Consider the following 118,716-nt stretch of genomic DNA (forward strand, 5'->3'; position numbering starts at 1 on the left):
GGTCCTGAGGTGCTCCTGCTTTATGCTGCGAGTGAAGGACTTTCGTGGAGCGGGTCTGAGGGGCCCAGATGTCCTTCCCCTGCGAGGGGGCTGGGTGGAGGCACCGTCTGCCATCGACTGAGCCTGAAGGAAGGGAAGCCGCTGGTCTTGTAAGAGCTGCAAGATGGCCGGCCGCCCCTCCCCCATTCGAGGGCCCTCAGCCTCCTCCACTCTTCTGCTCACCTTGCCAGGTGACTCTTCATGTGTCTTTCTATTATTAATTAATGTTAAAACTGGAACTAGGGTAGAGACCCTGGGGCAGGGAGAGGGAGGCAGCAAAGAGAGAAACGAAGGGTGCGGACTGCTGGAGGTGCCGCTTCTCCCCAGGCCGGCAGCAGGGGTCTGGACTGCGGGCCTCACCTCCTGTCCAAAGCGGCAGGCACAGGTGGGCGAGTCCTGTAGCGTCTTCTCACTGGCTGTGGTCAGAGGAAGCTTGCTCGCCCACCTGTGGCCCCTCCTCTGGATTTTCCTGAGTTGTGTTCTCTCTTAGATGCCTTTCACCTGAGGGTGCCCACATGTTTCTACAGCCTCTGGGTTGAGGGAGGGCAGAACAAGGTCATCTAGCTCTAGACCCCTCAAAATGAGGAGGCACCGCAGTGGCCCCAGGCCTGCCCCACATCACCTCCTAGGAAGAGGCTCCAACCTGGCTGGGCCAGGGGGCTGGGGCTGAGGGAGGGACACCCTGTGACAAAGGGGCACTTTGTCATTTGACAAAACAACCTTTAGGATGTTTCATTTGAGGAAGGAAAGATTCTGCACCGAATGTTGGAGTGATTTCTTCACTCTTTGGTCCAAGTATGGACATTGATGCCAAAAGGCAAAGCTTGAGGCCCAGGGAGAGGTTGTGGAGGTGACTTTGGGTTCTGAGTTCCTTTTTCCTGAGGGCCTCTCTGCGGAGGGGGAGCTGCCCTCTCTTGGCTTCCCCTTCTCACCCAGGGGCCTCCGTGCCTCCACAGCCACCTCTGGGGCCCTTGTCCCGGGCCTCCCTGGCCTCCCCCAGGTGTTGTCTGTGCGCCACAATAGCCCATTTCTCCTCTCCCGAAGTTCCCATGACTTTTCAGAGCTGATGTAATTCGCAGTAAGGTGTGAATGGTCAAATGATTCCTCCCTGAAGAATGTGCTTTTTAAAGAGAGGGAGAGTAAGTAGAAAGGGGCCCAAAAGCCCCCTTTAGTCAGAGTGGTGCAGGGTGGGAAGCAGCCTGTTTGTGCTAAAGGGTGGGCAGGCTTCTCGGCTACACTCAGTCAAGCCCCCACACAGAGGCACAGTGAGAGCCTGGTTATCGGGACAGACACTTTCCCAAGTTGGGAGACACTTAACATACTACGTTTCCCACTAAATTTCCCACGCAATACATTTCTTGGGTGAGGGGACTATCTGAACCCCTTTCCTGTAGTTCCCACCGTTGGTCATTGGTTGCTGCCTCTGGGCTGTGGGCCCTCAGCTTCCAGAAGGCCTGCATGACTACAGGGCCCTAGAGGGCCAGCTCTTGCTCTCTCCACCAGCTTTTGACTCTGCCCTGTGGCTTTGGCTTATGCACAACCCAACTGTAAGCATGGACTTAGATTTCTCCTTATTTTAATCTCTTTAGCAAGAAACCAAGTTTAAAATAACTTGAAACAAACTTGAAGGCACATAACCTTTGGCAGAACCTTTAAAGACTATCTCAATCTCGGAGCCACAAACATGTCTTTCTGCACTAGATCTTCCTTCTTTAGCCCCAGCTCGGCGCTCACGGAAACGCTGTTTGGTTTTTATGCCTACTTGAATGTGGGGGTTCTGCTCCGGGCGTCTCACCCTGAGCTTTGTCCTTGGGCCCTGGAGATCATCACCCTGAAGCCTCTTTCTCAAGCCAGCAGGACCTTCAGGTTCGCTTAGCTGACTCCCTCATCCCCACCCTGGGAACAGAGTGCAGCAAAGGGTTCCGGGCTTCCTGTTCTTCAGACACTCAGCCGAAGCAGCTTTTCCTTCTGATCACCGCTGCTTAGCAAACGTGTGCTTCTTTCGGAGAACTGGCCGTTTGAGTGCCTTCTCAGTTTCAAGTTCGTAGAATATTAGGTTGCTGCTCTGGAACAGCACCTGGATTCTGGTCAGTCATGCCTCAGTCCCAGAAAGTGTAAAATGAGTGTGAACGTAAACAGAAGTTAACTGGTCAATTAAGCCATCTCCACCCAGCACGAAGCCCCGGGAGAGAGGCAAAGAAGCGTTGGCAGGTGCCCGGGCCTTCGGTTAGCTTCAAGCCCTGTGGAGTCTGGCGGCACTGTGTGGCGGACCTGCCCTTTTTTGCTCCTACTCCTTATGTTGATTTGAGCCAGCAATTCCATCCAAACCAGCTGCTCCCCAAAGCCACCAAGGACTCTCGCTTTGTGGGCAAAGGGGAGGGCTGGTTAGCATTCTGCTGACGGTACTTAAAGAACCTGAACATAAGTGAGACGTTTTGTTAGTTTGGTAGAGTCGTACGTGTGTAAGAAGCGGCCCGCAGGAAGCACCCACGTGAGCCTGGAGGCTCCTGTTTTCCTTGCAGCGGGTCTCCAGTGTCCAGTGCCTCCCCCCATTTTCCTCTCTGAAAGTAGAAATCAGTGGTTTCTTGACTCCTAGATGCCTCCCCACCAGAGAAGGAATCTAAACAGGCCAGAAGTAAAGCTAGGAAAGTCCTCAGGTACCCACTGCCCAGTCCTCCGCCTGATAAACAGGTGTAAAGGGATGAGCCGAGGAAAGGTGGGCCCTGGGGCCAGCCAGGGAGCGTGAAGAATCACGGGTTGTGAACATGAGCCCTTTACCCTGGGTGTTCGGGTCTCACCAAACACATCTGATCTGGCCTGAGTCAGAACAACCTTGGGAATTACCTGGGGGCCCCCGGGTCACAATACCTTGCGTTGCTATTCCATTGTCCCCAGGCCTTCTGGCTTGAGTACAGAGAGGTGGTTGAGAAGTGAGGCTACTGCCCCCAATTCTTCCTCATGACCAAATGGCGGCTGGTCAGCTGGGCATCTGTGGGAAAGGACTAGACCTGAGCTGTTAGGCTGAGTATCAGGGAGAAGGGCTTGTGTGGCAGGCCGCCTCTGATTCTTCAGACCCACAGAACCTGGCAGGCAGGTGGAGATGGAACTGGGCAGTATTTGCTTGTTCATCCCCTCACCCTTCTGGTTAAAGTGCTCCTTATCCCGAACCCAGCCAAGGTCTGAGGACTGTAGAGAATGGTCATGGGGGGAGGGGCCCAGCCAACCAGGGCAGGGGGGGTGGAAGAAAGGGACTGTGGGAGGGGCTCCGGGGCCCTCTTGGGACCAGAAAGCAGTTGCTTATGCCAGGTCAGCCAAGTCTTTTCCAGGGTTCTTGGGGCCTCAGCCTGTCACCTCCTCTTTTGAGCTCTGCCTCCATGACTGTAGATTCCAGCTCATGGAGTGCAGAGTTGTAAGTTCACAAATGCTGCAGCCCATTCATTGTGAAGAGTCTCTGTCCATTTGACCTTCCTGACCTGGCTGAGCGTGTGCGTGCCCATGTGCGTGCCTGTGAGTGTCACGTAGTTCACAGTTGACGAGACATGTATATAGTAGCTGACGTATTTATATGTGAGTGCAGAATTAGTGCCTGTGGCGGTTTTCTGTATTTTAAACTCATTGAATCAAATTAGTTTTAAGGCAGGGGAAAGAGGAGTGGGGGTGGGGGACTGTGGGAAGCAGGACTCATAGCAAGATCACTTTGGGACTATTAGTGGTGGTTTCCCAATGAGCCTTCGTGATGCCCTTTTCAAATAAATGTTAATGTTGTCTCCACATGGTTGTCTGTTTGATTTCTTTAACATAAATGGTTTTTTGAGATGCAAACAGGATGTGAAAATACCAGCATTAACCACTGACATTTAGCCACCCCTATCTACCATTACTTGACTTGCCTCAAAAGGAAAGGCTGCTGTCAGGATGTAAGCATGAGTCCAGGGTTCCCAGCTTGGGTGCATCCTCAGGTGGGGAAGCGGGGACCACTTCTCCATTATAGTTACTAGAATCCAGCTCCATTTTATGTAAGCCACATCGGGGGAGACTTTGTCTTCGGAATCTGGCTCTATGATTCCCCTTACATCAGGCCTTACATCCCAGGGTACATTCCAGTTTCCATTATAAGTTAGGGCATCAAAATATGGGGGTATGTGCCATATACATACACATGTACACAAATGTTTCCCAGCCAGCTTTCCTCTGACCTGGCCACTGCTGTGTGTAATGCCATTGACACGGATGTGTGCCTCTGTGTGCGTGTCCATGTCTGTGAGTCTTGTAAATGGCAAATGTGTGTGGCTGCAAACCCAGGGCCCTGATGTGAAAACATCACAGGGACAAAAAGAAACAGAGACCTGGCCTTGGGACGCTCAGCGATTCCCTGAAAGGAGAGCACAGGACACATGGACAGCAAGAGATGTGGCGTCTGAGCCAGACAGCAGGTGTCTGAGCCTGGCTCCAGTTGAAAAAAGGATGACATTCAAAATGGAGGAGGGCGGATTCTAGGCCCAGTATGAGGGAGGAGGGGAGAGACATAGGAGCAGCCCAGTAGGTACGAAAACAGGAAATGCGAAAACAGGAAATGCGGTGTGGTCCGGGGGAGAGAACCTGATTGACAAGAACCCTAAATGCCCTAGTAGTTTGGAATTGATAGAAAATTGGGAGAAGCTGACTTTTTTGGCTCTTTGAACCAGAGAACGTTGTATATCAGTTAATATGAAGAATTTATATCTGACAGGTTAGGGAGGAGAGCAACTGGAGACAAGACCAGTGATTAGGAAGCTGTACGAGAGTCAGGCTGAGTCAGGTGCATGCAATGAAGAGAAGCACTGAGGCCAGCAACATGGGAAAGAGAGTTTGGGCATCGCAAGAGGGAAAAGATGGTCAGAGGAGCTCCAGGCTTGAGCCCAAGGAACTGGAAGCACTATGTATACTATGCTGTATTTATGCAGATGTGACTCCATGGTGCGTTGGGGCGGAGCCGTTGGTGGGGGCGGGTGAGACCATGTGTTTGAGAATATTTGAGAGTTTCCTGGGAATGTGGACACGCCCCTCCACTGTCACACTTGGCTTCTCAGGGATAAACATCCATCACATCCATTTCGTCAGTCCCCTTAACAGCTCTCACACTACGGGTGGGTAAGAGAAATAAATCCTGGAGTTCAGAGGCTTGTTTCAGGTCACACAGCTTCCCACCTGGTCCTTTCCAGTCAGGGGCAGCTTCAGCCAACATCAGACTGACTCTCAGAGGTGAACGCGAGTCAGGCGTGACCCTGAGCCCCTGTGGTCCCTCCTAGGAATCCTGTCTTTTGGTGTATCTGCTAATTAAAGAATCTTTCCCCCCTCAATAGAAGGGAGGGAAATGCAGCCACCCTGAGTCATTCACCCAAACTACTTGGAGCATTGACGACCCATGGGGGAGGAAATAAGAGTACATTTTCTGTCCATTTCTACTAAGCCTACCCCTTGGTCTCATGGAAAACATGTCTCTCCTCCAACATAGGCTACTCTTCACTTGGTGGATATGTATTGTTATTCTCCACATCAACATTCAAAGTCAGAGTCAGCTGTGAATGAAACATAAAAGCTTTTATTTCCTAACTACAGCTTTGAGAGGCTGATGGTCTGCCAGGCCTCCCTCCCAGGCGAGCAAATCACCTGGGCCTGGAGGCGGCCTGGAGACAGGAGAGGGGCCTTCTGGTGGACTCCCAGGGAGAGAAGCCCCTGGGCCGGCTGCCCCTCACTGGCCCTTCTCTTGGGTGTTCTTGATGATGGCGTTTTTGAACAGCGTCATGAGGGGCGTCTGGCTCTTCTCGGTCATGAAGCCACCATAGCGCTTGCTCTTGCTCTTGGGCGGCCTGCCCCAGCGGAAATGCTCCATCTTGTAGCGCCCCTTCTTCTTCTTGTCCGCCTCCTGGGTGTCCCCCTCCGGGCCATCCTCCAGGTCGGCCACGCTCTCTTCTAGGCCCTCGGGGCCCTCCCCTGTCTCGTCGTCAGTGCCATCGAGGTACACCTGGTCCAGGCTCTGCATCTTCTCGGTCATGAAGCCGTCGTGGCGCTTGCTCTTGGGCGGCCTGCCCCAGCGGAAATGCTCCATCTTGTAGCGCCCATTGTTCTTCTTCTCCGCCTTCTGGGTGTCCCCCTCTGGGCCATCCTCCAGGTCTTCCACGCTCTCTGCCAGGCCCTCGGGGCGCTCGTCTGCCAGCGCCCTCTTGAACTCGACCGGGAGGGCCGCGGGCAACCTGTCCTCGTTGCCATTGGGGTACACCTTCACGGGGCGCCGCTTCTTGCCCACCGGCTTGCCCCAGCGGAAGTGCTCCATGGAGTAGGAGCGCTTGCCCGTGAGGTGGCCGGCCTGGCCAGGCTCGGCGCCTTCGCCTTGGGGCCCCGGGAGGCCGATGTTCGCCCCGACCTCCTCGACGTGCTGCTGGCCCGCAGTGTACTTCTGGCGGTCGTCGGTCAGCAGGTGCTCGTCGCCTGGGGACACGAGCATGCTGGCCAGGAGTTCACGCTGGCAGGCCTGCAGGCACGCCTGGTGGGAGAGTGGGGAGCGTGAGGGCCCCCCTGGGCTGCCGCCCCACCCGTCCCTGGGCCCGGCTTCCCGCGCTCCCCGAGCCCTCAAGGCCGCAGGGTGAAGGGCCCCCGCCTGGGACGTCTGCCCACCGTCCTCGTGGCACCCACGGGCATCTCACGCTTGGCCTGGGCCTCGCCTCTTTTCTCCCCTCTGTCCTTTGACTGCCTCTGCCTGGTAGCTGCACCGAACACCTCATCCCACTCTGCCGTTTGCGTGACCCCATAGCCTTTGTAAGCAAGGCGGACAACGTCTCTCGCAACGCAATAGCTGATGCAGAGGAATTAATCAATAAACGCCAGGTGGGTGGTGTTTGTTGGCACTTGATGAAGATTGAGTAACCATGGTTCAATTCAGGTCTGGCAGGGTGGGGCGGGGCACTGGACTGAAACTCGGGGGAAACTCTCTCTAGGTAGATGTGTAAGTGCGACTTCTGGAGCCTGTGCTTTCAATAACGGCTCAATCTTGCCCCAGTGGTCAGCAGAGCAACCTCATGCCCTGCCCCAGCCTTGTCCCTGTTTACAGCCCTCAAAACTCCCACACCCAGTTTGCACCTTCCTTTTTTCTTTCCTGTCTTCTGAGGACCTCTCTACTTTTCCCAATCAGTGAGTTTTGGGAGCGGGTGGCTTGCTTCCCTGTCACCTCTCTCCCTGGGAGGAAGGGTAGAAAGCCAAGGTCATTTCCACTGTGTGGGTCTCAGGACCCGTTCTGTGTTCTCTGTCTCCACGATTCAACCGTAAAACACTCTTGCTTAGGAAGATGACCTGCGGTCTGCAGCCTTCAGTGACTCAGGATGCACGTAAGGAAACAGAAGGATCCCACCCACTTTGTTGAGTTGAAACCCCAGGGATTTAGAATTACTGCAGAATGTAAATAGTGGAAAATAAAAACTATCTCATTTAAATTTCATTCCCTGAATACATAATGAGACAGGCAGCCCAGAGAGTAAAAGAGGGCTTTGGCAAGTTTCCACAGCTCACTGGTGACAGATCCAGAACTGGAATTCATGGGCTCTGGCCATGGCCAGGGCGCCCTCCCTGGCAAGCCGTCCACAGGAGAGTTGTGCAGTGGATGTCCCCATGCAACAGTCTCTTGAGTCTCTCCGAATTCAAGGAATTCCTGGGCTCTTTCTTTTTATTTTATATTCCACATGAATATAAAATGCTCTTGTGTTATTGAGAGACTCCCCCTTCACCTTAACGCTGTTGACAAGCACAAAATAGAGTGACAAGCACAGCATTCCGCTCTCGCCTGGCAGGTGCTGGCAGCACAGTGGAATCTATCACTGACACCGGCAGTGTCTTTTAGTCCTTGGACTTGATATCACTTCTCATCTATGCCTCCCAATACAGATACACACACCCCTACACACTGGGATGACCTGGAGGGAGCCTGGCACAAGGGCCTTTACATGCAGGAATGGCTGCAGAAGGTCAGTCTTCCTGAAGAAGCGGGAGGCATTTGCCACCAGTGAGAGGAAAATGGCTCTGGGATTTTCCTTCTCCCTCTAGAGATGACTTGTGGTACTACCTAGCTGTATTTGTAACTGGTAGCAGATAGAAAGGGAAGAAAAAAAGGAGTGAAAATAACAAGTGATAAGAGATAGGAGGTTATTTAAAAATGAATAACTTAAGGGCTAAAAGATTGAAAATGTAGCATCCGTTGAGAGAGCAATTATTATTACTATTATTAGAATGGTTATTATTATTGAATGGCACTATCTTGAAATAGCTCGACTGGAATGGGATCTCCATACAAGAAGACAGGGCAGGAAGTAAAGATAATCAAGAAGAAATTGTGGACCAGGCCCATCTGCTTCTTCCCTCCTTGACCCAATTCTGACTCCCCTCTAGAAGTCTGTTCCTACCCTGCATTGAGTGAACTTGCCTTTCCCACTCCCCTTCTTTTGCACTGTCCCAGCCCCAACCCCAGTCCTATCTGATGCCCAAACCAAGATGGCAGCTATGGTCCACGTACCAGCAGGTTACTTCCCATGGTGAGGTCCTGACACTCGTTGTTCTCCAGGCACCAGCCACGCACTTCCATGGAGGCCTGAAGCAGCAAGACCAGCAGCAGGGCCCCTGAACGGCTGCAGCATGATCTCAGCATCTTCCAGGCAGGCAGAGGCTCTGCAGTGGGAAACAAGATTGGTGGGACCCCTGCAAGGAGCAGAACAATGTTGGCCACTGACCAGGAAGAACCTCAAGCCAACATTAACAACGCAGTCGCCTGTGGAGCTCAGGGCTTTTTGAGGACAGGAGCAGTTCAAGGAGAAGGTTGGTGTTTTGGTGATGGTGTGAGTAGTAGTAGAGGGGTGGTCGGGAGTGGGGCCAGGGTGAGATGCACACAATTTTTCCTTTATATCTTGTTAAAGTCAGATCCTAAAGGAGGTTGGAACTGGAAGCTATTTTAAGAATCATCTGGTCCAGCCCTGTGCTTAAAAGGGAAACTGAGACCCAGAGAGAGACAATAACTTGGGTGTTCATGACAAGGTAAGGGCAAATTCTGTTTCCAGCACAGAGCATTCCTATCACACCACCTTCATGAAGCTATAATTCTAATACTCCAGATCCAAGGAGTAACTTGGGAAGGACAAAGGACTCTGAAATTCCCGCTCAATGACATCCTCCCTTTTCTTCCTCCACCAGGATCTATCACTTCTCAGAAGCTCACATTTCCTTTAATAGTAGGTTTGCATAAAGGCAAATAAAACCTCTGCTCAATTTAGCCAAAATCTCCGTTAACCCAATTTAATGTCCTGTATACAAATCGCTCAGGTGATCACTATTTCCCAGACCCCTGGGGGTATTTGTTTTTAACGCAGACCCCTATTGTTTTAAAGCCAGCTCACTTTCTGAACACATTACACGTCAGCCCTCTTACTCTCTACGTCTCTTAAATGTAGTCTGATAGGGCTGGATGTGAAGATGCTGTCTGTGCAGAAGGGGACAGGAGATGGACAGCAAAAGGATCGACCTCCAGCGAACACCTACCAAAAACTTTTGGAGAAGTCAGGCGGTACCTCCCAGCAGATGCTGAGCTCGAGGCGACAATGCAGTGACGAGGGGTGCCTTTTCCACTCTGACCAACCACTCCCCAGCCATCTAGCTTTCACCCTACCCTGTCCGCCCTTGCTCACCACCCACCCCACACTCAGTTTGGATTGCAGAAGATCTCAACCAGCTGTTTGGAAGAAGTCTAATTAAATGAGAAAAGTCATTCACATGATCTCTCCTGATCAACATTTGCCTATTCAAATAAGTTTGCCTAAAAGAAATCTATTATGTGTGGCAGCATGGACCAACTCATTCTTATAAGGCAGATTTTGGAAGTGAAAGCTTTGCCTTGCTCTCCCTGTGGACTTCAGGAAGCTGCTTCCTTCTTTCTGCCACCCCCTCACCCCTTTCCCCAAAAGCTGAGCCAGCCAAGGTTGCCGGATCCTGCCTGAGTGTTTTCAGAACAGACATTAGATGGCGCTGGCGGCCAGTGAGCTGGCCCATCAGTATCCCGGGCTTGGTGTCCAGTCTTGATTGGGGACAGGCTACTCTCGTAACCTTTTGATGTTCCGAAGTACGAAGCCTGAAATTGTTGGACAAAGCCATTAAGATTAATTGTCTGAGACCACACAGCACATTTAGGTCAGAAAAATGCCCGGATTTATAATGAAGGCAGGGATAGGAGAGTTACATGTCACTATGGGCAAGTGTAAAATAACAGAAGTAAAACCATAAAGGTCTGACAGTTCCTCCAACTGTATTTCAATTCTCCTCAAAGTTGGTCTTTCTGGAGATTCTAAACATTTTGTAGCCACCTACCCTATAATTTTGGCTTTCCTGGAAAATTTCAGAGAGCATTTTCTCTCCTCTACCCATTGGCTGTATGACACAACATGTAACATGCTCATTCCCCATCCCCTCAGAGCTCCATTCCAGAGCTAAAAAGTTGATTTCCAGAAAGCAAATTCTTTTTGTTTGTATTTTCTGCAATGAATAAATATGACCTGTGCCATTTTTTGAAAAGTAATCAAGTAGTGGAGAGATGTCAAGTATTGGGCTTTTTGTGAGTAGGCAGAGTGATACAATTAGTAATTGAAAGTCTTAGAAAAATAACCAGAAATTTTTAATTCGTTAATCGTGACGTTAACTTTATAATAAAACTACACTTATTAGAACCTCATAGTGTTCTCTATGAGCTAAACAAAACATTTTGTTTGTTACCCTAAAATTGCACACTTATTCATTTCCTTCTGGAAAGATTAGAGGAACTAAGGTGTAAAATTTTGCCCTTGCGCCTTAATACACATGCTTCAAGTCCTAAAACAAAAGTTGTCAAAGGAATATTGGGTCATTTAATAAGTCACAATCTGTCTATACCTTAACGGCTGACAAAAACACACTTTTCACATTCCTTGGCTCCTTTCAGTCATTCTCTGAGAACCATCACCTCCCCCTTTACACACAAAGAATTTGGGAGATCCAAACACCCTGCAGATTCCACTTTTCACCAGAAACCCTCCTTGCCTTGGCCATTCTGGGTTCAAATGCCTGCTCCCGCCCTGCAATCTAGGGTCGGAGGGATAGAGGGTCCACTCTGTGATGGTCTTGATGTCACAGACACAGCGGTTCAGGACCGTGGACAGTTCCCACCCGGTCACCTCATTTTACCACCACTTGGGCGTTGGGCCGAGACCCTTGTCATTATCACAAGGCGGCCACGTCGGGTGGGCCGGGAGACGAGGAATCAGGGGTGTCTGTGCCCCAGAAAGTCTAGAATGCAGGGAATTAATTGTGTCTTTCAATCTTTTCTCTCCTGTCTTCATGTCCAACGTTAATTTGTGTAAAGTATCTTTAAAGAAAAGACACCACCCAGAGAAGGAGGGAGCCTAAGGACCTAGATCTGCCCAGAGGGTGGTAAGAGTCTCGGGGACCCCAGCAGCTCCACTGCCACCGGCCCCCCCCCCCGCCCCTGTTTCCTCACCTGAGCCCCGAGCCCCGGGGGAGTCGCGGCCACCAGCCCCGGGAGAGCCGCCTGCAGCGTGGAGGCAGAGGCTGCCTGGCTCCGCTCAGCTGCGGGCGGCTCTCCGCGCCCCAGTCAGTGCAGAAAGTTTCCAGAGAACTGAGGACCGCGGCAAGCAAAAGGCGCCTCGAGTTCTGGGTCAGAGATCAGAGCCCGCGGGCAGGCGGGCTGCGCGCCGCTGCGCCCTTACCTGTGGCGGGAGGCAGCTCTCCGGGCGACTCCCAGGCAAAGATGCTCGGTGGCCTCTGTCGGTCGCTTCTCTTCCCTCCTTTGTCCTCTCTCACCGCTGCCTGGTCAGAGACTCCCTCCTCGGTCCTTAAATACCTGCTGAGTTCGCCCGTGTGGGCGCTTCCCGTCAGCCTAACGAGCAACTCCTGCGTCCATGGCAGGGGGGGCTGTGGGGCGCTAGAGGTGGTTTTTCAGGTAGGGTTGAGCTCCAGGGCACACATTCCCGGAAAGGGGGGTGGAGCTCTGTCGCCAGCGGCTGGAATTAACACTGACCTGCGGAGGAGCGCACCTGGCCGCGGTGAGGAAAGAACTTAATTAAGAACAGTGTTGGGTCTCCAGTTAGAATGAGGGGCGGCTTAGCACCCCGGTGTGGAGCAGGCTTGGCCCACATGCTGAGGTCTTTGAGGAGAGGATGAAGTTACCTGCCTGCGTGCATGGGCCAGCCTCTGCCTCATTCACATTTGGAGGTAAATATCACTGCAAAGGAAGCACATCCGTAACGCCTCAGGTTTCACCAGCACTGGCAGCTGTGATATGAAGGTGTCATGGAGGATGGCAATCTCTGTTCCAGGTTGGGGGGGACAGGGGATAGAGAAGGTCAGGAGTCAGTCATGTGAAGGTGAGTTGCATTGCCTCCCCGGGGCTCTCTCCAAGGTCCAATCCAGGGCAGGCTTCCTCCATTCCCCAAAGCCCAAGGAAAGAGTCTTGCTAACCTTAGGCTATTAAAGCCTGGGAGTGTGCCCTGTGAAGAGCAGCTGAAGTGCTTCCCCTGTGGAGATAAACTGGCAGAGTGGTCTGAGGACTCTCAATCTGCAATGTCAGATCTGGTCTTGGAGTTCTGGCTGGGCTCTAGTCCTTAATGTCAGACGAGAGAGGAGAGGACAGCACTCAAAGCTGCAATAGGAGAGATTCTACCTTAACCTGGAATAAAGAAGCATAAACAGATTGTGAGGAGTCCTGGGGGTGGGGAGCAGTGTTGGAACTAAACTGAACTTCAGGTTCAAGGTGTTTGTTTAATCTTCCAACTGCAGGAAATTTCTTTCCAATCAAATGAGATGCTCTTCCGTTTGACCCTAAAACTCCCTTAAGAATTTCTGGTTGGGGGCCTCCCTGGTGGTGCAAGGAGTTAAGCACTGTACTATGAAGCAATCTGCAGCCTCTGCAGCACGAGTTCCATCCTGGCTAGCCAGGGAGCAACTCACATGGCGCAGCAGACCTCTCCTGTCTCGCCTGCCACTCCCCTCAGCAGTGGATTACAGTCAGTCTGCCTGTTCTGTTCCCCGCTCTGTCTCTGGTGAGTCCTCTCACCACCACCACCACCACTTGTGCATCTCTGGCCTGTACCCCAGCTCTTGTATGCATAAATAAATAAATCTTAAAAAACAAAAATAGAATTTCTGGTTGGTGGCATTCACTTTCTACTCATCAACACTTTTCTTCTGGGCTCCAGAAGACATCTAAACTCCTTACTAGTAAACAAGGTTTGATCATCACCTGACCTTGACCTCTTTCCAAAGTCTTCTCCCACTTGCCATCTTGCATCCTGGCACTTCAGCTATCTACAACATTCACAGCCCCATGCACAATACTTTCTCAAACCTTCATCTCTGTCCATGCCACTTCCCCAAATGAAACACCCTTTTCCTCCAGCCACCCAGGAAAATTGGAATTCTTTCACTAAGATTTAGCTCATCACCATAACCTGCTCTCTGAAGTCCTCCTCGGCCACTTGTCCTGCCAGGGGCCCAAAGTGTGTTCTCCGGACCTCTCATCTGTACACGTAACCTTTTCTGTGGGAACAAATTCCACTCTTATCTTCTCTCTTCCACCCACTCTTAACCCTACCTCTACCAGGCTTGTGAGTCCTCTCAATTAGACTGTGATTTTATCTTATTTTCCCCTTTATTACTTCTATAACTTCAAAAGGCAACTGGAAGCAGCAGAAAAGCCAGACCAGGAAAGGTTCAGATTGGCCCAGCTCTTGTCTTCCTTTGTCAGCTGAGACTTATATGGAGCAGAAACCACTTTGGCCGATGTGAACTGAATGGCCTTTGAAGTACATTCCTAGAAGCACTAGGAAGGCTGGTTGATCAAAGAAATGGGCATGGCCAAAACCAGGCTGCTGATTGGGTCCAATGAGAAAGGAAACCAGACCACTACTGGAAATAAGAGTCCGCAAGTGGCACGGTCAATACCACAGGCCTTGGAGATAGATGTCACGTCTAGCATTAACTGTTTTTTTTTTTTTTTTTTTTTTTTTTTATGGAGGCATGTTTTGTTTATTTGTTTGTTTTGTTTTTTGTTTATACATGCACTGGGTACAGTCAGAAGTGCGGGAGGGTGGAGAATTCACCAGAGCCAGAGCGGGGAGCAGAGCAGGCAGAAGGACCGAAGTACACTGCTGAGGGGAGCAGCGGGCGGCAGGAGAGGTCTGCGCGCCATGTGGGACCCTCCTCTGGTGGCCGGGGAGCAGCCGGGGATCGAACCGGAGCCGCAGAGGCTGCGGGCAGCTTCGCAACCCAGCGCTCAACAGCTGCGCCACCGGGGAGGCCCTAACTGTTAAACCTATTATGAATTCCTGGATTGAGGCTAATTTGATTATTGTGTGTTCTCTTTATATAGCACTGGGTTTAATTTCCTTATCTCTTATTTAAGATATTCACATCATATCCCTGAGGTTGGCCTTTATTCTTTCTTAAGAATTCTTGTCAGATTTTTGTATCAAAATCATACTGTCATCAATCAAGTTGAAAATCCTTCCCCTTCCTTGTTTTTTATAATTCAGTAGAAGAATTTGTATACAGTGGTAATTATCTCTTCCTTATGAAGATATCTAGGTTGTTTGTTGAGCAATTTTTAATTACAGATTCAGCTACTTAGCTATATTCTGATTGTCTATTTCTTCTTGTTTCAATTTTGGTAAGATACCTTAGTAAATATTTCCAAGAATGTGTCCATTTCATCTATATTTTAAAATTTGTTGATTTAAAGTAGTTCATGATATCGTATTATCTTCCTAGTATCTACAGAATCTGTAGTTATGGTCCCCTTTCATCTGATATTGGTAACTTACACCCTCTTTATCAATTTTATTAGCCTTTATAAAGGATTAGTTTTAATTCTGTTGATTTCCTCCATTGCATACACTTTTTTGTAATTCAGAATTTTTTGCTTATTATTTCTTGCTTTCTACTTTCTATAAGTTTAATTAGTCATTCTTTTATTATCCTCTTGCATTGAGCATTAAAAATATTTTTACTTAGGGCCTCCCAGGTGGCGCAGCGGTTGAGCGCTGGGTTGCGAAGCTGCCCGCGGCCTCTGCGGCGCCAGTTCGATCCCCGGCTGCTCCCTGGCCACTGGAGGAGGGTCCCACATGGCGCGCAGACCTCTCCTGCCGCCCGCTGCTCCCCTCAGCAGTGTACTTCGGTCCTTCTGCCTGTTCTGCTCCCTGCTCTGGCTCTGGTGAATTCTCTCACCCTCCCGGCTTCTGACTGTACCCAGTGCATGTATAAACCAAACAAACAAATAGATAAATAAATAAGACATGCCTCTAGAAAATTAAAAAATAAATAAATAAAAAAATAAAAAAAAAAAATATTTTTACTTAGATAATTGATATTCAACCTTTCTTTTTGACATATGTACTTGTGGCTATAAATTTATTTCCAATATATCTTTAGTTTTATCTCGTAAGTTTTTATATGCAATATTTTTATTACTGCATACTTAAAAATAGCTCCTTATTTTCAATGAGATGTTTTCATTGACCTATGGGTTATTGAAAAGTATTCTGTTTAGCTTCCAAACATTGGACATTTTCTAGTTATATTTTGAAACTAATTTTTAGCTTAATAGCCCAATGATCAGAGGATTTCTCTGTATGAATTCATTCCTTTGAAATGTTTTGAAGCGGTTAATAGATAAATATATGCTCCATTTTGATTAATGCTTCATGTGCACTTCAAAAGAATATGCATTTTGTGGTTACTCAAATATTTTATATCCTTTTCTATACCTATATCCTTTCTGATTATTTGTGATCTATTAGTTACTCATAGGATTAGGCTTTTAAATCTCCCCATTATTTTTGTGGATTCATCTACTTCTCCCTCTAGCCTTCCCCCCAGGTTCAAGGGAACAGACTATAGATCCCAGTTCCCAAAGAAGGAATGTCAAAATCCTATCATAAGAAAAACATATGGGGGGCCTCCCCGGTGGCGCAGCGGTTGAGCACTGGGTTGCGAAGCTGCCCGTGGCCTCTGCGGCGCCGGTTCGATCCCCGGCTGCTCCCCGGCCACCGGAGGAGGGTCCCACATGGCGCGCAGACCTCTCCTGCCGCCCGCTGCTCCCCTCAGCAGTGTACTTCGGTCCTTCTGCCTGCTCTGCTCCCCGCTCTGGCTCTGGTGAATTCTCTCACCCTCCCGCGCTTCTGACTGTACCCAGTGCTTGTATAAGTAAATAAAACATGTCTCTATTAAAAAAAAAAGAAAAGAAAAGAAAAACATATGGGATAAGGTATATATTAGTGAAGCTCTTTTGGAAAATACAATCTACTAAAATCCACTCTATAGACACAACAATTCAAATCCCTCCTAAATGCAAAATATGCTCACTCACTCCCTCACAACCTCCAATTCTCATCCCATTATGGGATTAAAGTCCAAGGTTTCATCATCTAAATATATTCCAGGTGTCAATGAAGTTTCTTAGGAGGAGCTCCTTAAATATAATTCTTCTCGATGTGGTCCATATACACCATGGAATATTACTCAGCAATCAAAAAAGATAAACACATGCAGTTTGCAGCACCATGGATGGAGCTGGAAGGGATCATGCTCAGCGAAATAAGCCAGAAAGAAAAAGAAAAACAACAGCTGGTCTCACTCATAGCAGGAATTTAGAAAACCTAAATAAGGGACCAGGAAAAAGACTAATTAATACAAAGTAAAAATCAAAATCAATGAGCAACTATAAGCCAGAGACACACTACGGGGGTGGGGAGGTCGGGAGAGGAAGGATTAGGATCAAAATAAGGGGGGGTGCAATTGTATGGGGAATATAACCAAAATGAAAATGTTTACATTGTGCAAAGATGAAAAATGATGTAAGAATTATATAAAATAAAATATTAAAAATATATATAAAATTCTTCTCAGTCTAAAGACCTAGACAACAAAGAGGCAAGTTATCTGACCCCAAGACCCCAAGCGCAGTGGAGGCACAGGCATAGAATAACCATTATAGATCCTCCCACTTTATTTTTTTTAAGATTTATTTATGCATACAAGAACTGGGGTACAGGCCAGAAGTGTGGGGGTGAGAGGATTCACCAGAGACAGAGTGGGGAGCAGAACAGGCAGATCGACTGAAATCCACTGCTGAGGGGAGCAGCGGGGAGCCAGGAGAGGTCTGCTGTGCCATGTGGATCAGCTCCCTGGCTGGACTTCATTGTGCTTCTACTTAACCCCTTGCGCCACCAGGGAAGCCGGATCCTCCCACTTTAAAATAGGGGGAGGTAAGAGACGCCCAGGAGTCCCCAGTCCATGGATATTCCGAAATCCTCTTTGGCTCGGGTTACCGGTTCCTTTACTGCACGGTTCTGGCGCTTGGGAGTGACTGTCTAGGCCTTGTCCGTCCTCTGGGTTCGCTCCCCTTTTCCATAACTGCCAGGATTCTTAGGGCTGGGGTGATGCTCCCACACTGGGCCACGGGCGCAGGGCCAGGGCTGCTCTCGTCATCCCAGCTTTGCACCTTTGAGGGCTTAATTGGAAAAGCGATGTCACCAGGGTGTGAGTGCGTTACAGAGACAGGTGCAGAGGCACTGCCACAGGGGAGCGGGAAGGGCTGCGAGGCCCACAATCCCGATAAGGGTGTCTGAGTGCCCAACACCGCGGTGGGGGCACAGGAGGTGGCCTTGCCCTCGGACCAAAGGCACAGGGCCAGGCCGTGGGGGACATCTCACTGGGAGAAGAGAAGGCTTAGGGGCAAGGCTCCCGGCTGCCCGAGCTTGGCCGACTGCTGAGCCAAATACCAGCTCCAGCCTCCCGGGGCAGAGCAGGGAGCCGGCCCCACCTGGTTTGCTCTTCTTCACTCTCTCCAAGGACAAGCCAGGTGCCTGCCAGCCCTGCTTCCTGTCAGCAAATAACTCCCTCCTCAGGGCTTCTGAGCCCAACCAGGGCATCTGTCAGAGGGAGTGCTTCATTCCTGGTGTGGCCTAGGTCCTGGAGACTCAGGCCAGCTCAGCTCACGCCCCTTGTCAGTAAGAGCAGTTCTCAGACCCCAAGTCTGCAAGACGGTAAGAGGCCTGGTTATAGACTCGGAGCTCAGAAGTTTTTGCAGAGAGTGCTGGAGGGAGGGAGAGTGGGAGACAGCTCCTCTTAGGCCTCAGCGTGCAGAAACCAGTCATTCTCTCAAATGCTCTCTCAACCTCGAGCTAGTGTCCTCTCGCCCACCATGTGTCCGAATCAGAAAGAGCTCAGAGCTGCCCCTCTCTGTGTGGGGTGGGGGTGGTGGAGGGGTGCAGAGGCTTGATCCTCCCTGGTTGTGGCAGCCCAAGGACCAGGATCTTCACTGAAGATGTCATACCTGCTGGTCGCCTCCCTTGTCATAGATAAGAAGAGGATACTGAGTGTCCTGTCTACCCACACAGGGAAACTACCCACCCACACTACCACAGACGCTCAGGAGAGGGCCTTCCTGGTGGGAGAGAGACGTGGCGCCTCTGGGGACAGGACACAGTGCAGGATCCAGTCCAGCCCGGGTAGGCCGATCCTCCTTGGACAGCCAAGGGAAGGATACAGCAGGGCCGAGGGCGACCAGGGCTTGGGCAGGGGCTCTCTGACCCAAGAGTCGAGGAGGGAATGGAGAGCAAGGTGGGGAGAGAGACGGGAGAGGCAGGGACAAGCCAAGAGACCCTGAGGAACAAGGGCCTTGGGGTCCCAGCGGGTGGTAGGAGACAGGGAGAGGGCAAAGTCAGCAGGATTTAGGTGTAGGGTTGAGGGAAGAGACCAGGAGGACTAAAAAGGGGGTAGGTTGGTAGCTGAGAATCACTTGACTTTGAAGCAGTTTCTGTTCGATCTGTTCTCCAGCTGCTCACGTCATCCCAGCTTTTGCCAGGGCAAAATGCCAGGCCCCGGGGGGCACTCAGAGGGCCCAGACTTGGTTCTATTGCTCATTCATTCAACAAATATTTATTCACCCCCTCATTTGCCAGGCCTCGTCTGTGCTTCTAAGGAATATCAGCTCTAGGGGAACCAAAAGACCGTGAGAGGAGCAGCGCTGGAGAGGGGAGGAGGGAAGCTGCTTATCTGGAGGAACAGAGAGTGCCGGGGCCCTGGGTCAGCGAAGACAGAAAGGTTGCCGGAGTTGCTGGCACAGGAGCAAGGGGAGGCAGCAATTCTTGGAATCCAGGGATGTGAGGGAAAATGTCTTGGAGGCTGTGAAGCTCGTTAGATGATGACTTAGAATTTATGCCAAAACCACGGCTCAGTTTTAAGTGACAGAATCCACTAGAATTCCTTTAAAAGATGTCTCTGGCTCTTGTCCAGAGAACAAATCAGAGGCTGCCCAACAGTCTCTTTTTGGGGAGTCAGAATCAATAGGACGTGGAGCAGATGTAGGAATGAGGCAAAGGGAGGAATTAAAGATGGTCCTCCCTCGTGGCACAAGGGGTTAAGCACCGCACTATGAAGCAATTCGCAGCCTCTGCAGCATGAGTTCGATCCCTGGCCAGGGAGCTACACACATGGCGCAGCAGACCTCTCCTGTCTTGCACGCTGCTCCCCTCAGCAGTGTATTTCAGTCAGTCTGCCTGTTCTGTTCCCCTCTCTGTCTCTGGTGAATCCTCTCACCTGCCTGCACTTCTGGCCTGTACCCCAGTTCTTGTATGCATAAATAAATAAATCTTTAAAAAAAAATTGATACTCAAAGCCCGAACTTGAGGAAATACTGTGTCAGTAGGACTTACATGAGCATTTTTCTTCTCTTTAAAAATTTTTTTTTGCTGGAACATTGGTTTTTAGCATGGTATAAGCAAAGCATTATAATTCAGCATTTGTGGTCTACATTATAATTCAACATCTGTATAGTCCACATGATGATCACCACCCAAAGTCTAGTTTCCATTCACCACTATGCAACTGAACCCCTTTACCCACTATACCCCCTCCCCTCCAAACCCATCTTCACCCCCACGTCATGCACATTCTCAGCCAAGGCCTGGCCCTGTGGGTCTTGCTGTGCCCCCCATTCAGCGCTGCTCCTGGGCCACTTCACCAGCCTTCAGTTTGACCTCAAGGGCAAAGAGGAATCAATTTGTGCAGAGAATTGGAATGAAAGAGATTTCAATTGACCTTTGAATGGGGTTTTAATTTGCTTTATTACAGCCAAAGGGGCCTTGTGAAGAGACCCTTGAGACGCTTTTATCCACTAATGCATGCATTAGTGAACAGCCCGGCCTTTGTCTAGATGCCTGGGGGCAGAGCAAAGGGGGACCAGCCCAAGAGGCCTGGAGTTAGTTTGCAGGCCCTCAGGCCCAAAGCAGAGTGGAGGGGGGAAGAGCTGGAAGAGCAGCCCAGCTGGGTTCCAGGCTGGCTCTGTGGCTGGATGGCCTTGGGACCTCATGGGGAAGAAGGGGTGTGAACTGCATAGCCTCCCGGTTCCTTCCAGGCCCAAAGTTCTATAGTTTTAGGACCTCCCTGGTGGTGCAAGGGGTTAAGCACTGCAGTAGGAAGCAATCCGCAGCCTCTGCAGTACGAGTTCGATCCCCGGCCGGCCAGAGAGCAACCCACATGGCGCAGCAGACCTCTCCTGTCTCGCCCGCTGCTCCCCTCAGTAGTGTAATTCAGTAGATCCGCCTGTTCTGCTCCCCGCTCTGGCTCTGGTGAATTCTCTCACCCTCCCGCACTTCTGACTATACCCAGTGCATGTATAAATAAATAAATAAATCTTAAAAAAAAAAAAAAGTTCTATAGTTTTAAGCGCAGATCTAGAGTCAGATGCTTTGAGAGAAAATCAATAATCTAGAGAATGTGGCCGAAGAATGAGGACACAGAGCTCAGAGGGCTGAGGAGATAAGCTCTGTGCCTCAGTCTCTGGGTCCTCTCTTAGGCCCTGTTTCTCTTGACACTTCTGCTCCAGTCCCCTGACATAGGCCAGCTGGTTCTCTGTTCTCTCTGCTCCAAATCAGAGGAGGAGGCCAAGGAACTGCCTTCTCTTCTGGGCACAGTCCTGCAGACAGTCAACAATCTCCAAATGGCCCCCTCCTGGCGTGGTCCCCCTGTAATTGCTTCTCTACGGAGGTTCAATTTCTGTGAGACAACCTCAGACAGAGGCTTGTGTGTTCTGCCTTAGAAATGCAGGTTCCCGGGCCTCCCTGGTGGCGCAGCGGTTGAGCGCTGGGTTGCGAAACTGCGCGCGGCCTCTGCGGCACTGGTTCGATCCCCGGCTGCTCCCCGGCCACCGGAGGAGGGTCCCACATGGCGCGCAGACCTCTCCTGCCACCCGCTGCTCCCCTCAGCAGTGTACTTTGGTCCTTCAGCCTGCTCTGCTCCCCGCTCTGGCTCTGGTGAATTCTTTCACCCTCCCGCGCTACTGACTGTACCCAGTGCATGTATAAACAAAACAAACAAACAAACCAGCAAAACAAAATAAATAAAGCATGCCTCTATTAAAAAAAAAAAAAAAGAAATGCAGGTTCCCTTCTCCCGTGCTCCATATGTGGTGTCTGGTGGACGTGGCACCATGTGCTTTCAGAACCACTTCCTTATCCTAAATCCCTTCTTTTTTTTTTTTTTTTTACTTCAAACTGAGGGATTCTTGCTGTGCAATCAGAGTGGATTTCCTGGAGGTGGGGTCTTGCTGAGGATGTCATGGACATTAAGGACACACTAATCTGTCTTGTGTGATGCCCCTGTAGCCACTTGTTCTAGACAGAGCCCAGGCACAGCTGCCACTATTCTGATGCAGTAGCAGTCATAATGGTCCTTTTGTGGGGAAATGCCTTTGTTAGTGGCAAGACAGCCACTTTTCCAGAAGAATGCCCAGTTCTCCAGTCAGAGATTGAGGTAGGAGTGTGACGCTGAGGCCAGGAAGGATGCTGATAATGTACATCCATTAGTGCCTCACAGGAGAGGCATTCAGAAGCCCCGGAACTGCCTGCCTTCTTTGGGCCCAACAATGGCTGCACGGAGGGAGCCTGAAGTGGCCTTTTACAGGCTCTCAGCTCAGTCCCTATCTCTGAGCACCCCCATTGCAGTCCAGCTCCTGTTTCCAGACCCTGCTCACAGGAGCAGAACAGCCAGGACTACAGATCTGAGCAGCAGGCCTGAGGCCTGGAACCTGATCTGCACCCTGGAGCCTCAGTGCCAGAGGACAGTGACCCAGGCACAGAGCCATGCACAGTGACCTGATGTGGGGCAGCCACTTCTCTGCACGTGTGTCCTCGAGCTCGTGTGTGCTATGCCTGTGTGAGTGTGTGTATGTGTATGTGTGTGTGTGCATGTGTGCAGTGCGAGGACACCTGAAAGGTAGTTTGGTTTTTAAAAAAATGGCCAAGGCCTCCCCTGGTGGCACAGGTGGTTGAGTGCCGCACTGTGAAGCTGTCTGAAGCCTCTGCAGTGCGAGTTTGATCCTGGCTGGCTGGCAAGAATCCCACATGGCGCGCAGACCTCTCTTGCCGCCCGCTGCTCCCCTCAGCAGTGTACTTCGGTCCTTCTGCCTGCTCTGCTCCCCGCTCTGGCTCTGGTGAATTCTCTCACCCTCCCGCGCTTCTGACTGTACCCAGTGCTTGTATAAATAAACAAATCTTTAAAAATAAAAAATAAAAAAGTCACATTTTTCAAAATCTATCAATTACATCCCTGTTATGTCTCCTTTTTGTTATATTAGGTCTTTATATTGGATTTTTTTCTATTCATGATGGGAGTAGGAAGGATATATTATCTGTGAATTTCATCTCAAGAAAGTAAATATGACCTAACAGAATATTGCTCTTAAAAACGAGCCTTGGGCCTTCCTGGTGGCCCAGGGGTTAAGTCTCAGCACTATCGAGCTATCGCCAGCCACTTTGGCATGAGTTTGAACCCTGGCCAGGGAGCTAACCCACATGAGGCAGCAGACCTCTCCTGCCTTGCCCGCTGCTCCCCTCAGCAGTGGATTCCAGTAAATCTGCCTGTTCTGCTCCCGACTCTGTCTCTGGTGAATCCTCTCACCCCACACACACCTCTGGCCTGTACCCCAGTTCTTGTTTGCATAAATAAATAAAAATAAATCTAAAAAGAAGACTCCACTTTTTAGAACACAAAAGCCACTCTTACAACTCAACAATAAAAAACAATTAAAACAAGGTGTAGAGGCTTGAACAGACATGTCTGCAAAGAAGTAGACAACGGGGCTCCCTGGTGGTGCGGGAGGTTAAGACACAACCTATGAAGCTGTCTGCAGCCACTGCAGCATGATTTCGATCCCCAGCCAGGGAGATACCCCCATGGTGCAGCAGGCCTCTCCTGTCACCTGCTGCTCCCCTCAGCAGTGTATTTCAGTCAGTCTGCCTGTTCTGCTCCCCACTCTGTCTCTGGTGAATACTCTTACCCCCGACACACACACCTCAGGCCTGTACCCCAGTTCTTGAATGCATAGTAAAATAAACCTTAAAAAAAAAAAAAAGTAGACAACCGCCAACAAAGACATGAGAAGATTCTCCACCTCATTAGCCATCAGGGAAATGCAAATAAAGATCCCAGCGAGACACCATCTCATACCCGGGGAGGGGCAACTAGGGTGAACTGAACAGAAAATAGTAAGCACTGACCAGGACGTGGAGACATTGGGACCCTCATACCTGCTAGTGCCATGTCAAATGGTGTGGAGTTGTAGAAATCAGTCTGACAGCCTCATTAAAACTTCAACACACATTTATCATGTGGCCTACACCCACAAAATGTCATAATGTTCACAGTGACTTTATCCAAGAAAATCATGAACTGGAAACAGCACAAATGTCCCCCCACAGGTGGATGAATAAGCTCTGATATGTTTATGCAATAGAACCGTCCTCAGCAATCAAAAGGAACAAAGTCTGATACACACAATAACGTGGCTGCATCTTGAAATCTTTACACTGAATGAAAGTCAGGGGCCTCCCCTGGTGGCGGCGCAGCGGTTGAGCGCTGGGCCTCGAAGCTGCCCGCAGCCTCTGCAGCGCCGGTTCAATCCCCTGCCGCCGGCGAGGATCCCACATGGTGCTACAGACCTCTCCTGCCGCCCGCTGCTCCCCTCAGCAGTGTATTTCATCAGTCTGCCTGTTCTGTTCCCCGCTCTGGCTCTGGTGAATTTTCACCCTCCCGCGCTTCTGACTGTACCCAGTGCTTGTATGAATAAATAAATAAATCTTTAAAAAAAAAGAGAGAGAGAGAATCTGGAACTTTGAAAACTACTATTAAAAAAAAAAAAAAGTCAGGCGAGTTCTCACTGGCAGAGCAAGCCCCCCGACAGGCAAAGGGTGAGGGGGGCTCACTGAGAAGTTACAGGAGGGCACTCTCTGGGATCAAGAAAATGTTCTATATCTCCATGGGGGTGTAGGCTACACAGGTTTAGGCATTTGCCAAACGTGAACAAAGTTCTATTTACCACGTGTGCTCTCACCCTAGGTAAATTACACCCCAATTTAAAAGGGGAGGGAATGGTGGGCAGGTTTCCCCTCGAGGATCTCTGGAATTTTTAACAGCCCAGCAAAGCCATGTCCCACACATCAGCCTCCTGAGCGGCCCAGGCCCTCCATCCCCGTTTCCGGCCTGTGGGGGCTGGTCCCCAAGTCTGGTGGTGACCTGTCCTTGAGAGCACTGGCCCTGCCCGAGCGTCCAGGGGCCCCGCCTCATCCACCGAGGTCAGTGGGGAGTGAGGTCTGCTTGGCCTTCTCTCCGAACAAAGCCCTGGCCCCTTATGGGGCAGTTGCTGCCTCCCTTCACAGGCCTAGATTGGGGGGGTCTGGAAGGGACGTCAAAACAAAAGGGGGTAGTCATGGCTCCATCTTCTCTCTGTGCTTTTAAAAAGCTCCAGGAGTGGAGAGGGGGCAAGGCTCGCTGGGTACTGGGTAGATTTCCCAGCTGGTGCTGGTGGGGAGACGAGCTGGGGGAGGCTTTCAGGCCAGCCCGGCCCTGCCACATCCGCGCGGCAGGCAGCCATTTGCCATCTGCGTTTGTGCCTCAGCCTTCAGCCCGCTGCACTCCAGGTGAAGTGGGTGGAAGACAAAGGCCCCAGAGCCCAGTAACTCGAGGCCGGATATGCTTCAGCCGCTAATGGTGGCCAGACCAGGGTAATGGGATGTAAAGGGCATGGGGGATGGGGAAGAGAGAGAGCCTGGCCCACGTGCCTTCAGAGCTTCTTAGCAAGGGTGAGGGTTGCTCCTCCACAGCCAGCCTCCCAGGGCCCTCTTGGGGCCTGATGTTCATCTAAAATGACAGACTCAACACCTGAGGCGTACAGGTTGGTACATGGTGGGCAGGACTGTGCCCTTCTCCAGGACTCTTTGTCCTTCAGGCCTGAGGCTGGTCAGAGCCTGTGGAGGTCAGTACAGACTGACCCAGACTGGCCCAGGGAGGTCAGTACAGACCACGACCTCCCCCACCCCGAGGCCAAGGGGAGAACATGGAAGAAGCAGAGCCTCTGCAGGGAGGCTGGGTGCCCACGCTGTGTACCCAGGGGGTCCTGGGAGCGCTTGTTTTTTTCATCTCTTTTCCCCAAACTTTCTGAAATAATCACACACTTTAAATTAATGATAAAAATGAGGATGGACCGTGGGTGCTTTGTACGTGGGTGTGGGGTAGTAACACCACCCGAAGGGGGATCCTAAGCCTCTAAAACACAAGTGATGATGTACACCCCTGTTACTGCAATAAAAAAAAAAAAGAAAAAAGCTTGTCTCACTTCCTGTCATGGTAGCTGAAACGCCCACGTTCCAAAATGATTCTTTACGTCAAGGCCTCGTCTTCAAGTGCGGGGAGGAAGCTGGGGGCAACGAGGGCCTGCGGCTGAGTGTCCTGTCTGGTCCCAGCTTCTCGCCTCAATGAAGACGTGTCACTGCGTGACAGGAGCGTGTGGTCACAAGCCAGAAACTGGAGGGACAGCAGCTGGAAGGGCCCGGCCTGCGTGGACGGGCCTAGAGACACTGTAACTGGGGCTCGGGATCTGCAAGGCCAGTCTTTGGAAACATTTTCCCACAAGACCTTGAAGAGGCGGTTTTCAAGGTGGTGCTCGTGCATCAGGCCTTCAGGGCCGCAGGTGAATGAAATCCTGGGTGGCTGGGGAGGAAACCTGAGCAGGGAGGGTGGAGGCAATGAGCAGGAGGATTTGCATATGCATTTTTGCATTTTTAGCCTTGAAGAATTTACATGAAAACAAAACACAAAGGGTTTGGACACACTGGATGACTAGCTAGCTGCTGGCTCAGTGAGATTAGGGCGTTTCCTCTATTTATTCTGGTCTCATTTTTACTTTTCTTTAACAACCATGTTTGATTGAGTACGAAAAAACACAGTTGTGTTAAATTTTAAAAACAATAACATGGAAGTAAGTTCCTGACCCTGAGCATAATAAAATGGTTATTTTAAAAAACCAAATTCTTATTCTTTCGAGAAGAACCAAAACAGGGTGGTGAAACACAGGTGTAGGGGGTTAATGGTGTAGTGACGGGTGAAACTAGACTTTCAGGGGTGAGCACAATGTAGTCTATGTAGATGTTAAAATATAAAGCTGCACCCCAAACTTAAATGAGAAAAAATAAACTCATAGATTATGGAAGAAAATGGTGGTCACCAGGAAGGAAGGGAGATGGTGACTAAGCAAATTGGGTAAGGTGGGTCAATTGTAAGGTGAGCAGTGAAAGCCAGACTTTTGGCAGGGATCATGATGAGCATGTTCACATGTTGAATTAAAACACTACACACCTGGGGGCCTCCCTGGTGGCACAGGGGATAAAATCTCAGCGTGATCAAGGCTAGCGCCAGTCACTGCAGCATGAGTTCAATCCCTGGCCAGGGATCCAACCCACACAGAGCAGCAGACCTCTCCTGTCTCGCCCGCTGCTCCCCTCCGCAGTGTATTTCAGTAGATCCACCTGTTCTGCTCCCCACTGTCTCTGGTGAATCCTTTCCCCCCACACACACATACCTCTGGCCTGTACCCCAGTTCTTGTATGCATAAATAAAAAAAAATCTTGGGGCCTCCCTGGTGGCGCAAGGGGTTAAGCACCGCACTATGAAACAATCCACAACCTCTGAAGCATGAGTTCGATCCCCAGCTGGCCAGGGAGCAACTCACACGGCGCAGCAGACCTCTCCTGATTCACCCGCTGCTCCCCTCAGCAGTGTACTTCGGTCAGTCTGCCTGTTCTGCTCCCCACTCTGTCTCTGGTGAATCCTCTCACTCCCTGCATCTCTGGCCTGTACCCAGCTCTTGTATGAATAAATAAATAAATCTTTTAAAATAAATAAAAATAAATCTTAAAAAATAAACTACACACCTGAATGTTATAAACCAACATTACCAATGTTACCTCTTTTAAAGAGCCAAAACAATGATGTGGAAGAGTATTTATTTTTAATTTAAATATTTTATTTTATATAATTCTTACATCTTTTTTCATCTTTGCACAATGTATGCATTTTCATTTTGGTTATATTCCCCATACAATTGCACCCCCCCCCCTTATTTTGACTCTAGTACTTCTTTCCCCACCCCTCCTTCCCTCTCCCCCCCACCCCCGTAGTGTGTCTCTGGTTTATAGTTGTTTGTTGATTTTCATTTTTTACTTTGTATTGATTAGTCTTTTTCCTGATCTCATATTTAGGTTTTCTAGATTCCTGCTATGAGTGAGACCATCTGGTATTTTCCTTTTTCTTTCTGGCTTATTTCACCGAGCATGATCCCTTCCAGCTCCATCCATGTTGCTGCAAACTGCATGTGTTTATCTTTTTTGATTGCTGAGTAATATTCCATGATGTATATGTACCACATCTTGATCCAGTCATCTATTTTTGGGCATTTGGGTTGATGTGGGAGAGTATTTAGCCTTTATAGCTCAAAACAATGGCGAGCATCCCCAACAGATCTATCAGAGACAAACAGAACCAGGCAAAGGCATCTCCTCAAAAAAGCCCGGCTATGAACACATATGAGGCCTTTATAACTTGTTTCTAAATGCCGAATGCTATTCTGTTATAGAGATCTTGCACAATTTAGCCAACCCACCAGCTACTGATGGCAGTGTATGTTCCCAATTTTGCTGGCTCACCTCACCCATTGGTGTGTATTGAGCTCTCTGGTGTGAGACATGGAGCAAGACCAGGTGCTGGGAATGCACTGTAAACAAAGCAGTTTTTGTTTTTGAAGGTTGTGTTTCAATGTGAGACAGACACTCAAGAAAATAAACACCCAGATAAATGTATAATTGCAGATTGTGATAAGGAACATGGAAGAAAAAGCACTCCAGCATGGAGTGCTCCAGTAAGGAGCTCCAGTATGGTGCAACGTTTGAAAACGAGCAGGATTATGATGACAATAACAATAATAATAAACATTGCAAGAGATGAAGCAAGCAGTTAAAGCTCTGTGCAAAGCAAAAAGCTGTTTAAGGAAGGAAATATAATCAGGGCACTAATTTGTCATTGCAGTGAGTAATATTTACATTGTTCCAATGATTTAACTAAATGTGAAGTATCAGTTTAGAGATCTTGGAAAGGAGTAGGGTCAGAGGAAATCAATAACTGTTTAAAATGGATACATCAAACACAGCAGCAATAGAGTGTTATTAGAGAAACTGAGTTAACTACCAGGAAAAAAAAGGGAAGTGAAAGTTGCCTCTAAGCAGAGGGCTAGATGTTGAAAAAGGACAAAGTGGAAACATTGCTTTTTATTCATTCATTTATTCATTCCACACACACTAACACGACCAGGCCTCGTCCTAGGCACCAAAGATACAGAAGAAAGCAAAACAGCCAAAAAACGGAGTTTACATTTAGGAAGGGGAGACCACAAATGAAATCCACCCTATGTTCGAGTGGCAAGTGCTACGAAAAAAAAAATGCAGGCGAGAAGGATGGACTGGGGAGGGCATTACAATTTTACATAGATGAACCAGAGGGCAGCTAAGTGATATTTAAGAAGAGAAATGGGGGGCTTCCCTGGTGGCGCAAGGGGTGAAGCACCACACTGTGAAGCAACCCTCAGCCTCTGCAGCATGAGTTCCATCACTGGTCGGCAAGGGAGAGGCCCACATGGCACGGCAGACCTCTCCTGTCTTGTCCGCTGCTCCCCTCAGCAGTGTATTTCAATTGTCTGCCTGTTCTGCTCCCCACTGTCTCTGGTGGATCCTCCCACCCCCAGCATCTCTGGCCTGTACCCCAGCTCTTGTATGCATAAATAAATCTTTAAAAAGAAGAAGAAGAAGGAGAAGAGAAAGGGGGGAAGCAAAAGCAGCCACAGCTGGGAGAAGAGCATATAAAGCAAAGAATAAACACAAAGCTGTAGAGGCAGGACAGGCCACTGAGCAAGTGTTCTATGATCCCGAAGGCCGGGTGAAGGAGGAGTCAGAGTCCTCAGTGGCTTTGGCAGGTTTTTTATTTAGATTACCAGGTACACAGCAGGCAGGGGTGCTGGGGGTGCCGGGAGGCTGGCAGGCCTCCCAGCCCCCAGCAGGTCTTCACTCTGGGCTCTTGGGCCTTCTCTCAGCTTCTGCTTCTCTTGCTTCTCTCTCGGCTTCTGCTGGCGTCCCCGCGACGCCGCCCTTAAAAAGCACAGTCTTAGCCCAGGTGAATCCCATCTACCTATGCCCACATGCTATTCCAGGTGCCCGCCATCAGGCATGCATTCAGGACCGCAAGGATCCACCATCTGTCCTGAGGGCGGGAGGGCAGAAAAGCCTGACATTTTTCCTTACCCTACAAACGCCCCTGTGGCAGGAGAGGTCCCATGGTTGGGAAATGAGACCTGTGCGGCTGGACTCTACAGTTAGCAGGGGGAGAGAGGTAGGAGGGGAGGCAGAGAGGTAGCTAGTGTTCAGGTCAGGGAGCACCTTGGGGGCCGCTGGTTGTACCTTCTGTGAGTAGTTGATCTTCTCCCCATGTGTTTCCCTAACTGGTTCACATTGTTAAAACCTGCTCTGGCGCTTGCAATCCCAACCGTAGGGCAGCTCTGCCCTCTGGTGGCCACCTGGTGCAGCGCCGTGGTGGCAAAGCTTTCATAATTCAATGCGCTCTCATCACCTTAATAGCCTGGATGCTATTCCAGCTTCCAATCTTTGGACTGTTTCATACCAAGCTCCGGCATTCAACCAGCATCGAGCACACCCTGCACATCCCAGGCCCTGGGCCCAGGCTGTGAGCAGAACAAGGAAAAGTCACTGTTTCTGTGCTGCTGTCCTGGCTATCACCACACTGCCTTTTTCACCCGATGTCTTCAGGTATATTGTAACTGGTGTTGCCACATACTCTTTGTAAGAACTACTGCTGATGCCAGCCCCTCAGGTGAAAGTCCTCAGCTGAGTAGCTTCTTCAAATCAGAACAAGGCAGGGAACAAGCGTTTAGTCCCTTTCTTTGCAAGAGTGAGGGGAAGCTGCGAGAGAGCCTCCACATGCCCCCACCGGGCTTGAACGGTCCTGGGCTGGAGGCGTGCTTTGACTCCACAACTCCCACCTGCCAGGCATCCTTCTAGGGGCTGAGGGGCAGCGGTGGGCAGAGCACTGTGCCCACTTGTGAGAAGGGGGCACGAGACACATCATCAAAAAATAACATCAATTTCATTGTTATACATGAAAGGGCAAAATAGCTGACACCCTCCCCCCCCCCCCCCCCCGGTCTGACTTAATCTGAGGGGTTCACTGCCCCAGGGAAACCTCCTTTAACCTCAGAACTCAGTAGCAATCAAACAGGGCCCAGCAGTGGGGGGCAGGGATGGCGCCCTGAGCCCAGAGGCAGGGGACAAGGAAGGGTAGGGGCAGGGCCAGGGGATTTTGTCCTCCAGGCAATAGGAACCCACTGCAGGGTTTGGGGTTTTGTTTAAATATTTATTTTTTTATGCATATAAGAACTGGGGTGTAGGCCAGAGTCGCGGGGGTGAGGATGCGCCAGAGACAGAGTGGGGAGCAGAACAGGTGGATTGCCTGAAATGCGCTGCTGAGGGGAGCAGCGGGTGAGACAGGAGAGGTCTGCTGTGCCATGTGGGTAGCTCCCTGGCTGGCAGTGGCTATGGATAGCTTCATAATGCTGAGACCTCACCCCGAGCCACCAGGGAGGCCACACTGTAGGGTTTTGAACAATGTTTTTGGGCAGGTCTGGCCTCTGAGAAAGGTGCCCTGTAACAAACATAACCACTTAGAAAACGTACTCAGAGAAGAGAGTCCATTTATAAAAGTAACAGAAAGATCCAACTATTCAGAGTGTCACTAATGGAGAAATAAGTAACCCACATCCTAAGAAAAGCTGTAAACTTTCCTGAGGGACAGAAGAGAGGATTTGAATTTGGAAAAACATATTTTTGTCTTGAGCAAGACAGTATTGTAAAAATGTGAAGTTTGCTTAAACTTACCAATATATTTGCCACAATTGTAATAAAACCTCCTGACCACAGGGGCCTCCCTGGTGGCGCAAGGGGTTAAGCACTGCACTATGAAGCAATCCGCAGCCTCTGCAGCACGAGTTCGATCCCCGGCCGGCCAGGGAGAAACCCACGCGGCGCAGCAGACCTCTCCTGACGCGCCCGCTGCTCCCCTCAGCAGTGTGCTTCGATCAGTCTGCCTGTTCTGTTCCCTGCTCTGTCTCTGGTGAATCCTCTCACCCCCCACACCTCTGGCCTGTACCCCAGCTCTTGTATGTATAAATAAATAAATCTTAAAAAAAAAAAAGATAAAAGTCCCTCATGGCAAAAACACATAGTCAAAAGGCAAAATGTCCAGTCATATGGGAGACATTGTGTTAATTTCCTTAACTACAAAGAACGCTTAGAACTCAATCAACCGAAGATCAAGAATGCAGTAGAAAGAACAGGCCAGAAGACACAGAGCAGAGGAGAGATCCGGGTGGGGGTGCACAGCTTGGCCTCTTACATTTTAAAATACAGATGAAAAGAAGTTACAGTTTTCCACCTGTCAGGTTGACAAAGGTATGGGCCAGTGGTGGGAAGGGGGAAGAGAAACAGACTGTGGAAAGCGGCACAGCCTGGATGAGAGATAACTGGGTGACAGAGATTGACACTTTAATTGCACGTCCCCATTAAGCCAGCAATTCCACTTCTAGGAATTGATTTCCCTGCAGCATTATTTATAAGAGCAGCAGGCTGGGAACAACAGGGCAGGATGCTGGCCTGTGAAGATGTGAAAAGATCCCCAGCCTACACTTGGAAGCAACAATGCAAGGTGTGGAGGTCTAAATTGTTGGGGTTTTAAGGTTACATAATATCCATATGTATAACTATACATTTATGTGCAATTACTGGCAGGCAGGAAAACACATGCTTTGAAAAGGGTTGGAAGGATGTAGAAGAAATCTGGAAGAAGGCCTGGAGGTTAGGGATGGGGAGGAGGGGTCCATCTTTGACTCTGCACTTTCTAGCCTCCTTTACTTGACTTTTCGCCAGGAGCCTGGATTTCTTTGGTACTGGTATCAGAATGCGTCGCTGCCACAGATGCGGCTTTAAGATTGCTGGGGCTGCTGCAGCGTGAATTGAACACAGGGGCTGCTGTGGCTGGTGCACAGAGGGCATCACACACATGACGGGGGGTGGGTGGTGGTGGCTGAAAAGACATGCGTGAATGCGGGATTTACTTAAAGGGCAACACTGACAGGAAGGAGGTGAGAATTGGGGGCTCCTGGAGTCGATCCTCAAACCCCCCTTTGTGTCCTACACACAAGTTCCATAAAGACAGACAACACACCATGTCTGTTTTGTTCGCTGCTGGGCATAAACCCCAGGGACCCCCGGAGGCAGGCCTAAGCGGGGACCCCAGCACTGGCTCTAGGTGCTTAGGACCTGGCAGTTGGACACTTGCCATGGGCTGCTGCAAAAACAGGCGCACAGCAGAGGAGGGCCTCGGGATGACAGTGGGGTGACAGCAGGGTTCTGTACCCACTACCACACACCCTCTCAGGGACAGGCCTCAGCTCCAGGTGGGGGCCTGCCCAGGAGGCACCTGCTGCACAAGTATTTGCATGGACAGCACCAACCCCAGATCCAGAAGTGCCCCATTCCCCACTCTTGCGTCACCTCCCTCCTCCATCTCCTCCATCGCTCACAGCCCCCTCATCAGGGGCCAGCGTGGTGCCATCTCCTGGCTGGGCAGATGTGGGGATCCAGGCAGGCTGCTCAGACTCCCTCCCTGCCTCCCTGAGTCCAGCTCCCACACCCTTTGCCCTGCCTTTGCCCTCACTGCTCACAGAAAGTCATCCTCTGGCCTTCCCTGCTGCTCAGCCCTACCCCAGCCCTCAGCACCTGCAGGCCCCAGACCTACTGAGCAGGAAGCCACAGATGTGTTCCAGAACCACCAGGGAGGTCAGGATGGCTTCCCAGAGGAGGTGACATCTGGGGTGGGCCTTGAAGCACGAAGGGGAACGTACTTCTGCCAGATAAGAAAGAGAGAAGGGTGTTCAGGCTGCAGGAGCTTCCCAGGGTGGGCCTGAGTGCCTGGGCGGGAGGACTGGAGGCAAAGCTCTAGAGAGTTAAAGCCGCACCCGCTGGGCCTGCAGGCGGGTGTTGGGATGCTCCCTCCCTCCACAACCCAGATGCCTCTCATAGGGGTTGCAGTTGCACCTGAGGGAGCTCACCTCTGCCCGGTGCCCTGCAAACCCCAGGGCGTAGGTGCGCAGCGTCTGCTGACCTGAAGAGAGAGCCGTCTGCACCTGAGGTGATCACACAGCCATTCACAGAGGTCAGAACTCAGGGGACTGGCTGTTGAGCATGGCGCCTGCGGCTGCCTGTGAGGCCGAGGAGGAGTGAAAGTCTGCGGGTCGCCCAGCATCTGAGCTCGCAGTTTCGCATCACGCATCTCCTGCAGCCCCGCCCAGCCCCTCCCGCGCAGGGGCCTGTAGCTCACCAGACCCATCCTGGGGGCGGGTTAGGGGCCGTGGGCCCGTCACGGTCGGGAAAATGCAACATGGGGGCCCCTGCCGGTGCGAGGGGCCGCTGCCGCCTGCCCTGGGACAGCCCCCCAGCAGCTCCCACGTACCTTTTTGTTAGATGTCGGGGTTCTGAGTCAGCTACCTCCCAGAGGAGGCTTTCAACTGCAAAGCGGGTGACTAGATTGAAATAAAACCACCGGGCAGAACACGGGGGATAAATTTATACTCAATAGAACATGCTAAAGAGGATCTACTCCGGCTAATAATTTATCCGCTGCTTGTTTGAAATTCAGGTTTAACTGGCCAGTCCTGAATTTGCCGACCTTAACTGCAAAAAAAAAAAGAGAAAAGGTTAAGTATAATTTAAAAATTAAATGATTCAATGAAAACAAGACAATAAAATACTTAGAATAAAAATGTGCAACGCATAACCTTTTAAGTATACAGTAGAACTGAAGTTCAGAATAAAAGAAAAGAAACCAGAGGGGGAGGCCGGGCCTTGCACCCCGCAGGCCCACAAGTTGCAGAGGCGTCGCCAGCGGGCCCTGCCGCCCCGCCCCGCCGGCCTCAGGCCTCCCCCGCGGCCCCAGCACAGGGAAACCCAGCAGCGCAGAAAGCTCTGGAAGAGCTGCCCGCTGGCTGGCCTGGCTGCGCCTCCCGAGGTGGGGCCCTGTCACCCAGAGCCCTCCCCAGGGCGCCCGAGGGACGGGCCGCCCCGGTTGCTCAAGCGCCTTTTAACATAGTCCAGTGTGTTCTGGAATCGGCTTCCTCCCCTCTGAAAGGAGCGCCCCAAGACTGAGCCAACGCTGCTTTGTTTTCAGGAAAGTCCCGCGCCCCGCCTCGCCTCTCTAAGGCCGCTCCACCCTGGGAGAAGGTGTGGGCGCAGCCCCGGAGGCCCCGCGAGGCCGACCCCTGGGGCTCCTCCAGCTGCGCCCGCCCTTGCCTCGGCCTTCTGGGCTTCCTGGCCGGGTGACACTGTGGAGTAGAAGCCCCTGGAGGTTCCCTTGTTTTTTTTTTTTTTTTTTTCTCCTACAAATCTGAATGCCCAGGGCTCCCTGGTGGCGCAGGGGTTAAAGTCTAGGTGCTATCAAGCTACCCCCAGCCACTGGGGCAGGAGTGTGAGTTTGGTCAGGCCTGGGAGCTGACCCACGTGGCTGGGGAGACCCCGCACCTCTGGCCTACACCCCAGTTCCTGTATGCATAAATAAATCTTTAAAAAAAATCTGAATGCCCAATTTTCACTCACCTGGGAAAAAGCCAATCCTTACCTTAGAAAAGGCAATAAAAAAGATATATTAATGACACATGATATAGCTGTAAAACTGCAAATCCTTAGGCCCAGCAGCCCTCCCCACCCTCCATTGATCCTAATGAAATATAGCTGAACAATGAAAGTGCTGTGTCCCTGTGTTCACAAGGCCGTCCTGACAGCAGCCAGAGCCCAGCAAAGGAGAACCTGGTACAGGATTTCCCACCTCACGCTTGGCATGCGAAGAGCCCTTAGGCCTCTAGTGCCCAGACTGGGAGATGTTCACAATGCTATTTCAATGAAAAATAGCTTAGGGGCTCCCTGGTGGCATAAGGGATTGAGCACAGCACTGTGAAGCTATCCCAAGCCTCTGCAGCACAAGTTCGATCCCTGGCCGGCCAGGGAGCTACCCACATGGCGCAGCAGACCTCTCCTGTCTCGCCCACTGCTCCCCTCAGCAGTGTATTTCAGTAAATCTGCCTGTTCTGCTCCCCCCTCTCTCTCTGGTGAATCTTCTTACTCCCGCCACCTCTGGCCTGTACCCCAGTTCTTGTATGCACAAATAAATAAATCTTTTAAAAAGAAAAGAAAAATAATTAACATGAAATGGTATGTGTGCATGGCTCCTTGAGAAAGTGTTTTTATTTGGCCTACAGATTGGCCTGCAGTTGTAGGAAATAAAGCACCTGTAGTTTCCCTCAATGGTTTCATTTTGCAAAACCAGTTTTATTAAACTCATGAGTGTGTTTCTATATAATTTTATCAGAATTGCTCTTTAAAGAACATGTGCATATATAGAAATGTTTTAAAGTGGTGGGATTTGAGAGATTTTTTTTTTTGAAGATTTATTTATTTATGCATATAACAACCAGGGTAGAGGCCAGAGGTATGGGGGGTGAGAGGATTCACCAGAGACAAAGTGGGGAACAGAACAGGCAGACTGACCAAAGTACACTGCTGAGGGGAGCAGCGGGCGAGTCAGGAGAGGTCTGCTGCGCCATGTGGGTCACCTCCCTGGCCAGGGATGGAACTCATGCTGCAGAGGCTGAGGATAGCTTCATAATGCTGTGCTTAACCCCTAGCGCCACCAGGGAGGCCCTGAGAGATTTTCTTTTAAATGTTTCTCTTTAGGGCCTCCCCTGGTGGCGCAGCCATTGAGTGCTGGGTTGAGAGGCTGCCTGCAGCCTCTGCAGCACCAGTTCAATCCCTGGCCACTGGCGAGGGTCCCACCAAAAAACAAAAAAACAAAAGTTTCCTTTTGTGTTGCTATATTGTCTTACCAATCAAAAGAGGAGGAAGGTTAGACAAGAGAAAGCAGGTGAAGACAGCAGGGAGGCCCAGGGGGCAGGAGGTTGAGGTGCCCACCTAGCTGCCAGCCTTGGGCAAATCAAGGTTCATCTCCTGAGCTGCAGTTCTCAGGGGTCAAGTGGGGCTCACTCCTCCTGCCCTACCTAACAGGGTCACCATGAAGTTGTGTTTTGGTCCCTCCAGGCCCTGAACAGTCTGTTCACCAGCCCCCTCAGAATACGAGCCCCTTTGGGAATCTCTGTGTCTCCCACGGCCTTCTTACCACTCAGCCCAGCCGCCACCAAAAAGGGACTGCTCTCCCTCTCCCATCTCTGCCAGGCGGGAGGCGTGACCAGGGCTTTCCCAAACGTTTCCAGCTGCAAAAGGCCTAAGTCTGGAATTGAACTTCAGGCTCAAAAACGAGTCTCATCTGGCAGTGGGAGGAGAACGGGATCTGTGAGGAAAGCGGCAAATAAACAGCACCCGCTGGGCCTCCCTCTACTGGTCCTGAGAAAGTCTGACTTGGGCTTTCTCTCCAGTGAGGCCCACCAAGGTCAGGGGCAGGGAGACGGCCTGGGCTCCTTCCCAGGTGTACCCTTTCAGATCTGCCCCGTGCCCCTGGTGCAAAAGTCCTCCTACCCTCTCCTCTCCAGCAAGGAGAAAATCTAGGGGCTGTTTCTGAAGGTGTTTCAACGCAAGGTGCTTTGTGTTTTAACTCTAGCTCGTGAAATGCCTGGTGGAGACATTCCCTAGAAGCACCCCTGACCTTCACCCTGGTTAGACTTGCTGTCCTGTGAGTCCGTGGTACCCCTCATTTTCTCCTCCTGATCCTTTGAGGCAGGGAATGGCAAACCTTTTCTACAAAGGGCCAGATGGTAAATACATCAACTTTTCATACAGTCTCTGTCATAGCCACAAAGAAAAAACCAAGTCAGAATGGGTGATCCCATTCATTACATTTTATTTATGAATACTTGTTATGGGTTGTACTGTAGCCCCTCAAAAGATGGGCTGAGGGCCTCCCCGGTGGTGCAGGAGTTAAAGACACATTGCTATCAAGCTATCCCAGCTACTGCAGCATGAGTTCAATCCCTGGCCAGCCAGGGAGCAACCCACATGGCGCAGCAGACCTCTCCTGTCTCACCCGCTGCTCCCCTCAGCAGTGTATTCCAGTCAGTCTGCCTCTTCTGCTCCCCACTTTCTCTGGTGAATCCTCTCACCACCCCCTCACCTCTGGCCTACTCCCCAGTTCTTGTATGTATGAATAAAAATAAAATCTTTAAAAAAAATTTTTTTAAAAGGGCTGAAACCCTAACCCCCAGTACCAGTGACTATGACCTTATTTAGAAATATGGTCTTTGCAGATACCAAGTTACGATGAGGTTATTCATGTGGGCCCAGATCCACATGCCCAGTGCCCTCATTGGAGGGGGATTGGACATAGCCACACAAAGGCCATTTGAAGACTGGAGGGAAAACAGCTGAGTGAAGATGAGCAGAGAGTAGTGATGGGGCCACAAGCCAAAGAAACAGGAATACACACCCACCCCCCCACCCACCCACCCACACACACACACATACACACATGCATTGGAAGGGGCAGGGAAGTAGGATCCTCTCTAGAGGCTTCAAAGGGAACAGAGAGCTGCCACCGTCTTGATCTTGGCCTTCCAGCCTCCAGAACTGTGAGGCAATATACTTCCATTGCTCTGAGTCACCCAGTGAGTGGCAGCTTCATACAGCAGCTGTAGAAAAGTAATACAACACTGAAGATGGAATTTTACATCATGTTCACTGTATCTTCTATCTTCCCCAGGCTTGCCTCTTCAATGCCAGACGGCCTCTGGACCAGCATGGACACCAGCGGGAGATTGAGTGAGGAGCCAAGGCTGGTGCCTGGATTTGGAGCTTGGGACACAGCCTTTTCGAGTGGCCGTTGGGGGTAGAGGTATGGGAGAGAAACCCAGGAGCAAGAAGCCTTCCGCAGCTGGGCTCCTGAAATGCCTGATGGCCTAGTCTATGTGCCCCTCTACGTAAGCAGCTTAGGTAGCCTGCTGGACCCTGCAGTCAAACCAGCTGCCATGGGACAGGACAGACCCAGCCCTAGACAGGTTCTCAAAGATTGTCTCCATCCAAGGAGAGACCTTCTCTTTCCATCAGCCTTCCAAAGCTGGGCTTGTCCACAGGCTTCAGCACCCCTTCTGCTGGGGCTTCCCATGGCCTGAGAGGCCCTTCCAGTCATGCCAATGGTGAGGCCTGGCTGAGTCCAGTGGGGTTCTTCTCAAGGTCAGGCTGGCTCCTCACCCCAGTGGTGCTGGTCCAACAGCACCCTGACATGGACAGAGGTCCACCACCCAGTCCCATAAAGAGGGGGTTAGGTGTCCTGACAGTGAAGCATGGCAGGTCCCAGCCTCATCTACAGAAAGCCTCAGCTCACAGGCAACACAATCCTTTTTATAAACAAACACACACACATTCATTCACATACATTTGAAAGTGTCTCGAGAGTTAGAATCTGTGTACATATATTTATACACACATATGTACATGGAATAGAATATATACTATATATAAATAAAACTATACACATAAATATACTAAAATGTCAACAGCGGTGTTTCCAAAATAATTTTTTAAAAAGATTTATTTATGCATAGAAGAACTGGGGTACAGGCCAGAGGTGCGGGGGGGGGGTGAAAGAATTCACCAGAGTGGGGAACAGGACAGGGAGATCAACTGAAATATACTGCTGAGGGGAGCAGCAGGTGAGTCAGGAGAGGTCAGCTGCACCATGTTGGGTAGCTCCCTGGCCAGGGATCCAACTTGTGCTTCAGTGGCTATGGATAGCTTCGTAGGCTGCATCTTAACCCCTTGCGCCACCAAGGAGGCCCTCAAAAATAAATTTTTTAAATATAACTTAATTAAGGTAGAACGGACACAGAATAAACTGCACCTATTTTCAGATAGTTTAATGAGTTTTGACAAAAATATACACCTATGTCACTGCCAGTTGGTGTGACACTGTTGTGCCTTTAATTTGTAATATTTTTAATTGAGTGGCCTGGTGTGACTTCAGTAACTGGAGAGAGAGAGAGAGAGAACCTGTTTGTGGTGTTGCACTCAGCATCCAGCAGAGGTCCAGCCCCTTAGACAGAGTGGACAGGGGACTTCATAACCACCAACCCTCAGGGTCCTGTTAAGACAGAACATTGACCCATTTTGTTGGAAATAAACCACAGCTCATAGAGGTCACTCTGTGACTCAGAGGTCACACTGCCTGCAAGTGCATACCAAACCTTTGAGGAGGGAGCTGGGGGGCACCACAGGGACCCGAGGGAACCAGCTCAAGACCTGTGAAAGGCAGTGGGAGGGCAGGTCACTCAGGTAGTGTGCAGGAAAGTTTTGAAATTCTGCTGTTGCCACTATGCACCTGCTGCCACAGGGCAGGGGTAGAGGAGGAAGATATCCCATTTGTCAAATGGGATAATAACACCTAGCACAGAGGTCCTAAAGGTAGAATTAGTCAATACAGAGTGATTTCTGGTACCTACTGGATGCTCCATTCCTGGTTAGTTATAACCATCATAATTACATATGCTTGTGTTCCAGAGCTGATCTGGGCCCTAGGGATACCGCAGCAACAGGAAAAGCCTTTGTTCTTTGAATCTTTCATTTTAATGAGGAAAACAAACAAAAAAAGGCAAGTAAAATAATGAATAAGAATGTCAGAGGTTGGGCCTCCCCTGGAGGGACAGTGGTTGAGCGCTGGGCTGCGAAGCACCGGTTCAATACTGGGCCACAGGTGAGGGTCCCGCATGGCGCGCAGACCTCTCCTGCCGCCCGCTGCTCCCCTCAGCAGTGTACTTCGGTCCTTCTGCCTGCTCTGCTCCCCGCTCTGGCTCTGGTGAATCCTCTCACCCTCCTGCACTTCTGACTGTACCCAGTGCTTGTATAAATAAATAAATCTTTTTTTTTTTTTTAAAAAAAGAAGAATGTCAGAGGTTGATAGCTATGAAGATGATATAATAGAAGAGTGGACACAAGGCAACTTGAGACAGTCAGGGAGTGTTTCTCTGAACTGAGACCTGAATGATGGGAAACAGGCAGAGCAGGGAAGTGATGAGTAAACTTTCCACGGGCACAACATGTGCAAAGGCCCCGTGGCAGGGAAGAGCGTGCAGGGGAGAGAAGGCCAGCGCGGCTGGAGTGCTGTCAGTGTAGGGTGGAGTTTCACGGGCCAAAGGAAAGTGTTTACTATTGTTGTAACAGCTACAACAATGGATTTCTACGAAGGTTTTGGATTTTAATGAGATTACCGTGTGTACTGAATGGGCTGGAAGGCACAGGAACAGAAGCAGAGAGCTGTGGTGGCGGCTTGCTGGGGACAGAACCCAGCGAGGGGATGGATGACGGGGATTTGTGCTAAAGCTGGAGAAGGAAGATGGTGAAAAATGGCCGAATGGAGGTTATATTTAGAGATTTATACTGTCAGAACAAGCTGGTGAACTGGAGGTGGGCTGTGACAGTAAGAGGGGAATCAAGGATGTGAGTCCCTGGGTTTTGACACCAATTAAGCACCCGTTACTAAGGTAAGAAGACAAGAAGCAAGTTGGGAGGAGACCAAGAGCTCTGTCTGTGACAGGTAGCATGTGAGGTGTCTGTTTAACACCAAGAAGAGCGAGAGGCAGATATATGAACCTGGGTCTCCAGGGTGGGAACAATGTGAGGGCCCTGGGGCCCCCAAATTCAGAGGAACAGGAAGAAAGGACCCAGTGGGTGGGAAGAGGGAATACGTCAGGAGCCCAGGGAAGCAGGGGTGTTGGGAGGAGCGCCGCCTGCTCCTGAGAGGCCAATGTGGGGTGGAGGGGACCCAGAAGCAGAAACTATAGAGCAGAGAAACAGCATCTAGAGAGGACCAAGGGGCACTGTGTGTGTGAGATGGGTGGGTGGCAGTGTGAAATGGGTGCTGCCAGACAGAGGGAGCCACATCCCAGCAGGAGGGAGGGTGGGATTCAGGGCCAGGGGTGCTCAGGTGATCAAATAGTTCATTTCTTTGTCACCTGACCCGAGTCGGGCCTAGCAAGGGGTGGATATGCAGAGAGGTGGGGTGTTTTCTCTCTCCTGGGCCTCGAGAGCTCCCCTCTCCTCTGGTGGAGGACGGCATCCTGACCCACCATGAAGCTTCTCCAGAGGCTCTGAGTTGCCTCCCTTACCTGAGTACAAGGATTTGGGCCAAAGCCTTGCTCTAAGTGGCCTGTGTCTCTGCTGGTTCAGCTCCTCACCCCACTGGCCCTACTGCTAGGCCTGGCAGGGGCCACCAGAAGCCACCTGCTTGACAGAAGCCAGAAGCCAGGTTTCTGAGAAGGGGAGACTCAAGATGGCCTGACTTCTCTGCCCAAGGTCACAGAGGATCCGATCCATGGGTTGCAAGTGCAGTGGCCTTTCTTCTGACACAGTTCAAGGTTGAAAATGAGGGGTTGGCTGACTGCTCTCTGGGATTTGAATGTAACTTTGAAAATTGTTTTAGTTGTTTGCCCCTCAGAGGCCTCGCCTACACCCCAGGCACTATCCTCAAACCCAGCTTCACCCCCTTGTAGGATTCAAGCTTAGAGGAGAAAAAGGTGCTACTGAGTGTACTGGAGCAAAGAAGAAAGGGCTCTTCGGGGGTGACACCAGGAGGCTGTGCCAGGGTATGATTTCCTCGAGTCCCCCATTCCCCTCACTGCAGTCAGTCCCCTAACACCCACAGCCCCCAGGAGATCCACTCAGCACCCAGGCCTGCCACCTGCAGGCCTGGGCCAGCTCAGGGGATCGCAGTCATGTCACATCACCTTGTCTTCCACCAGACATGACCCTTCGGTCCCCTGATCCCTCTACCTTATTTCAATCCAGGAAGTTCACAGAATGGTTTTTTTTAAAGATTTATTTGTGCATACAAGAACTGGGGTACAGGCCAGAGGTGGAAGGGGGTGAGAGGATTCACCAGAGACAGAGTGGGGAGCAGAACAGGCAGATTGACTGAAATACACTGCTGAGGGGAGCAGCAGGCGAGACAGGAGAGTCTGCTGTGCCATGTGAGTCACCTTGGCCTCGAATTCGTGTGGCAGTGGCTGGCGATAGCTTGATAGCGCTGTGTCTTTAACTCCTACGCCACCACAGCATGATTTTTAAGGAATGAAATTATCCCAGCAATTCCTTCCCATTAGCTCTGACCAAACCTCCCACCACGTATGACCCAGGGCGCTCAGTGGCTTTCAGAACCAGCGGGCACTGATGTCACTTCCTATTTCTCCTTGGCCTGAGAACTAGAGCCTCAAAGATCCTGTCTGAATTACAATCCACACCAGGCTACTTCTGGATGGGCACACCCATGGGCTAATTTTCAATTTTCAAACTATAGTGACCAAATAGAGGTGCTGCCACTGCTTGCTTCTTGCTACAGATGTCTAGCCTCTCAAAAAAAAAAAATAATATTAATAGGGCCTCCCCAGTGGCACAGTGAGTTGAGCACAGCGCTGTGAAGCTGTCCGCAGCCTCTGCAGTGCAGGTTTGATTCCCGGCCAGCCAAGGAGATACCCACATGGCGCGGCAGACCTCTCCTGTCGTGCCTGCTGCTCCCCTCAGCAATGTATTTCAGTCGTCTGCCTGTTCTGCTCCCTGCTTTGTCTCTGGTGAATCCTCTCACCCTCCCAAGCTTCTGGCCTACACCCCAGCTCTTGCATAAAAATAAATTTTTGGGCCTCCCCGATGGCACAGCAGGTTGTGCGCCACCATAAAATAAAACATTAATTCATTTTATTCTTAAAAGCATAGAAGTCCTGGGCCTCCCTGGTGGTGCAAGGGGTTAAGATGCAACCTTTGAAACTATCCACAGCTACTAAAACACGAGTTCAATCCCCGGCCAGGGAGCTACCCACATGGTGCAGCAGACCTCTCCTGTCTCGCCTGCTGCTTCCCTCAGCAGTGTATTTTATCAGTCTGCCTGTTCTGCTCCCCGCTCTGTTTCTGGTGAATTCTCTCACCCTCCCACACCCCTAACTGTACCCCAGTTCTTGTATAAATAAATCTTTAAAAATAAATAAATCTTTAAAAAATAATAATAAAAGTCTTAAGTCTTCACTTCTCCACTGGGGTTAACACACTTTCAAATCGATCAAACTAGGGCCAATGTTTGTTTCTCTCTGAACTGACAGCCTCCGTGCTAAGCTGGACTGTTGCTGACCCACTTGAGGGAGTCAGACAACCCAGCTTGCTCTTCTGCTTTATCCCCAGAAGCTACATTTCTGGGAATCTGTCTGAAGGAAAAAAATACAAAATGGAGGTTGGGAAGGAGGAATCGACACAGAAAGGTATTTATTGCAAATCTACTTATAGCAAAAATAAAACACATATATAAACACCAGCATCCAACAAGATAGTGCCACGCAACTTTTTTAAAAAATGCATACTACATCAATACTGAGAAATACTGAGAAAAAAACAGGCCAGAAGTTGAATGTACGTTGACAATTTGGTAAAGAAAAAAGGTTCCATGAAAGAGACCTCCTTTTTCTCGAAGCTGCCAGCAACGTGGTGTGGTCCTGACACTCCCCTAAAGCCTAGCATTGGAAAGAAACCTTGAAAAACCTTCCTCGGGGGAAGCAGCGGTAGGCAGACCTGCCGGGCACTGAGGAGACCACGTCCCAGCTGGGGAGGCCAGGCCTGAGGGCTGTGGTGTGGGGGCAGCTTCCCAGCAGCTCTGTGCTGGGATTCCTCACAGATGGGGGGAGACAGGGAGGGGAAACTGAGAATGAAGGGGTCACTATGTGACACGGCTCCCCAAAGCCCAAGGCACCAGACCAGACCTGGGGGCTGCCAAATGGCTGTCTGGCACTTTTTCAGGGACCAGGGACGGCCCCCTGTCCTGTTAGTCGGTGGTGACAAAGGACATTCTTTAAGCTGCTGCCTGCCTTCTGGAACTACCCAGGCCCTGTCAGTGTTTGCAAACATCTCTCAATTCTCTTTTGTTAGGGCAAACACCTCAGTTCGCTCTAGAGTATACCCTGCACTGCCCACAGCCTCTCACCCTGGCTGCTCCCCCGGAAACGCTCTGGGCTGGAGAAACCCCCCCGAGTGGGGAAGAGCCCCATAACCGAAGTCCTGCAGTTGTGTGAGCCACACACTGGCACACATCATTGTCCCCTCCCGGGTCCAGTCTGAACTCCTATGGCCCAATCGGGCAGAACTGACTTGTCCAGCACCCCTGTGTCACTACAACTTATTTTAGAGTTTCAGGTCCATGGGAGGCATTTTTCCCACCCAGGTGACAATCCCTACTTAAGCTCCTGCAGGTGATGTTTTCAAAGGCAGAATCGCGTTGTCTGGACCCAGGCTAGCCCCACTTGGGTCCTCGACCCCCTGGAGAAGGCCATGAGCAGTCATGTCAGGGGAAAGGAGACGCAAGACAAAAGGACATTATTACGGTGCTTTTTCCGTTTTTCTTTTTGCACAAAAACAGTCCATTTATTCAAGTGTTCTCCAGCACAAGTACATTAGAAAGGAGCTTTATTATATTCTTCTGGGCACAAAAAAAATGTGATGAAGGCGGAATTGACAGACTTTCTACATCTGCTGCACGCATTGACCTCTTTAATTATTTCATAAACAGCTATGTCACGAGCATCACTTACACAGAGATACAACAGGACCCCAGGGGAACGGCGAGGGGGACCCGCTGGGGGCCCCCCCCACCGCACACGCGCCCCGCCCTGGATGTCCCAGAACCAGACTGTGAAATGTACATTATTATTGTCAATAAATAGAGAAGCAACCCTAAAAAAAATACAGTGGTGAAAGGATGCTGGAACCAGGAAAAACAAAAACAAAAACAAAAAAAAAAGAAAGGAAAAAAGAGGAACGGAAGAGAAAGGTTTCCGGGGCCGGGAAGGGAAGGGTCGGGGTAAGTCCTGCATTTAGCTGCGTGGAATGTGGAGTAAAAGTGCTCTGCCGCCGGGGTCAAAGCGAAATCGTCTGTAACAGTAAAAGTTATTACCAAATCAGCTACGGAGTTTACTCTTCAGTATGAATACATGATTTCCCACAAATAAGTAAGCACCCGCTACTTCAATGCCTCAGCTAAAACACGTGAAATCGCTCATTTAGTTTTCAAGTACAAAGTTAAAATGCCTTTTTAATAATAATATATCAGAGTAAAATAATAGTCTCTTTTAAACTCCACTACAAGAAAACAAAACAAACAGTCATTGTCCAGACAGCAGACTTAATTTAACAATATATATTTTTAATAAAATGTTTTTAGCACCTTGTTGAGTCACCTCCTCCCTCTGCGTATTCTAAGGAATTTCGGCATTTTTGTTGTCTGTTGAATTCTAGGGCTGGGCCACCCAATTGTCCGGAAGTGAAATGGGACTAAGGTGAAGCTCTGATTCCCTGCTCATCGCCTCGGGGCAGGGCTGGGCACTAGACAAGGCTGGAGCAAGCCACCCTGGCTCCCTCCCCGGGCCCCTCCAGTGGAGCCGTGGGGGGGGGGGGGCATTCCAACAGGGGTCTGTGGGCCTCAGCTGGGGTGAGTCAGCTGTCTCTACTTGAAAGGGACTTTCCAACCTTGTCCTCACTGCTTCGAACCTGCTCCCCCAGATTCCACTCCCCCAGATTCTACTGCCACAAGCAAGAGGCCACCAACCCAAGGCTCGCCCTACCAGGTCTCACACATGCAGCTACAGGGGTCTCGCTTCCCAAAGGCCCCCAACCATCCTTTACCAAAATATAGAGTTGAGAGCTTCTGGCAGAACAGTGGGATCCATTCTCTACGCTGGTCTGTTCTGTTTCCTCCCAGATTCCCCAACACTGTAGTTAATCAATGCCTCAGCAGGCAATGGCAGAGAGGGGCTGGTTCTAGCTCCGGGCCAGCCCCCCTCCCAACACCGCTTCCATTCTGGGGTTCGGGAAAGGCTTCAGCTGCTTCCTGCTGAAGCAACTGATCATCAGCGCTGGAGCAACCAGACTAGACAAGGCCCGGTAACAAATCCAGATTCCTCTCCTCCTGGATCAAAATGGGTGCCTGGCTAGGAACGCGGTTCTCACCAGAATCTTGGCTCTGCGGTCCCGTCAGAAGAAAACTGCCAGCCCCCTTCCGGCCACTGTGCCAGGCAGGCCCGGGACCCTAAGCCACAGCCCAAGGGGCTCCTACGAGCTTCCTAAAAATGCTGTGCCACAGCAAGTCTGCACCAAGCAGGATAATGGCAGGAATTCAAAAACGCCCCCAAATCCACAGTCTGTTCTGACATAACTGGAGAGACTCCTGCCTGCAGCTGTCCCGGGGAGCATTTCCCAGATGGCGCCACTGAATCATTCCTCCCTTGGCTCCTGCAACAGGCCTCCCTGTGCTGGAGATGGTAGGTATTCCCAGCGAGGCTTCCCCAGATAGCCAGGAAGCAAGGGGAGCCCATTCTTTCTCGAGCCTTCCTATCGGGACTGCCTGTTCCAGGCAGCAAAACTCACATCAGTCAACCACTCCAGGCCCGTCACAAGCGAAGACGTCCGAGACGCTCTGTGGGCAAATCGCTTTCTAGAATCACATGCAATAGCAAGAAGGTTCTAGGATTGAGAGAAAAACAGCGATACCCCTCCATCTCCACCTGCACCTGCTGCTCTCCAGCTGACTGTTCTGTAGTCGCTCCCAAGGGGGAAGGGTCAGCACCGGCCAGCTCGAGGCCCTCAGCCGCCTGCTGGAGACCAGCTTCTTCCTCACAGGAGACCAGGGCTCCATGACCTTGCACCAGCTTCCCTCCGCCCCCCTCGGACCACAGCCACCCTCACTTTGGCAACATGTTCGCTTGACACCTGCAGTCAGCGAGGCATCATCCTGACCTCTAGCTCCAGGGTAAACAGGCCTGCTCTTTAGAAAATCCCACGGGAAACATAATCCAGAATTTTCCCTGGGCCCTCCTTGGCTTCTCCCACTCCACTGCCTCTACCCCAGTCCTATATCAAGTGCAGCAATCCCTGCGTTACCCGCCCAGGACCCTGCCTCAGCCTGTTGGAGCACAGTGCCCCTTTAGGTGACCTGACCTCTCCCCAGTAACCACGGGTTAGACGAGGAAAAACCAGTGATGAACTCTCACCCCAGGAGGGGGGCGCCTGGCCGCCTGGGGCCTAGTCTGGTTGTCTGACCAGGGGACTTACGCTCATGTCAGCCATAGCAAGGCGGCTTCCTCTGAGCATCTGGAAGCCCATGCTAATTCCTCGGGCTTGCCACTTCCTAGGCCACCAAGTTCCTCCCCCATGCCAACTCCCTGGGTGGAGCCCGCCCCGGGAAAGGCAAACTCCTTCACATGAGTAGTGGACAGAGGCACAGGGGAACCAGAAGAGCTGGTGTCTTTTTGCAGAGGGTGGCCCAGAAGAGACTGTCCCGACACCGAGGCTGGGAAGACCTTGGCGCTGGCCGGTGGGGAGGGAGCACCTTGGACTGCCTGAGGCAGCCCTCCTCCCCCCAGCCCTCCTGAAGTGGTGCTGGTGGACTCCAGGCCAGGAAGATGGAGCCTGGCAGGAGCGAGGTTGGGACGGGGCGAGCACCACGGTTAGGAACGGGACTCCCACGAGGGAGAGGCAGCGGTTTTCCACTCCCAGCTGCTCCAGCCCCGTGGATGTCCTGACCAACACCTGCCACCTTGACACGGTGCTGGCGGGAAGCAACTGGGCATGAGCTTAACCAATCTGACAAGGGAGTAGACCGGGTCCGGGACTAAGCACCCAAAAACAGGAGTGGGAGACGGAGGCTACCCGCTGTGAGCTTTCTCCAGAGCTATGAGCAGGGAATCAGAGCCTTGGTTTAGCAGTGTCCAATTGTTAATTTGTTTCATTCCAAAGATTGAGGTTCACCGTCCCATTTTTTTTTTTTTCCCCCAATGAAAGCCCCTGGCCAAGACAGACTTGGATGCCAATTTTATTTTGGTTGGGGAGAATAGGTAGGGGGAGTTGAGGGCTGACTTGACTGGTGCCTCGAGTTGCAGGTCAGTATCACAGGTTGCTAACAGAAGAGTCTTGACATCACCAGGGGCAAAAGAGATAGAATGCTACCTGCTAGAGGAGAGCACCTGCGAAAATAAAACCTCCTCCTTTCCCTGCCTTCAGCACCTAGCAACTTCTGGGATTGACAGTCTACCTGCAATCAGGGCAACAGAGGTAAATAGCTGCAGGGCCGACTCCACAAAGTCCTGAATCCTGGGGAGAACAGCGCTGGGAGCTCCCTGGCTCTGTGTGTGTGTGTGTGTGTGTGCATTCGTTATGCATCCATATAGAAATAGGTTCCTGTGTGTGTGTGTGGGATTGATTAGTGTGGGGCTTATGTCTGCAGTGGGGTCCGAGGCTCAGCATTCTGAGCCCCCGCGCCCCGCTCCCCCACCACATAATATTTCTTATACATGACCCTATCTATGTATTTATAGAGCGCCTATCACCATAGGCCCTATCTTTCTAGGGATGCGAACTTGAGACCGTGTGCTTAACAGCACACCTCCCAGCTCTGCCAGTCCCAGGAGGTGCCATTCCCCCCTCCCATTATAAAATATATATCTCTATATGCCACATATCTACACCCCATCTATTCAGTTAAGCATCTGCCCATTGGGCCTTCACCCTGGAGCCACCTCTGCCGTCCCTGCCTACCGCCACCACCAGGCCGCCCCCTCGGTAGGAAGAGGAACGAGAGCCGTGCCGGGCTCCAGGTGCCGCTGACTCAAGTCAGAGCACAGCTATCATCAGACCAAGTACTAGAAAAGCAACACACACCACTCCAATCACACACGCGCGGAGAGAGGCGCCCGGCCCTCCCTCCAGCCCTGACACACGCGACTCGAGAGGAGGGGAAGTAGAAGAGAAGGACGCCGGAGGGCCGCCCAGCTGCCGCGGCGCCCAGCGGCCCACCTGGCCCGAGGGGGGAGCCAGGGCACCAGGGCCACCAACCAGAAGCACCCTGCTCCCCGCACCTTGGTTTGAAACCTAAAGGGAGGGGTGTTGGGTTTTTGTTTTCTTAAAGAAAAATCTGAAAACATAATTATAACCAGAACCATAAGAATAATGATAACAAAAGGTGTCGTCAGCCTCCCAGTATAAAACTGCAGCCTTTGGAGATGACCAAAAACATCGCATTCCAGGGGCCGCAGCCGCCTTGTGCGCAGAGGGTGGGTGGTGGGGCCTCATAAAAGAACACACAAAAGGCGACTTAGACAGGAAAGCACCAGTACGTTTTGTATGTTTTTTTATTTGCTCCAGGTGGGGTTTGAACTGTCACTTCCCCGCACGCTGGATTATTTCTGATCCCACACAAGGAGCCCACCAATCGGCTAATGTGAGAAATCGGGACTGAAGACCCCTTATCCTGCCATCTCGCCGAGAGGGGTCTCCTTTTAGAAAAAAAAAATCAAAAGGTTATTGCGTGAACCTGGATGAAATGCCACTCTCAGCTTTCCACGGTCCCCACCACCTCATTGTACCCCCCTTTTTTTTTTGGCAGGGAGAAACGGGAGAGCGCCGTCCCCAAGTGCTTCTCCTTCACCTTGTTCAAAAAGCAAGGGGAAAAAGAGCCCCCCAGGATACCGACTTGTCTTCACGCTGTCTCCCTTTCTCCATCCTCGGTTAACACCCTTTGCACATAAGGCAACATGGAAGCTGATGTTTTTACTCATCTCGCTGTTTTAAAGCACCATTTTGAAGTCAGGTTGTACAGTAGTTAACAGTACCTTTTATATATATATCTCATATCTATCATATATATATAAACTGTAAACAAGAGGTAACAGCGGCTTCTAGAAACTGATTTTCTTCAAGGTTTCCTGTGTGGTAGGCACCTGAAATACTGTATAAAAGGGTCTTGGTGGTATTCTCGTCTCCCTGCTCTAGATGGGTTCTGCTCTGCAAACCAGGAATGGTGCTGGCAAGAGGCTGGGGCTGGCAGGGATCCTGCCGCCTGAGCATCTTGCAATGTTCTGTCCCCTGCTTGTGCTCCTATCTGATCAGGCCAGAGACAACAAAAGATATATAGTTTAAAAAAAAATCCAATATATAGATTTCTATAGAATTTTCTTTTTTTTTTTATCCTTCACGCCCATCCTTCCTCTGCAAGGTATTGTTACTAATTTTTGTTACTGATTTTTGCTGCAATAAACCCTCTTGTTTCAGTCACAGCAAGAAACAAAAACCCAAACAAACAGAAAACCCCTCTGAAAAGAGTAGAAAACAAAGGTTTCACCAAAAAAAAAAAAAAAAAAAAAAAAAACCAAACCAAAAAAAAAAAAAAATTAAGGGGTGGGGGGGCTTGGTTTTCTTTTTAAATAGGACTGAAGATTAACATTGAAAAAACCAGGAGATGATATCCAACCCTTTTGCAAGGCAAAAGCCCTCCGTTATTTCCGCCTCTGTGGTTTTTGTTTTAAATTCCTTTTTCTCTTCTGGGTGCTGATACTTCTCTCCATCCTCATGTTCTTGATGTTTTTGTTGTGTTTTGTGTTTTTTGTTTGTTTGTTTAACTTTGTGTCACTACCTCAGTTTGCCCTCATGTCCCTTACACACAAGCAAAATATTCCTTCAGCGGAGCGAAGAGGTGGCGGATGACCGGCACGCTCCAGGACCGGCCCAGCAGTCTCTGCCTCGCCAAGCGGCTCATGTTGGAGACGTCGGTATAGTGGACAGGGAAGCCAAACACCCTGGGGAGACAAGGTGGTAAGGGCAGCGGTGAGCACCGGCACGGGCCGTCCTGCTCTGTCTCTGTCCTTCAGCGCTAACTCCGTCATTACTCAGGTCACCAGCCGCGGGCCGGGCACCCAGCCACTGAGCCTAGAGATTTACCACAGAAAGTTAGTACGGGTGACCCTCGACCACCATGGGGGTGCGGGGCGCCAAACCCGGCGTCAAAAATTTGAGTGTAATTCGACTTCCCAAAACCTTAACAGTCTGCTGCGGACAAGAAGCCTTACTGACACCATAACTGCCGACGCACACGTGTTGCGTATGCTGTGTGGCCTGTGAACCACAATCTCACTAAAGCCAGCTGGAGAACAGACACTTTCTGAGAAGATCACGAGAACATACGTTTACAGTAGCACACTGCTGCGTTTACCGATCCTCTATGTTTGTTTGTAAGAAAATCCACATGTGAGTGGATCCAAGCAGTTGCTGAAGGGTCAGTTGTGTGAAAACACCTCCAGACAGGCTTCACCTGAGACCTAGCGCCTCAGGGGACGCCTGGAGTCTGTATGTAATGAATATGCACCCCGAGATTCTTCCCCTGGAGAAGAGCAAGCTTCTCAAAGGAGCCCAATTGTTGGTATAAGTGGCCTTCAGCTAAACCCCAGTCCCACCCAGAGGATCAGAGGCTCCCAACACCCACTGGCCAAACACACACCATGTCGGGTGCTGAGGCTCAAGCCCACTGGGGCTCCACTGGCTCAGTCCACGGCCCCAGGAGAGGAGCAGCAATCTGGGAGCACCTATAGCTGCCATGTCCCCTCAAATTCAGCAGGACTTGTGAGCCTGGGCATCAGGGGCTGGTTTTAAGACACCTCTCACTCTGTGCCTCCCGCAGGAACTTGCCATGCTGGGAAACGTGTGGAAAACCCCTGCTCATACAGTATTTGGAAGATACAAGCCTGACGGGCAGAGGCAGAGCAATCAGGACCTAGCTCCACGACACCCCTCAGCCTCGGTACCTTTCCATTTCAGTGCACCATAAGATGTCCTCTTTCTCGTTCATGAAGACGGGGAAATGCTGGTCTTTGCCCTGCTTTATGGAGTTCGATCTAGTAGTGATGGTCCTCACTTTGCTGAACTAGAAGATGAAGAGAGAAGAGGGGTGAGTACTCGCTTCTGGCCGAGGGGGCAGCGTCTGTGCCAGGCTCTGGTCAGAGCTGGTAAGCCAGCTCACACAAGGCTGGCCACTGGGGGGCTGGTTTCAGGTTTAGCTCAGGAGCGCTGCAGACCCTACTGTTCTGCTTTCCTGCCCACTCTGAGGTCACCCCGCCATCCTTAGTCTCCTCCCTGCTGGCCCAGGACTTGGGAGTGAGTTGTTAGCTCGAGCCACTATCCTCAGTGCTTCTAAGGAACTGGCTCCTTCACGGCTACAGTGATATGCAGGCAAAAGGATGCCAAATTACCCAGGGCCCAAAGACACCTCTGATGCCAACAGTCCAAGTGCTGCCTCTGCTCTGGCAAAACCTGCTGCCCAGCACACTGCTTCCCATAGACTGCCCCAGAAAAAGGGACTCTTCACATCACAAGAGAACCTCTGCTCCCAAGGTTCTTGCCATAAAATTTAAAAGTCCCTGCTGCTACAGGAACCTTGGCAGAAACTTCTCAATGTCAACCTCACAGGACAGTGCTGTGGGCTGTGCTGCATGAGCAAGGGCTGACAGCCAGGACTCTTGTTCTGGCTCCCCGCCCTCCAAGACATCCCCGGACCCCCCCCCCCCGGGTGCATGACCCCAAACCAAAGTTTAAATGACACTCTCCACACCAGCTGTGCCCACCAGACCCTAGAGGGCAGGCAGGACACCACCTCGGTCCCTGATAAAGTCCATCCGCCCTCTGCCCTCCTCCCTGCCCCCCAGCAGCGGGCTTGGGTGCTGGGCTAACCTTGGCTATTCTGCCATGCTCCAGACACTCCTGCAGCTCCAGCTTGTCGTTCACAGTGGATGCCAATGGCCTAGGAGGCAGAAGGGAGAAGGTACCAACCAGGAGAACAGCAGGAATGCCCCCAGGGCCACTGACACTGCAACCACTGACCTCACCAAGGGTGAGCACGACTCCCTGTCACCCACACTTTGGGACTCCCTTTAAACTCCCCTAAAACACATGAACGACACATGAAGCCATCCTGTGGACACAAATCCCCCGAGCCTTCCTTCTGAAAGCTAAATCTGAAAGTGCCCTCAAAGTACCAAGAGGCAGGTAACACTTGCCCAGCAGAGGGAAACCCCAACTATTTTACATCACTGAATTTTAGAAGTATCCATCACAAAGCAAGCTTAGCAGTGGCAGTATGTTCTATTTCTCAACTATGGTGACAGTTACATGGGTATGAACAGTGGGTGAGATTCACTAAACTCTACACCATAAATGTACAGTTAAAAAGATTTAAATCTTGCCCAGCCCCCAGGAGACTACAATTCTGTGATGTGTCGCTACTCAGAAGGTAGACCAGATGACTTAGCATGAGTCCCTTCTGGCAAGGTCCCTCCCTGACATTTAGAAGGACTTAAATGCTGGTCTCAGGTTAGCAGCCACCACCTCAGTGCGGGGGCCATGGAGGGGGCCAGTTTGTTTTCTCTCTCCTTCTGACTCTTAGTCCCACTTGCTACCTCTGCTGCTGGAAGCCCAGAGTTCTATCATTTTATAGCTGGAAGAAGCTGGTGAGAACAATCTCACAGGACCCAGGTCCATCAGGAGATAGAGTCCATATCCTCCCTGCAAACACTGGACTGTAGTGCTTGTTCCAACACACACACACACACACACACACACACACACACACACACACACACATATCTTGGGAATTTAGGGGGACAGAGTTTCAGATCAGATGCACCAATGACCTTCCCATCAATAAGCCCTGGCAAAAGTCAACAGTTTCACCAAGTGGGTGAAGTTTCTGAGACCCCCAGCTTCTGAGACAGGAAGTTTCTGCACCCCCAGTTAATGACAGAACACAGGAGATGACTGAGGCCAGGATAATGAGACGTTCCAATTGAAGTTACACCAATGAGGTTTAAAATCCATACTCAGGGCCTCCCCTGGTGGCGCAGTGGTTGAGCGCTGGGCTGCGAAGCTGCCTGCAGCCTCTGCAGCGCTGGTTCAATCCCCGGCCGCAGGGCGAGGGTCCCACATGGCACGCAGACCTCTCCTGCCGCCCGCTGCTCCCCTCAGCAGTGTACTTCTTTGTCAGTCTGCCTGTTCTGTTCCCCGCTCTGGCTCTGGTGAATTCTCTCACCCTCCCGTGCTTCTGACTGTACCCAGTGCTTGTATAAATAAATTTAAAAAAAAAAAAAATCCATACTCAAAACATTCTGCAAAAAATTTCCCTCCATAATAAATATCTAAATTGGGTAGATCTCACTCTTTTTTAATAAACACCCATTTGATTTTTTTTCTAAGAACTCATTCATAATACTTGTGAACAAGAATTTGAAATTCTGGGAATCGCAAAAACATACAGACTTAAAATATGACTCAATAATTTTTTAGCTACTCTAAAAACAGTCTTACACCTCTAAAAATATGGTAACAAACACTCTCAAGTCAATTTCCTTAAAAATGAAAGAGTTAAAACTCACTAATTTAGACTATACTCAGTCCTAAATTAACTTCATTCTGCTTCTGAACTGCCAACTCAACCAGAATTCCTTTCTCCTCATAGGAGTCTAATAATACAATCATTATACTAAAGAAATGTTTCTTCATCCTGAATATTAAAATCTGTGTAACCTAAACAAAGAGCATCCTTCCAGTAAGGGGCCTGAAGCCAACTCAGGCAGGACCCACTAATCTGTGGTGCTGCTGGGAGACCCTCTCCGGGAGGCGCACACAGCCTCTGTGGGCACCACTCCTCATCACCCCCACCCCCATCCTCTCCTGCTCTTCCTCAGCAGATGCGCACTCGGGTCGCAGCCCCCCATGTAGGAGAACCAAGTACGTCATTCAGCAGGGTACGGTTCCTCTTTGATATAAAGAGTAAACTGCAAATTCCAACACCAGCCACTCATTTCTCAGGCAAGTATTTTCTGCACCCCAACTCTCTTCCTCTGCAAGGAGGACAAAGAGGGGCCAGGCCAAGCAGCAGGTTTTCAGCAGGGGAGGTGACCCTGAGGGCCCACCCAGCGATTCTCCTGCCTCGGGTCATTGCCACTAAGCCACCTGCAGACACCACCCGTAGCCCCCTGGACCGGGCATGCTCACCAACCTGTTCATACCAGGAAGGTTCCCCCAGAAGTAGCGGGCCCTGTGTGCAGCTGACACTTCTTTGGCATCAATCATCACAGGGTTGGACTACAAAACAGAGATCAAGATGAGCAAAAGAGGAATAGTAACAGTGCCAGGAACTTTTGCTGGTCTAGAGCCTTAAAGCCTCAAAGGCTCTTACTTCTCCCTTGGGGCCACCTGCTAGTACAATCTGAAGTCTCCAGGAACAGCCAGAACTGTGCATGCTCTCCCTGGAATCTTGGGGACCAACATGGTCCACCCAAACTGTTGCGCACTGACGGGGATGTTCTGATGTCCTCCCCAGGGTCGCTAGCGCACTGAGCTGCAGGTGGCTAAGGATACGTGCAATGAGGCTAGTGAGACTGAGTGACTGTAACGATAATCTAAGGTGTGGCTGGTGATGCCATATTGGACCACAGAGCTCGACCTCACCCAAAAGCTTGAAGGAAGAAAGTGCCATTAGGTGTGGATACATTCACAGTGCACCCAGATGACAGTCAAATAAGACACCTGCTCACATTTAAAGCTAGGACACCAGCTTGAGGTATTGATTACCTCTAGACAGGGAACTGTGCACCCTGAGAATGCCTCTGGTTGCAGAGATCCTTTGTGCAAGGCTCGAATCTTGTTCAGAAATGAGCAGGGACCCACATTATGAGGAATCAAAACTGAGGGAAGTCATTATTTTCTTCCCAAGTGCCATCCTAAACATGTCTAGGTGCGAGGGAGTAAGGATGACCCATCTGGACAGGAACTCAACTCAGGCCCTCAGTGATCCGCCACACAGAACTCCTATCCCAGCTGCCTGACATCCCTAATGAGTAACTGTCAGCTCCTTCGAGGCCCGAGTCCCACATACCATCTCTTAGAACAAGACCATGGGTTCTTTCCAGGGTGAGCCTCTAACAAGGCTTCCACCCTCTCTAACAGGAAAGCTCTGAGCTTCCCAAGTGGGCCCTTGCAAAGAAAGCAGAAGTCACCAGTCCCCAGCTCCACAATGCAGATGAGACAGGAATAAAGCAGCAGTCCAAGGTAGACGCCATTAGTGAGCTGGCCAAACCAAGGTTGCTGGCTATACCTCAAGAAATCGCGAGATGTCCCTCTTGTCACTAACGCCCATGGCCACCACATTCTCAAAGAGCCAGAAGAAGGGGCGATCATCTCCCTCCTTGGGCCGCGCATCATGCAGGAGGCGGTAGAACTCAAAGAAGAGCCGGCCAGTGCCCTCTGAGAGGTTGGAAGAGAAAGCCATCAGCTGGGCTATCTGCAGCAGACAGTGGTGTGGCTCGGGCACGGGGAGGGGAGGGAGGATGGGGCGTGGGGAGTGGCCGACCCAGGGCAGAAATATCTAAGTAGGAAATCTACATGCGGAAGCCCCAGCTCAGAAGGCGGAGGGGCGAGCAGACACCTACCATAGAGTCCCTTGCGGGCAGGGTTGACGATGGAGAGATCGTTGCAGGGACTGCCCCCAATCACCAGATCGAACGGGCCCCACTCCTGGATCTGGGAGGATAAAGGTAATGTGATGGGCTTGATGTCCGGGGACAGAGGCAGAAAGGAAAAGAGAAATTATCCGTGAATTTGGCAATGGCATGGGAGAGAGGAGCCCCGGCTGTATTGTATGCTCATTACACACACACACACACACACAAACACACGCATGCATCTCACACACGCGCGTGCACACACATCTGCAGCTTCAGGCAAGTCATTGGGTCCAGGCTCAGTTTTCTAAACAATAATGTGAAGGGACAGAGTGGGGGGGTGGGGCGCTGAGCCCAGTGGGAAAGGCAGTGTGCTCCCTTAGCAGAGCTGCGCTTGTTAGGAAGGAGACCCAGGCTGAACAGCTGGCTGAGGGGCTGTAAGCTCCCTGCATTTTGGGCAGGGTATCCAGGACATCTGAACACCCCTCAATGCTCTGAAGGCCATTCAGAGATACGTGCAGGTAAGTGGAAGAGCCCCCCAGAAATGGAGGCTGGCAAAGCTGTCTCCAGAAGTACTGAGAGGATAGGAGCCTGGCCCAAGGCCAAAGCACCCACCAGAAAGGGCCCTCAAGTAACCAGGAGGCAACCTGATCCCAAATAAGTAACTCCCCAATTCCCATTTGGAGTCTGCCAGTTACCCTTTCAAGACAGTGGGGAAAAGGGAAGATGAGAAAGAGGTTGGGGGGTAGGGAGCAAATGAACAGAAGGAAGTGGGCTGGTGTGCAAGGGAAGAGAGGACTTTACAGCCCCCCAGCACTGACATACATGCTTCTGCGTGACGCTGCGGACGTCCCCGACGTACATGATCTTCCCCTGGTGCCGCACCATGCCCACCGTGATGGAGTCCTCGCACACCTCCGAGGCGATGTAGCGATCCACCTGAATGCCCAAGTCCTTCAGCACCAGGAGCCCTGCCCAGCCAGCAAGAAGCACGGTCAGGGGTCACCTCCCCAGCACCCTGGTCTTCACGGGGGAGCCTCTGACCAGCTGAAGATGTGGGTCAGTGACGTCCCCAAGTCCTACCCGCCTGCCCAATAAAGTACAGGATGCTTCTGGATGCAACTGGAGTGTTAACAACGCAGACGTCAAGGCGATCCACGCCAGGCCTGATCTGCTTAGAAGGCAGTCAGGCTGGGAAGGACAAATCAGACAGCAGGTGGTTTCAGGAGCCACGGGAAATAGCAGGTAACCTTTTCTGGGCCGTTTTTCATCTTGCATACACTGGTTCTTTCTCACCCCACTCCATTTCACCTCCTGCTGCAATTCTTCCAGCCTTCAGTACCCAACACAAGCTCCACCTGCTCCAGAAGGATTCATCTACCCACTGCCCAATCACCCCTCCTGCTCTGTGAGCCCCAACACCTCGAATCCCTCCACTCAGGCTAATTCAGCCCTTCTAGTGGGTTGCAAGTGGTATCCAGCACAGAGTAGGGCTCCTTCGCCGTGCTTCCTCCTCAGCTAACCACACGTCCCTTCCTACCATGACCCTTCATGAACATTTGCTGATCTGAGACAAGGAAAGAAGACTGAGCGCTTCAGAAGAGGCTGTGGCGGCACCATTTCAGGCTCCCAACAGAACCCCCATCAGGACCCAAAGGCCCCCTGGGGTGCGACGGAGTTTAAGGCGGCCTCAAGCTTCCAGTCTGCGAAACCAAGCAGTGAATTGCCCCCTCTGAGTTTCTAGAACATGAGAACAGACGACAAACCCACAGCCTGGGATTCCACCCCACTGGCTGGCCTAGGTCCCCAAACTCAGCCTGCCTGACCTCGCCTTTCAGGACAGAGAAGTGCTCAGACAGGGGGCAGGGCAGACGGGGGAATTTCAGGAGAGATTTCTGGCAGGGTCAAGAACCACATGAGAAAAACAGCACCTGTGTTCACATGCTCTCAGCATCTCCTCAATGATAATAACTTAAGGTATAAAGACGCAGATAAAGAATGCTCAGTATAGTACTGCTCTGAAGACTGGAAAAAACAGTCAACAAATCAGGGCTTAAATAAACCGGGGTACTTTCACTATGTCGCATGAAAAGTTGTCACAACACATGGAGAAAACAAGTCACAACACAGCACGGGCTCACTAGCCCTTCATTTTATTTATCTAATCTGTGATTGTATCAACACACACACGTGCACAGAAGAAAATCTAGAAACATACACCCCAAACACCAATGAAAGGATCCAGGGTGATTTCCATAGTCCCGAGACTATCTGGTTTAGAGGTTTTTTTTGTTTGTTTTTTTTTTTTTACTGTGACTTGACAATCCAAACAGAACTGCCCCTTTTTGTTGTGGCCACCGAGTCTGTCCTTTGAGGCTTTGTGAAAATCTTCAATAACCTCTCACCAGTGAGCACTCTGACCTCCGCTGGAGAGTCTCCTCCATTAAGCAAAGGAAGCGCCAGACACGCTGGTTTACCACTTCACTGAACACACACGTCTCCTCTCCAGGATAGCATTTTAACAGTTGTAAATGTTAATCATTGTTTTGCCAGAATTTTACACACACACACACACACACACACACACACACACACACACACACACACACACACACACCGGCCCCCAGCAGAGCTTCCATATCTCAGGACAGGATGCCAGGGCTTCTTGAGACCCGTGCCTGCCCTTACCTGTGGCAATTCCATCAAAGAGAGACAGCACCCGGATGGGCTTCCTCTTCTCTGCTGGCACGGGCGGGTACACCTTCGGAGGGTCCTATGCAGGAAGCAGGACAAGCCAATGAGCACCCGGCAGGCGCACACGAGGGGCTGGCCCTCCCGGCCACTGACTCTCCGGACCCTCACACCCAGCCAGCACCTCAGGCACCTCTGCTCAGCGATGGGGCAGCCCCGCCTCGTGGGTCAGGAGCGAGCGCTCAGGAGAACCCCGGGCCCAGCACTCACAAATTCCTGGTCATGGTTGTTGGCGAAGAACATCTGCAGCCGGGAGGGCCAGTCGTCCCGCCGCCGCAGCAGCCCGTAAGTGCCCTTGTGCCCGCACATGTAGCAGTTCCAGGGGTCTTCCTTAATGGCGGCCTGGGCAGCCCCCGGCCCCACCAAGAGATCCACACACTCCACACAAAAGCACCTGGAAGGAAGCCCAGTGTAGCAGAGGGGCTCCGGGCCGGGGCTGGGAGGGTGGGGGGGGGGGGCACGGCTGTGCAGGCAGGTGGGCAGCGAGACCCAGGCAGCGGCCGGCTGGGGCGGGCTCACCTGCAGCAGTTATTGTTCCCGCACATGAGCACCTCACGCCCCCCACAGCAGATGGTGCAGTAAGACTGGTAGCCATCATCGTCGTACTGGTACGCGCACTCCAGGAAGCAGTTCTAGAGGGCAGCGGGAAGTCAGAGACCCCCAGGCAGGCTCAGGGTAGTCAGGGGACGCCAGCTTTGACCCAACTTCAGCCTCCCATCTGAGAACCGGGACTCAGCCCTGGAGCCATGACCCTACCAGCCACCCAGGCAGGGTCCAGCCCGAACCACAGAACTGGGAAGGGGACACCAGCTCCCCTAGGACAACTGCAGTGGACAGCAAGGAGGGAGCCGAAGTGCTGTCCCTGGCTACAGCCCCGGGCCAGGCTCCTGGAGCCCAAGGGCTCCACAGCCCAGTCATCAGCTTGGTCTTCACACCAGTGACTGTGACGAGGAGAGCCCACCTGGGGACCACAGGGGGTGGGGCCTAAGAGGGGGAGAGGGTCTTTCAGGGGTGGAAATATATCATGCCAGGGGCCTCCCCTGGTGGCGCAGCGGTTCAGCGCTGGGCTGCGAGGCTGCCCGCAGCCTTTGCAGCGCCAGTTCGTTCCCCGGCTGCCGGCGAGGGTCCCACCAAAAAAAAAAAAAAAAAAAAAAAAAAAAAGGAAAGAAAGAAAGAAATATATCATGCCAAGCACTGGAAACCCGAGGGTCTGTGTCATCAGAATTATAAGTCCAGAGCCAACATCACAGCCACCCCCAGCACTGCCCCTACGAGCCCGTTTGCTGAGTAAACCCCCACCTTGCAGTTTTGGCACATTCCTCCAATGAAGAGCGGGTGTTCCAGGGTGACGTTGAGGCTCCCACAAGAGATGCAAATGTCTGGAAAGCAGAGAAATGGAGTGAGACTGAAGATCCTATTCCCAATTCAGGCCAAAGCCCAGCTCCAGAAAAAATGCACAAAAATGGACATGATGGAACAGTCGCTAAAAAGGCAAGCAAGTCTGCGAGGTGACCCAAGGACACAGAAGGCACCCCAGCCGAGATCTCAGAAGCCACCTTGTCTCCGAGCGGCAAGGCAGCCACCCAGAAGCAGTGTGACCAGTAGAGTCCCTGGGCCAGCCGTACATCCTGTCCCCATCCGTCCCCGCCCTGGGAGCCCTGAGCCACCTGCACTACCACCAGGCCAAAGGAGATGGTCAGGGAGGCTCTAATGACTGCTGTTGAGGGGTGAGGAAGGTGAACACCACAGTCATTTTCAGACAAGTTCACTTAAACTTAAAAGAAGCACCTTTCTCTGACCCTCTGGAATGTGGGTGTCCTAAGCCAAACCCCAGTGACCAGCCCATGCCATCAATAGGCCAGTAAGATCACGGCACCAGAAAGACAGATTCGTGTGTGAAGACAGGCAGCAGGACATGCAGGACAGAGCCAGTGGCCATGCCGGTCACCCCTGAGGACCCAGCTCCTCTGCACAGGAGCCAGGCCTGCACGCCTGCCCCAGGGGCCACAGACCAGACTTCCCGGGGGGCAAGGCCCTGCCGTCCTCCAGGACTCACCCTCGATGTTCCGGCACTTCTGCCGCACCTCGTACACCAGCCGCTCTGCAGAGGGGAGAAGGCCCAGCATCAGAGGAGGCCGCGAGGGCCACCCCGCTCCTCTGAATACTGGCCTCGCCGCCACTCTCTCCAGAGCCAGGCCCACTACCTCTTGTGCGTTCATCAATAATCTCCTTGACCTTGGGCTTCTCCGTTGTGCTCTTTCGGGGTTTTTTGGCTGGTGGGGGTGGTGCATAGGCAGCTGCCTCGGGTTCGACCCACATGTCTGTGTAAACTTCTTTGTAGGGGTTCTTCTCCTCTGGGTCAGGAAAGCAGGTAGGAACATGGTCACAGTTACCTGCTGAAAGGAATCCCAGCTCCCTCCCCAACTCTGTTCTACCCACATGGGGGGGTACAGTCTGGCCCCCAACATGTCCCCAGCTTCCTACTCTGCAGTCAAAGGGAAGCAAGTTGTTCTGACCCAGTAAGAAGGGACCCATGAGCACTCACGAGGGGCTGCCCCTAAGCATGGCTTTCCCAGCTTGGGCAAGGATTTGCCTGTCCAGCAGGGGGGTCCCAGAGGCTGGGCTGAGCAGTTGCGCTTACCTTCTGGGGGCTCCAGGCCCTTGGGACCAGAGGGCTGGAACCCCCCCAGGGCCCATTCAATCATCTGCTTGTTTTGCACCTCCACGGCCTTGGCAGTGTCGCTCTCATCACTGTCGTGGCACGCCGGGAACAGCTTCCCTGCTCGGCTGCTGGCCACCTGGAAGGCAACACACGTGGGGGGCAGTGTTGGGACACACTGGAGGGCAGACCCGAGAGGCGTGAAGGACAGAAAGACTATGGTGCCAGGAAGGGGGCACAGCCAAGTGGGAGAAGGTGCTGAGAAGGGGAGGCAGGCGGAGGAGGTCTGAGGAGTGTGTGGAAAGTGGGAGAGCAAGGCAGGGAAAGGGAGTCCCGTCTCCCCGGGGGGGACCCCTGCGGCCTAGGCCTACCCTCTGCACTCCAGTTGGAGCCAAGCAGAGGCAGGTCCCCATCTCTCAGCTCCCGCTCTTGCTCCCGCTCCTAAGGGCTTCCACACAGCTCACCTGCAGGACTTCGTAGATGGCTTTGCGGTACATGGGCTGCTTGTTGTAGGTGGCCTGGTGGAAAGCGCTGCAGAAGGAGCTCAGCGGCATCAGCTTCTCCACACACACCTGGAGGGACAACCATGGCCGCGTCTGCTCCCACTTCCACTCTCCCAGCACCCACCACCTGCCTGGAAACTGGCTGGGGGGCAATTAGACTTGACCTATCTATCTGTCCTTAAGGACTAGAGGCACTGGTAACCACTGGTGTGCTGCAAAGGAGGAGCCCAACCCGTGTGGGGGAGCACCTGAATGTAAGTGGGGAGCATCTGAATGTAAGCAGGAAAGGGTTCCTGGAGGCAAATGGGGCAGCCATTCTGCTCTGGGCCTCTGAGGCACGTCTGGGCCTCTAGGCTTTCATCCTTTCATACATATCCTGAGTGGGGGTGAGCTGGGCCCTCTTCTACCACCCCAACTCCCCACCATGCCCCCCAGCCAAGACCACAGGCCCTGTCTCCCCCCCAGCCCCAGGCTACCGCCACGCCCTGGAACTCACCACTGAGAACTTGCCATCTCCGAACCACATGACCCAGCGGGTGCCTTCAGCTGCTCGGCTCCGGCCCGTCATCCACCAAGACACAATGCGGCCTGGCCACCAGGAGAAGCCCCGCAGTTTCCCCCACACCAGCTCCCCAATGCCAAATCCCCGGCCGTCCTGGAGCCCCAAGCAGAAGTCATTAGGCAGTGGTCGAGAGGCCCTGCCACCCGACCACCCACGCCACCCAGCCCTGGGCATGTGATGGTCGGGACAGCTCCATTTGAATGCACTAAGATGGAGCAAAATCGGGGCGACCAAGAGGCTGGGGGTCAGGTGGACGGGGGAAGAGCAGAGGATGGCAGGAGCTGGCAGTGGAAGGACCCAGGAGGGGGCTGGATGAGGTGGGCGATGAAGCAAAATGCTCACCTCGTACTCTGGTTCGTCATCAGCTGCTTTGGTGGCGTTCTTGTCCCCGGTGTCGGCCCCCACGGGCTCAGGTGTGGTGGCCACAGTGGGGGAGGCAGGGTCTGTGGGCTGCTGCACGGCAGGAGGGCTGGCCTCCTCCACCTTCTGCGACTCACCGGATCCCTGGTTCTCTTCTACAGCATTCATTACTGCGATCACCTTGGCTTTCTTCTCAGCCTGGACAAGCAAGGAGCAGAAGCTACCTTGACCTCCACAGGAATTAGCAAGACCCCCTGATACTCAGGGTGCGCGTCTCAATCTTTGTGGTCTGGAGAGAGTGATGGAAGGTAAAGAGCCAGGGAATTCTTCCCTCAACAACCCAAGTGGCCTCCCATGGAAAACAGGAAGAGCTGAAGTAGAAGGTGAACTCAAATCATTTGGTTCCATTCCCACCTGCTCTCAGGAAAGCTTCCTCCCTGGCCTCATTACCCTTCCTCAATTGGTAAGTATCCGCAGCTGCCCACACTCCAACACGGAGAGGTTAATTCTAACCATGGATGATCGTTTAGGTTCAAATCTTGGTTGGCTCGATCCTTTCCTAGCTTACTTCCCAATCAAGAATTGGATCCTCTTGCGGTTTCCATCACAATTTTCCTGGGCAATCAACCCCAGCTATTCCTGATCTTGGCTTCCAGACCAGGATTCTAGTTTTGTCGTGATGTCTACTGAAGAAATCACTGCACTGTGTTTAAAAAGCTCATCTCCTACTCCATCTGCTCAAACACCCTAGAGTTCCATAAAAGCTTGCCTGCTCCCATGCCATCCTGGAGTTCCTAGGATTGCATCCAAAGTGTGTTCTACTCCTTCTTCTAAGTGCACCTTTCAGATGCAGACACATTTATTCTTTCAGCAGTTACTGACTGAGCACACACTCTATGCCAGGCATTCTCTCTGCCATCCCACGGACAAAATAAGCCAAACCCAATTATTCTCCGAACTGGGCAGTGCCATCCTGTACCTTTCCTTCTCAAAACCTGCTCCAGGATTCCCGTCACCCTACAGAGAATGAAATCTTGCTACTTAGCTGAGAGCTACTCAATCTAATCTCAGTCACTCCAGCTGCCGAATGGAACACAAGTGGCCCTCCAACTTCAGCTCTGCACCCCTTTCCAGCACAACAGTCAGAAAAAAAAAAAAAAACCCACCTTCATATGCCCTTCAATGTGAAGCTTTCCCTGAGAACTCAGAGCTATGAATGCAAACCCATCCTCAAGATTAAAAAAAGAACATCAGAAAGCCATGTGGAGAGTAAGTCCTGAACCCGATGTCGAGGACAACGCCCTACTCTTAGCCTTGCAGCTAAGCAAGAGCCGGCTGGGAGCAGAACCTTCTCAGTGTTGTTCCACACTAAGTAGCATTTGAACCAAAAGGATTTCTGTTAACCTTTGCAGGCTGGCTTAAGAGTCTGATGTATAAATGTATCAAGAATTCCAAGGACTCTTCAAAGCCTGTCAAAGGATCAGGGGATCCCAGGGTCGCAGGTTAAGCACCTTTGTTTTCCGCTCAATGGTCTACTGTCTTGTAGATTCACTTTATTTCAGTCAGTCTTCAAAGACTTTGCCCCCTGGCAACAGACCAAAGCTGTTTTTGTAGTCGTTCCCAAACCCCTGAGGATGGAAGTCCTGGTACTTTCTCTGACTCAACACTTTCTAAAGTGGGATAAATGCATCCTTCGCCCCCAGTCCACAAACAGCAGGGAGTAGGAGCTCCTGGGGCCTGGGGGCGGGGGTTGGGGTAAGAATGCAAAGTAATTGTTCATCCTTTCCTACCCCACTCTCACCTGGCCGGGACTTTGCCCTCCCCTCCGACTACCAGTTATCTATCATCACCTCTCAAGAAGGTGCACCTAGGTGTGGACTCAACCCCGTGTGGGAGGAGGATTCTCTTCTAGAATCCTCAGCTGCGGCCCAGATCCACTGACTATTAGGCGCCATACCTGGCTGTCTCCGCTCCCTTCCCTCCAGCCAGGCCTCCTCCGGAGCGCGGCATGGAGGCTCATCTAGATCAGGGCGCTGCCTAGGATGATCCAAAGGCCCCATTTCCGGGGCTGACAGGCCCCTCAGTCAGAACAAGGTATGCAGGTGGCAGGAGGGGCCTTCTGAGGGACGGAGCCGAGTCATTTCCACGGCAAGCAGCAGCGGGTGTCTGGAAGGGAGCCGTGCCTGACACCACCCTCCGTACTCCACAGCCCCTTTGTCTCTCAGCTCAACCCCTCTTCAGTGAGTTCCTGAACATTCTTCTTCCCCCACAACTTCCCCCAGCTTGTCAGATGCTGCTGCTGATGGCTGTTAAGCAACCCCCCACCCCAACCCACTGGGTGCAGGAGAACACGCACCCTGCATGGTTTTGGCAGGCAGAGGAGGAAGGGGGCCTCCATCGGGACAAGGCCAGTGGGGGGTGTGGGGGGAGGAAGAGGGGGTGGGTTAGCAGCAGGAGGTGAGAGAGAAGGGGAAGACCAGCAGAGACAGTGGCCGGGTGGGGGAGGGGCTCATTAGAATAGTCAGGGAAGGCCTTGGGGAATGCCTGTTTCCATGTTCACGCCAACCCTTCTCCCCCGGCAAACAATAGGAGAAAGAAGGGTTAACTCAGGGCTCCAGCATTTGGGTTAAAGGCTCCTACCCTCAGTTCAGCAGGTCCCACCCCAGAGGAGCCAAGAGATTGGGTGGGATCAAGGAGATGCTACTGCCACCCCCCACAACTGCATCTCAATTAAGCCACTTGGCCCAGAGTCTGTGCAGGCGGGGAAGCCACTGATAACTCCGCACTGCGGAGGCAAGGCCTCCCGTCCAGTCCCGTCCCCTTTCCTCCAACAGCTGTCCCGCCTCCACCTCCCTCTTCCACTCTGGCTGCTTCCGCTCCAAAGGTCAGAGTTCTGGGCAACCACGCGGACTCCTTGCTCCTGCAGCAAATCCCAGCCTGTCCCCTGCGCTTGTCCCATCACCGGGGGCATCAGGCTGCCCCTCAGGCCCCCTCGATGTGCCACAGCCCCGGCAGGGCCACGCTGCCACCCAGCACCACGTCTTTCTGGTGCCTGCCCAGTGGCTCGCAGGGACACACGGGAGAGGAAACTCCCTCTCAGAAGTCTGCAAGGTTGGCATGGCCTGAGGACAGTGTGGTCCACCGGCCAGGAACACAGGTCAGCAAGGACATGCCAGCAGCCCATCTGCCAGCCGCTCAGCCAGAGCACACTTCCAGGCAGGCCTGGCCCTGCCTTCATTCACCACGGCCCCGGGCGCACGCAGGGCTGCTGCTCCTGGCCTCCGACCCGCCAGGTCCCACCTGAGCGCAGGCACAAGTGGGGCCTTGGGGCCCCTAGGAGCGAGTGGGTGGGACAGCACCAACTAGCATCTCCAGAACCCGGGCCAGGGAGGTGCACTGGACTCTTCCCCAACCCGGGGATCCTCCCACCGGACCCCGCGCCCCCCCCCCGCCCCCCCGCCTCCCCAGGGCTCCGTCCAGGAACCTACCCATAAGGCCAGGTGCAGCCCCTCTGCGGTCCGGCTCAGGTGTGAGCCCCCGGCCTGAAGCTCAGTAAGTAGCTGCCCGACTGGGGGGAGGGGAAGGGGGCGAGGGGGCTGGGGGCGGAGGGGGCCAGAGAGAGGGGGAGGGGGGCGGTGGGGGGGAGGGCTCGAACATTTCTTTGTCTAGAACTCCGGGTCACGTGGGCCCCGCTGGAGGGCCTGGTTGGCTGCGAGCGGGCCGGGGGAGGGGGCCGGCTCTCGGCGCTGGCAGCGGGCCAGCCCCTCTCCTCCGGTCCGAGGGGCCGGGGGGCGAGCCTGGGCCTCCGCCCGTTCCCAGGGCCCCGCCCCGGCCCGGCGGCCCCTCCCCTCCCCGGGGCCGGGCCCTCCCCGCCCCTTGCCCCCAACTCGCGGAGAGCTGGGCACGCCTGGGGGGCGAGGCGGGGACCCCGCGGGGCGGAGCGAGGGCCGCAGGGGTCCCGGGGGGGACGGGCCGGCGGAGGTGAGCTGGGGGCGCTGAGAACCAGGAGCGCGGGCCCGAGGGCCCGGGTTTCGGGCAGTTGGGCGAGCCAGGAGAAAGTTGTTAAAAGTGAGTCCCTTAGAAGCACTACCAAACAAAAAAAAAAAAGAGAAGGAAAAACTTACAGATGAGCGAAGCGGCCCAGGAAGCCGTAGGAAAACTCACAGCACAAAGACGGATAGAAGGCACAGCCCAGAAATTGGGAAGGCTCCAGAACAAGAGCCATTGGGGCGGGGGCGCCCCTCTGACAGCCACACTGCAGGTGGACAGAGGAGGCCTCTCAAGCGTGCGTGAGGAGTCGGACCTGGAAACCTGTCTTCCTGGCAGAAGCCCCGGATCCCCCAGGTCACTTTGGGGCTGCCATGGACTTTTCTCCTTTTCCTGCTCGGAGGTGGAGAGAAGGGGGTATACCTCAAACTTTGAGCCATTTCCTTCACTCCCAGGCCACCAGCGGAGCCTCCAGGTGCAGCCTCAACCATTTCAAATTCCATCCTCCTGGCCTTGCCCCCAAGGAGGACACAAAGCTCCGCCCATCCTGGCCTTGCCCCCAAGGAGAACACATCAGATAAGGACTCCCCACTGTTGCCCTGCCCGCAAGGAGCTGACAGATTGTACCAGAGTTGGAGGGGCAGGAAAAGGTCACTAAGAGACGACCTCTGTAAACTTCACTCAATCATAAATACCAAGCCAAGGGGGCAGGAGGACTAGAAGACAACAAATAATGTGTGGTTTGAAGGACAGTGGGGGGCAGAGCAGAGGCCTGGCCGGGAGGGTGAATCAGATTTGGAATATGGGGTAAATAGGAAATCAGTGATGTCAGGCTGAGAAGGGAGGAAATCCCTGCCCGTGACCTCTCCAGGCACAAGGAAGCTTGAGGGTGCAGTGGAAGATGCCCACGACACCATCCACAGCACTGAAGACCACTTGCAGGTTTTTTGATGAGACGGGTGGGTGGGGGTTTGGGAAAGCTCAGCCTAGTTTCAGTTTGCACAACTGCACTGGGAGGAAGAGCAGAGGAACTGAAGGCAAACGCTGCCAGCAGCACTTGTCAGAGATCTGAACTCGAGTCTGGTTCCACCATCATGAGGGCGAACAACCTATTTCATCCCCAAAAAGTCCCTGAACAGTCTAGTCCCAAGAAGTTTTCTGATTTGCAAAACAAGAGTGATGACATCTGCCTCCCCTGGCCCTAAAATACCATCCTCCCTTGAAGAAAGAGCAAACCAACTAAGGCAGGTGCCTGTAGAAAGAGCTCAAGGGCTATGCTGTGAAAAAGAGCCCATCATCCCTCCTGGGGCTCAGAACCTTCCAGGGGCCACCAGAACAAGTCAGCCTGAGGGAGGAAGAGGACTCCAAGTCAGAGCGCTTCCTCCAAATAATACAAACTCCACCTACACCCACCCTAGCGGACTGAGACCCAGACTCCACAGAGCCATTCCCCAAACCACCAGTCCTGCTCTGCCCCACCCCAACTTTCAAGCCTCCCTGCCACCCCCCCCCCCCGGGAATCTGCTTAGTGTAATTCTCTAGGAGATCCCCATGCAGTGTGACAGCCTAAATTTCTATCTCTTGCCTGCTCCTAACTTTTAAGGAATGTAATATGACCAGCTTAGCTTCTTCTGTCACTGATGTATCCAGGCCTTGTCAACAAAACTCCAGACCTCACACCAGGCCTCCTCTCAAAATGAAGTTTCTGATCTGGTTGGCAGCTTACTTCAGATACTCTGTCTCATCTCTGAACCTCCTTGTCCATTATAATGTGGCTAATCACCTCGGACTCTACACCTGTGCTCCTGGGAGTCCTTCAGACAGCGAGCAGCGAGGCCCATGATGCCCATGTACTGTCCGGCCTGAGCAGGGCACTGTCGGGTCTGCTTTCCCTTGGCCTACTTATAAAGCAGCCTCTTGCCTCCACCTGCCAAAATTCCCTAGTCTTTAAAATTAAGCACACAGGGCCTCCCTGGTGGCGCCAGGGGTTAAGTCTCAGCACTATGGAGCAATTGGCAGCCACTACCACACGAGTTCGATCCCAGGCCAGAGCGCTGACCCACATGGCACAGCAGACCACTCCTGTCTCGCTTGCTGCTCCCCTCAGCAGTGTATTTCAGTAGATCTTCCTGTTCTGCTCCCCACTCTGGTGAATCCTCTCACCACCACCCCCCCCACACCTCTGGCCTGCACCTAGGCTCTTGTATGCATAAATAAATCTTGCAGCCTACACTCCAAGGTATCCCCTCACCAACCCAGGGCACCTCCCCTCTCCTGTGGCTCTGCAGCTAGAAAGTCACTCTCTCCTAGACTATGAGTCAGCTACATCCCTGGCTTCTTTGTGCTCACAGGGCAAGACAGACCCCAAAGCAGAAAAGACCTTGAGATCTAGGACAAGAGGTCAAGAAAAACACCAGGGCCGCCTTTGAGGACTCCCAGGTCACATCTGTCCTTGACCTTCCAAAGTGACCCAGGAGAGCTGCTGGGATGGGTCCTTTGATTGAGATAAAGATAGGAAGCCTAAAATAGCAGGGTCATGAGAAACAAGCCAGGATCTTGGAAATGTTATAAAGGTATGTTGAAAGGAGGAACTCTGGATGAAAGGAAAATATGGTAGATGTCAAGAGCCTAAAAGAAGTGCTGGAGAGGAAGTATCCAGCCTGGTCCAAAAGAGAGGGTGACCTCAAAGAGAGGACACATTTCCTGTTGGCAGGCAGGTGGCAGTGATTCAGTAGCCACCAAGCCTGATGAAAATATCTCTTAGGGACACCTGACTCTCTTAGCCCTGATCCCGTAGTCATCAAGCAAATTCTAATTTTAATTACATTTTCCAGTGACTCTGGTACCAGTAAGCCAGAAAACAGCAGGAGAAGTACTAGGGTTTGTGTGGCAAGGACATGTCCTGTTCTAAATCAGTAGATTTCACATTCTTGTGTCTGTCACTCTCCTGTGTCTCTGAAGAGCAGTTCACCTGACTTTCCAGCCTCTCAGAACTGAGATGAGACACAAGGCCAGGACCCCATCAAAGAGCAGTAACCCATAGGCCCAGGTAGGAACACCTGACTGGTTTTAACTGAAGCCCATCCTCCGTGGCATGCTTGTCATAGAAGCCAGTGCTGACAACATGTGGGAAACATGACATTTACCATCTGAGTCCCTTTACTCAACATCAGAAGCCATCTGTAAGACAATATGCTGGGAATATACTGGAAAGCCAATGCTTACGTATAATGTTTTAGCCACACAAGTATTCCCACTGACCCAAGACCAGGGAGACCTTGTCCAACGAGAGGCTGTGACATCACGGTAGATGTCTGTTCTGATCCTGGCCTCCCCTACCTGTAGATCAAAAGCCTTAGCGTTCTGCGTCTACCTGCTGATTGGCGTGGTGCTCTGGAGCCCTAGTCTCATCATCTAGAGACTGTGTCACACCACGCAGCCTCCTTCTGCCCACCCACCCATGTGCTCTTCCCCAGAGCTGCCCTTGCCCTGCCTCTTAGTCTTTGCTCTCTTTGCTCCTCACTCTTCCCCTGCAACTTCCACAGACCAAAATCCTGCCCATCCTTCTCAGCCCAGTTCAGTGATGATTACTGCAACCAGGAAGTTTACTCTAGACCTGAGCTATCCAATAAGGTAGCCACTGGCTGCCTTAATTTAATAAAAATAACATGAAAATCCAGTTCTTTAATTGACCAGCCACATTCTAAGTGCCAGGAGTCACATGTGGCGGGGGCTACTGTACCGGATGGCACAGATCTTTAGTAGAATATTTCTATCATGGTGGAGAGTTCTAGTAAATGGTGCTGCTGTGCCACCTGAGTCCCTTACTTCCCCCTTCTGCTTAATTACTCTGTTCCCCAGCCCCTTCCTCTGCCTCCCCAGGTCTCCCCATTGCACTTTGTAATCTTCTCTTAGCACCTGCCAATCTCTGCCTGCACTATGGTGATTGCGTACTCATCTTTTTCCTCCACATGATTAAAATTCCCAGAGAGCAAAGACTGGGCCTCATTCAGCTTCATATGGAAGTGGTGGGGACCAAGGCTCCTTGCACATAGTGGTGATTAAAACAGCGTTTGCTGAACTGAATTTAACACTGCCTTTGCAGCCTCGTCTGGAATCCACTGTCCAGGGTCCCCCTGGGAACAGCCACTTCCCGTACCAAAACCCTAATAGATGCTAAGGGGTTCAGGGCTCCCCAAAGAGGCCAGGAATCTTTGTATTCCTATTCCCCTGCAACCCATATGGAGGTTGTGAGCAAATGACCAGGACTGGGCTGCTGGCAGGGAAGCTAAAAATAGCCATGGAGCCAACAGCAAGGAGTTAGCAGGACTTGTTGCTAGGGAGACTGGTCTCAGAGAGAGCCACAAAGCAGGAGAAAGTGTCAGACCTGCGTCTGGAGAGCAGAGGAGATGGTGGGGGGATTCTGAGTTGACAGGGGTCCAAGACTCCTACCTGGAGATGTTCTGCCTTCTGGCAGGTCCTGATTAATGCTCTAAGTGGGGCAACTGTTCCCCCTGCCCCTCAGAAAGCCATCTCCATGGAAACCACCATTACTGGGGTGAAGTACCAGCCCCTGGAAGGGAGGCCTCTGCCTGGAGCTGGTTGTTATGGCAACGCCCCCCCCCCCTTCCTGCCGTTCTCTTGCTCTCCTGTGGGGGAAAGGTGGGGGCCTGGTCTAGGCTAAGCCAGTATGACCAGGAAACACCGGCTTCCTGACAGGAGGATCTGAAGGGGTTCTTCAGAAGCTCCTGGAAGCCAGAAACACCAGTCAGACCTCAGCACAAGCAGAGCTTCCTTTTCTTTCCATGACAGCCTAACAGATCATCTTGCCAGAATCCCAAGCTCACTTGGGTTTAACCAAGAAGGATTTTTAAAAATACAGATTCTTGGGCCCTACCCAGCAGATCAGCAGGTTTGGCGTAAGCCTCAGAAATCTATTAAAGCCGCCCCCCCCCCCAGGTGATTGCGATGCCAGTCAAGCGGAGAAACCACCAGTGGCACTGGCTGCCCTGTTCCGAGTGAGGAAGCTGAGGGCACCCAGAGGGTCAGAGCCAGTCATGAAGATGGTGTGCGGGACGAGGGCAGGCAGGAGCCGCCCTGGCAAGGGCCCTCTGTGCCATGGTCTGAGGTGAGCCACCCCATCTCCTGGGCCTTTCCTTCCTGTTCCCCTTTCTAACCAGAACGTACTATTGTCCGATAAGTAACTATGACTGGAAACTGACAATCCCCGCCGCCAGAGTTGGCAGGAGGGCTGGGCAGTCTGCCTCCCAGGGTGTGCTGAGAAGTGGCAGCCCAGGTAGAAGGCTGGGGCTGAAAGAGAAATCCACCCGCTTTAGGAAGAAAAGTAAGAGGGTCACCATGGTAACTGTGGTGTGCTGGCTGCTGGGGCGCCATGCCATTGCCCCAAACCTGGAGAGGTATTGCTAGGGCAAACATGGGGTAGGGGCCTCCTGACCCCTGTGCCAGTCTGGCTTGAAACCTGTAGGAGGCTGTGCTCTGCCTGGGAGTCAGTCTCTGAACCTGCCGGAAACACTTGGGCCCCAGAGTCCTGAGCATCTGCAGGAGCTGGGCTGGGAGGCGACTGAGGAGGTGAGGACACAGCAGAGGTGGCCCCGGCCCTCCATTACTCACAGCCTTATTGAGTGCCCAGGGCCCAGCATGTGAAGCCACAGCCCTCATTCAAGACAGCGCGCACTCAGACAGTCACTTATGCGGTAGAGAAGCTCCTCCGTGGGCTGAAGGAAACCTGAGGAGGCAGTGATCAGTCAAGGCAGGGCAGACTGGAGGGAGGGTGAGAGGGTGAAACGCACTGGGCAAGCCCCCCAGGGCTTCTCAGATAGGAACGCCACATCAGTTGGGGTGTCAGCAATTGCATGAGCTTCCTGGCAGATGTAGAGGAGGAATGAGAACACACGCGGGGCGCTGCTTGGCACTTGCTGGATGATCATCTGCCCCCATGAATTCTGATCCAGAGTAAAATGCAAGGTCGGGAGCCCCCTTCACAATGACCCCCCCCCATAACTTCATCACTCCCCCGCAGTCCTCACTCCTCCCTGGGGCCCGCATGCTCTCTAGGTGCTCACTTCATTCCCCAAAGGTGCATGTCTGGAAGCTAACTTGCCAGATCTGCCTTCAGCTGCTACCTCTTCCCTCCTTTCCTGTCCTCCCCTACAGCTCTGGGTCTGCACCCCAACAGGCTTCTCCACAAACCCGGCTCCTGACTCTGATCACCTTCGTCCCCAGCAGGGGCTGCTGGGCCTATGTAGCTCCACCTGCAAGTGAGACAGTTCAGGGTCTGGGCAGTGAGTGTGTGGGCTTGGGGGGAGGGGTGATAGCACCAAATATCCCCAGACCTCAGTGCCCCTTACCAGGAAAACCAGCAGGAGCGGGGTGTGAAGTGTCAGGCTGAGCAGGGTATCAGCTGATAAGACCTTAACTAAGTACCTAGTTTCTTTGGGTCTTGGTTTCCTAATCAGTCTAATGGGACACAAATACCTGCTGAGAAACACAAATGAAATCAGAGGGAGTCAGAAGGGCGCACCATGTGACAGGTGGAAAAAACCGTCTGACGAGTTTGCTCGAGGGCATGGGGATGTCCCCTTGCTTTCGAAACCGGACCCGGGGAGAGAAGTGTTAATTTCATACCTAGGCTTAGGTGGGTCAAAAGGGACCAGGTAAACCGGAAGGGCCTGAGCTGCTTTCCCTTCCCTCCCCCATCCCTCTCCAGGCTGCAGGGACCAGAGGGAGGGGCCTCAGGGACCACCATTCAGATTCAAGCCTGCAGACGCTCTCGGGTTTCAGGGTCCAAAGAGAAGACCCAGGAGGAGCCAGCAGATAAGCTTTGCAGCAAACTATTGCTGAAAACAGCAGGGCCACCTACCATCTCCATCCCAAAGGAAAAATCTGAATTCCTCCAAGTCCTTTCCGGTCTTTCCCCCTCCACCCCCTCACGTTTGAAAAGGGTCCCCTAGCTCTCCCTGCCTTAGAGTCCCGGTGTCTTCCTCAGCTCCTTACTCAAGGTCAGAGATTGCCAAGCCAGGCTGGGCCGTACCTCACACCTGCACGCTTTAGAAATGATGGCCGGGGCTTCACTAAAATAGGCACAGTGACTCCAGCACAAAGCAAAACTCCCACGTGACTCTGTGTGGGCAAAGGGCGTGTGTGATCCTCCCGCAAGTGCGTCTTTGGGGCTCACTCTTCTGTGACAAATTTCGTTCACATCAAATCATCCAAAGCTTGGCAGCTCGCAGTTTCATGAACCCCACAACCATCTGAGGGGCTGGCTTGAAAATCACAGCACATTTCTGCCTAAAAAGGCACATTTCTGCGCCCCATTCTAATGGAGAAACACTAAGAAACACTAAATTCGAATAGCATCTTGGGCATGCAACAGAGCGAGTCCAACTCAACTCTTGTTTTTGTTTGTGTTTTGCTGCATGAAAGTTGCCGTCCAAACTGCATCGAGCTCCAAACATACCGGAGACCGAGCTGTTTTGTCCCTGTTTGTGTTTAATCCATCTGAGTTGGAAGCGAGAAGTTGAAATATTTACACTGCCCGCCATTCACCGACTAAAGAAGAATGGGGAGAGTCAGATGGCACCTGTGAAGAGTGGTTATTAAAGAATGGCAAGTCAGAAGGGTGGTGAGATTCCCACACACGCCCAGACACCCGGGCGCAGCCTGCAGGCTCAGGAGAGTGTAAAATCAGAAGTGAGGGGTGGGGGTGGCCACGGGGCCTGACGGGGTAAGAAAGGGCTCTGCAGGCTGCTGGAAACGGGGCCTTGAGTACTACTCTGACTGGTCCCAGAAATTCTTCCAACGCTGCTTCCAGAAGCCTCAGGTCCCGGACTTTTCCTGCCTCCCCCACCCCCACCCCACCTTACTCCCCGCCTCCCCTCCTGCCCGCACTTGCCCTCTACATGAGTGACTCCCAGTCTGGTTCCAGGCCCAGTTTTTGAGCTGCTACTAAACCTCTCCCCACAGACAACCACCCTGCCGGCTTCTCAAAAAGCAACTCGTCCAAAATCTAACTCAGAAATCCTCCCTATTGTGAGACCACCTTCATGAACTTGGGGCAGGCAGAGAACTCTTAGAGATCCTACACTGACCAATGAAAGGAAAGAGGGATCAATTGGACGTCATTACAGTGAAAAACTTCTGCTCATCAAAATGCATCCTTCGGGGCTGCGCTGGTGGCCTAGGGGTTAAGTCAGCGCTGCCACTGCGAAGGCCCCACCTCCACAGCCAGAACTGGACCCCTGGCCAGGAAGCTAACCCATATGGCACAGCAGACCTCTCCTGTCTCCCCCGCTGTGCCCCTCACCAGCGTGTTTCAGTAGATCTCCCCACTGTCTTCGGTGAATTCTCTCACCATCCCCTCGCCCACCCGCACCTCTGGCTGGACCACAGTTCTTCTGTGCAAAAATAAATAAATAAAATTTTAAAAAATGCATCCTTCAGAAAACAGTTCATAGCACCTTGTAAGGCCAAACCTACCATTCCTCCAGGATTCTCGAGCTCAGATAATGATCCCCACCTCAGCCTCCAAACTCCTCTCCCTTCCCACCAATTGGAGACCAGCTTCATCAAGTCTCTCCCTTTACCAGACCCCTCAGTCCAAGTCAAAGGTAATGCCCTCCAATCAGTCCTGCTCCTCAGCTTCCCAGGCTCGGCACCCCGGCAACCCGGCAAGGCAGCCAGGGTTTCCCTCCTAAAATACTCACTGCACAATGGAGCCCAAGTTCCTCACTGTCAAGAGGGAGGTCCTAGTCGATCTGACCATCTTCCTTTGTAGTTTTATCTCTTCTTACATTTCCTCCCCAACCCCCACACCCTAGTTACCAGATCTCTTGCTGTTCCCTAAGTGAAACAGTGGTTTCTTTCCCTTGCAGTCCTTCCTCTCATTTACACCTTTTGGAATTCTCAATATCTCCCTTTCCCAGAATTCCCCAGAAAATCCAAACGAAACTTTCTCACCTCTGTGCTCACCAGACTTGGTGCCAGGAGCACAGACCAAGGCTCCTCCGCTAGACGGTGTGTGCCTCTGGGACAGGACTGTATGCGACTAGTGTCCAGGACAGCACAGTTCCCAGCATTTAGTGACCCCTGAATTCAGATCCATTACCTCCTTCAACTAGTGTACCTGTGAGTCACAGAGAAAGGCCACCCCCTGCTGAACACCCCTGGGGCCTCACTGACAAATGGCCTAGTCTTTAAAGTAAAGCAGAGAGGGGCCTCCCCGGTGGCACAGCGGTTGAGCGCTGGGGTTGCGAAGCTGCCCGCAGCCTCTGCAGCGCGGGTTCGATCCCTGGCTGTTCCCCGGCCACCGGAGGAGGGTCCCACATGGCTCGCAGACCTCTCCTGCTGGGTCCCACATGGCGCGCAGACCTCTCCTGCTGCCCGCTGCTCCCCTCAGCAGTGTACTTCGGTCCTTCTGCCTGCTCTGCTCCCCGCTCTGGCTCTGGTGAATTCTCTTGCCCTCCCGTGCTTCTGACTGTACCCAGTGCTTGTATAAACAAAACAAAACAAACAAACAAATAAATAAATAAAACATGCCTCTATTAAAAACAAAAACAAAAACAAACAAAAAAAAAAGTAAAGCAGAGAGAAGTTCACCATCATATCTTCTCCTATGTTGGCCCCATAGAAAGTGCTATGAGGCTGCTTCTAAAAGTGAACTAAATATGCAAAGGCCCTTGAGGCACTATAGACCCAAACTCCTGGGGCTGGGAGACTTCTTGAAATAACTACAGACCTTAGGGTCCCGCTCTGTGCCCATCCCCCTCTGTGTCTGACAAGCACCTTCCATTCCTGGTGACAAGACAGCTCTCCCCCAGGCCTTCCGGAGCCCTCGGCAGGGCAGCTGGTGTGCCCACGGCCCCTCTGCTCCTGTCCCTGTCACAGCCCTGACTGGGGTGCAGTACACTTTAACCTCTGGGGGAGGTGAGTGTGGGACCCCCAACTTCCCCTTCATGTTCCCTCAGTGTCTCGTGAACACTGGAGCACAGCAGGCGCCCAGACTCACAGGGCACTTGCCCATTAAGGCTCAATAACACTTGAAATAACAGACGAACACTAACACTAACGTGATTAATGAAAAGAAAACTGCCGGTAGGGGCAGGTCCGGGGGTGACCAAAGCCAGGAGCAGGGATGTAACTCCCACGCTTAGGAAATGCCAGCGGCAGACACTGAGTCCTGCTGTGCCCCCTTCTCAGCGAGGACCTCAAGCCCCTCCCTCAAGCCTACACCCCAGCTTCCCGTTCTACCTTTCCAATGCTGGCAAGAGAAGGACAGAGGAGGAAATGCAGACAGTGATGAGGAGGAAGGCAGACAAGACACTAGCACCGGACTAGTGAGCTTTATGGAAAAAAAAAAAAATTGAATCTTTGTAAACATGAACCTGCTATTAGCAAAGGCACCTTTGCCTCCTTCAGGGTTTGCTGTGGACCCTGGGCAAGTTACTACTACCCTCCCCGCCACTTACTTTCTCACGCTAGGAAGTGGGCTGGTTCTAACTGCCATTCTTCTGTGGCCCCAGAATAAGCAAACCCTTCCAGGTGTAAACAGTCCACCCCACCTAAGGGTAAATGGGGAGTCTCTGTGATGACTATTTCGCAGCCTGTTCTGAAGGCCAGCCCTGGACATCATCCCCGAGCAGAGGCTGTCACCACAGCCCCCTTCAAACACGTTCTGTGCTATTCTTTTGGTAAAATACACTTGCCGGCGCCAAATGGCATCACCAGGTGATGCTATTTGTTGAGGCCAGCGTGCCCAAGTTCAGGTTTTTGTTCATTTCTACGTGGTGAATGATGGAGAGAAAGGTCTGTCCGTTCAGAATACCCGAACTACCCACATCCTTTGCTAATAATTTGATTTTATCCTTAATGGTCCACTTTGCTTTGCCCTTTCTCATGTCTCCTGGCAAAGGCCCAGGAGATCACACTTAATTCATTTCCTTATTTCCAAAGCCCCCAGTACAATGCCCCCCTACTCAGTGGGTGCTTAGTGATTGCTTATTAAAGGAATATCGCCCAGCAGGAGAGGACCCTCTGGACATTCCCAGGCTGCTCTTCCCAGGCCGACAGGAAGCACAGTCTGCCAGGCTGCAGGGCTGTAAAGCAAGAGGAAGCGCCATTTGCTCAGCTCACAGAAGCAGCAGCACAAATGGCCAATAACCATATGAAAAGATGTTCAACCTCACTTATCATCTGGGAAATCCAATTAAAATCATAACAAGATACTGGTTTCGCACCCATTAGATTAGCAAAATATTGATGTTGGCAAAGGTGGAAGTCTCCTCATACGCTGTTTACAGGAGCATAAATTGGCGCTGCCTGTTTTGGAGAGCAATTTGGCAGATTTTATTAAATGCAAAATGCACAATCCCTACGATCCAACATCTCTCTTTCTAGGTATCTCAGAGAAGCACAGATGCACAAAGAGGCAGGACACTGCTACAATGCTTAGGCTGCAAAATACCATAAACAACATAATGGCCCACGACAAGAGAGCAGTTCAATAAAATCACGGCCGTCCATATGGTGGAAGGGAACAGTTCGTGCGTGGCTAGGTTGACCAGACTTATTATAAGTGAAAAACCAAGATGTAAAATGAAACTATGGTGTGGTTCCACTTATGTAAAAAAAAGAAAAGGGAGAAAAAAGCAACTGTGAAGTATAGTTATGTATTCACACACACGTAGATGGCTAGAAAAAATCATGTTGTATATACACCAAACTGATAACACCGGGTACCACTTGTAGAGGAATTAAAATCATGGGGGAGAGGTAGATTTGTTTTTTTCCCAGAAATATGTTTGTGTAATACTTAAGCAATTAATATCATTTTAAGAATTATCAAGTTCCTATGCTATGGTAGCCCTGTGTCGGGAGCCTGTGTTACCCTGTTAATGCACACGATGCTAAGATGAGAATTACTTATTCATTCAGCAAACCTTGACCCAGTACCTCCCCGACGCCAGCCCTGGCAGCAGAGATGGCCAGAGTGCTGGCACTGAGCTGGGTAGAGCACAAAACAAACCCTAGTAGGTGTGGCTCTCCAGGACATGAGACCCGCCCAGGCGAGCAGAGCACAGCTGAGTCCAGCATGGTGGGCGACACCAGCACCGTGAAGGTAGGTGATGCGAGCCCACCTCCAGGGGAGTGACAAGTCCACACCTGCACTCATCACCAAAGGCCCTGCCTTTGAGAATGTGAAGACTTTGCTACCTGCCCTGCAGCCTGAGGGGAGGAGAAAGGAGGAGAGAAGATGGATATTTCAGCCACAGATTATTTGTTATCATCAATATTTCTATGTATTAAGCACCTAATTAGTGTAAGGTTAAGTTGCGTCCTCCCTTCAGTTAGAGAGCCCAGAAAAGGTCCAAATTCTAGAACAGCAGGATGTGATTATTTTGCCTTGAAATAATTTAGACTCAGGATGGGGTGAAGCGAGCTGTGACATCATCACACCAGCCTGGCGTCCTAAAACCACAGCCCGGATACTATCTGGGGCCCATGGCCAGAGGGCTGTTAGGCGCTTGCTTGGAACTCCACACCCCACCATCTCAAAGTGGGGGAGGGCCAAGGAAATAACACATGACTGAGAAGCCCTTCCTACACCCAAAGCGCTCCCTCAGGGTTTCTTTTGTTCTGACCATCAGAAAGGGGAGCCGGGACAAGCCCTCCTCCAGGAGAAGGATCTGCCTCCCCTCTGCCTGCTCCCTATCTGGTCCGAGGCCAGTTCTGCTAGGTCAAGGAAGGCTCTCCTTGGCTCAAGCACAGCAGAGGGCCCATATGAGAGTTTGTTCATGATTAAAACGAGTTTAATCCTTGAAAGGATTAGTAAAACGGTGAAGGCAAGAGAGATGGGACAGAGAAGTTATTAGCAGCTCCAACAGGAATTTCACTTCCATCCCAGGGAAGGAGGGAATGTCTTTTTTTCCTCATCCACTTATTTTAAATGTCATTCATTCTGTGCTATTCTAAGTCTTCTTTAAAAAATGTTGGGAGAGGGCCTCCCTGGTGACGCAGGGGGTTAAGCACTGCACTGTGAAGTGGTCCGCAGCCTCTGCAGCACAAGTTTGATCCCTGGCTGGCCAGGGAGCAATCCACATGGCGCAGCAGACCTCTCCTGTCTCGCCCGCTGCTCCCCTCAGCAGTGTATTTCAGTCAGTCTGCCTGTTCTGTTCCCCACTCTGTCTCTGGTGAGTCCTCTCACTCCCCACATCTCTGGCCTGTACCCCAGCTGTTGTATGCATAAATAAATAAATTTTTAAAAATAAATAAATAAATAATGTTGGGAGGAAGTGTTTTTTTTTTGGGGGGGGGGAATCTGGGAGATAGATCATCTTGGATGGACAGAAAAGAGCAGACTTCACTCAATAACTGTGACCTAATTGACAAGGTTGCTCCTGGGAAAAGGAAATGGAATTCAAGGGGGTGTTTTGATGGAAGAAGGCTGGAGAGGGGGTCAGGAGAAGGGGTACGTGCAGATGAGGGCCTGGTGGAAGCCCCACAGCAGGGCATAAAGCCCCCAGGTCCCTCAAACTCCCCATCCACTCTCCTAGCCACACCCCTGCAGCTCTCAGCCCAGCACACACTTGAGAGCCCACATCCTTGTGCCTTGGAATGCCACACACGCTGTGCCCCTCATCCTGCATGCCCTCCGCCCCTTCTCTAACCCCCAGTCTTTAGAAGCTGAGCCACCTTCTGCTGTGGATGACCCCAAGCAGAATTAGTCTCACCCCTCAGGAAGAAGCTCTTCCTGAGGTTCCAGGAACCCTCATCTAATCGTGGATAGCTAGGAATTCTCTGACAGCCTCTTACACAGCACACATTCATGGAAGATTCTGGTAATCAGGTCGTAACAGTGCCCCGCGCAAACTTTTAAAAAGCAGGCTAGGAGAAGATGGCTGGACCTTCAGTGACATGGCCTGGGAAACAGAAGCCCCGTCGTCCAGCAGGCAAGGTAGGAGGGCGGGTAGCAGGATCTAGGCCAGCATGCAAGTGGCAAGGGGATCAAGACTGGTAGAGAGTGGGGCCAGAGACCTGGGGAAGCCACCATACACGGGCAGAGGAGGACGCTGAAGAGATGCAGTTGGAGAAAATGGGGAAGATTTCAGGCCTGGGGAGGCAGTTTCAGAAGAAAGAGTCAAAGACCCGAGAACCCAGCTGAGACAGCGAAAGCAGCTGGATTTCTGTATTCTCAGTAAGCTTGCCCCTGAGAACGCTGGCTGATGTGACTGCTCCACTCTTTAGTCCACGGGAACTTGGGAACCTTGAAAGCTATCCCCACATTCTTGTTACCTGTTCTTAGCCCCTGCCCCCACCCTTTGTCCTCCTGGGATAGCCCAAGGCCCAAGTAGCAGGTCAAATTCTAATGCCCAGCGCATCAATGGCACAAACACTCATATGAAGTCATGGAATTCTGTAGGGACATCTTCAGTGACAGCATACGAATAAGGGACAATTTCACTAGCATGAAATAAATTTTGTTTGTAGGTCTTCACAACTCAAGTCACATGTACCCAAAATATTTTATTATTTTTTAAAGATTTCTTTATGCATACAAGAGCTGGGTTACAGCAGGGGGTGAGAAGATTCACCAGAGACAGAGTGGGGTACAGAACAGGCAGCCTGAATGAAATACGATGCTGAGGGGAGCAGCGGGAAGACAGGAGAGGTCTGCTGCACCAGGTGGGTTCTCCCTGGCTGGCCAGGGGATCGAACTCGTGCTGCAGAGGCTGCGGCAGACCTTTCCTGTAGCGCCCGCTGCTCCCCTCAGCAGTGTATTTCATCAGTCTGCCTGTTCTGTTCCCTGCTCTGTCTCTGGTGAATCCTCTCACCCTCCCGTGCATCTGGCCTGTATCCCGGTTCTTGTATAAATAAATAAATCTTTAAAAAAACAAAACCAAAAACTTAAGGTTGAGAAAACAGCTATCACCTTAATTTTTCCTGCTGAGTTGAGAGAAGGCATCCTCTTGCCCCCGCCCACAAAACTTCCCTTTTATTGCCACTAAGGGCAGGCCTCCATGCTGCTTCTTCATGGGAGCACGGTTTGAGAACCACAAAATTTCTAGAAGTTGTTTTCAGGTCTAAAAAGCATTATGGGGGGACAGGGAGAGGAAGGATTAAGGTCAAAATAAGAGGGGGTGAAATTGTATGGGGAATATAACCAAAATGAAAATGCTTATAGTGCAAAAATGAAAAATGATATAAGAATTATATAAAATAAAATATTAAAAATAATAATAAAATAAAAATCATATGGCGCCTCCCTGGTGGTACAAGAGATTAAGCATCAGCACTATGAAACTATCACAGTCACTGCAGCACGAGTTCAATCCCCCGCCAGGGAGCTGACCCACATGGCACAGCAGACCTTTCCTGTCTTGCCTGCTGCTCCCCTCAGCAGTGTATTTCAGTAGATCCACCTGTTCTGCTCCCTACTCTTTCTCTGGTGAATCCTCTCACTCCCCGCCCTCCTGCACCTCTGGCCTGGACCCCAGCTAGTTCTCGTATGCATAAATAAATAAATCTTTAAAAATAAAATCATTATGACCCTAGAGTGAACAAAGGGAGAGCTGAAACAGCATCACACACAATGAGGGGTTAAAAGCGAAGCCCCAAGAGCAGGACCACTGAACAGATGGAGAGAATAGGCCAGCTCTTGAATTTCCATCCCAAAGATCACACTTAATGCTTAGGGTCAAGTACCTCGCTTCCCCAAATCCTGGACAGGCAACCCCCAGCCCAGGCTCTTCTAGGAGAGTCATTTCTGCCTGCCTAGATCCCCAAGGAACTGGAAACAGTGGAGTAGCCAAGCCCGTGCCTTGTTTTGAACTTTCTCTAGTCCCCAGAGCAAACTCTCACCCCACTGGCTTCCTTTGTAGGCCTGGGGTGAAGACCAGCCAGAGCCAAGCCCCACTGGAGCGCCCCAGGGCATTTCCGCTCCTTTCCTGGTCAACAGCTTCTCTACTAATCCTACATACACAACAACAGCCCAACCCATCACTGTGGTGCACTGTTTTCTGCCCAGCCTGGTCTTTCAGTCTCCATCAGCTCGAGACAACAGAGGTAAACTGGGTGGGATGAGCTGCCCCAAGTCCTATTTGAACAGGTGGACTGAATCATGGACTGGGGAGCCCTGTTCAAGCAGTTTGGCCCACCATGAGGCGCATCACAGCAAAAAGCGTCAGACCCTCACAAACGATTATCTCATGAGCTCCTGGGGGGACAAGGCCCAGGGCTCACATGCGGTCAGTCTGTAACCCAACTGCGCATGCCCAGAACAAGCTCTGACACTGCCACCCCCATCTCACCCCTATGTGGTGGACTTACCCTTTAAACATCTCCACCTAGTCCCTTTGATGAGCCAGGCTAAATTCTCCTTTTCAGCATTGGTTTCTGGTGCATGAGTCTCTAACAAAGCCTTCATTCAACTACACCTAGCACTCTCAGTGAGTTCTTCCCCTAGAGGCAGAGAACCCACTCTTTGGGGTCCGCCATAACAGCTCCACTCCACTCCTCATTGCTGAAGCACTCCACGACCTTCCATCCACCGGCCCTCACCAATCCCATGGAATCTGCCATCTCTGTCTCCACTGCTGTCCTGTTAATCCTCAGCAAATCATTTCTCTACATAAAATGGATTCCCAGTATACGCAGGATGAAGCCAGCTTTTGACCAGGACCTACATGGCCTGGACAATCAGACCCTTCTTCCCTGCAAGACCCTTTTGGCTTCACTTTCTTGCTCTTTTCACCCTGGGCACACTGATATTGCCTTGTTTGTGCGGTTTTCCCTGCATTCTCCCAGATCCCACTTTTCACAGAGCCAGTTCTTCTATTCCTTTAGGTCTTAATGCTGCCACCTCCAAGAAGCCTCTCCTGACTACCTCACATAAAGCAGGCCTCGCTAGCCTCTATTTCAGCCTCGGTTTGCTTGTTTTCTGCTGGGCTCTCCCATCAGAATGCCAACTCCATGAGGGCAGGAATTAAACAAGCAGAGCCTAATATTCTGCCTGGTACAAGGTATGTGTTCAGTAGACATTTGTTGAAAGAACAAAAGAACCACTCACTGCCTAGGGATTAAGCAGTCCCCTATAAGTGTGAGAAGTAAACCTGAAGAGGAAACTGAGGCTCAACCAGGGCCTGACAACAGCCCCAGAGGGTGGCTGAAGCTAACATTTGGTTTTCTAGTTCTGTAGGATGGGCTGGGCCCAGGCCAGAAGGCACCTCACCTCCCTTTTCCAGCGTGCCAGCCATTCGTCCCGCTTGCGCTTGCTGATGTAGTAGGGGTCCCCCGCCTGGAAGGTGAGTCGCTGCATGGGCCGCTGCCGGAGGCTGGACTCCCAGCCCTGGCCACCCCGCAGCCGGCCCCGGGAGCCCTAGGACAGAGAGATGACAGCATTCAGACGGGCACCGAGAGCGTCCTCCTGAGGGGAGGCTGAGCACTGACCTCCAGCACAAGGCAGGCACTCTGGCCAGGGTGCCACCCCTGTGAGTGCCGGGTAAGCCCCTGTCTGGGTGGCAGGCAGTAAGGGACAGCCTGGGGGCACATGGACACAACCATGAGGGGAGGTGCTGGCTCTGGGGGGGGCTGGCTTGCTGGGGATCTCCAACCTTCACCCCCAATTCTCCTCCTCACAGGGACCCCCTCAGCTTCCCCCACATACTCCCCACACAGTCACAGTTCAGAGTGGGGCTTTCTTCTACAATCAGGATCCACAGAGCCCCGGGGGGTGAGGAAAACACTTGCCTCCATTTTCATGGACTCGATGTTGGTCTCCTTCTGCTCTTTGCCTGGAGAGGGAAGAACAAAGGGACTGTCTTAAGGGAGTGGCTGAGAGGCCCCACCCTGTGCCTGGGGGCCCTGTCGCCAAGGTGGGGCCCCTCTAATACTGAGCTGTGCATGTGTGAACCCTGATGGCCCGCCATGTGCCTGGCTCTGTGCTGGCACTGAGGACTCGGGGCAAACCAGAGCAGAGAAGACTGGAGCAGGGCTGGAGGCCCAAATCCAAAGGAAAAAAGAGATATCAGGGCTGTGGGTTTTGGTCATTGACTCTGTCTCAGGCACACAGAGGGGACCCCAAAAAACCCCACCTGGCTCCTCCCCTTCCCAGAGGAGGGGTCAGCCTGCACAGCCTTCCTGGCTCTGACACACCTGAGCTCTTGCTTTGGTTTCACCTGTCTCTGTGCCCTCTATGACCCCTTCTGGTCCATTGCCACAAGGCAGATCATCCTTACACCACTGCTAGGTGATGGTGAACATCAAGTGCCTAGGGCAGGGCGTGCATATAGTAGGGGCTCAATAAATGTCAGTTTTGTCCCCTCTGGTTAAGATAGCATTCCTGTGCCTCTTCCCCTGGCCTCCCTGCAGCTCCTTAACTGGGCCCTGGATCCTGAAAGGGAAGGCTTCCCTGGGAGCAGCAGCCCTGGGGCACTGTCCATAAAAGGGTTCTCCTCTCCTGTCCTTCCTGCCAAGCAAGGGGGCAGCAGCACTCCTTCAGAATGCCCCTGTGTGCCCACCCTGGTCCTTCGGGGCTCTTGCCAGGCCCAGCACCCACAGTTGCTCCCTGGCGGTAGGATTGGGTTCATTATGCCTTCCTGAGCTTCCTGCTGGAGGGAGGGGGGAGTCCTCCTACTGGGCCTCTGAACTCCTCGCTCTGAAGCCAAGTGCACTGGGCCCAAAGCAGGAAGGTCACTTAGGTTGCCTCTTGACAGCTGGGGGTGGGGGGGTGAGAGGTGGGGGTGGGAACAAAGAACCAAAAACGGAAAAAACAGCCCCTACTGCATCTCCTGGCTGTGAAGCGGAAACCAGACAGTACTGAAGGCCTCTGAATCCTCAGCCCCCAGAGGGATGTTTCTTTCCTGCTCTCACCTAACAAGACTAGGGGTTCTTCACTGCCTCTGCCCCAGGGGGCCAGGGCTCCGCTGGGTGACAGTGACACCCCCAGCACTGGGGGCAGGGGAGGCAAGGCCAGCACCGACAGGGAAGCCCTGGGGAAGGGGCTGGATGTAAAGATACCGGGTAGGCTTGGGGTGCAGTGCCAGCTGCTGCCGAGGGAACGCAGGAGGAAGCGCCAGTGTCTGTAGCGAGAGCTTGAGCGTGTATCCAGCGAAGGTCTTTTAAGATATGTCCTGCCGGACTGTCTCTCCCTCCACGCTTCCTTTAGGCCCTCTCTGTTCACCACAGCCCCAGACTTTTTCTCAGGCCTTGCAGAGAGGGGTTCTCTAGCGCCTCTCTAGGTCCCTCTCCTCTCCACCAGCGCGGTCCGCCCATGGAGGCTTTGGGCTACCAGAAGGGGGCGCCCAGGGGTTCTTTGAACCTCAAACGGCTTGTGGGGGGGGGGCCCTCCATGTCCTTTGATTTATGGGAGATCAGTTATTGATTACAGTGACAGAAAATCAGGGCCAAAGCATTGTGGAGGTGACGGGGTACTCATTCAGCCCCTAGATCTTGCCCATGGGGAGACTGAGGCCTCAGGGGAATGGAGTGATTTACCACCAGAGCCAAAGTCAGATTTCAGGGTCCCTGACTCCCAAGCCAGCTGGCTTGATGCTGCACCACCTTGATGGTTTCCCCCTCTCTATGCCTCACACTCCCACCCCCAAACAGAATGACTTTCCTGTATGCCATTTCCAACTGCCTTCTCTCTGGAAATTTTTCCCTGACAGGCTGGGTATGCCCTCTTGAAGGATACCACACGTAGCCTTTCCAGCCTGGTAAGCAGAACAACAAACTGGGCTCTGAATGCTGCACTTGACCCGGGTCAAGGAGGGTCGGCTGCTCTCTCGACACACCACAGCCTTTCTGCTTCTGGCCAGACACAGGGCCACAGGCAGGGCCAGATGGCTGTGTGCCTTCCAGGGAGGCCCTGGAGGCTCCACATGCCCCTTGGGCATCTGAGGTCCCGGGGGCAGGAGAAGCAGGTGCTCAGAACACTCACCTGTTGGTCTGGGACCATAGTCAGTCAGGGGCTACCTCAAGTTCCCCTTAATGAACCCAAACCTCAAAATCTCAATGACAGGGTGAGGACAGGATTGCCTCAGGGCAGTCACTAACCTATTCTGGATGCTCAATCTGAGCAGGAGGAACACAGTGCTGACCGCAAGCGGGTCCTTTGCCAGGTGTGTACAGTTTCATGTAGTACAACTGGGTTGTGACACACTAGTGGTATAATCGTGGGTGAGCAACTTCTCCAAACCCTCAGGGTCCCCATCCCAGAAATGAGATGAGTCTTCCTCCCATGATCATAAGGACAGGATGAGGACTTACATAAGAGAGGGCTCCTCTAACTTTGATATGCTTAGAAATCAGGAGGATCTCTTTAAAATGTAGATTCTGAAGCAGCAGGTCTAGAGTGAGGCCTGAGAGTCTGCATTTCCAATTTCCCAGGTGAACCTGCGGGTCTGAGGACTACTGTGAGGCGCAGGGACACAGCGCGCTCAACACACTAATACTCTGTGAGAGAAGCTACATGGCCACGTGGCATGTGGCATCAGGTGGGTGAGTGCGAGCAGTCCTAAGTCGACCACCTGTCTGTCCAGCTGGCCCGTGTCCTTACTGCTCCCATCACCCTGCTCCCCGTCTTTCCCCTTGCTGGGACTCCCATGGGCACCAGGGCTGCACCCGGGCCACAGCCATGCTGCCTCACAGTCTTCTGTTTTTCCTGTATGGTTCCAGGAAAGATCAAGGGGGCCCCTAAAAAGAAACCTGAATGAGGGGAACTGAAAGGAGACCACGGCCAAGTCACTTCCTCCCTGGGGCCTTAGTCTCCTTCCGCCTTGGAACCAGGCAGCTGAGTACGCGTTCTATGTGGCGGTTTGCCCAGCCTCCAACAGGCCACTGCCCACCTCGCTAGGTCACGCCTCGCCAGTCTCAGCATCCGGGCAATTCACAGTGGCCTTCAGGCGTCCCCACCAGCTCCGATCCCTGCCAGCATTTCCACTTCCTGGCCAGCTGCGACCACACAGGAGTGCTCCCAGGAGCTGGAGACCAAGGAGGCTGGAAGCCTTAGTGCCACGCTCAGCACCAAGATTCTGAGGAGGGGCCAAGCAGTGCGTGACAGTCCCAAACCCTCTTTCCCCTTGAGCCCCTGGCATTCCATCCCACTCCTTCTCTGCTACTGCCTTGCTCACTGCAGCCACCCTCCTCCACGTCTGCAGCAGTCTCCCAAGCGCTCAGCTGCTCCCCAGCCCTCCACTCCATTCCGGGATCCAGATGGCAAAGTGATCTTTGCAAAACACAAAGCAGAGGGCAGCCTTGAAAGTCTGCTCTGGCCCCGATTGCTCTGCCCTTGACCTGTGTCCTTTCCCTTCCTCCCTGCATGCCTGTCTAGGCCCTGGGAGCCCTGATACCTGTTTTCACCACCAGCCTGCAGCACCCCTCGCCTGGTAAATGCTGGCCCATCCTGCAGCTCGGGCATGACAGCCCCGCACAGCTTGGGTTCCAGTATTATAGTCCCCCATGGAGCCATGTTTGTTTTCCCTGAGAGAACTTATCTCCATGTGTAATCACATGCTTTTAAGTATGGGTTTCTCATCAATGTCTGTCTCTCCAGCTGATGGTGAGGTCCTGGAGGGCAAGACCCAGATTCCTGCTCATGATGGTTTCCCCAGGCCCTGGCACATGGGTGTCTCATGAACACCTGCTGACTGACTGAAAAGGGAGCTTCTGAGAACTAGCAGAAATGGAGACAGGGAAATCGCAAACTGCAAGCAAAGCCCACAGGTTTAAGAGCAGCCTTGGAGCTATGGCTCTGTCACACCAGGCAAGAGGGACTGCCCGGCCCCGGGCGGCAGCTGGGTGCCGATGGTAGGATCCCAGGAGCTGGGAGTCAGCCGACATGGGCTGGTGGAGAGCAGCTGGAAGGGCAGGAAGGGCTGGCAGGGCCCCAGGTTCTGCATTCACACACTTGGCCTTTTTCAACATCTCCCCGCCTGTGGCTCCACTCCAGCCCTTGAACCCGCCCAGCAAGGGTCAGGACACATCCCCAGAGATGCTGTGGGGAAAACTGGGGAGCCTGTTACTTACAGGCTTACAGACTTGCGGTCCCCGACCAAGTCACCTCATCTCATTAACTCTCCATTTCCACCCCCTTCTTAAAGTGGGGTAATAATACCTCTCAAAGAGGACTGTTTGAGGGAGTAACTGAAACAACTAATGCAAAATACATCAGAACAGGCTTTACACCTAGTGGGAGCATCGTTTACTTGGATGATAAATGAAGGAAAGGTATTTTAAAATACATTTGAAAAGCTCTTTTCTGGAGATGCTGTCGATACATGCATAGTTTGGATCCGTGCACAATAAGTTACTCCAATTAATCAATTTACTCATCCTATCATACACACTTGGAAGGAAGACTTTCTGAAATTAAAATGCACATATGCAAAACAACCTGGCAGGGCCCTAGGAGGACCAAATGTGATAATGTATGAGAAAGCACTTTGTAAACTGCGAAGCCCTGTACAAATGCTAGTTGTCCTCATTACTAACATGTTTACAGCTCGGTTGGCCCTGAAATCGCTGGCTTAACCTGAAAGAGAAAAACGGGCAACGTTCCAGGACTCTGGGGCTAGGCCAGAAAGTCCCCGGAGGAAGAGGCCTGGGCTGGGCCACTCCTGCCTACCCCTCCTGCACCCCCACTCTGTCACTACCAGATTTTCCGCAGTCAGCTGCACTGTGCTAGGCTGAGGACATCTGCACCGCAGAAGGCCAACAGGGCATTTAGGGCTCACATGGGCATCTGGCGCCCTGCAGCACCCCAGGGGCTGTAAACACAGATATCCTTAGCAGCCACTTATGAAGGAGTAAGCAGGCTGGAGGAGGATGGTAGGAACTAAGGGAAACTAAGGCACACAATCAGCCTACCAGAGAGGGGCAGGGCTGGGTTTGGAGGGTGGCAGCCATCACCCCATTAGAGCAACTCCTGGCATTCTACAAACATGCTGTTGCCAGAGCTAGCCTCCCCCGCTTCCCCCAGGAGAAGCCCAAACTCTACAGATTTGTACAGATTTGTATGCGAAATTTCTTGATTTTTAAATATAGCTAACTATTTTTTTCAAATGTTCAAAACACCATGTGGGTCAAGTAAAATGTGTCATGTGCGAGCTGCATCCAGCCAATGGCCTCCAGGGCACAGCCTCGGAGCTCCCATGCCCAACTGAGGCCTCGTGGGGCCTCCTAGGTCTCAAGTCTCTAACACTTAGGAGAATCCCGGCGAGCCCAGAAGAGGCTGCCCCTGGTGCCAGGGACTCACCCTCTTCTGCAGGGGCTCCTCGGCCATCCTTGGGGGTGCAGCAGCCATTCTCCACTGCTCTGGAAGCTTCAGGCGGGGTCTCAGCTGCACCCTCTCCCTCTGCAGGGGCCCCGCCCTTCTGCCCCCCAGCGGGGCTCCCCTCTTCCGGCTGGGGCTCACTTCGCTTTTCCAAGTCCCCGTTGGGTAACAGCTCTGAAGGGCCTGAGTCCTGGGCCATGGACGGGGACTTGGAGGTCACCACAGGGTCCTTCGGTGTGTCACTGCTTTCCACCTGGAATGCAAAAGAAAGGTATTTCAGGGGAAGCTCAGATCTTGGCCTCTTTTGGGTCACTGACACCCCTGAAATTCTGGTGGAAGCTATATATTACACTCCTCTGTCCAGATAAACATTCATGCAGGCAAAAACCCTCCTAATGTTGCTCTTTGTTTCGAGATACATGAGTCTGGCCTCCTGAAGTCAAGGAGGGTGTGGAGTCCAGATTTTCAAAGAGAAGCACCCAAGTCGGTCTGCTTCTACTGCCCACCCCACCTCACCCTACTCCCACTCACTAAGGTGGTACAGGGCTTCCAAGCCTTCTTTGCTCTTAAGATATCCCTCCTTCAAATCAAGACCCCACCTCAGAAGATTCTAGACCAATTCTAGGCCAACCAGACCAATTCTGCTAATCCCAGCTAATCTGACTTGGGCTATCAGAGCCCACCCACCTCCTCTCTGAGTCTCTCAAGGCCCAGACTCAGTGACTGGCTGCCTGGTGGTGGGGGCTGGGGGCAAGGGTTGGAAGGGACCTCCCAAAGTAGTATCCCTCTGGGTCCCACTACCTAGCAGCCCTGGCCCCCTCAGGAGAGCTATGGCCCTGACAAGCAATTATCAGTTTCTGCAGCAAACCCTCCAAAAGGAAATGTAGGCTTTGTCCCCAAGAGTCTAAGAGCTGGCTTTGCGACATACCTAAGCGTCACTGCACAGTGGGCAAAGCGCCTTTTCACTCATTACCCCTTTAGGTCCTCTTGAACTTTCTGGAAAGGTTCTCAGAGAGTTTTGTGATTTGCTCAAGGTCACACACTCTTTGAGGACAGAGCAAGCACAGGGCAGCCTGAGAGAGCCCCTTGCTCGTGCCATTCAGGGGCAAGTAGGCCAGGACCTCTCAAAGGAGATGGAGGCGTCCACTTGGGGCAGGAGAGGCAACTGCGCCCTGTGCTCAATGCCCAGCAATGCCCACAGGCACCAGGCTGCCCTCAACCACCCTGCATGCCACTCCATCTGCAGGTGCCCCTCTAGAGGAGGGCAGGGAGGTGTCAGCTCAGTAAACACGCTGGCCGCAACATCAGGTAAGGCCGTGCCTTGGTTTCCCGGCTGTCAGACGTGATGGCTAGAGCAATGGAGGTGTCTGGTCGTCGTTTTGTCTACATATAAAAGCCAGACACATGTTATAAAAATTTAAGCCACATACCAGTGAACACTATTCAAAGGTTAAAAGCTCCTATTTCAATCTCCTACCTCCAATCTCCCCCTCACAAGGGAGGGATTAATTATTAACTATTATTAATTGTGTGGAGAGCATGCATCTTCTCCAGACTTTGTTCTATGCATCTGCAACTATGTGTAAGTTATATGTCTATACATATGTATTCACACACATACACACTCACATACACGCACCCATATACAGATTCAGATTTTTTCCCCTAAGAGTCTCATACTCCTCATCCTGTTCTGCAACTTGCTTTTTCACTTACCAAGCACAGAGCCACCTCTCCATGCCAGGGCATATGGCGCTGCCTCGTTCTACTTCACAGCTACACAACAGTCTATCGATTGGATGTGCCATAATTTATTCCAACAGTTGGTGGGTCTTTGGACTGATCTGCTCTTTGCTGCAACAACCCCCTTGTATGCACAGCTCTGTGCACCTGTGGATTTCTGCAGGCCAGGGCCCCAAAAGTGGATAGGCTGGGGTAGAGAGCCTGCCATCTAGCTGTGAGTAGATGCTGCCAAGCCCCCTGCAAAAAGCCGCAGTGCTCAAGGGCACACCAACATCTGAGAGAGTTCTGGTTTCCCCAGGACCTCAACTCGAAGCTTGCTCTTGTCTGGTGAGGAACTCCCAGAAATGGCAAATAGGGACAGGACCTTAGAGAAAAATAATAAAAACAACACCCAGAAGGAAACTAGCATCCTCCCTGAGTGAGGCTCCAGGCATATGGAGCAGCCTGGGGGCGAGCAGAGGCAACTCCAGCTGCCTTGCCAAGCTGTTCTTCCTGCAGCCTTGGGTGGCCTGGGCAGCCCCCTTCCACGAGAAGCTCCCTCTAGAGTGTGAGGGGGCGCTGTAGCAAGAGGAAGAGGTCCTGAAGGAAGAGAGCGATCTCCCCAAGACGCAGGCGCAGAGAGCAGAAGCTGGCAGGGCTGGGAGAAGCACAGGTGGCTCAGGGAGGCCCTCAGCCTCACCCGTGTGTCAGGACCACACACTTCGACCAGGCCTCAGACAGTCTTTTTCAAAAACCTCCTTGCTCAAGCCAAGGGGGCTCCTCCCCAGTGTAGATCCTCTCACCCCTCAAGGTTCAGTCACATGCTGAGAAAGCCAGCCCAGGCAGCCAGGGGAGCGGAGCATGCCCATCCTCAGGTCACACTGTGCCAGGCACCATGGACCCCAACCTGGCACTCTGACAGAGGTTGCTGAGGGAGTCCAGCAAGCCAACTTGGGCTGAGGACTCTAGATCAGAGCCACCTCTTCCAGGGCCATGTCCTTTCCCTTATCACTCACTGCCCCACAGACACCCCAGAGAGGTGCTGAGACAACTTTGATGTCACTCACTTCCTGCTGGGGACCAGATGGCCTCCTCGCAACCTGGGACGCACTTCCTGTTGACTGCCAGCTCCAGAGCACAGAGACCCAGGAGCACCTACCTGGAGACCCCACCTAGCCCCAGGATCCCGACCACGCCCATCAAGCACCCTGTCCAGACCTGCCCTGAAAGACCCCACCTGCGGCATAACAACACACCCGTCCCCCAAGAGGTGGTGGACGTGCCCTCTGCACAACTAAGGCCCAGGGTTAACTCAGGGGCTGAAATGCCCCTGATCTCACCTTTCCCATGCCAGGCCAGCCTCCACTGCCTGCCCTCTGGTCCTGCATGAGACCAGGCCAACTGGTGCTCTGGGACTGGGGAGCTAATGACTTCTGCCATCATCAATTCTTTTTTTTTTTTTTAAGATTTATTTATTTATTTGTTTGTTTGTTTATTTATTTATTTACATAAGCACTGGGTACAGTCAGAAGCACGGGAGGGTGAGAGAATTCGCCAGAGCCAGAGCGGGGAGCAGAGCAGGCAGAAGGACCGAAGTACACTGCTGAGGGGAGCAGCGGGCGGCAGGAGAGGTCTGCGCGCCATGTGGGACCCTCCTCTGGTGGCCGGGGAGCAGCCGGGGATCGAACCGGCGCCGCAGAGGCTGCGGGCAGCTTCGCAACCCAGCGCTCAACCGCCGCGCCACCGGGGAGGCCCCATCATCAATTCTTGATCAACGTGGTCCATCAAGAACGTCCTCTCCTACCCGCCCTGCGCTAGAAGGTAACCCCACTGGCTGTCTCTCTGGGGTCCTGGGTACCACGGCAGGTCAAATCCACCTGAGGAAAGCACCTAGAGAAAGGAAGGAGGCCCAAAGACGAACAGCTGAAGTGACTACCCACATCTCTGGGAAGAGCTGGGTGCTCCCTAAGAGCACAAGGTGCTCCAGGTGAGAGAGCAGCAGATACCACATCTGGAGGCTCCTGGGCCCCTGCACCCCCTCCTTTCACCCCTCCCCCCTTTCACCATTAAAAAGGCAGACTCAGGCGAGTAGGGCCCTGGCAAGGGCTCAATATTCACAATTAATTCCCCAACGCCCGAGATTAGGTAAAGAGAACATGTCACTCATAGGCTTAGGGGGAATTTCAACTTTATTGCATGTCAGATGTAACTGCGGAAAATTCTGGTTTTGTCGCTTTTACTCTTACAGTAGGTTGCCTTGAAGGAAGACAGAGAAGGCCCAGGAGACCCCTATTCTTCTCATGACCTGGGTGGGGAGGGAGGGGGAGCGGCAGAAGCCCCCAGCCCCTATAGAAGGCACCACCAGCCGCTGGAGGTGACAGTTTCACTTCCTCTGCTTCTCACCTGTGGCTGGGGGGAAGGGGTGGGACGTGCGCAGAATGGAGCCTGCGGTGGTGGGCGCCCCTCCAGTCTCCCCCCTTTAGTGGGGGGCCGGGAGGGGGTGAACTGGGGCATAATACCAGAGTAAAACTTGACCCTATCAATCCCGAGCACCTACTTCCCCCACCCCAAATGGGGTCTCCTCACCCTGCTCCTCAGAATTTGCTGACCTTTGCCTTCTTTCCTTGCAAAACTCGTCCACCCCCACTCTGCCTCCAGATTCTGGGGGGTTTGGAAGCCCAGCTCCTCCAAGGAGCAGCTTATTCCAAGTGGGAGGAGGTAGGGATCCTCACCCTGGACGATTTTGCCCCCAGAGGACATCTGGCCGTGTGTCTGGGACACGCTTGGTTGCCGCGTGGTATGGGGGAGGGGGTTATGTGGGTGAGGCGAGGGTGTTGCTGAACATCCTACAAGATGCAGAATGGCCCCACCAGCAAGAACCTGCGGCCCCAAATGTCAACAGCGCTGTTGAAAGGCCGTGGGCTGCGGGTGGGGGCTCTGACCAGGGCCTGTCCTTTTGCTAAGGACCATATTTCTACAATTAAAAAAAACATGTAAAATACACATAACGTAAAACATAGTGGCTTAACCACTTTCAAGTGTGTAATTCAGTGGCGTTGGGTGTACTCACGAGGCCGTGCAAACATCACCACCACAGTGTCATCTCCCAGAGTCACGCTCTACCCATGAAACTCAAACTGCCCCTCCCCAACCCCCAGCCCCAGGTAACCCCTATTCTAATTCTGTCTTCTAAGGATCTGCCAACCTGTCTCTCTCTCCCTCTGACACACTTGTGCGCACCCACACAAGCCTGGAAGGGATTCGAGCTGGGCCCTGGTCCTGGGACCCTCAGCTTTACCCCCACACCCAGTTCCCAGGCCCCTGTGTCTCGGCGGTGTGCTGGTCCCAGCTGGCTTGCAGGAGTGGGGTGAAGTCCTCTCTGGCATGCATCGCATCCTCCAGCCCACGGTACCCACAAATATTTACTTTCATGTCCTGTCTCACTACGGCACTCCTCACCCTGTACCTAATGATTTGTTCACTGGTGTCGCCCTCCAGGACTGTGAGCTTGGCCTTATCTATTTTTATTTCTCTTCCTTCCAACCGCTCCACCTCCAGCTCTCTAGTACCAAGCACAGGATCTGGCATAAATATGCCTATAAAATTAACAAATCTAATTATCACAATTATTCTAATGAGTAATGTTACACTCACTTCTCCAGGAAAAAGGCCCCAGGCATGCCTCAGGTCACACACCTTTCAAGTGGTAAAGGTTCCAGAATGACCCAGGTAGAATGGGAGGCAATGGAAAGCAGGCTCCCCCTCTGGGTTGAATCTCTGGAAAGCCCAACCTCAAATCCCCTGGGCTCCAAGAGAGAGAAGGAGGCTGGAGGCTTTGATGTGTTTAAGCAGGGCCAGGGAAAGGCTGCAGTAGGCTGGGGGTGTGTGTGGGGGGTGTGTGTGTGTGTGTGTGTGTGTGTGTGTGTGTGCGCGCTCCCCTGGTAGCAACCCCCCTCGCCCACCAAAAGCCAGAGGAGAAACAAGAAGGAATCTTCTGCAGTGAACCCACTGGGTCCAAAGCCAGCCCTCCAGCCCCCACGCTATCACCTGTCCCCTCGCCCCCCCCCCCCCCCCCCCCCCCCGCACCTTTGCTCCAGTCGGGACCAGACAGCAGAACTTCACCCTGGCTTCTCAGAGGTGAGGCCTTGTCTCCCCAGGTGGGGCAGTATTCAGGTTCCAAACAGGGCAATCACTTTTGAGAATTCTTTTATTATGTTTTCACACACATAATAAAAACCTGGCAAAGGTGAGGGAAACAAACCTAGAGAGATGAGGCCCAGGCATCTGCGGGTGCAGGAGCCCATGACTGCGAGCCACCAGGGAAACCGCGCCTTGCAGGCTCACCTGGGCCCAGGGCTGCTCCAGGAAGGGGAAGTGTGGAGGGGGGAGGCCCCAGGCAGCCATTCTTGTTCCTCCTGCTCCTGCTCCTGCCTCTCCCCACTGGAAGCCCCCCAGGACAGTCAGGATCCATATCTCTGGGTGCCTGCCACACTCTCCCCTCAGCTGCTGGGGGCTGTGGCTGAAAGGGGCCTTAATCCCCAGTCCCTGGGGGCAGCTCTGAGGAGGGCGGCCTGTGGCACAAGTGGGGGTGCCCCTCCCCTCCTCCACAGTGGCCTCACCTTGTTCCCCCTGCTCTTTCACCCCCCCACCCCCAATGTTATCACCGTTGTGCCTTTAGGGCTCTCTGCAGCTCAGCTTCGTGCCAGCCAGGAACCCTGGCGTCCAGCCAGCAGCGGCCTCTTGATTAAAGACACACAGACACACAAGCACATGCGCAGACACTCAAGGGGTGCGCCACTGGCTGCAGACACCCTCCTGCCTGTGTGGACAGAGATGCGCTCCAAGTCAACAAATACACAAACAGCCCCCTCCGCTCACACTGGCCCTGCTCACCCCATCTTCTCCACTCTGAGGGCCCAGCCTGTCAGCCCCCAACCAAGTCCTGGATTTTTCCAGGCTGACTTTAGTTTCAGGAAACAGCGGCCAGTGTCTGTCGGCAGGGCAGCCCTGCCCCCAAGCGTTGGCACAGGGCCTGTTCCCCCTCTCTGCTCCAGGTCTTCCTGCAGCCCCTTCCCTGGCAGCTCTCGGATCTGATTGGCCGGAAGTGGCCTTGAGGCGGGAAGAGCAGAGAGGCCTACCCATACCCACTCCCAAAGAGAAGTCCCCAGTGGCCTCCACGTTCAGCCTTCCTGAGGAGAATGGAGCCAAGCTCTATGACTTTGGAGGTGGGGTCCTGACTCCTCCAATTTCCTTCTCCCTAGTGGAACAGTTAAAAAGGCGACCAGTGGGGTCGAGGGACAGCAGGACCAACTCTGGGAAGCGTGGCCCCAACCCACCTCAGGTCCTGCCATTTCCTTAGCCACTTACGCTGCCTCCCCTCCTCTTCCCCAGAGATCTCTGTGCGCAGGCGCACGGGTGCGTGCGTGTGTGTGTTCTGAGGAGGAGAGAACTTCAGGGCTCAGTGCCTTACAGGTCACTGACTCCGTGCCCCTACTAGCCACGGCAAGTGGACACGAGAACCAACATGCCTGGTGAGTGGCCAGCCCGCACGGGGTTCTGCTTCCGGCAGGGATACCTGTCCATCTGGAAGAGGGCCTGGTTATGCTCTTTGAAGTCAACCTCAAAGGCTTTCAGAGTGAGCTAGAGGCTCCCTTTAAAAAGCCATTATATATAAGAGATCCACGTATTTGAGCAAATCTCTTTTGAAGTTAGGTCGACTTTCACCCTGCACCTCCATGCCTAGGGTGACAGGTTTGGTTAGAAGGGAACCCGCCGTGGACAACGGACAACGGGGCTTTCTTTTCCACACTTCATTTGCTTTTGTAAAGCATTTCTAATGGGTGTCCACACCCACACGCACACTGGCTGTGCTCGCCAGCCCCACCCGACATGCTTTCCCAGCTCTCATCACAGCCCCTTTCAGCCTTTGTCTCTGCAGCCCCGAGAGCCGCAGCCTCTAGCCCGGCCTCTCCTGGCAGCCGTGCCTCCCCTGGATCAGTGTAGCCGCCTCCTCTGGAACTTTTCCAGCTCAGTTATATCTTCCTGGAGGTGGCAGAAATGCACCAAGTTCTCTAGGTGGGGATGATGAAAGAAGACCAGTGTCAACAACTCTGCCCAGATACATGTGCCGGCGGGTACCTGCAGCAGTGGGGGAGGTGCAGCATCCCTGGAGAGCAGCCCAGGGGTCCCAGGGAGACCCCTCAGGCGAGGAACTATGGGAATGAATGACTTTTGCTGGTGGTGGCCCTGGAATGTGTAACTCTGGGGAAGGGGCCAAGGAGGAATAAACATGGATATTTTGAAAAACTAGAGATTCTAGGATTTTAGAGATGCTTCTTCAAGAAGGCCAGCTTTCTAGCACTGCCCCAAGAGGGCTCTTGCCCCCAAAACCTGCTCCCTTCTGCTGGACTGTTGGAAAAGTTATGACGCATTTTTGCTTGAAAAACAGAAAAAATACGTCATGACTTTTCCAACAGTCATAGTCTTCTGGGTCTATGACTACACCACGTGGTCCCCGGGGCCTATTACATCTCCTTTCACCCCTGCACAGCAGCCAACACTTAGGCCCCGCCAATTCTGTCCCACCTCTGGCACCAACAGGCTCAGGAGTGTTTTCTGGCACCACCCACCCCACCCTCCCCCTAGTTCCCAGCATCCTCTTGTACATAAACCATCATGCTCATGGAGGCCAGAGCGAGTGTCCCAAAACCCGATTCCCGTCACTCCATGCTCTTCACAAACCTTCCAGATAAACACGTTTTTGAGAAGATAAAATGCAAACCCCTCAGGCTGTCTGCAGACTTACCTCTTCAACTGAGATTGAATGTGTCTTTGAATGAAACCCTTGTCCACTCAGGCAAACCAGTCTGCCTGCTGTCCTGCCTTCGGAACGCCCCAACAGCCACACCCCTGCACGCATGCCCCACCCCCCACGCCCAGAAAGGTCCAGGTGGGAAAGTCTTCCACGCTTTCTTTTTTTGTTTGACTTCTAAATGCTACCTCTAAGACTCAAGCCAAGCCCCGCACCCGCCCTCAACATGTCTCCCCTGACCTCCCCAGCCTCCTTCGAAGTCCAAACCAAGGCCAAACTCCTACTTGGGGGCTGAACAGAGTGATCAGATGGGGCAGCGAGCAGATGGACCCCCAGGACACAGTGACAAGAGAAGTCTCTAACCTCATGAGAGAGGGGGCCGTGCTGTTCTCACACCTTTGCAAACATGAGAAAAGGGGAGTGGGCCGCAGCCTGCCAGGGGCAGAGGCCCAGGAGGGGAGATGCACTTTTAGGGCATTTTGTGCATAAAAGCAAAGGGGCACCAAGTCAGGGGTCAAGATTCAAGAGGTTGGCCAGGAGCACTTCTGACCTGGAAGCAGAGAGGGGATTTGAGCTCCATCTTATTAGGCTGGAAACTGAGCCAATTTGGCCAACTCGCAATAGCTGAGGTAAACCGTACCCTGCTGGCTGAAGATGCAGTGGAAGGGTCCCCCAATTTTCCAGTTTATACCCAAGTCTTTCATTCTGACGTGGGGCAGTTCTGTCTTCTGGAACTCAAACTGAGTGGCCCAGCGTTTTGTGTTGGAGGGTTGGCCTCCAACACGGAGTGAGTAACGCTGGCTTGGGGCCGGCTGAGCTCAGAGCCTGCTCTCAGCACCCTCCTCCCCGCCCCCCCCAACTCTGCCTTTCTGGGATATTCTTAGCAAGAGGTGACCTCAGAGTGCTCCCACTGAGCAAAAATAACCCTGGAGGAAGTTGGTGGGTATAAATCTTCAATGAATAAATACGTGCTAGTAAACAGGGTATAGAGCCCCGGAGGGTCGGTCACCCCCAGGGTCTGGTGGGCAAAGGCAGAAACCGTCCCTCCCAGCGGCCTAGTTGTGATCAGCACAAAGAACAAAGGCGGTCACAGGGCTGTCTGGACTGGCAACCAGGCAGGAACCAGCTTCCCACACCCTCACTGTCACTGTGCAACGGCCTGGCGCACAAGGACATGCCTCTGCCGCCCCCTGTGCGCCAGCCCAAACCCGGCCTCACACTCTCGGGCCAGCAGAGCCCAGCCCGGCATGCCACTATCCCCTCCTCAGCTCACGGGCCCTGGACAGCCCGCCGGCCCTGGGCCTGGGTGCCAGCTCCCTTCCTAAGCCCCGCCCAGCCCCTCAGCGGCTTCCTGTTTCCTGTTGCTGCTCCAGCTGCAAGCATCCTGGCTCTGAGGCCAGGGCTGCAGACCAACACTGCTGCCTGGTTTTAAGGTGGCCCACCTCTCTCTCCTCCGACCACCAGGCCTTCCCCACTGGCCCCAGGGCTCCCAGGTATTTGGGTCAATCACCCCCGTTATATTTTCTTTGTATGCTTTTTGGACTGGGTCTACACACTTAACAAACAGCCCTCCCTGCGTCCACATGTTAACTTAAGGGACTGCGGATGCCCAGTCTTCCAGAGCACATGGTTGGAGTGGTGAGGAGGGAAGGGCACTGTGGCTGGCATGCGGGAGCCCGAGTCTCAATTTGCCCCTCTGAGCCTCAGTCCCTCCATCTACATGAGGAGACAGCCTCTGTTCACGGCCTGTCCTCAGGCCTGGGGTGGACAGGGCCATGGGTGGCGGGGGCTAATTGTTAAATCTAGTGGAAGGGACAAGTTCTCTCCACCTGCTTTCCAACTATCTCGGATGAAAGGTGAGGTTTTGTCTAATTCCCCATCTATCAAGAAATGATGCTTTTGTAAAATGTAAAATCATGCACGTGGATGTGGCAATGGCATCAGCATGGCATGAAAGCTCCTAAACACTTATTCTCAAGGTCTGAACAGACAGGGGACAAATGGTCTCTGCATACCATGCACCGGACCTGAGGTCTTGTCTTTCATTCTGGGTGTTCATTTTGATTCATGGTACAAGTGGGACAAAAGGGAAAACTGGCATGGGTCCCGAGGCCTGACCTGGGCTTCGTCTGCTAGACAGGCTCGGACAGTGATGGCGTCCAGGCAGGAGACACACTTTGATGTGCAGGGAGCAGCGGGAAGATGGGGCTTCTAGGAAGAGTGGTAGCTACTGAGCACCAGCGAGGGGCAGGAGGGACCCGACTGTGGGGGGCAGACAGAGCACTTCGGATCTTGTCCCACAGAAATGGAGTCCCTGGAGAGTCTTCAACAGAACTGTGTCATCAACTGCCTTACGTCTAACTGTGTGTGGCAGCCTGTCTCCAGCACACCAGGTTGAAAAATGAGTCTTATTTATCTGTGTGGTCTCCTCATCCTGGTAGGTACCTGGGAGATGTAAGGTGTTCTTTGTTGAGAGGAGGAAGGGCTGGAGGGGGTGGGCAGAAGGCCCTACGGGGTGGGGAGGGCTGGTCTGGGCCAGGGGGCAGCCAGCAGGAGTGAGGAGAGGGCAGCCAGGGACAGACAGACCTTGGAGGGTAAAAGGAGGAGAGAGACAAAGATTTCTTAGCCTTGGGCTGGGGGAATGTGAGGACACTAGTGGGTGCACCTCATCCTCCTGGTCCAGCTCCAGTGCTGGACATGCAGCTTTGCACAAACAACGCCCCCAGCCTTCAGCCAGGTTTTCCCTGCTTGCTCGCCAGCACCGCCCACTCGCTCCCACCTGTCGGGATCTGAGCCAACCTCCTTCCCGTGTCCAGGCTGAGCTGGATGACATGCACTCAACTGCTTTAAAGCTCCCTGGTAGGGCCTCGCTGGTGGCGCAAGGGGTTAAGTCTCAGCACTATCAAACTATCTCAGCCACTGTGGCCTGAGTTTAATCCCCCGCCAGGGAGCTGACCCACATGGCACAGCAGACCTCTCCTGTCTCACGCACTGCTCCCCTCAGCAGTGTATTTCACTAGATCTGCCTGTTCTGCTCCCCACTCTGTCTCTGGTGAATCCTCTCACCCCCATATCTTTGGCCTATACCCCAGCTCTTGTATGCATTAATAAATAAAATAAATATTAAAAAAAAAAAAGTTCCCTGGTAAGTTCAGTCTCAGAGCCACAGCTGCACCAGGTCCCCAAGAAACCCTCCCTGTTGAGCTCCTCCGCCAGGGAGGGGAGGAGGCCAGGGTCCTCACCTGCTCTACTGAGTGCCTATGGGTCAGGATACCATGGGCTGACTCCCGTGGCAGCACCAGCTTCCCCTCCATGGGCTCCCTTGGGGGCCAGTAAGCCCTGTGATGCCCGTTTTCTCTAGGGTCGGTCTTTCTGTTCCCCCAGGTGCTAGGGGGTCCCTTTGACAACAGTTGCCTCAGCCCCAACCCCCCAATCAGTATTGCCTTCCCCATGTTCTCTCTCATATCCTGGGGCCTCTCTGAGAGTCCAGGTGGCTACAGATGTCACCCAGGACACAAACTGGACCACATCCAGACTATGACCTATGGAGGATGTGCACCCCTCCCACCAGGTTGGCCAGGGGCTGATGCTCGGCTCCTCTGACCTAAAAAGCCTGCTAAACACCTGCCCTGCTGGCCCCTGCAGGCTTATTACACTGACAGTCCTACATTTGGACTCTGCTGTTTGCAAGCACCCCTGGAAGTGGACAGGACGGGTAATACTGGCAGCCATATTTTACCAATGAGAAAGCATAAGTTCAGAGAGGTTTAGTAACTTGCTTAAGGTCACACAGCAGAGAAGCAGTAAATCCATGCTGTTTCTTTTGTCAAGTGAGGTTGCTGCGGCCTCGTCAAGAGGAAGGGTTTGGTCATGCAAGGCAGAGCCAGCCTTTGCTGGAGCTCTGGCTCCTCGGTGCTTGAGCCTGTAAGAGTCTCACAGGAGCCTAGGAAGAAAGCATCCTCATCATTTCCACTTTGAAAAGGGGAAAATGAGGCAGTGACTTGTTCAAGATCACAGAGGCGGCCAATGGTGGAGCAGAAAGTTAAATCCAGGCCTGCTGGACTCAACGACAGCGCTTTTCCTTCCACACCGGGCCGGGCTCCAGGCCGGGGACACATGCCTCGCTGACCCTTCACCCACTCGGCATGCCCCTCTTTCTCATCATCTGTCCATCGCCTGCCCCTGGCTTCTTCGCACCCTCTTGCCCCCAGGGTTTCACCCCACTTCTCGGTGCCTTCCCTCTGAGCCCAGGGACTCACAACAATGCAGCCAAGGACTGAGGGTTTTTATTTGCTCCAGGCGATGGCTCTTGTCTCCAGGGCCTGGGCCGCGGGCACGGGTGCACATGCAGGCTAACCTGGGCTCTCACTCGGCCTGGCTCCCCTCCCACTCCAGTCTGCACTTGCTCTCCACCTTCTCCCTCAAGGTGCCCCTGGGGAAGAAGAGTGGAGGGCACCTGGGAATCTGAGTGCCCGCTGGAGTCTGCTGCAAACTGGGAATTCCCTGAAGGTCACTGTTTTAGCATTCAACTTCACGTGAATTTTGCATTCTATGTTATAAAATGTCCATATTTGCTTTAATACTAAATTGTTTAAAATTATTTACCAGCTCAATTTCACTTCTGCCCCCCACCCCCAGGCCAGAACTGGCAGTGGTGCACTGCATCCCCCATGGTTTCCGGAACCCCTTGACCACCGGCGGGTGCAGCCTACCCACCCTCCCTCCCTCTGCCGTCCTTTTTCACTTCAGCTACCCTTCACCCGACACTCTACCCTGGGAAGAAAATCCTGTGCTGCTGAGAACATTCCCTTGAAGGGCTGAATTACAAATCCGGAGCTCCTGGCTCCCCTTACCTTCTTGCTCTGTTTCCCATTCCCAGCTGGAAGGGGCTAAAAGAAAGGAACCAGCTGTCCTTGGTGCTGGGAAATAATTATGGCTCTGCCCAAGATCAAGGCCCGAGGCCCACAGGCCTTGTCCTCTGGAGCCATTCTTATCACAGACAAACCCCGGTGCTCCCTCAGCTCAGACGCAATAGTTCCCAGAAACTGGGACTCAGGGGTCACTCCCATGGGGGATACGTCCACGGAACTGAAACAGTGCCTGGTTCTTCTTACTTTCTATGGTGTTCAGGATCCCCAGATGGGGCTGACCCCAGGATGGGAGTGGGGGATTGAGAGGGAGGGGCCACTGCAGGCAGGTCAAAGCCACCTTCTAGGAACCCACCAGTCTCTCCAGCTGCCCTTACAGAGAGAAGGTAGGATCCAGGGGTCTTGGTGAAGCCCCAGCTCTATCATGATCCACAGCACGAGTTCCCTGGCCACTAGGAGTCTCCAGTTTGATGCAGCAATTAGGAAATGTGTGAGGGTCATTATGGAGTTCAAAGAATGAGGAATGTAAATGAGCTCTGCCCTGGAGGGAGGTGCCCCATTGCCTGGTCTCCACATACTGGGGTCACTGTAGCCCATATTTCGCTGTTGAGAGCGTGCACACATGCCCGTATGTGCTGGGGGATGTCACCACTTACCGGGGGGTGCTTGCGCTTCCTTCCAGGCCGTCCCACCTTCCGTGCAGTTATGCTGGGCTCTTGCCGCTCCTCCTTGCCACGGGCCTCCTCCTGCTCCTCTCCCTCCTGTGGACACAGGCACAGTTCGTGAAGCCAGGGCTGGATCCAAGAAGCACATCAGTAGACACCAGACCCACCAGGCCTTCTCCCCGCTTGCCCCACCCCCACAACAGCTGATATCCAGGGCTGGACTACGTCATTCCCCCAGACAGGGATGGTCTTCGACCCAGATGGTGGAGCTTGAGCCACCTTAGAGCCCCACTTAAATATATCCGGGGTGGGGGCACCTACCCTCCAGCAGAATGTAGTGCTCCCTCCTTGTGCCCATATTTTCTGAACCACAAAATCATTATCACATGCTCTGACAAAGAATAGGCTTCTGAGAAAATATGAGAAGGAAATATTATCCAAGATCTGTAAAGAACTCAGTATACCTCAACAAGAAAATAGACAGCCCAATTAAAAAGTGGGCAGAAGAGGGGGCCTCCCTGGTGGCACAGAAGTTGAAGTCTCAATGCTATCAAGCTAGCACCAGCCACTGCAGCATGAGTTCAATCCCCAGCCAGGGAGCTAACCCACATGGCACAGCAGACCTCGCCTGTCTCACCCGCTGCTCCCTCAGCAGTGTGTTTCACTAGATCCGCCTGTTCTGCTCCCTACTCTGTCTTGGATGAATCCTCTTACACCGCCCCCCAACCCGCACCTCTGGCCTACACCCCGGTTCTTGTGTGCATAAATAAATAAAAAATAAATCTTAAAAAAAAAAAAGTGGGCAGAACGAAATAGAGCCTTCTCCAAGGAAGCCATACAGATAGCTAACAGCAAATGACAAAGTGCTCACTGTCACTTACGAGGGAAATGCAAATTCAAACTACAATGAGATATCACCTCACTCCAGTAAGAATGGCCCATGTCAAAAGGACCAGTAACAACAAGTATTGGAGGGGGTGGAGGAAAGGGAACCCTCATACACTTTGGTGGGAATGTAGACTGTTTCTCAAAATATCAAAAATAGATCCGCCTGACGACCCAGAAATCCCACTCCTCGGTATCTATCCTCAGGATGCAAAAACTAATTTGAAAGGATATGTACATTCCTAAGTTCACTACAGCACGATCTACAATAACCAAGTTATGGAAACAACCCAAATGCCCAACAACAGGTGAAGGAATTAAGAAGATGTGATATATTCACAATGGAATACTACTCAGCCATTAAAAAGATGGTTTTTTTGCCACATGGAACTGGAGGGAGTTGTGCTAAGTGAAATAAGTCAGAAGGAAAAGACAAATATCAGATGACTTCATGCATATGTGGGATAGAGAGAAACTAATTAAGGGAACAGAAAATCAAAACCAAAACAAATCCTAGAATTCTAATTGTAGAATTGAAGCTACTTGAAAGGGAGGATGGATGAAGGGGGGCAAAGTGGGGAGGGGGTCCAACAGCCCACGGCAGAGGATCAAGGGTGTATTAACAGTGGGTGTGGTGTTGTGATATACATCTGAAGAGGTATGGACCTATACCCCCAAATCCTATACAGTGTTGTAAACCATGGTTACCTCAATAAAAAGACCAGTTTAAAAAAAAAAAATTAATTTGCTACTGGATGTCAGTTTATTTACATTAAAAAACTTATACAAGTACCCAAAATGAATGGTTACATACTTAGTGAATCACTTTTATTGAAAAATAAATTCAAAGGAAAAGTAGTATTAAATTTAGGGATGTATATTAGAAGTATGCGGACTCTTGCAGACAACAGAGGATTTTACAGCCACTGTAAATAGTCTGTTCTGAGGCGCCTGCCATGTGATGCTGGCATTACATATGCCTGTCACCCGGCCGGAGCATCACAGGGACCATGTCTGGACTATCTTGGTGCTCCTCATTCACTAAGTGCTGGACCAGAAGTTTGGTTTTGTTACCCCTCACCCTGTGGCTGCTCTGGCAGGGCCTTGCAACACTGTCTCCTGGGGCACTCAGACAGAAATCTAGAAAGTCCTCTTGCCTTGCTGTTCCAGGCTGGCCACAAACCACCCACAAGGCCCTTTTGAGTCAATTGTCTCCAGCATGACTAATCACAAGCAGAAACAGGGCTGGAAAAGGACCCTGATCCAGAAAAGGGACCCAGCACGCCCCGCAAGAGGTCAGGAGTGAAGACAGCCTTTCAGCCCTCCCGGGAGGGCACCACCCCAGAGCAGGCTGGTGGCGTGGGAAGGAAAAGAAGGGAGAACAGGTTTCCAGGGGATTGCATCGAGACGGTCCTCCCCTTCTCACTCAACTTTCATTTTCTGTGATTTCAAAATAGCTTGTGGTTTGCCGCATTCATTCTCAGGTGATGGTGGGACATGCAGATGGAAACCTTCTGTGACCATCGTAGACATTACGCCAACGGAAGAACGGCCCCGGCCCTCCATCACTGTCCATTTGCGGCACGTCTGTGGGCCAGACCCATCTAGGAGGGAGCCTCAGGGACGTGGCAGACGAGGCTCCGGGAGTCCTCCAGAGACATGCCAAGTGGAAGAGTCACAGACACACCAGGCCTGGCACCAAGGGGAGGCTATGGTCCAGGCGGAGGGCGGGAGGAGGATGCCAGCATACTGTGGGGAGAGGAAGGAGAGAGGTGCCCATCCAGGAGGCCAAAGTCCTCAGATGCAAAGAAGCCGAGGACAAAGCGGTTTGGCTAGGGGTGGTAGCACTGACCTTAGCGCAGCCAGTAAACTGTGCAGGGTGACATGGCCCTGAGAACCAAGGAGTTAGAGAGACAGTTTGAAGAGCCCAGCTGAGAATGATCTGGAAGAGAAGGCAAGGGGGAGCCCACTGCCAATCTGTGGACATGAGGGGAGAGTTCAGGGTAAAGAGAGAGGCTGACAGCAGAACTGAAGATCCTTGAGTGGCTCTTTTTAGGAGACCATGGCAGAGAAGCAGTGAGGACAGAAAGGCCACAGGGGCACTCTGGGAAAGCCCTGGAAGCCTGGGCTGAGGGTGCCCCATGAGGGGCCAGGCCTGCTGGTTCTGAGTTGTCTTCGAAGACCCCACAAACACCCCTACTTAAGAAAAGATCGCTTGGGTCCCACAGAGAAGTATGGGCAAGGCAGTTTAATATTTGTGAAGGTTCCTGTTGGATCTACATAACAAAAATGAACTTCAGGCTGAGATGGGACCTTTCATGTCCCCACTGCTGCAAAATGGGCACATTGCAAAATGGTCAGTGCTCCTTCTGACCAGGTCACTCTGCGTGTACAGAACAATCAGAGCCAAGGTAAGGTCTCGGAAAGGCACAGGGCCTAGAACAAATCAGCGGGGTCTGGGCCCTGTTTGTCCACTTGCTAGTTAAAGGACCAGTACCTCTTGGGCCTCAGTTTCCTTGTACATAAAATGGGGGTATCCACACACATTAAGTGTCAGGCCTGTTATAGGCACTGGGGATGCAGCAGTGAACGAAACAGGGAAGGGGGCAGACCTTGTGTATCTGACCTGCATGTGGTGCCCACTTGTCCCAGGGAAGAGGGCTAACATTCCCGGGCAGCAGGAAGCCACCCAACCCAGACTAGCTGGGAGCACTAGGCCAGGCCAGGCAGAGCCTCTGCCCATGCTGGGAGGCTGGGCCCCTGTGCCTGGAGAGCACAGGGCAGCAGGCAAGAGGGGGTGTCTGAAAAGACTGACTGCCCAGAAATTCTGGGCTCTGAACAATTTCTTGAACAAACTGCATTTGTCAGAAAGGACTACACCCACTGTCCTAATGTGGATTCTGAACAGTTTAATATTTGTGAAGGTTCCTGTTGGATCTACGTAACAAAAATGAATTTTTGTTCATTTTTGTTCAAAGGTGTGAAAAGCAACCAGAGCCCCTGATCAGCAAAAGGGACCACAGTTACCAGGCCCAGATGGCCTCAAAACAGACACTTCATGTTTCTGACTTCCCTTGGCACATAACAGAAGGCTTGGGGTGGGGGGTCCCTGATCAGCAACCCCCGTGCAGTCTGCAGACTTGCTGTAATTCCTTGCCCAGGTGCTCTGCCTGGGGCATAGGGGATGTCAACACAGCTTCCCCACTGAATACAGTTCAGTGCAACACACCCCAGGAGGAAGGGGGAATCCCCTGACGCCCCCCCCCACACCTGTCCAGGGCCTGGTGGGTTGAGAGTGTAGTGATCACGAGGGCAGGCTGCGGTACCAGGCCTGCGTGTCCAGCTGACGTGGGGCTAGGCGCTTTACGCCCTGTCCAGCACGCAGGCCCAGCTCATGCCTGTAGAAACCAAGTCTCCGTGAGAGAGGGGTCAGCCCTGCATCTGGGTGTGAGTGGCAGAGGCCCATGCCCTTCTTGTCAGGCACGACTTCGGGAAAAGCATGTCATTTTTGGCCAATGTACATTCTTCCATGATGAAGCCGCAATCGCCAGGCAAAGAGGACAGCTCCTGTCTGGGCTGTCTGAGTCCCAGTGCAGCAGTGAGTTAGGGGGATAACACACTGAGAAGGGTGAGCAGGTGGCACAGGGGGCCCCCCCCTAGGAGGCGTGTCAAGTAGCTCATTCCTGAATCTGTCGCGGGCCTTTTTCATTCAGTATCTTTGCTAATGGGTCGAGCAAAGGAATGTAAAATATGCTTATCAAATTTGTAAGGAGCCCTGAATTAGGAGGCATCCCTAATCCCGGGAAAGGGAGGAATCTGACCCTCGGTGGCTTGGAGCAGCTGGGGGAACAGTAACAAATGCAGCAGGAAGGGATTTGAGCCCAGGCTGGTTTCTTCACCTGTCAGGGGGACTGAATTATCAATCCAGCAGTGAGGGTTGATGGAGAGGGGGCAGAAAATCCAGTTGGGTGGGCTTCAGAGAGGGTGGGGAGAGGCTGGCCTTTAGTTAACTTCTCTGAGTCTTACCTTCCTCACCTATGCAATGGGGATAATAATATCTACCTCACAGCAATGCTCTAACAATTACCTGAGGTAATGCTGAAAGCTGATGTGTGATAGTCACTCAAGAATTGCTAACTGATCAGAACTACCCCCCAAAGTGCACCCCTCCCTCCCGGCCCCACACTCTCCCTGTGCCAATTCCAGCTCAGCCCCCTGCATATGCAGCTGTCACTCAGCCAGAAAACCCCCTCTGGCTGGTACCAAGGCAGTGAGGCCTGGAGCACTGGGGCTTCATGAAGTGTCCAAAATGCAAAGCTGATTAGGTCACTAGGCGGCGGAGCTTCAGTCCTAGCTGAGAGGGTTCCCAGAGACCTGCAGGTCCAGGCCAAGCTCCTTAGCCCAAGTGAACGAAGGCCCCCACTACCTGGCGGGCTGCCATGGTCTCCTCTTCACCCTGCTTTCTTCCCACCCTGCACAAACTGACCACACCAGGTGCAAAGGCGGCCGCTTCCCTCCCCAGCGCCTTGGCATAAATACCCCATGTCCCAACCACCTTCCCCTCAGATTGGCCAGCAAACCCTTACTTTTCCATCCTCACTTCCTTGATTCCCTTCTCCTGGGCCCCCTCCTCTAATCGCCTCACCAAGCCAGAAAGTCCTCCTACAGAGCCCTTGACTCCATGCCGCTGCCCTGTCCTGGCCAGGCGGTGAGCAACTTAAGAGACTGTGTTTTATCCCCCTGGACATTCCCAAGGCCTAGATCGATACACCTGGCGCAGGACATGAGTGACATCACACACCAGGCGTTCAATAAACGAATCCACACACGCTGAGAGAGGCGCACACGCCAACTCTCTCAAATACAACTGGTGCTGCCCTGGGTCTCACGGCTCCAAATCAGGAAACAGGACAACGAAAACATACCTTCTAGGCTTAAACATAATGATGTCACCTTACACTCACATAACTCTTTCCAGCTTTCAAAGCACCTTCATGTTTGGTGGCCTGTTCGATTAGCAGCTACGATCAGCCGTTCTAAACTTCTGCGCGATGGTCTGACCTACATTTTCACATGGCTCACTGGGTGGATTATTTTAAGCCACATACAACTTCTCTTTCTGATGAGTTGGGCTATGACAATGATAATCTCTCGCATTTGTACAGCTTATAGTAATTAACAAAGTACTTTCACATATGTTATTTCACTTTATTCTTGCACTTTTCAGAAAGTAGAGCTTTCCCACTATACAGGCTGGAATCTGAAGCTCAGAGAGGTGATCGAATTTGCAGAGATGAGGGAGTTGGGAAGAGAGGCCTTTAGAACCCAATGTTAGGGCCTCCTTGGTGGCACAAGGGGTTAAGCACAGTGCTGTGAAGCTATCCACAGCTTCTGCAGCATGGGTTCGATCCCTGGACGGCCAGGGAGCTACCCAAGTGGCACAGCACAACTCTCCTGTCTAGGCCGCTGCTCCCCTCAGCAGTGTATTTCAGTCCATCTTCCTGTTCTGTTCCCCACGCTGTCTCCAGTGAATCCTCTCATCCCCTGCACCTCTGGCCTGTATCCCAGTTCTTGTATGAATAAATAAATAAATCTTTTTAAAAAAGAACCCAATGTTAGATCTCTGGATTCCCAAGGGTGTTGCCACCATAGTAGGCCACTACACCCTCCTTTGTCACACACACATGCATACTCACATACACAGTGAACCCGAGGGAACATCACTCACTGGCATTTATATGCACACACTCACACACAACTGTCGAGGGTCTCAGGCCTAGACTCAGGACCCCTCCCAGGCGCTCCCCCAGAGACAGCCAGCCAAATTTGCTCTCTTCCCAACACACACCAGATGCTACTGACCCAGCATCCACTGAGCAGGTGCCTCAAGTTGGCATCTGAGTAGAGGGGATGAGCTTGCCGGATCTGCTCAGCCACGCCCAGTGCCCCCACCCCCTCCCTGGGACAAGACGCATGTGCAGCCTGGGCCAGCTGGCTGGCTGCTCTCTCAGGACCTGGCTGTGGAATTCAGTGAAAGGGACTGGCCTCTCCGCCGGGGGTGTGAGCCATGACAGGGCCGGATTCCCATAGCTGCAGCCACAGGACCTGCACAGCCCCCCACACACACATACTCACGCACCCCTGGCTACAGGCTGCACCACCAGGGGCACCAGGAATCACTATGGATGCTCACACTTCCAGGCTCCCACTCTGAATGACCTCAGTCACCTCCCCAAAGCTCATCAGCCCATTTTTCATTATTCAACAATATGCATTAGCAGCTTAGTCCGTGTCCTATAACTATAGATGAAAGCCTCTCTAAAGACAGTACTCCTGCAAGGCAGCAGCCCTGTTCCTGTTGGCCCCCCATGTTCCCACAGTTCCCACCCCCTGAAGTACCTGCACACAGGGTACCCACACACAGCAGGCAGGGTACCTGCACACACAGGGTACCTGCACACAGCAGGAGCTCCAAGAATGCCAAGTGGCTGGAAACGGTCGTGCCTGAGGGGTTTCCCAGACCCTCCTCCACAGCCCACATGCCACACTGGGGCCTCAAGTCATCCATGAAGACTCCAGCAAGCACACCCCTGCCCCCCCCCACACACACACACATGGCAGCCCAGCGGGGTCACCTTGGTGGTGGAGGGGCAACTGTGAGACCAGTCCTGTGGGTGTGCTAAAAAATATTTATTGAGCACCTACTGTGTACTGCATATAAAGATAAGCAAATAGGGAACTCGGTTTAGAGGGGAAGACATGTTAACCAATGAGTTCCTGACACTGCGCCGAGGGCCAGAGGGACTGAGCCCACCACCCTGCTAGCAGCCATCTCTGCAGGCCCCAGGCCTACTCATAGTCTCTCCTTCAGCTGCCCACCCAGGCCCTGCACAGTCTGATCCTTCCCCCACCCTCTACCCCTGGGGACCCTTGCTTGATAGAGACAAAGACTCCAGATGAAACGACTTCGTAGCAAGTGACCTTTCTAAGACTTAACCTTAACCTCTCTAAGGCTCAACTCTTCATCTGTAAAATGGAGGCAATGACACAGACCCTTCCTGGGTGACTGTGAAGATTAAGTTAAATGCCAGACAAAGGAAACTCCTTTACATGCCCTTTCCTGTTGTGGGAACATTGAATGGGACGATTCTGAGTAATGCCCTGTGGTGCTCCACAGAGCCAGCTGCAGGGCATGACCAGGTGCCCAGTCCAAGTGCCAGAAAAGAAAAGTGCCAGAAAAGAAGGGCATCTCCCCACTTCTCAGCCACCCTAAGATACCTACTCAGCTCAGTTCCCCGCCAGGCCCTGTGGGCAGGGATGGGCTTCGTCCTTAGACCGGCCGTTGAGGGTGTGAGGGACCCAAGCGACCTAGGGCCCAGCCGTGGCCCCTCACCTCGGTCTCTAAAGTGGACACAGCTTTGCCCTCCAAAGTTAGGGCTTCCTGCCACTTGCCTTGGCTTTGCTTCTTTTTGATGGGTGAGGGGAGATAGGAGATCAGGCCTGCCTACACCTGCAGACCGGAGAGAAACAACCTTCCTTCCGCGTGTGGGTTGCAGCAGACTTTAAACCCATGCCATTCACCCCCTCCTGCATTTTCCACACTCTCCTCCTATGCCCCTGCGATCCCTAGGGCTGTAGCAGATGTAGGTAGATGGGTAGGTAGGTCAGTAGGTAGGCTGACAGAAAGAGACAGATCTAGATAAGTTATCCTAAATAAATCATGACTAACTTAACACACGCTTGGTCCCTGGAGCTCAGGCCACAGACGCACACACACACCATTCCGCGGAAGCCTCTCATTGCTCTGCAAGGGGCACCCAGCTGAAGTACACTGAGAGACTAGATTCAGACACAATCTGTCTCCAGAGCCCAGGGATTCCCACTCGAGACTGTGCGGACCACATGTCATAACATTGAACTCAGAGAGCCTGACTGACGCTAAACACGGTCAGCTCAGGCGTGGGCAGTGTTTACGTCTCTGCACCGTGTGCCAGGCAGCCAGCAGACTCCACCCAGCTAAAAATGGACATGTCATCTGACAAGGGTGTTCCTGAAGAGGGCAGGTAGAGCTGCTGCTTCTGTAGCTGCTTAAATGGGATGACACTTAAACGACCCCTATTATGACTCTTGCACAGACAAGAGCCAGCCCTAAGTGACCCTGCGGGCACTCGAGGGCAGTGAAGGCATCTTTCATGAGACAGAATAATGTAGAGCACCTACCTTATGGAGGAGTTGCAAGAATAGAGAAAGACAATGCAAGAGTGGAGCTTCAAAGAGCGCCTGGCAGACAGTCAGCTCTCACTGTATGTTGGCCAGAGTCGCCCGGGCCAGAGGAAAGGGGGAACACAGAATCAGGGGCCAGCTGAGGCCTGAGCTCCTGGCCAGGGTCTAGTTCATATTTGGGGACCTGAGGAGGTCCTTGCAGCCACAGGCTTGGAATGTTCCTGGTCTCCTTTCTTGCTCCCTCTACGCTCTTCCTCCTCTCCACACAGCACCTGGCACCTACCTCCATGATCCTCTCTAAGCCAGGACTGCAGCTCCCCATCCATCTCCCACAAAGTTAGCTCCCCTCCCTCTGCTGTGGCCACATTTACCCAAAACCAGACTCCTCCCCACCTTCCCAAGCAGCCAACCTCCTGCCCACCATGTGGATGGCATAATGGAGGAGGCTGCAGAGAGAGAGGACCCCCCCACCTACAGAGATCTTTCTCTGTGTTTCCTGACACAAATGTGGCCATCTTGCCCATCACCCACAGCTCTGCACCCTGCCTGCTTGATTCCGGGCTCTGGGATTATTCTGCAGAGGAGGGATCTTCTCTGCTCTCATCTTCCTTCCCATCTACTCACAAATTACTTCCTGCGCACCTACTCTGTGCTAGTCCAGGCCCTGAAGATGCACAGGGGGCTCAACCACTGGGGCCATGCCCTCCAGGAACAGCAGTGGGCCGGGGACCATCCACATAGCACTTTTCACTCTTCTAGAGGGCCTGCTAAAGCCCCATCTGATTCAGCAGGTCTGGGGTGTTTGCAACTGGTGCTGCTGGTCTAGGGAATAGATTTTGAGAACGGCTCATCCCCCGGGAACTGAAGCAAGGGCTTGGATTGGAGAGGAGAGAAATGCAGGGACAGCAGGCGCAGAGGAAACAGTATAAACAAAGGCCTGGCCGCTCCAGGAAGTAAAGGGACATGGAGGCTGGAAGGGCACGTGGGGCTAGGCCAGGCAGGGAAGGGGCCAGTAGGAGGCCACACCCCTTCCCTCTGGCTCACCAAACAGTTCCTCTGTGCCAGGTGCTCCTGGCAACTCTGCCAGGTTCTTTGGGCTGCAGCCCAAGCCTGTCTTCCCTTCTGCAGCTACGCGGCCGCTCTGCCCCAGGCCTGGCTTTCACGGGCTGCCGTGGGCGGCTGTCAGTGTCTCTACCCGCCCTCCCGGGCAGCTCCCCCGGGAGTGTGCCAGGTGAGCCAGCATGCGCCCTGTGGGCGTGGGCGGCTGGGGCGGAGCGCCCGCCGTGCCCGGCCCCTCTATCGGTGGCATCTGGGGCTGGGTGTGTGTTTGTTGCTGCCTGAGCCAGAGCAGTTACTATGCGTCGGTAATAATAGCAGTCATAATCCCTCATAATTGGACCAGACTTTGCTGTCTGCAGGGCACTTCCCTGCCCATGACCTCATCTGACTTCCACAACCACCCTGTAAAACAGGCGCAGCTAGAGCTGGAGCCCCATTTCACAGCCGCACAAACACGAGCCTAGAGGGCCTGGAGTCACAGCTACAGAAAGCAGCATCATGAGCCTGGGACCTGGCACTTCTGGCCCCTGATGCCATGCTTGCTCTGCCCTAAACAGAGGGCCCGGGCGCTGCTCTCGGGAGGTAGCGGGCTCTGCTGCCCCGGGTGCAGGGTGCGGCAACGGAAGGAGACTGGCCTGGCTGTCCCACCTTCCCCACGGCGGGAGGCAGCTGACCCAAACTGCAAGTGTGTGGAAGTAGAGCTGTGTCAGCACCAGCGAGGACATAGGCAGGAGGGGGCAGGGTCACCTAATCCAACAGTGAAGCAAAGCCAGGCTCACAGAGGGGAGGGAATTATCCACGGCCACAGCTGTCACTCGAGAGCACAGGTGGCCGCAGGTGGGCCTGACGCTATAGCCATAGGCGGCATCCCAGGTGGGGGTAGCCCAGAAGGCCAGGGGTATAACCTCAACTGTCTGTTCTTTTTCGATGGGGTCAAAAAGGGACTGAGCTGTACCCCTACGAGCCCTGCCCAGTGACCACAGCATGCATTTTTCCCCCCCGCTTGCTGGGTGCACACCCCACTGCACTCTGCAGGGTTCAGGCTGGGAAGTTAAGCATCTGGGCTTCATGCGCATGCGTGTGTGTGTCCCTACCAGGACCCAAGTGGGGAGGGGGGAGGCTCTGATCCGGTAGGCAGAGATCCGGCTCTCATCCAGACCTGCTGCCAAGTCCAGGGCCCAGCTTCCTCATCTGTAAACTAGGGCCGCCTGTGCTTGCCCCACTGTTGGGAGGGTTATCCCCAAACGGATCGAAAACGGAGCCACACTCTTAAGGATAAGCCAGCCCAGGACTTGGCCGAGCCCACCTGTGGGGGGTGAGCAGGGAGAGATGTCAGAGTCGCCCCAGGTGAGCTGATGTTCCTGAATGCCCCAGTGCCCCGCATCCATGCTGGTTCCAGGAGGGCGAACGGTGCCTCATGAGCATGCTCTGCTACTCCCAGACACCACCTACCAACACCTACCACCACCCCTCACCCCGCTCAGGGGAAGCAGAACATGCAGGAAACTGTGGGGACAAAGGGACAAAAGATAGGACACCCTAAGAAGGCTGGTGGCCATCACGGCCTCCCCAGAAGGGCAACAGTGGAGTTCCACGGACGGGGGAAGGGAAGCAGGGCCTAGGTGTTGCATGAGTGGGGCTTTGCCTGCAGATGACACAGCCTGTCCCCAGGCAGCCAATCCAGACCCAGTAGGGCTCCAGTTGTGATGTCCTAACTGACTTGTGCTCCTCCTGGAGTTCGGCAGAAAGCTCACCCCATGGGGCTCTGCAGACAAGGAGGTCACCAGTTCCATGATCAGCAGTGACACAGAGTCTTGGTTGGGGGTGGGGGCAGGAAATCATCATCTCCACACGCCTGGCGTCACCCAGCGGACTGCAGTGTGCCTGCGTGTCTGTGCAGGAGGGGGAGCCTGCCTGCTGGCAGCCTCGTGTCTAGCGTTCCCCCACCCAACACCACACACAAAGCTTGTCTTTGGCCTCCCAGAAAGTACTGAACACTAAACAGGAGGGCAGCTAGTAAGAGGCTGACCCCCACAGGGGTCAAGTCAGGGACCCTCCCTCTGCAAGTCTGACCCCTCCCAACCACACAGCTCTGGGGGTTCTAAGCGCTTGGGTCCGGGAGCCTGACTGCTGGGCTCCAACTCCTGCTCCACCACCAGGATTTAACCTCTTCAAGCCTGTTTCCTCATGGCCAGAGTAAGATGCCAGTTCTCCCCACAGCCTGTGCAAGGACTGAGCACAGCTGAGCTGCCATTACTTGGAGAAGGGCCCTTCCCTCCCTGGGTGCCCTTCCCTCCCCAGGGGCGGTCAGCTGCTCACCTTGCGGTCCTCGTCCCGCTCCGGAGCGGAGCTGCTGGTGTCCCCGGGGCCGCTGGAGGGCATTGCGGGCAGCTGGGTGGTGGGAGGCAGGCTGGGGCTGTGCGGGGCTGGGGGACTGCTTGGCTTTGGGGAAGGAATTATCGTGGTCTTTGTAAGCGAGAGTTAAAACTTAGACATAGATCCTGGTACTGAGCCCTCCAGTGAAACTGCCTCAGGCTGCCTGTGATTTTTGGCTTCTGATGGTTCCACCTGTAGGGAAAGAGAAAAGGGGTGAGCAGGGCAGGGCACCCCCAAACCCAGGTCCCAACTAACTCCCCATACCCCCTGGAATAAGGCCTTCTACCCAGGACCACGGTGGTCTGTGAGGCCTATCCTCCAGTCCCACCCTTCCCAGCTCACCGGCAACTCAGGCCAGCCCAGCCCCCTGGAGGGCAGGGAAACTGAGGCAGGCTTGGCTGGCTGGCTGGCTGGCACAACACCTCCTGATTTCCCTCAGGTCGCCTCCTGCCTCTGAGGCAGCAACAGTCTCCCCAGGCCTCTGCGTTGCTGTGGTACAGTGGGTGCCACTTCTGGGACTTCCAGCTGCCTCCCACCTCCTCCCTTCTCTTCATTCATGTCTGTTCTTTCCTTTGAAAGCTTCCCGCACCCTCCCTCCCACCCCAGCCACCCCCCTGGGAAATCCCAGAGGTCCCAGACAGGCTACATTTTCCTTCTAATCTGTCCTCCCCACACGCCCCCGCCCCCACACCACTCCCACCACGTGGAGGAAGTGAGCGTCAGTCACAGGATGTAGTGAAATGAATGTCACCTCACTTTAGGACCAGCGCCTGGGCCCGCAGAAAGCTTGGTTGTACTCAGGCTGCGGCCAGGCTGAAGGCCTGGGGTTATAGAGCTGTCAGAGCCCGCCCTGGAGGGTAGAGGCCACAGCCCAGGCCACACTGAGGGAGGAGGTGAGGCCGCTCTTGCCCCCGCCCCATTAAATAGCCCCATTTGCCTTCGGAAACTGGTGGGCTTGAGGAAGCCCTACTAACCCACAAAGCTGAATTTTAGGGGCTTTTCACCCTCCCTGCTTCAGGTGTGGGCCTCAAGCCAGTGAAATAACAAAGCCTGCGCGCCTCGGGCCTCAGCTGGGGGTGGGAGTATTGCAGCTTCAACTCTCTTCACTCAGAAACACAGTTCT

The 118,716-nt window shown here is 52.7% G+C and overlaps 2 protein-coding genes across 2 annotated transcripts; both read right to left on the reverse strand.

Moving 5' to 3' along the window:
- Positions 1 to 5,770: 5,770 nt before the first annotated feature.
- On the reverse strand, positions 5,771 to 8,710 carry POMC (proopiomelanocortin; the record flags this gene model as incomplete). Its single annotated transcript, XM_084236013.1, has 2 exons — positions 5,771 to 6,562; positions 8,579 to 8,710. 2 exons carry the CDS (start codon positions 8,708 to 8,710, stop codon positions 5,771 to 5,773), a joined length of 924 nt encoding a protein of 307 aa, XP_084092139.1.
- Positions 8,711 to 51,045: 42,335 nt separating this feature from the next.
- Positions 51,046 to 117,599, reverse strand: DNMT3A (DNA methyltransferase 3 alpha; the record flags this gene model as incomplete). The annotated part of the gene is made up of 22 exons (XM_084235643.1): positions 51,046 to 51,187; positions 52,190 to 52,308; positions 53,112 to 53,181; positions 55,435 to 55,520; positions 56,533 to 56,681; positions 56,867 to 56,957; positions 57,704 to 57,849; positions 59,567 to 59,651; positions 59,840 to 60,023; positions 60,149 to 60,261; positions 60,929 to 61,008; positions 61,686 to 61,730; positions 61,834 to 61,983; positions 62,271 to 62,427; positions 62,753 to 62,860; positions 63,288 to 63,446; positions 63,696 to 63,911; positions 84,943 to 85,089; positions 85,461 to 85,504; positions 90,967 to 91,237; positions 105,042 to 105,146; positions 117,537 to 117,599. The coding sequence occupies 22 exons, from the start codon at positions 117,597 to 117,599 to the stop codon at positions 51,046 to 51,048; spliced, it is 2,730 nt and encodes a 909-aa protein (XP_084091769.1).
- Between the last annotated feature and the right edge of the window lie 1,117 nt (positions 117,600 to 118,716).

The sequence above is a fragment of the Talpa europaea genome, assembly GCF_964194135.1.
Source record: "Talpa europaea genome assembly, chromosome: 6".
In the NCBI taxonomy this organism is placed as follows: Eukaryota; Metazoa; Chordata; class Mammalia; order Eulipotyphla; family Talpidae; genus Talpa; species Talpa europaea.